Source organism: Mauremys reevesii, linkage group 4 (genome assembly GCF_016161935.1).
Source record: "Mauremys reevesii isolate NIE-2019 linkage group 4, ASM1616193v1, whole genome shotgun sequence".
Taxonomy (NCBI): domain Eukaryota; kingdom Metazoa; phylum Chordata; order Testudines; family Geoemydidae; genus Mauremys; species Mauremys reevesii.
In genome coordinates, this window is record NC_052626.1 from 149,094,812 (window position 1) to 149,233,624 (window position 138,813).

The 138,813-nt window shown below is 53.7% G+C and overlaps 6 protein-coding genes, 1 long non-coding RNA gene and 2 pseudogenes across 7 annotated transcripts in view; 1 reads left to right on the top strand and 8 right to left on the bottom strand.

Moving 5' to 3' along the window:
* Positions 1-20,625: 20,625 nt before the first annotated feature.
* On the bottom strand, positions 20,626-26,533 carry LOC120404114. The gene is made up of 9 exons (XM_039536116.1): positions 26,495-26,533; positions 26,178-26,255; positions 25,398-25,493; positions 24,916-25,020; positions 24,431-24,566; positions 23,591-23,685; positions 22,954-23,106; positions 21,996-22,141; positions 20,626-21,042 (listed from the first exon to the last, which is right to left on the bottom strand). Exons 1-8 carry the CDS (start codon positions 26,531-26,533, stop codon positions 22,040-22,042), a joined length of 804 nt encoding a protein of 267 aa, XP_039392050.1. The 3' UTR covers positions 20,626-21,042; positions 21,996-22,039.
* Positions 26,534-27,476: 943 nt separating this feature from the next.
* Positions 27,477-32,428, bottom strand: LOC120403363. Its single transcript, XR_005597524.1, has 3 exons — positions 32,274-32,428; positions 27,852-28,005; positions 27,477-27,609 (listed from the first exon to the last, which is right to left on the bottom strand). It is a non-coding gene; the product is annotated as an uncharacterized LOC120403363 (long non-coding RNA).
* A 15,729-nt stretch (positions 32,429-48,157) lies between these two features.
* On the bottom strand, positions 48,158-50,152 carry LOC120403308 (perforin-1-like). Its single transcript, XM_039534270.1, has 2 exons — positions 49,623-50,152; positions 48,158-49,271 (listed from the first exon to the last, which is right to left on the bottom strand). Exons 1-2 carry the CDS (start codon positions 50,150-50,152, stop codon positions 48,158-48,160), a joined length of 1,644 nt encoding a protein of 547 aa, XP_039390204.1.
* Positions 50,153-55,788: 5,636 nt separating this feature from the next.
* Positions 55,789-58,408, bottom strand: LOC120404115 (annotated as a pseudogene).
* A 4,874-nt stretch (positions 58,409-63,282) lies between these two features.
* On the bottom strand, positions 63,283-66,601 carry LOC120403307 (perforin-1-like). The gene is made up of 2 exons (XM_039534269.1): positions 66,069-66,601; positions 63,283-64,396 (listed from the first exon to the last, which is right to left on the bottom strand). The coding sequence occupies exons 1-2, from the start codon at positions 66,599-66,601 to the stop codon at positions 63,283-63,285; spliced, it is 1,647 nt and encodes a 548-aa protein (XP_039390203.1).
* An 80-nt stretch (positions 66,602-66,681) lies between these two features.
* LOC120404116 lies at positions 66,682-71,701 on the bottom strand (annotated as a pseudogene).
* Positions 71,702-75,512: 3,811 nt separating this feature from the next.
* LOC120404117 (serine protease 53-like) lies at positions 75,513-95,289 on the bottom strand. Its single transcript, XM_039536117.1, has 21 exons — positions 95,247-95,289; positions 87,527-87,553; positions 85,824-85,992; positions 84,369-84,649; positions 84,090-84,256; positions 83,686-83,902; positions 83,075-83,225; positions 82,510-82,769; positions 82,199-82,362; positions 81,158-81,389; positions 80,755-80,814; positions 80,212-80,271; positions 79,695-79,751; positions 79,156-79,215; positions 78,914-78,984; positions 78,706-78,765; positions 78,261-78,317; positions 77,631-77,687; positions 77,182-77,238; positions 76,640-76,696; positions 75,513-75,750 (listed from the first exon to the last, which is right to left on the bottom strand). The coding sequence occupies exons 1-21, from the start codon at positions 95,287-95,289 to the stop codon at positions 75,739-75,741; spliced, it is 2,319 nt and encodes a 772-aa protein (XP_039392051.1). The 3' UTR covers positions 75,513-75,738.
* Positions 95,290-112,386: 17,097 nt separating this feature from the next.
* Positions 112,387-121,741, bottom strand: LOC120404119 (RING finger protein 112-like). Its single transcript, XM_039536118.1, has 12 exons — positions 121,377-121,741; positions 121,046-121,261; positions 120,255-120,392; positions 119,711-119,815; positions 119,386-119,436; positions 115,148-115,204; positions 114,730-114,816; positions 114,476-114,599; positions 113,886-114,016; positions 113,616-113,669; positions 113,098-113,172; positions 112,387-112,911 (listed from the first exon to the last, which is right to left on the bottom strand). Exons 1-12 carry the CDS (start codon positions 121,623-121,625, stop codon positions 112,387-112,389), a joined length of 1,812 nt encoding a protein of 603 aa, XP_039392052.1. The 5' UTR covers positions 121,626-121,741.
* A 15,837-nt stretch (positions 121,742-137,578) lies between these two features.
* The window catches only part of LOC120403351 (vitamin K epoxide reductase complex subunit 1-like protein 1), a 5,650-nt gene continuing 4,415 nt past the window's right edge, over positions 137,579-138,813 (top strand). Inside the window, exon 1 of the mRNA XM_039534343.1 lies at positions 137,579-137,796. Coding sequence (XP_039390277.1) covers positions 137,627-137,796 — 170 coding nt within the window. The 5' untranslated portion in view covers positions 137,579-137,626. The remainder of the gene's footprint in view (positions 137,797-138,813) is intronic.

Consider the following 138,813-nt stretch of genomic DNA (forward strand, 5'->3'; position numbering starts at 1 on the left):
AGATGTAAGAACTAGGACGTTCTTTCTTTCTTCTGATGAATAGTCATTTATTATGAATTACACTGGTCTGCAATTTTTGAGATGTCGTCAGCTTCAGAGATAAAATGTAGTATTTATTATGTATTTTGATGTGCTGAATTCAAATATGACAATTAAAACAACTAATTGGCTACTGTTTCTAAGATATTTAAGTTTTTACATTTTATGTCTATGTATATTGTGTAGATAGTAGAGTTTTAATCATAAATTGTAAACCTAGGTCTTTTCGTGTGTTTATGGTTGCTTTACATGATAATATTTCACCTGTCCTGTTTATGTAACACTTTAAAAATCAGCAAAAGGGTTATCTAACTAAAATTTATTATGAAACAAAAGGCAAAAAACTATTATGTACATAGTTTAGTCCTATTCAGTGTCTACTCAGCGCTTCTTGGCTTGTCTCTTGTATTCATTAAATGGAGCATCTCTTGTCACTGTCCAGCAATAGTCTGCAAGCATTGATGGGCTCCATTTGCCCTGATAGCGTTTCTCCATTGTTGCAATGTCATGGTGAAATCTCTCGCCGTGCTCGTCGCTCACTGCTCCGCAGTTTGGTGGAAAAGAATCTAGATGAGAGTGCAAAAAATGTATCTTTAGTGACATGTTGCAACCAAGGCTTTTGTATGCCTTGAGGAGGTTTTCCACCAACAACCTGTAGTTGTCTGCCTTCTTGTTTCCAAGAAAATTTATTGCCACTAACTGGAAGGCTTTCCATGCAGTCTTTTCCTTGCCACGCAGTGCATGGTTAAATGCATCATCTCAAAGAAGTTCACGAATCTGAGGACCAACAAAGACACCTTCCTTTATCTTAGTTTCACTTAACCTTGGAAATTGTTCACGGAGGTGCTTGAAAGCTGCTTGTGTTTTGTCAATGGCCTTGACAAAGTTCTTCATCAGACCCAGCTTGATGTGAAAGGGTGGTAACAAAATCTTCCTTGATTCAACAAGTGGTGGGTGCTGAACACTTTTCCTCCCAGGCTCCAATGACTGTCGGAGTGGCCAATCTTTCTTGATGTAGTAGGAATCTCTTGGACGACTATCCCATTCGCAGAGAAAACAGCAGTACTTTGTGTATCCAGTCTGCAGACCAAGCAAGAGAGCAACAACCTCCAAAATGCCACAAAGCTGCCACTGACGTTGGTCATAGTTTATGCACCTCAAAAGTTGTTTCACGTTGTCATAGGTTTCCTTCATATGGACTGCATGACCAACTGGAATTGATGGCAAAACATTGCCATTATGCAGTAAAACATCTTTAAGACTCGTCTTCGATGAATCAATGAACAGTCTCCACTCATCTGGATCGTGAACGATGTTGAGGGCTCCCATCACACCATCGATGTTGTTGCAGGCTACAAGATCACCTTCCATGAAGAAGAATGGGACAAGATCCTTTTGACGGTCACGGAACATGGAAACCCTAACATCACCTGCCAGGAGATTCCACTGCTGTAGTCTGGAGCCCAACAGCTCTGCCTTACTCTTGGGTAGTTCCAAATCCCTGACAAGGTCATTCCGTTCACCTTGTGTTATGAGGTGTGGTTCAGAGGAGGAGGATGGGAGAAAATGTGGGTCCTGTGACATTGATGGTTCAGGACCAGAAGTTTCATCCTCTTCCTCATCTGACTCAAGTGAGAATGATTCTGGTGCATCAGGAACCGGCAGTCCTTCTCCGTGGGGTACTGGGCGTATAGCTCATGGAATGTTTGGATAATGCACAGTCCACTTTTTGTTCTTTGACACACCTTTCCCAACTGGAGGCACCATGCAGAAGTAACAATTGCTGGTATGATCTGTTGGCTCTCTCCAAATCACTGGCACTGCAAAAAGCATAGATTTCCTTTTCCTGTTCAACCACTGGCGAAGATTTGTTGCACAAGTGTTGCAACATATATGTGGGGCCCACCTCTTGTCCTGATCTCCAATTTTGCAGCCAAAATAAAGGTGATAGGCTTTCTTAACCATAGCGGTTATAATGCGCTTTTGTGATGCAAAAGTCACTTCACCACAAACATAGCAGAAGTTATCTGCACTGTTCACACAAGTACGAGGCATCTCTGCTCACTTTGGCTAAACAGAAATGTGTCACTTTGCAAAATCAAACACTGACAAATAAGAGAGCACGACACTGTATGATTTCTAGAGCTGATATAGGGCAATTTGTTCAGCAGAGTGATGTAAGCTTCATTATGATTGCATCATCCATGACTTCTAGGAATAACATGATGCAATGCATATCATGTATGACGCAATACCAGCTTCAGATTGCATCATTCATTGTTTTGCCTAAAAAGCAAGTACTGTGCAAACCACATGCAGCTGATCTGAAGTGCCGCGCAGTGTTAGGTTTTGGGTAGCAAGCCCCCTCACAATGGCAAAGGGCCTTTTCAGAACTCTGATGCAATCTTCCCTTGATGCTCATCAGCTCTGGTGGCCTTTAACCTTAGGCTCATCTCAAGCTCTTTCCTCCTCTGGATGCTCTCTGCTGATTGGCTGCCTTCTCGTGGCATGCCACATTCCTAGCCAGATTTGTCCAGTCCTTTGTTCCTGTAGAACTCAGTGTGGCTAGAACATTAGACTGGAAGAGTTTGCAACAAAAACAGTATGCAGCATTCTGGGGTTTTGAGTACTGTGGCAGAGCTCTGCCCTTGCTCCCGTGGGTCCTGCACTTCTAGGTGGTTTATGCTGCCTCAGTGGCTGTGACCCTCCACGTAGCCCTTCTCTCTCCAGGGTTAGGGTTACAGTCTACTGAGCCCTTTTCATCATAGGCTGCAAGGAGGTTGGTGAGAGAACTCCCACAGTCTCTGTTCAGCCTCCTGTCCTGACAGGGACCTGACTTCCCCTTCCAGGAGCTGTTCCTGTAGTGGTGGGTTGGGGGGAACCTGGGCCCGCCCTCTACTCTGGGTTCCAGCCCAGGGACCCGAATGGTAGCAGTTGTTGGCAGCCAACCTTTCACTGCCAGAGTTGCTACATTTCCCTGGGACACTTCCCCACAGCTCTCCTGCTTCTCCCTTCTTCACCCTTACCTTAGGGCTCCCTTAACAATGGTTTGAGGGTGTCTTCAGTAACCAGCCCTTCAGCCGCACTTCCTCTCCTCTGGCTCCCTGGCTCCCCTGTCTGACTGGAGTGAGCCCTTTGTATAGTATCAGCAGGGCCTTAATTAGAGTCAGGTGGTCACATTAGCTTAATGGCCTCACCTGACTCATTACAGGTTAATTAGAGTCAGGTGTTCTCATTAGCCTGGAGCAGCCCCTGCTCTGGTCAGTCAGGGAACAGAAAACTGTTAATCCAGTGGCCAGTATATCTGCCTTCTGCTATTCCGCTGTACCCAACTGGCCTGGGTCTATCACAGTACGTAAGCCATGGCCTCTCCGCTTTGTCACCATTGGGGATTTCACACCAGGAATGTGTTGGATGGAAACTTCTATTTTCATTGTCTTTGGGGAACATGAAGTTTTTCACTCGCTGTGGCCCAGGCAGTACGAGGAAGTCCCTCAGGCTACTGCTCAAGTGGGTCCACAGTCCTGGATCATCTAGATTTCAGGAACTGAACTCAGCAGCAGCTGTTTCTTGTGCCTCCACCACACTCTTCTCTGATCTACACTTTTCTTCAGGAATGTGCATGGTTACATCCATCTGAGATGGAGATATGGATGCTGCAGTAGCTGCCAGGTCACCTGCACTCTGACTACCTGGAAGATCAGGCATCTCCTCACCACTCACATCCTCACTGGGGCCGGAAGGCTCAGCGTGAACATGTGTGTCTCTGTATCTCAGGAGAGCTCCTTCCTGCTTAGACAGAAAAGCTTCCTTTGCTTTCTTGCTTTTTCTGAATGCTGCCCCAGAGGGGCGTTTTCTTCTTTCACTCATGACTGCTGTTCTGTGCCAGCTAGAGTGGCAGGGGACAAATAAGCAGGCTGGTAGCAGGGTCTGAGCGAGGGAAGAGATCAGCGTCTTAAGGGCCTACTCGGCTCCTACTACTTCAGTTGACTGCCTGTTCTCCTCAAGCGGGTTCAGGGAAGCAGCAGGAAATAGGAAGCTCCCTGACAAGCTGGTGTTAGTCCAGACTCCTGGGGGTGCTCAAGAGGTACATTAGAGGCTTCTCCTCCTCTCTCTCCCTGCACCTCCTCTTGCTTTCTGTTATTCCCTCTCCCCTTTTCTCCTGCCTGCCTGTTATGTCTCTTGTGCCCCCTTCCTCCAGCACAGCACTCCACCAGCTCTGTGCATCTACAGCAGAGAGAAAACATATGCACCAGCACCAGACACAATTTTCTACGCTCTGGGTCCTAGTGGTGCCCGCCCACAGTCTGGCACCTGTGGCAGCCGCCTCAGTCCGCCTCATGGTAAGGCCAGCCCTGTCCTGTGGGCACGGAGAACCTAACTCCCACTGAGGTCAGCCAGGGAGGCTGGATGTGCACATTGCCGGAAATAGACGGTCAGGGCAACATAATCCACTGAAAAAACCGCGACTTGCTAATTGCAACCCAGGCTCTCCCTGTGTGGCTCTTCGTCCTGCCTCTGTTGGCTGGAGCATGAGCAGAGCTTTCTGAGACAGCTGCTGCGGCTGTGGCCAGCCAGCGAAGTGCGTTTCCCATCGTCTCTCTTCTGGCTGTGGATGTTCGACTGCAGCAGCCCCGCAAAGGCACCGGCCTCGCTCTCTAATGTCCATTCTCCTCTTGCTTTCACGGCGATTCTTGGACCATTCAGTAGCCTCAGGAAAACATCCCAGCTGTGGACACAGGCACCAGCACCGATTCCCCAAGCCAGAGTCCCCTTTGCAATCCAGGGAACCAGCCTGGGTTGTCTGGAGCGCAGGGTGTGGCCCACGGTGACTGCAGACCCTGCCCCTGCTGCACAGCGACTCCTGGGACCCTCTAGCCCATCAGCACTCGGCTCTCCCGCATTCTGCTGAGCGGCTGAGATCTGGGGGAACAGAAACCCTTTGTTAGAGATGGAAAATCTCCTCCCAGGAACACTCTGTCAATGGCTGCCAGAGGCCGTCTCTGTGAAACCCCAAATGTGCAACCCCAATGGCTGCCAGAGGCAGTCTCTGTGAAACCCCAAATGAGATCTCCCCAACAGGGGAGATCTCAGCTCATTCACTTGTCACCCGTGGCTGCAGTCTCTGACAGGGGGAATATAGAGGGTATTTTTTTGCCAATGGTCCCTTCTGCAGCACCCATAATGGGAGGAGGTTTGGCCTTGTGATGTGAGGCCTGGGTCTGAGAATCAGGGCTCCTGGGTTCTGGGGCTCTGGAATGGGGTGTGGTCTAGTGGGTGGAGCTGGATTTGTTGACAGTGAATGAGAGGGCTTGTGCTGAAGGACCCTGGGTCAATTCCTGTGATGTCTACATGTGGCCACGATTTTACTTGCCTCTCAATGTAGGTTATTTAGCCCATTCCTGGACACGTGTGTTACATCTGCTGCTGGCCACCCCTGAGATGTAGGTCCTTCATCCACACAAGGACATGGCACATCAAGGTCAATCCAGCAGCTCCCATCCGGTCTTCACCTCCGCAATGGAGGGCGAGCTCTAACCTGACCAGAGAAAGACAGGGTGGTGTCCTTCAGGGGAATCTGCTGGAGCTCCTGCATCCCCTGCTCCACCTCACACCCCAACACGCTAAGGGTTTTCCAAAGATACCACTAATGTCGGATAAACAAAGCAGCTGAGATGAGGTCAGTGTGGGTGGATTTACTGAGCAGACTGGTTCTAACGGAAGAACAGATTTCTCCCCTGCTCTAGGGAGATTCCCATAGGAAAAGTCTCTGATGGTGGGGGTGGGGGCAATGCAAACCCTCAGCCCCTTGAATGGCAGGAAATTAGGACTCAGGGAGTTAAGGGGTGTCTCTGTCCAGCTGGAGGGAGCAGATCTGGAGAGCAGGAAGAGCACTAGTGGCATTGTAGGAAAGCCAGTGACTTCTACCTGTGAAGGTGGCTGAAGCTTCTGGCAGACACTAGAGTCCGGGATCCTTACACCTCCTTTGGGGATCCTTTCCCTAGGAATAAAATAAGGACACCACACAGAGAATGACATTTGAATCCCAGGTCTGGGATCCAGGGAAAAGGGATGATCTCAGCCAGGCTACGTACCAGGAACCTGATTTTGGTCCCAAGAGCCACAATTACCCAGAGGAGGTTTTCTTCCCCATTTGCTTTCAGGTTATTTACTCACAATATTCATTTGTCTGCTTTGCTGGGTCTCCACTCTCTGCAGCTGTTCATTGGTTTTAGTAACAGTCTTTCAGTTTTTGCTTCTGTTTCCTCTTCTTACAGGGTAGCATCTGCTTAGCACTTTTTAAAAAAATAAAACAATTCAAAACAAAATCCTGATCCTACATGGAAGAGGAAGGTTCCTGAGAATTTGGCTGCAGAACTTTAGTGTCTGCATATTTCAATCCCTATTATTTATTCAGGTGCAGGTCTGATGCCATCTGCACCCCGAAGAATGCCCATATGATGCACGGGGGGCCCTTAGAATACCTGTTAAAAGAGAAGAAGAGAGTAGATTAAAAGGTGGGGAAATCAACCAATGCCTCAGCCCTTCTCTGCATCACTGAAGCACCAGGCATGGGAGCGAAACAGGTTACAAATCCCCATGGTTCTTTCCCACTAGACAGACATCCAGAAAGAAAAAGGCCTTCAGCCAATTATTTCCTTACACTCGGAAGGGGTGCAATTCAGCCCTGTGCAGACAGCCAGGGCAAGGTCTGTGCATCACAGCAGGATTAAGTGGCACTTCACTGCCCAGGTGCTCAGAGACTTCGGTGGCACAGGTGTCCTCCTGGATTGGAACAGCCGGCTGGAATCCTGTGAGGTACAGAGCAGAGAGAGGTTTGGGCCACAACGTTCACCTCAGAGGCTGAGCTTCTGCAGACTTTTGGGATGTTCCCATCTGAGGAGGAGGATTTTGGCCAGTCTCAGCTCAGAGCTTTCAGTCACTTCAACCAGTGATTCTCTGGCACAGTTGATCTAAAGCAGCTGAACTTTTCAGGCCTTGCCCCATCTCCGACCCCCCTCCCACCTCGCATTGCCCTCTAACAGCCCTCTCCCTTCTCTCGATCCCTGCCAAGCCCAAATACAGAGCCTAGCCCACGCTCCTCCTCTCAGACCCTCTCCTCACACGACCCTCCCCTACCTTTGAGAGGCTGATCCCGGTGCCCTTTACCCAGCTCCTGGAGAAATCATGGCTCCTCAGGACAACCTGGGAGTGGGTGGTTCCAACCTCTGTGTGGGGTGCGTGGTTTTCCATCTAAGCTTCACTGAGAGCCAGCATGTCTCGATTTCACAGGATGAGTGAAGTCTAGGAAGCACTGCACTTCTTGAGGACTTCCAACTTCGCCCCATTTATCAATGGCTTCCACCTTATTTGGATCAATCATAACATCTTCTGGGGAGAGGATGTACCCCCAAAACTCTGTGGAGAGTTGGCTGGAGGTTCCGCTTTTCCAATTCTGCGTTGAAACCATGCAGCCGAAACCTCTCCAGGTTCGGATGTGCTGCGCGTGCTGCTCTGGGTTCTCCAAAAAGAGACGTATGTCACCCCAATAGATGACACTGTCCCCAAATACATCACTGATTAAGTGTTTCAAGGTCAGGGGACCGTTAGTTAGCTCAAATAGCATATCAGACCGTTAAAATGTCCATCGTGTGTTTTGAAATCTGTCTTCCATTTGTCCCTTGCCCAAACGAGCCTTAGATTGGAAATTTGTCCCTTTACCCAGCTCCTGGAGAAATCATGGCTCCTCAGGACAACCTGGGAGTGGGTGGTTCCAACCTCTGTGTGGGGTGCGTGGTTTTCCATCTAAGCTTCACTGAGAGCCAGCATGTCTCGATTTCACAGGATGAGTGAAGTCTAGGAAGCGCTGCACTTCTTGAGGACTTCCAACTTCGCCCCATTTATCAATGGCTTCCACCTTATTTGGATCAATCATAACATCTTCTGGGGAGAGGATGTACCCCCAAAACTCTGTGGAGAGTTGGCTGGAGGTTCCGCTTTTCCAATTCTGCGTTGAAACCATGCAGCCGAAACCTCTCCAGGTTCGGATGTGCTGCGCGTGCTGCTCTGGGTTCTCCAAAAAGAGACGTATGTCACCCCAATAGATGACACTGTCCCCAAATACATCACTGATGAAGTGTTTCAAGGTCAGGGGACCGTTAGTTAGCTCAAATAGCATATCAGACCGTTAAAATGTCCATCGTGTGTTTTGAAATCTGTCTTCCATTTGTCCCTTGCCCAAACGAGCCTTAGATTGGAAATTTGTCCCTTTACCCAGCTCCTGGAGAAATCATGGCTCCTCAGGACCACCTGGGAGTGGGTGGTTCCAACCTCTGGGTGGGGTGCGTGGTTTTCCATCTAAGCTTCACTGAGAGCCAGCATGTCTCGATTTCACAAGATGAGTGAAGTCTAGGAAGCGCTGCATTTCTTGAGGACTTCCAACTTCGCCCCATTTATCAATGGCTTCCACCTTATTTGGATCAATCATAACATCTTCTGGGGAGAGGATGTACCCCCAAAACTCTGTGGAGAGTTGGCTGGAGGTTCCGCTTTTCCAATTCTGCGTTGAAACCATGCAGCCGAAACCTCTCCAGGTTCGGATGTGCTGCGCGTGCTGCTCTGGGTTCTCCAAAAAGAGACGTATGTCACCCCAATAGATGACACTGTCCCCAAATACATCACTGATTAAGAGTTTCAAGGTCAGGGGACCGTTAGTTAGCTCAAATAGCATATCAGACCATTAAAATGTCCATTGTGTGTTTTGAAATCTGTCTTCCATTTGTCCCTTGCCCAAACGAGCCTTAGATTGGAAATTTTTCCCTTTACCCAGCTCCTGGAGAAATCATGGCTCCTCAGGACAACCTGGGAGTGGGTGGTTCCAACCTCTGTGTGGGGTGCGTGGTTTTCCATCTAAGCTTCACTGAGAGCCAGCATGTCTCGATTTCACAGGATGAGTGAAGTCTAGGAAGCGCTGCACTTCTTGAGGACTTCCAACTTCGCCCCATTTATCAATGGCTTCCACCTTATTTGGATCAATCATAACATCTTCTGGGGAGAGGATGTACCCCAAAACTCTGTGGAGAGTTGGCTGGAGGTTCCGCTTTTCCAATTCTGCGTTGAAACCATGCAGCGAAACCTCTCCAGGTTCGGATGTGCTGCGCGTGCTGCTCTGGGTTCTCCAAAAGAGACGTATGTCACCCCAATAGATGACACTGTCCCCAAATACATCACTGATTAAGTGTTTCAAGGTCAGGGGACCGTTAGTTAGCTCAAATAGCATATCAGACCATTAAAATGTCCATCGTGTGTTTTGAAATCTGTCTTCCATTTGTCCCTTGCCCAAACGAGCCTTAGATTGGAAATTTGTCCCTTTACCCAGCTCCTGGAGAAATCATGGCTCCTCAGGACAACCTGGGAGTGGGTGGTTCCAACCTCTGTGTGGGGTGCGTGGTTTTCCATCTAAGCTTCACTGAGAGCCAGCATGTCTCGATTTCACAGGATGAGTGAAGTCTAGGAAGCGCTGCACTTCTTGAGGACTTCCAACTTCGCCCCATTTATCAATGGCTTCCACCTTATTTGGATCAATCATAACATCTTCTGGGGAGAGGATGTACCCCCAAAACTCTGTGGAGAGTTGGCTGGAGGTTCCGCTTTTCCAATTCTGCGTTGAAACCATGCAGCCGAAACCTCTCCAGGTTCGGATGTGCTGCGCGTGCTGCTCTGGGTTCTCCAAAAAGAGACGTATGTCAACCCAGTAGATGACACTGTCCCCAAATACATCACTGATGAAGTGTTTCAAGGTCAGGGGACCGTTAGTTAGCTCAAATAGCATATCAGACCGTTAAAATGTCCATCGTGTGTTTTGAAATCTGTCTTCCATTTGTCCCTTGCCCAAACGAGCCTTAGATTGGAAATTTGTCCCTTTACCCAGCTCCTGGAGAAATCATGGCTCCTCAGGACAACCTGGGAGTGGGTGGTTCCAACCTCTGTGTGGGGTGCGTGGTTTTCCATCTAAGCTTCACTGAGAGCCAGCATGTCTCGATTTCACAGGATGAGTGAAGTCTAGGAAGTGCTGCACTTCTTGAGGACTTCCAACTTCGCCCCATTTATCAATGGCTTCCACCTTATTTGGATCAATCATAACATCTTCTGGGGAGAGGATGTACCCCCAAAACTCTGTGGAGAGTTGGCTGGAGGTTCCGCTTTTCCAATTCTGCGTTGAAACCATGCAGCTGAAACCTCTCCAGGTTCAGATGTGCTGCGCGTGCTGCTCTGGGTTCTCCAGAAAGAGACGTATGTCACCCCAATAGATGACACTGTCCCCAAATACATCACTGATGAAGTGTTTCAAGGTCAGGGGACCGTTAGTTAGCTCAAATAGCATATCAGACCATTAAAATGTCCATCGTGTGTTTTGAAATCTGTCTTCCATTTGTCCCTTGCCCAAACGAGCCTTAGATTGGAAATTTGTCCCTTTACCCAGCTCCTGGAGAAATCATGGCTCCTCAGGACCACCTGGGAGTGGGTGGTTCCAACCTCTGTGTGGGTGCGTGGTTTTCCATCTAAGCTTCACTGAGAGCCAGCATGTCTCGATTTCACAGGATGAGTGAAGTCTAGGAAGCGCTGCACTTCTTGAGGACTTCCAACTTCGCCCCATTTATCAATGGCTTCCACCTTATTTGGATCAATCATAACATCTTCTGGGGAGAGGATGTACCCCCAAAACTCTGTGGAGAGTTGGCTGGAGGTTCCGCTTTTCCAATTCTGCGTTGAAACCATGCAGCCGAAACCTCTCCAGGTTCGGATGTGCTGCGCGTGCTGCTCTGGGTTCTCCAAAAAGAGACGTATGTCACCCCAATAGATGACACTGTCCCCAAATACATCACTGATGAAGTGTTTCAAGGTCAGGGGACCGTTAGTTAGCTCAAATAGCATATCAGACCGTTAAAATGTCCATCGTGTGTTTTGAAATCTGTCTTCCATTTGTCCCTTGCCCAAACGAGCCTTAGATTGGAAATTTGTCCCTTTACTCAGCTCCTGGAGAAATCATGGCTCCTCAGGACAACCTGGGAGTGGGTGGTTCCAACCTCTGGGTGGGGTGCGTGGTTTTCCATCTAAGCTTCACTGAGAGCCAGCATGTCTCGATTTCACAGGATGAGTGAAGTCTAGGAAGCGCTGCACTTCTTGAGGACTTCCAACTTTTCCCCATTTATCAATGGCTTCCACCTTATTTGGATCAATCATAACATCTTCTGCGGAGAGGATGTACCCCCAAAACTCTGTGGAGAGTTGGCTGGAGGTTCCGCTTTTCCAATTCTGCGTTGAAACCATGCAGCCGAAACCTCTCCAGGTTCGGATGTGCTGCGCGTGCTGCTCTGGGTTCTCCAAAAAGAGACGTATATCACCCCAATAGATGACACTGTCCCCAAATACATCACTGATGAAGTGTTTCAAGGTCAGGGGACCGTTAGTTAGCTCAAATAGCATATCAGACCGTTAAAATGTCCATCGTGTGTTTTGAAATCTGTCTTCCATTTGTCCCTTGCCCAAACGAGCCTTAGATTGGAAATTTGTCCCTTTACTCAGCTCCTGGAGAAATCATGGCTCCTCAGGACAACCTGGGAGTGGGTGGTTCAAACCTCTGGGTGGGGTGCGTGGTTTTCCATCTAAGCTTCACTGAGAGCCAGCATGTCTCGATTTCACAGGATGAGTGAAGTCTAGGAAGCGCTGCACTTCTTGAGGACTTCCATTTTGCCCCATTTATCAATGGCTTCCACCTTATTTGGATCAATCATAACATCTTCTGCGGAGAGGATGTACCCCCAAAACTCTGTGGAGAGTTGGCTGGAGGTTCCACTTTTCCAATTCTGCGTTGAAACCATGCAGCCGAAACCTCTCCAGGTTCGGATGTGCTGCGCTTGCTGCTCTGGGTTCTCCAAAAAGAGACGTATGTCACCCCAATAGATGACACTGTCCCCAAATACATCACTGATGAAGTGTTTCAAGGTCAGGGGACCGTTAGTTAGCTCAAATAGCATATCAGACCGTTAAAATGTCCATTGTGTGTTTTGAAATCTGTCTTCCATTTGTCCCTTGCCCAAACGAGCCTTAGATTGGAAATTTGTCCCTTTACCCAGCTCCTGGAGAAATCATGGCTCCTCAGGACCACCTGGGAGTGGGTGGTTCCAACCTCTGTGTGGGGTGCGTGGTTTTCCATCTAAGCTTCACTGAGAGCCAGCATGTCTCGATTTCACAGGATGAGTGAAGTCTAGGAAGCGCTGCACTTCTTGAGGACTTCCAACTTCGCCCCATTTATCAATGGCTTCCACCTTATTTGGATCAATCATAACATCTTCTGGGGAGAGGATGTACCCCCAAAACTCTGTGGAGAGTTGGCTGGAGGTTCCGCTTTTCCAATTCTGCATTGAAACCATGCAGCCGAAACCTCTCCAGGTTCGGATGTGCTGCGCGTGCTGCTCTGGGTTCTCCAAAAAGAGACGTATGTCACCCCAATAGATGACACTGTCCCCAAATACATCACTGATGAAGTGTTTCAAGGTCAGGGGACCGTTAGTTAGCTCAAATAGCATATCAGACCATTAAAATGTCCATCGTGTGTTTTGAAATCTGTCTTCCATTTGTCCCTTGCCCATACGAGCCTTAGATTGGAAATCCTTGCAGAGGAAGTTTGATGAAACCCTTTGCAGATTTCCTGTGAGCCAACAATTGTGGGATTCACAGCAGAGGGTAATGGTTTCAAATGATCACTTTGTTCAGGAGCTGATTGTCTAAAGAGAGGCGTAGCAGAGTCCCACATTTCTTCTTCCCCAAAAGGGCCTGCTCTTAGGACTGGTTCTCATGACTGTACGCAGGGAGATCCACTAATTCTGGCCCCAACAATGCGTAAATACAGAGAAAAGGAGCTTTCAGCCAAGGTGGTAGGTCAACAGGGCAGTCATAGTCCCAGTCCAGAGGTAACGAGTCCACATTTCTTTCCCCGGTATCCATGTAATCTTGGTATTTATCAGGAACGCCACCATCAATCAAACCCTAACCCCTCCCCTTGACCCTCCCAAGCCCTACCCGTTGACCCCTTATTCCCTCCCACCTGTCACCGGAAGTCCCGCCCCATGGGGGGTTTTAACTCCGGGGTCAAGGTGGCCACATGACTGGAAGCAAGGTGTGTCATGTGACCCCTCTAAGAACTCCTCCCACCACTCTCTACCAATCAGGATGGGTTTCATCCCAGAAGGACCACCCTGAGAGGAGATTTGACCAGTCAGGGTGAGTTCTGAGGTGGGGTGACCCATCCAGAAGTGGGTCGTGTGACCCCTCTAAGAACTCCTCCGACCGCCATCTACCAATTAGGATGGGTTTGACCCGATAGGACTACCCTAAGAGGAGATTTTGACCAATCAGGGCGAGTTCTGGGGCAGGGTGACCCATCCGGAAGTGGGCCGTATGACCCCACTAAGAACTCCTCTCAAGGCCCTCTGCCAATCAGGGTGCAGCACCATTACCCCATAAGTCCCAGCACCGGACAGATGAGGCTATCTCTTACCAAGGACACATGGTTTAGAAATCGTGGGAAGGCTGCTGAGAGGAAACCTGGACTCCTTCACCACCCCCGTGAGAACTTCAGACTCTGTCTTCACCCCGAGGGTCTTTGACCATCCGCGGAGAAAGCGCTACATCAGCGACAGTCCCGAGCAGGAGGAGGGAGCGACCAAGGGAAGCCCTTCGGCCCAGCCATTGATGGATAAACCGGAACCGGAACCCCAAACCCAACTGCTTGTGAGACAGCCCAGTGAGCATGGTGGCCTCTCTTTGTCCACCCGCTTAGAGGTGGAATGCGATTGAGGCTCAGGGGTGTCACCGGTGGAGAAGGTGAACAGAAAAGACGTCACACAGGTAAATGAATGATTAAGAAGCAATCGCTTCTTAATGGGTAAGGAACCGGGGGTTGTGTAAATCTAAAAACAAGCAGTGGGCTGCTTACACTGTTTCTGTTATGAAAATCAACAGCTCAATGATGCCTTTCTAGACGGCCTAGAAACCCTGGACAGCGTTGCATCAAGCAGGGAAGATAACCGGGCCCACCTTGGTTTTGCTCAACACCGATACAAGTTGTTGGAGAGGACTCTGAGGATGATGGCCATGAGGTGTTTCAGAGGAGGCTTGGCATAGAACTAACTGAGCCAGTGCCACGTCGTGAGCGTAAAAAAGTCACGTGGACTATTGTACGTGTTGCTGTTTATGCTGCCCTTAAGCACTGCCTGAGGGAAAAGCTTTGTGAAGAATGCGAGGGACGTGTCATAGATTTGCCAGGTCAACGGCCCATGACTGGGTGACTTGGACTTCAGTGGATATCAACGGCAAGCTCCGGGGCCTATGTGCTGAGCTGGGTTTGGAAAGCTGATTAAACACCGTTATTGCCAGAGGTTCTGCTGTGCAATGTCTGTGCCTAAGCCAAGAACATTTAGCGCAAGGGGGGACCTTGTTCAATGCTGTGCAATTGAGTGGAGCCCCTGACTGTGTTTTAAAGAAAATAACCTGCTTACAGTTGGGGTGGAAAAATTGCAGGCACCTTCTGGTTCATTTTCTTTAAAACACAGTCAGGGTCTCCACTCACTTGCACAGCATTTCTCCAGTTATGGCAATCATGTGAACAAGGACGTGTGTATCACGAATTGTGGTTTTTTTGCTATAAAACCTGTTGAAAAATCTCTGTTCAGGGGGATGAGAATTTGCTGCCCCCTCCCCCGGCATGCTCGTAATAAAGGGGCCTCGGGTGATTCTGATCCAAACACAACGCGGGGTTGTTTTTCCACGACACGGCGTGATATTGGCCGTCTAGTCTGCACAAACAGTTACAGATCCCTGCTTAAGGAAAAGACTATTTGTAAGAAATCTAAAAGGATTCAGCTAGAGAATGGTGAGGGGACAAACACACAATAGAAAACTTGGTAGCTGTAAATTAAAAATAAAAAACCCTATTGAAAAGGGCTTTGTGACTATCTGTGTTTCTGTTCGAAGGCCTTTGGCCCTTAAGTGAGCTAGAAGTGTTAATGAAGCGTCTTGGTTTGGTTTCAAGGAGCTGTATGTCTTTTCAATCAAAAATCAATTGTGTGTGAGAACCTAGTGCTTGTGGGTTTTGTGTGTAAAAGTGACCCATTTACAGCAAAAAGCTGAAATGTATGTTGTGGGTGGGGGGAAAATCCTAAGAAATGTGCTTACAGTAAAACAAACAGGCTGTTCAGACCTGTTTTTGAGCACAATACAGTTGACTTATCCTGTTGAACTGGGTGGGTTTAACCCCCACCCCCCTCACTGAATAGCCAAGGTGACTGCGATTACTTACCCTTGCTGCCATAGGGTTAAATTTGATGGGGGTGGGTGGGGGTGGATGGTGAGTTCTGATTAATATGAAATGAAATAAAACCTCAGGAATTCGGAGATGCCATTGGACAGTTTCAATGTAACTGCTGGAGTTGGCAGAACTCAATTGGACAGTTTCAATATGACCCCATGAGTTGGTGGAACACTATTGGACAGATTAAATATGACCCTGGAGTTGGTTGAATGCTCTGGGTCGTTCTTTCTAGAAAACACCCCAACCCCAAACTTTAAGCATGAAAGAAACGTGTTTAAAAAAAAACAACCTCAAGCCCCAAGACATTCATTGATCTCTGCAAAGGGCCCCCCGCTTGGAAATGGGGACTGTTCAATACTCTAAGAAGGCCCCAGATAAACATTTATTTTAAGTTACAGAAAAAAAGAATAAAGAAATAAAAAGCCCTGTTGTGCAGACAGCTTTGTCCCCACCCCAGATCACCACAGGGGTGCTGCGGGAGGGTGCCTAAAGTCCTTCAGGATCTATTAGTTCAGAGCTGTGGGATTAAATTAACCTGCTAGCTACTCTGCTGAAGTCTGTTTGAACAATGGGCTAAGATGGTAAGGGTGTTATTGAACAGTATATGGAGGCAAACTTGGTTTTGTGTGTTTCTAAAGCTGCTTATTTGTGTGTGAGAGGGGTCTGGGCAAGGCATAGGTGTAGGGTTTTAAAAGTACTTGGTTTGTTTCAAACCAACAGGGTTTTTTCCTGTGCAAAATGTGGTTTAAAATGGATTTTAAAAGCAGTTTGGTTTTTATTCTGCAAATTGAGATGCATTTTAAAAAATGTTTTTGAGGTTTTGTTGTTGTTTGTTTGTTTGTTGTTTTTGGTTTATGTTTTAAGTGGTAGAAATAAACTCAAAACCGGTGTTTGTCGTACAGCCTGAACTGGATGATTTGTTTTAAAGCTGTGACTTTTAAACAGAAAACTCCCTAATGAATATTTAGTTTTGAAGTTTACCAGACGGTTTCCTGTGTTTTATAATAATGCTGTTTGCTCCACAGTACGGTGGAAACATGAGAGATCCTTAGAGCAGAGGAAAACAAGCTCAGAAGAAAAGGGAACGAGACAGCTGAAAGGAAAATTCACCAGCATCAGTGACTGATGATGGATGGATGAAGCCAGTAAATATATTTTGCTTATTGGTTGGGTTGTTCTGTGAGGTTTTGTATTTGAAGTGAATACATAGGTGTCGGTGAGAAAGAATGTAAAGTTCAGTTTTGTAAAATGGTTCCCCCCACCCCCCATAGGCCTGGGCAACTTTTCTGACAATGCTTAGTCCGCGCTACAAGGACACCTCCTCCAGAACCACCAAAGAGCCAGGAATCTGCTTGGAGACCTTTAACAACGCAAACCAGCACAAGAGTGCAGATGAAGCACCCAGGCAGTCCAAACCTCATATCCGTCAAACCCAAGGGCAAAAGAAGACTGTGGTAAACAAGAACCACAACTCCAGTTCCTCAGCGGCCACTGCCACAGCAAACCCTGAGTAAACACCCACATTCACAAACCCGGAACCTGCGCTCGAGGGGCTCTGAACATGCGCAGAACCACACACATTCACAAACCCGGAGCTTGCACTCGAGGGGCTCTGAACGTGCGCAGAACCACACACATTCACAAACCCGGAGCTTGCACTCGAGGGGCTCTGAACGTGCACAGAACCACACACATTCACAAACCCGGAGCATGCGCTCGAGGGGCTCTGAACGTGCGCAGAACCACACACATTCACAAACCTGGAGCTTGCGCTCGAGGGGCTCTGAACATGCGCAGAACCATACACATTCACAAATCCGGAGCATGCGCTCTAGGGGTTGTGAGTAAAACACCAAGGACTGACAAACCATTCTCCCAAAACCATAAGCTCGTCACTGCTCCCCTATATTCTATATTTGGGAACAGTTTGATGGTTCATTCAGAAAACTGATGGACGCTGTGTCCCCAGGGGGGTGGGGGGGGCGCTAAAAGAACGGCATTCTAAAGAGAGTTGGGAAAAATCTGACGCTTCGGAAGGACCCCCCGCCGGCGAAGAAGAGTGGAAGAAGCTCCTGGGCCCGGCCCTGCAACAGTTTTCCGAGCCCCCCAGAGCGAGTGAAGGACCCCGCTCCAGAGGCCCCGAAAAACTCTTGTGGGGGCCCCTGTGCGGCCCGGGGCCTGGGGCAAATTGCCGCTCTCGCCCCTCCCCCTCTGGGCGGCCCTGCACAGCAGGGGTGAAAGTAACTTCCAGGACTTACCGGTACTGCTGGAGTCCTGAGAGGGCGTGGCCTCAACTGGAAGAGGCGGGGGCCTCAAGATTTAAAGGTCCTGGAGCATCGGCTGTGGCTGGGAGCCCCAGGGCCTTTAAATCAACCCTGGGCTCCGGGGCAAATTAAAGGGCCCAGGGCTCAGGCCGCCGCGGAGCCCCGAGCCCTTTAAATTCCCCCGCAGCTCTGGCAGCCAGGTTCGGGTGTGGATTTAAAGGGACCGGAGCTCCCACGGCTGCAGGGAGCCAGAGCATTGGCCGGGCTGGGGCCGGGATTTGAAGGGCCTGGAGCTCCTGCTGCTGCAGGGAGCACAGAGCTTTTTAATTCCCAGCCCCAGCCCGGCTGCCGGAGCTGCGGTGGGAGGGGAGGAGGGATTTAAAGGGCTCTGGGCTTCCCGCAGCTGCGGGAGCTCTGAGCCCTTTAAATCCTGGACCCAGCCCGGCTGCCAGTGCTGCGGGAGAAAATTAAAGGGCTCTGGGCTCCCTGCAGCTGCTGGAGCTCTGAGCCATTCAAATCCCTGCCCAGGAAGACAGTGCGGTCCAGCACGGCGTATTGGCTCTTCCTGGTACGCCGTACTGGACTGTAATGGCTTATTTTCATCTCTGCTTCAGAGATCCCACGGCTGCGGGGAGCCCAGAGCCCTTTAATTTCCCCCTGCAGCTCCGGCAGCTGGGCTGGGGCCAGGATTTAAAGGGCTCGGAGATCCCGTGGCTGCAGGAAGCCCAGAGACCTTTAAATACCCCCGCAGCTCTGGCAGCCGGGTTCAGATGTGGATTTAAAGGGACCAGAGCTCCCACGGCTGCAGGGAGCCAGAGCATTTCCGGGCTGGGGCCGGGATTTGAAGGGCCTGGAGCTCCTGCCGCTGCAGGGAGCACAGAGGTTTTTAATTCCCAGCCCCAGCCTGGCTGCCGGAGCTGCGGTGGGAGGGGAGGAGGGATTTAAAGGGCTCTGGGCTCCCCGCAGCCGCCGGAGCTCTGAGCCCTTTAAATCCCCGCTGAGGAAGCTGGTGTGGTCCGGCACAGCGTACTGGCTCTTGCCGCTATGCTGTACTGGCCCGTACCGGCTTACTTTCACCTCTGGCTCAGAACTCCTATGGCTGCGGGGAGCCCAGAGCCTTTTAAATTCCCCCCGCAGCTCCAGCAGCTGGGCTGGGGCCGGGATTTAATGGGCTCACAGCAGGGGTGAAAGTAACTTCCAGGATTTACTGGTACTGCATGTATACTAAGGGGGCGTGGCCTAAACCGGAAGAGGCGGGGCCTCAAGATTTAAAGGTCCTGGAGCATTGGCTGCGGCTGGGAGCCCCAGGGCCTTTAAATCAACCCTGGGCTCAGGGGCAAATTAAAGGGCCCAGGGCTGAGGCCGCCGTAGAGCCCCAAGCCCTTTAAATTCCCACCCCACCCCTCCGCAGCTCCGGCAGCCGGATTCGGGTGTGGATTTAAAGGGTCCGGAGCTCCCATGACTGCAGGGAGCACCAAGCCCTTTAAATCTGGCCCCAGCCCGGCTGCCAGAGCTGCGGGGGAAAATTAAAGGGCTCTCGGCTCCCTGCAGCCGCCAGAGCTCTGAGCCATTCAAATCCCTGCTGAGGAAGCCGGAGAGGTCCGGCACGGCATATTGGCTCTTCCTGGTATGCCGTATTGGACTGTAATGGCTTATTTTTATTTCTGCTTCAGAGATCCCACGGCTACGGGGAGCCCAGAGCCCTTTAAATTCCCCCACAGCTCTGGCAGCTGGGTTCAGATGTGGATTTAAAGGGCCTGGAGCTCCCACAGCTGCAGGGAGACAGAGCATTGCCAGGTTAGGGCTGGGAATTAAAGGGCTCAGAGCTCCGGCAGTTGCTGGGAATCCAGAGCCCATTAAATCTCGCCCCCCCCCCGCAGCTCCAGCAGCTGGGCTGGGGCCAGGATTTAATGGGCTCAGTGCTCCCCATGGCTGCGTAGATCCCAGAGCCCTTTAATTCCCCTCCACGCAGCTCCAGCACCCAGGCTGGGGTAGGGAATTAAAGGGCTGAGAGCTCTCCGCAGCGGCAGGAGCTCCGGGCCCTTTAAATCCTGGCTCCAGCTGGGTAAGGCTCAGGCTCCCCACAGCCATGGGAGCTCCGGGCCCATTAAATCCACGCTTGAACCTGGCTGCCAGAGCTGCGGGGGGAATTTAAAGGCCCTGGGGCTCCCAGCCACAGCCAATGCTCCAGGATCTTTAAACCTTGAGAGGCCCCGCCCCTTCGGGTTGAGGTCACACCCCCTCAGGACTCCGGCAGTACCGGTAAGTCCTGGAAGTTACTTTCACCCCTGACTTAATCATTCCTTTACCTGTGTTCACCTTGTGCGCCGGTGACTCCCCCGAGCCGCAGTCGCATTCCACCTCTAAGGGGGTGAACAAAGAGAGGCCACCATGCTCGTTGGGGTGCTCGTTGGGTTTTGGGTTCGGGTTCCGGCGTATCCATCAACGGCTGGCCCAAAGGGCTCCCCTCGGTCGCTCCCTCCTCCTCCTCGGGACTGTCACTGAAGTAGCGCTTTCTCCACAGATGGTCAAAGACCCTCAGGGCGAAGACAGAGTCTGAAGTTCTCACGGAGGTGGTGAAGGAGTTCAGGTTTCCTCTCTGCAGCCTTCCCACGATTTCTAAACCATGGGTCCTTGGCGAGAGATGGCCTCGTCCGTCCAGCGCTGGGACTTATGAGGTGATGGTGCTGCACCCTGATTGGCAGAGGGCCCTGGGAGGAGTTCTTAGTGGGGTCAAACAGCCCACTCCCGGACAGGTCACCCTCCCCCAGAACTCGCCCTGATTGGTCAGGATCCCCTCTGGGGGTGGTCCTGTCAGGACAAAACCAATCCTAATTGGTTGAGGGCAGTGAGAGGAGTTCTTAGAGGGGTCACAAGACACACATCGGGATAGGTCACCCTTCCACCCCAGAGCTTGCCCTGATTGGTCAAGTCTCCTCTTGGGGTGGTCCTTCCGGGACAAAACCTATCCTGATTGGTAGAGGGTGGTGGGAGGAGTTCTTAGAGGGGTCACATGACACACCTGGCTTCCAGTCGTGTGGCTGCCTTGACCACGAAGTAATACCCCCATGGGGCGGGACTTCCGGAGACAGGTGGGAGGGACTAAGGGGTCATGGGGCGGGGTTAGGCTTTGATTAATGGTGGGGCCTGTCTACTGCTGCCGGGTGTTGAGTGTTTGCAGGCAGAACGGGAGCCAGTGTCCATGTTCAGGCCGGAGGTCGAAGCCGGGTGGTCGGAAGTATGAGGCAAAGTCCATATCCATGCAGAGATCGAAGCCATGTAGTCAAAATTGAAGGGGTTGGGGAAGATCAGGCGGAGAAGGAGGTGGCAGGGCTGGAGCGGGTGGCTGGAGGGCCTGGAGCGAGGCTAGAGAAAGGCAAGGAGAATACTGAGCCGGGGTTCAGAACCCAAATCTGGAGCCAAGAAGGGTCACGCTAAAGTCATAGCCAGAGACCGGATTCAAGAGTCCAGCCAGAGTCAACAGCGAGAAACCGGAGGGCAGGGCAGGGCAGGGCAGGGCAGGGCAGGGCAGGGGGTACATGCGGGCGGGAATGAGGATGACTTACTGGATCCCTGGAGACCCCTCATTGGGGGACTCCCTTCCTAGCAATAACAGAAGGACAGCGGGGTGACAAAGATGTCTCTGAGCCTGGGCTCCAAGCCAAGGGGAGCTCCCATCCAGGCTGTGTGCCAGGACCCTGTCCCCCTCCCTGTTCATTTCACACTCACAGACCCCCTGGCCGGAGGGGAGAACAAAGGGCAGAAGCGAAGGTGCCCCTGGGGGAAAGGCTCTAGGCCGGGACCCAGTCCACTTCCCAGATCTACACCCAGGATTGTGTGACCAGGCCCACAGCCCTTCCTCTGCGTCTCAGTTCCCACGGGCCGGATGGGGAGGCTGCTCCCCTGCCCCAGGGTGTTCGGGGGGAGTTTCATTCCCGGCTGGGAAGGGCTCAGATACCAGGTGGGTGGATTGGGCCCCGGCTGGGGGATGGTCGGACATTCGCTGCGTCAGGGGTGACAGGGGCCATGGGAGGGTCTGAGCAGTGACGACGGGGGAGGGGCCCCATGTCAGGCCACCCCTCCCAGACTGCAATGGCTACTGAGCACAACCCCTGGCTCTGCGGAGGCTCTCACTTCTGGGCCAGCCTCACAGCCTGATTCTTCCCAACCAGTATCTGGCCTGGCCCCAGCCCCAGGGGTCGGGTGGGGCAGGGTGTCCAGAGCGAGGTGCTCGGCCTTGGTTTCTCTCAGTGCTGCAGGGGGCTCTATGGCCGCTCCCCCCAGCCCTTCCCCCCAGGCACAGTGAGACAGAGCAGTACCTGCGGCAGGGGGTCCGAGCCGGTCATGCGAGGGGGGGGGGTCTTCAGTGCTGCCCCACAGAGCACAGCCCCTGCAGGGCGTCGGGCACCTGGCCCAAGACCCTGATGTTAAACAGCTGGACCTTTATGTAGGCTGCGATGTCCTCCTGTTGCAAGGGAACAAGGATCAATCAGAGACTCCGACACCCACGAGAACGAAGGGTATTAACGGCACCGGGAGCCAGCAACATTTCCTCCCCATGTCTGAGGGACGGATTCCCCCGCCCAACCCCCGAGACGAAATCTTGTCTCTTCTCTAGTGACTTCCATCCCCTCTCCCGCCATTGTGAAACGAACTCCTGCCCCCACTCCTCTCAGTCCCCCTGAGAACTGTTCTACCTCCCAACCCACGGGAATCCAGCTCCGCTCCCCAGAGTCCCCTCAGCCACCCTCGCCCCCTCCAGCCGGGGGCTGGGAGGCTTTGGGCAGTAGTGCCGGCGGGTGAGAGGAAGTGGACACCTTTCCCCAAGGGATCCCCATGTCCTTAACGTGATGCCATGGGCAGTGGCTCTGGTGAATGGGGCACTTATGCAGCCTCTGCTGACTGACTCCTCCAGTTCTCCCAGAGCAGGTGGGGGCTGGGATAACATGATACCAGAGCTCTAGGAACCGGCCTGAGGCCCCGAGGGGGAGGAAAGGCTCACAGAAGGAACTAGGGGAGTTGGCAGCCCCTAGCATGAGCAATGGCAGCGTGTCGTGCTGATGTGACGCCTGTTAGGAAATAGCCTTGCTGGGGAGCTGGGTCTGCCCTGCTTTGAGCTGCTCAGGGGAGAAGCTGGCACCGACCAATGGCACCTGCCTGGGTTCACCCTCTCCTTGCTCCCTGGTCAGCGCATGGGGATGGGATGGGAGTGATTTTCAATGGCCTGGAGGTGAAAGGCCCTGGGGGCGTCTCCCCAGGTGACCCCTCTTTGGTTACCTCGTCCTCTAGCAGCTGGCCGGCTTCCCCCAGGATGGAGTACGTCAGCACCAGGCCAGCCTGGCTGACGCAGAGGAGGGGGTGGTGAATGGCCAGCAGGCCCGCCTGGAGGAAAGACCTTTCCTGCTCTTCTGTGAACAGCTCGCCAAAGGCCTAAAACCAAAAGAACCAGAGCCCTTACAATGGCCCAGAACCAAGCTCCAAATCCCTCGAGTGTCTTACAAGGTGGAGAAGAGTCCTGGGGCAGCCAACCTTTGGGGCCCCATGGACCAGGAACCCCCGTCAGTAGGAGGCTGCAGGCACTGAGGCCTCCAATAGCTCTTATGGAGCAGGATTCACCGCAGGTGCCATGAGATGCTGGGAATGTGTCTGCGCGCTCTGGAACCCAGCTCACACAGACAGCCCAGGACCCCTGCTGCTCCCAGCAGCGATAGCTGCTGCAGCTCACCCGCTAGAGGTTCGCGGTCTTTTAGATCTGGTTCATTCCCACACCTCACCCCACGGACATTCCCAGGAGCCTCACATACTCTGCTGGAAATAAGGAGCAGGCTCTTGCCCTGTGTCCATGACACACTCACTGCAGCGGGAGACAGCTCCACACCTGAGCTGCTGCAATGCACCGGCGCAGAGTCCTTACCTCTCCCACCCTGGCCAGATTTCTATACCCCAGACGCTCGGGGTCATGGAGCCCGTCCCGGCACCACAAGTCTGGGGCCTCGCTGGTGTTGAGCCCTGGGGGAGAAAGACACACCCATTGGGGAGGTTTGGCCTTCCGCTTTCAGTGCCTGTTTCCTTCTGGGTGCACACTGGCCAGGCTCCTCCTGGCATCCGCAGCCCAATGGAATCGCAGGGTCCATGCCAGGCGGGTTAGTACCAGAAGGGGGATTTGTTTCAGCCATCACCGTAATCATGTGACCCTTACGGTCATGGGGGTGTCTAATACTGAGAACCCCCCACACCCACTGAAGTCAAGATCTGGCCCTGGCTACCTGACTGGTGACACCCTACAAGCTTTGTGTCCGTCCCCTGTGGTGCCTGCTCCTGCCCCTGCCCTCCTGATGGGCTCTTTCCCTCCATGTGTCCCAATAGCTCCGTTCCTGTCCCCTCACGAGCTGGCTGCCCCGTACTGGGTGGGCTGATTTCCCTGGGCTGGGGGACAGAGCCGGGCTCGGAGATAAAGCAGCCAATTTCCTTGGCACTTTCACACTCATCTCCCTAATTCAGAGAGAGGGGGAGAGAAAGAGTCACCATCTAAGCTGGGGTCGGTCTCAGAGGAGGGGGCTTCTTTCTGCAGGGTCCCACTGCCCAGCAGAGGGAGTCTCAAAGGAGGGGCCTTGTTTCTATTGGGATTCCTCTTCCCCGCTACAGCGGGTCTTAGCAGAGAGGCCTTAGTTCTAGAGGCGTCCCAATGGCCAGCTGAAGCTAGTCTCCCAGAGACTCGTTTCCATGGGTCCCATTGCCCAGCTGGGTTTCTTACCCCTCTTCCGGAGCAGGAGCCAGTAAAGCCAGTAGATCCCACCCCTGGCATGCCGACTGATGTTACTGGCTGGGTGGGATATCCAGAGACCCAGCTGCAGAACGAATTCTCCTGCCTTGGAGAAGGCGGAGGAGGTCTGGTGGAAGGAGAAGGAGAGGGGAATCCATCACTATTCTCCCTTCAGCTCCCCAGCGCCCCTGGACCTGAGCTCTGCTCCCACCCCTCTGTAGGAGGCGCTGGGGGAGAGGAGCGAGAGCCCTCATCCTCTCTGCCCCCAAGGGAGCTCGGAGCAAAGGGAGCAGGGCAAGGGCCCTCGCTGAGCACTCGCTGCCTCGCGGCTCCAGAATAACAAGGGCCCTGAGGCCAGGCATGACCCTGCCACCAAGCGGCCTATGGAACGCAGTCCCTTACGGACCCGGGGGGACCAATTAGCCAGGGGATGAGGAACTTGACTCTGCAGGACGCTGGGGTCAGAGGTCACTTACGTCAAATCCAGGCAGGGAGGTGGCGAACTGGAGCAGGGCCGCGCTGGTCTGGACGGCCCTGGCTCTCTCCTGGGGGTTGTTTGCCAGGAGAGAGCGATGGATGTGCTGCAGGAGAAGGAGGCAGGGGAGGGTCAGAAGGCAGGCGAACATGCTCTACAAACCAGCCTCTCCCCCTCCCCAAGGGGCTGAGACTTTGTGCTCAGGGTGGAGTAGCCGAGCCCTGGTGGCAGAGCTTGAAAAGGGGGTTCAGTCTCTCAGGCCCCAGCCAGGCCTGGTGCTCACTGTTAGTGCTTAATGCAACCGTGCAGAGCTCTGGCTGACAGTCCCAGCTCTTCCCCCTGCACTGGCAGCTCTGGGAAAGTGTGGCCGGCTGGGTCCAAGCTGGGAGGACACAATGGAAACGTGGCTCTTCTAGCCTCTCCTTTACTGCCCTCCCACAGGGCTCAGGGGCAATTCCACCCCAGACCGTCCATTCTACTCACCTCCAGGAGGTGCTGCAGCTTCTCCACGGTGGGGGTCTCTGTTAGCTGGCTCCTGAGGATGGTGTCCAGGCTCCGCGAATAGTGGTTGTGCAGAGCCTGCAAGAAGAGGGAGCACCCGTCAGTCATGGGACATGGGGCTACATCAGTCAGGGGACAATGAGGAGGATTCTCCAGGAGCCCTGGCAAGACTCAAAAGGCACATCCTGGCCTCTCCCATTCACATCACTCCAGGGACACTTCGCAAGAGTTCATGGCCGGATGCCTGCTGCCTCGTCAATCCTTGCTCTTCGCAGTTCTCTGTGCAGGGCCTGGTACCCAGCAGAGTATGGACCAGCCAAACTGCAATGGGTGGGAGGTAGGATCCCCGGGAGAGTCCAGGCAGGAGATCAGAGAATGAGGAGAGGAGGGAAGGCTGGGATCAGCCATGGAGGGGTAACGCAATCCCCTCTGAACCCCTGATCCATGAACAGCACGTCAGGATCAAGGCACATGACCTGGACCCCACACCCAAACCAGCTCCAGGGCTCAGGACCTCCATGGGGTTGGACAGGAAAGCCGCCCCTTCCCAAAACCAGTGTCTCCCTGCGCAGACAGGGGTTGGAACTTGGACAGTGTCTGCGAGGACCTTGGCCTGTGTGGGACAAATGTCCCCACTTTGGGGTGCCAGATAACAGAGGAGATGGGGTGAGGGATTCTCTGGTGCAAGACCCCCTGTCTGGGTGGGGATGGAACAAGGAGCAGGACAGACTGGGTGGCAGCGCAGCTGGGGGATTTTTGTACCTCAGCTCTGCCCTGCAGGTGCTGCTGGATCACCAAGATGATGTCTTCCTCAGGGTCGAAATCCTGCTCCTCCTGCTCCTCCTCGTCCTCCACGCACTCCTCCTCGTCCTCCTCCGCAGGCCACGCCACCTGGGCACTGGGGTGTCTGCACCAGGAGGGAAGGAGAAAGTTTAATCCCTTCTGCTGCTGGGGATGCAGTGGACAGAGAAGGCTCCATGTTTCCCCTTTCTCTGTAAGGAGCCCCGTGGCGGCGAGGGCCCCCCCCTGCGCCTCCCAGAGACGCCCTCAGCCCCATCAGCCTCAGCCCCCCCCCCAACATGATCAGGGGAGGCCGGAGCTCCCGACTCGCCCAGCATCCCCTGCCTTGGGGCGTGGCTGTGCCACCCCCACTGGTGTTAGGGGGGCTCATGTGGGTCAGTCCCGGCGCCTTGGCGAGCCCATGGGCACAGGGTGTTACTAGTCCCCCACCGCCCCAGTCCTCCTCCCTTTCCCTGGGTCTCCTCACCTCCAAAGAAGGAGCCTCGAAACACAGGGCTCCCAGACCCCACGGAGGAGCTGCTGGCCCTGCAGGAGTACGCGGAGCTGCTGGAGTTTGTCCCGCAGTCACTCAAATCCTGCTCGCGGCTGGTGGGATGCTCCTCTATGGCCAGGGTGGGGCCGGCGGGAGGCTCCTCCGGGGCCAGGGTGGGGCCGGCGGGAGGCTCCGCAGTCGCCGGGTGGGGCGGCGGGAGGCTCCGCAGTCGCCGGGTGGGGCCGGCGGGAGGCTCCGCAGTCGCCGGGTGGGGCCGGCGGGAGGCTCCGCAGTCGCCGGGTGGGGCCGGCGGGAGGCTCCGCAGTCGCCGGGTGGGGCCGGCGGGAGGCTCCCAGTCTCCGGGTGGGGCCGGCGGGAGGCTCCGCAGTCGCCGGGTGGGGCCGGCGGGAGGCTCCGCAGTCGCCGGGTGGGGCCGGCGGGCGGGAGGCTCCGCAGTCGCCGGGGTGGGGCCGGCGGGAGGCTCCCCAGTCTCCGGGGTGGGGCGGGGAGGCTCCGCAGTCGCCGGGTGGGGCCGGCGGGAGGCTCCGCAGTCGCCGGGTGGGGCGGCGGGAGGCTCCTGCTGGGCCCTGGGGTGCAGCTCCTGGCTCCTTAGCTTCCTGCAAAGGAAGCTCCAGAGCTGCCGTCCCCGGCTCCTGCCCTCCCCTGACTCTCCGCTCAAAGGCTGAACCCGGGGCCACCTCCGTTTCGGCCCAGAAGGTGCCTCTGGTTCAGCTAGAGGAGCTGCTGTCTTCCGCCTCCTCCAGCAGGCGACGCAGCTCCTCCCTTTCCTGGGCACGAGCCTCTTCCCTGCCCGCGGGGACAGAGGGGCCGCTCTCCGCCTGGGCAGGCCGGCTGATGTTTGCTGGCTGTGGATCCACCTGCCCGGCCTTCCTCCTCAGCATCTGCCGGATTCGCTCCATCCTGGAAGTGAGTGGGGAGCAGCCATGAGTCTGGCTTCAAGGCAGCCTCTCATTAACGAGCCTGCCTGCTCCCCTGCCCACCTCCCCTCTGCTGAGGCAATTTCTCCTCCTGACACATCCCACCCCAGGGCACAGGAACCCTCAACCTGGGGAACAAACCCTGACAAGGGACGGGCTGGGAGCCCTAGTGGTGGGATATTCCCACCACACTGGGGATGGTTCTGGAGAACTCCACTTACTTACTCTAGATCGGATGGAGCAGGATGGCAGATGCTGAGAGTTGCTCCTCCCTTCACCCTCGATCACCCTCGATCTCCTGCACCCAGGTGGCCGGCAACGGGTGCCGCTCAATGCCCTGCCTGCAGGGCAAGGGGTAGACACCAGCGATCGAAACTGGCTGTGAAAACAATACAATGCCACTAGCGGGCGCTCCTGGGGACACTCCATAGCTGTACCCGGGCCACCTCCATTTGGGCCCAGAAGGTGCCTCAGGGTCAGCTAGGGAGCTGGGGTCTTCCTCCTCCTCCAGAAAGCCAGAGCTGGGAAGTGCCAGCAGGACTCGATTCCCAGTCTCCCTGGCTCCGAGTGTGACCTGTTGTACTGACTGACGGATTTGCTCCTTGTCCCCCATCCCAAGCCAATAACACATCTCTGGGTTGGCAGTCATGAGTTAGACCTTCTCAGCACCCCTCTGTCTCCCGCAGCCCTCAGCTGTTCCTTGGACTGCGGTGGCTTGGACGGTAACAGGAGTGGATATTGTTACTGGCTCACTGGGTGGTTCTAGCCAATGAGGGTCTCAGTCTAGCCTCAGAGGCCCACACCCCCAGACACTACAGGTCAGGGTGGATTGATTTCATTCCAAATGTTTTGTAGTTGTATTTTTGAGTGATTTTCCTAATGAGGGATTGATTCTCATGAAATTCTTAGTGGTGGCTGATGACAGAACACGGAGCAATGGTCTCATGTTGCACTGTGAAAGGCTTAGCTTGGCTATTAGGAAACACTAGTTCACTAGGAGGGTGGTGAAGCCCTGGAATGGGTTCCCTAGGGAGGTGGTGGAATCTCCATCCTTACAAGTTTTTAAAGGTCAGCTTGACAAAGCCCTGGCTGGGATGATGAAGTTGGGGTTGGTCCTGCCTGCAGCAGGGGGTTGGACTAGATACCCCCTGAGGTCTGTTCCAGCCCTAGTCTTCTATGATGCTAGGAATAGGGATCCATTCAAACATGTTGACTTGCTGGTTTTGCAGGATACAGAGAAACAAAAAGGTTGACAGAACCATTTGTTTTCATTTCAAACAAACTGAGGTAAGGAAGTATCTCTAGTTCGTGCACTGAACTGATTGTTCCTGCTCATAATGTCCTTCCAGATTTTAGAAGTAGTAGCTCACACCTCCTCCTCTCTAGCCTTTATTCATATTTTACAAGGGGAAAAGAAGCCTTCATCCTTTTCCAACTCCCAATCAGTTTCTTACATTTGAATGAAGTAGCTGCATCAACTGGAATGAAGAAAATATTCTTTCTGCACCCGCAGAAGAGGCTAGTGCTGCCAAAATCTGGCTGAGTGTTTCAATCACTTCTGGACCCCCAGGTGCTTAGGCAATGACTTCCAACAGTTCAGTGCTTTGACTTCCTCTGACACTTGGCAGCAAACATGGACTTCTTCATATATGTAGTTATTTAAATTACTTTAATAGGCTGGAGCAACTAGAGGCCTTAACATCACTTGTCATCATTTCAAAGTTTATACTTGATAAGTTTAAAAAAAAACTTTTTCAATATAAATTTAAAACACCCAGTTTAAATAAAAATAAAATCTCTTTTGGGGGGCGGGGGCTGGGTTGTGAAAAAGCCACTGACTGGTCTTGCCCTTGATTTTAGAAGAACGACTTCATCTGAGAGAATCAGAAACTGCTTGTATTCTAGTCAAGGAGAGGAGGCTGCAAAATTCATCCTAGCAGTAATTTGTTGGGCCTTATTTGCTCAGTCTCAAACAAACAAGTGTGCAAAACTCTAGCTAGTCTCTTTTATGTAGGCCCAGCTAAGAGGTGGTGGGAGGGGCAGGAATGCTGTCTCCGTCCCGGATCCAGTAGCAATTGCACAGGATATTGCCACAAAACCTACATTTTACTGCCAAACTCTCTAAGCCAGTCCTCTTCTGCACTTCCTGGGTTCTAAGTTTCAAATCCACAAAACCTTCCCCTTGACAGTCAGTGCCCAGGTGGTGCAGCAGGCAGAGGAACCTGAGCAGTAACATTGTGACACCAGAGGTAACTCAGCCACCTGTCGCTCCCTGTCTCCACGAACCCTGAGCATAAACCCGAAGCCTGAGCCCTGCCTTGGGCATCGCTCCCACGGAAACCTGCAGGTTCCTTTACTGACTTATGCAAATCACCTGTGGAGAGTCAGCACTGACTGGCTGAATTCACTCTCAAGTCACAATGCCCTTCAGCTTACAGCACGAATGGAAGGGGCACAGGGTGGAAATCAGGCTTTTCTGGTGGCCCGTTTTCCAATTGAGAAGAAGGGACAAGAGGGAAGGAGGAAGAGGGAAGCAAAATGGCCACATTCCAAACGCCCCCAGCGAGTCACAGGTTAATTCCAAGCCCAGAGGAAACCACTGTCGTCTGACTTTCTCTTTCACTTCGGCCATAGAATGTGCCTCAAAATAATTCCCATAGGAATTAGAGCAGGTTTTTAGTAAAACACCCAAGCTTGATTTTAAAAGAGGCCAGTTGTGGAAAATCCAGCACAACCCTCAGGGAATTGCTCCAAACTCTGATGTTAAAAATGCTCCTCGCCTTCTTTCCAGTGTGTATTGGTCTAGCTTCAGCTTCCAGCCATTGTCTGCTCATAACCTTTCTCTGGTAAAGGGAAGATGGAGGCTTGCGGCAGCAAGGCTCCAGGGCTCTGTAAGGTTCCCCCTGCCCCGCATCCCTGTCCTGCCTGGCTGTTGGCAAGGGAGCTCTGTGAGGTCACAGACGTCTCACTCATAGAATCATAGACTATCAGGGTTGGAAGGGACCTCAGGAGGTATCTAGTCCAACCCCCTGCTCAAAGCAGGACCAATTCCCAACTAATTGTTTTTGCTCAATGGGCTGAGTTCCTGCCAAAAGTCACTGCCACACCCACCTTTCCCTGGCAGGCCTGACCTCTGCCCCTGGCCAGCCCAGCTGGATGTTTGGGCTGCACCCCGGATCACCCCACTTGCTCATTATTGATTCTGGGGAGCAAGCAGGCTACCCAGTAAAACAGCAGAGTCTGTTCCGCACCCCACACTGAGTTTTTCATAGAGGCATCGGTTGTGAAACAATTCAGTCTCCTGATCTGGCCTCTATTTCACGGGCTATGAAATTTCACACTCTTAGCACCCTATTGAGCCCAATTGCTTGTAATTCACTAAAAGGCACCTTCCCAACCAGTTATGATGGTAGGACACCAGGAAACAGAGACTCCACCTCTCTCCTGGGTAATTTCTTCCAGTGGCTAGTCTCCCTCACTGTCATAATTAGATTGGAAATTGACAACCTCTGATAAGGGCCCAATTTATGACAATCTTTTCAATAATTTAAATAGAAGAGAAAAAAAAACATTCAGTAGAACATGTTCACTGCCAAGTTTTTCAGACAGTCGCACCACTGATGTGATAGCTAAGGCCCTGGAAGCAGAGTTAGCTGAAATGCTAACCCAGCTTTGGGCAGCAGTAGCTTCCTTGAAAGGTGCAGAAAATATTGTCTTCCTTTCACTTTATTCAAATCGTTCAGTTCAATCGACTAGTTTGTTGAAATTCAAGAAAGCCATTGGGAATTCACAAAACAGGCAAACTTGTTTTCCTCCCTCAATCTAGGGATAAAAACTAGGGGATAGATCTACTGGTTCATCAATCTAGAAACTCGTGGAGACAAGAATGTATCATTTCACTTCACTAACCACACATCAAATTGCCTTTGTTTAAGAAATTGGTTAGTTTGAAATGCAAAACATTTTGATACAACTTCTTTCTTATGCTTCTCTTTCTAGCTCTGGCATGGCCTTGCTGTGTGACCAAAGAGAGGTCACTTCTTTTCTCTTTCCCTCGGTATCATGGGGGATGGAGAAAATTCTCTCATCCCTAGCAGGAGAGAGATTTGAGCAAGTCAGGCACGTTAGGGACCTCGTGCTCGAAAGGACAATGGGCGATTGTTGTTTGGGGCAAGAATCCCGACGGATTTGTTACTTGTCCCCCAACCAAAGCCAATAACACATCTCTGTATTTTCAGTCATGAGTTAGACATTCTGTCTCCCGCAGCCCTCAGCTGTTCCTTGGATTAGGGAGGCTTGGATGGGAAGAGAACTGGAATTATTTTAACGGCTTCTTGGGTGTTACTAGCCCATGAGGGTCTCAGTCTGGCCCCCAAGGCCCATACTCCCAGACACTAGAGATCAGGAGGGGTTGATTTCACTCAAAGTGTTTTGTAGTTGCGTTTTTGAATTATTTTCCTAATGAAAGATTGATTCTCATGAAATCTTAGAGCTGGCAGATGACAGAACAAGGAGCAATGCTCTCAAGTTGCAGGGTGGAAGGCTTCGATATTAGCAAAAACTTTTTCCCTAGGAGGGTGGTGATGCCTGTGAATCTGCTAGGATAGAGTCCCCTATCTTGTACTTAGAGCCTATATTTTTTCTTACCTTCTACACAGATGACAACGTCTTGGAAATAAATACACACGGGAATGAAAAACACACGCACTGAATCACCTGCACACCAACGGCTCTTGGGCTCGGTGAGAGACCGCGAGCTGGAGGCTTGCTGCAGCCAGGCTACAGGGCTCTCCGAGGTTCCCCCTGCCCCGCATCCCTGTCCTGCCTGGCCGTTGCCAAGGGAGCTCTGTGAGGTCACAGACGCCTCATCATCGTTGCCCAATAGGCTGAGTTCCTGCCAAAGGCCTTTGTGACGTCACTGCCACACCCACCTTTCCCTGGCAGGCCTGATGTCTGCCCCTGGCCAGCCCAGCTGGGTGTTTGAGCTGCAGCCCGGATCACCCCACTTGCTCGTTATTGATTCTGGGGACCAGCCAGGCCACCCAGTAAAACAGCAGAGTCTGTTCCGCACCCCACACTGAGCTTTTCATAGCGGTTATGAAACAATTCGATCTCCTAATCTGGCCTCTATTTCACAGGCTATGAAATTTCACACACTTTGCACCATATGAAGCCGAATTGCTTGTAAGTCACTAAAAGGCACCTTCCCAACCAGTTATGATGGTAGGACACCAGGAAACAGAGACTCCACCTCTCCCCTGGGTAATTTGTTCCAGTGGCTAGTCTCCCTCACTGTCAGAAATGTGGACCTACGTCTCCTTTGAATTTGTCTGGCTTCAGCTGGCAGCTGTTGGTTCTTGTTGTGCCTTTTTTGGCTGGATCAAATTAGCCCTGCCCCGTGAAATCAGATCTCTCCCTCCTGCTGGGAGCCCCCCAACCAGGAGAACCCAGTAGGGGCCTCGTAGCTATTTCTCTGCCCAGCTGGGGACAGGACTTCCTCTCCGTGGGGATATCAGATGCACCTGCAGAGACAATGCGGAAGTGAATGTGCTGCATCAGCCCAGGATTGGGCTCAGGGCTTTGGCCTTGGCAGCTTCTGCTCCAGTCACGTCTCTGGGTGCCCGGACTCAGAGCTTCTGGCCCTCTGTGGCTGCAGCCAGTGCTGGGGCACCGGGCTCAGGACTTTCATGCCCCTCCCCACTCCTGCCGGCGCTCTGGGTGCCTGAGCTCGGGGCTTCTGCCCGGCCTCTGCAGCAGGGGCTCTGGGCTTCCCTTGCAGGTCCTTCTGGGGCTCAGGGGTCCATTTCTCTGGATGCCCCCAAAATGGTAGGAGCCGAGGTGCTCCCAAGTAGTAGGTAGGAGCCGAGGTGCTGCCAACAGCAGGGCCCCACCTGCACATCTGGGAACCTCCTCTAGCTTCAGAAAGGTTGCTGGCTGCTGCCCTTGGAGCCCAGCTCTGAAGGCAGCACACAAGTGAGGGTGGCAATGCTGTGACCCCTCCCACAACAGCCTCTGAACTCCCCCATTCTCCCAGTTTGGTCGGGACCCCCATGGTTACAATACCAGGAAATGTCAGGTGGAAACATCGAAATGGTGACGTTGGTCAAGTTCAAGGCCAGAGGGTTTGTAAACTAGTCAAAGTGAGCCCTGAATGTGGTAGGGACCTGGCTATTATGGAGGCCCGAGCAGGTTTGCACTCCCAGTTCTCCTGAAAGGCCATGGAGAATTCCTGCTGCCTGAGAAACTTTCCAGAATAAGCTACCAGGACTGGGAGAGAAATGAAGGAAACCAACCAAAGCCTGAGCTAGGATGGAGAGCATTGATCCAAGCCGTGTTTGAACCCCTCCACCCCCACCTGCCTGCCCGCGGTGAAACGGACCGAGGGGCACTGATTTCTAGTTGTGAACTTGCTACCGACCCTGGGCTTTGGAGCCTGACATCGGCATCACAATGTGAAGGCCGGCTGTGGTTGGTGTGTTGGGGAGGGGTCCGCGGTCCCACAGTCCAGACTGAACCCCGGGGACTAAGTCACAGACGGTCACGATTGTCTTTCCATGTTTCACGCCCTCCCACCCCTGCCCTCCCCCCGGGGGGGCTCTGCTCTCCGACTCCTCTCCCCAGCCCTGTATCTCGCCAAGGAAGGAAGGAAGCAGCACGTGGAGTGGTCCCGTCCCTCACCCCCCAGCAGGGGCAGCGCCAGCCGCAACACGGCCAGTGGGGACCCAGATGCCTCCTCATGCTGCTGTCCAAGGAGCAGCCTCCCCAGATGCTCTCGGCAGGGGACCGGGCTCAGCACAGCTCCCAGCCTGGCGATGCCCAAGCACTGCCTGGGAATAAAGGGAACAGGCCGGCATTTATATAAATTGCCTCACTGGCTGGGCTTTAACACACCAGAAATGGTGAGATTTGCTGCTCCTCACCCCCCAGGCCATGAGATAAGTGCAGTCAAATTCCTTTAAAATGCCCTGTTATCTCGGCCCCTCGATGGCCCCTCACACACCTGTCTTTGTTCCCCAGCCCCAGGTCTGCTGGGAATCAAGTGATTTCGGGGAAAGCAGAACCGACAGAGGTCTGAGCTGAGCTGGCGATGCCCAGGGCATGTGGGCGGTGACTGAATGGCTCTGTCGCGAGGCCAAGGACTGGGGGCTGATTGTGACGGCCTGTAACAAGGATTAATTAGATCCACTGTGGCAACCCTAACAACGTCCAAAACACCCCAGTAACGGGCACCCTCTGATCATGCCAGTCTCCTGGTGTCCATGTGTGTGATCTTCTTGGGGTAGAAGAGGGGCTTTTCTGCTACAGCTGAAACCCCGTCCCAAGAGACACAGGCCCTTGTTGTCCCTTTTCGACCTGAGCAGCGAGTCAAAGCTCGGGGCCAAGGAGAGAGACAGCGACACGGCTGGAGGCTGCTCTTCTCTTTGCTGCTGTCTGGTTATTTACAAGAAACGTACAAAGTCCTGCTTCTCCAAACCCAGGAGAACCGAGAACGGAAGGAGTTTTCTTAGCTTTTCTTAGCCAGATCTGGGTGTAGGGTTGCCAACTTTCTAATTCCAAAAGTGGGTAAGTTATGGAAATGAAAATATATTTTTATTTCATAAATGCCAATATTGTAATTTTACGTGTGGAATTAGGACCACACATTATCACAGCTGCAATGAGTCCATTCAAGGCCCACTCCTGAAGCCCAAATACAGATCCATAGAGCAGAACCACATGCGCCTGTCCAGAGACCTATATACAGAAATCTGTAGAAACTGACTCCCATGCTTACGTGCAGATACACACGTGTATTCACGTGTACACATCTTGTTACCTCAATTTCACTAGAAACCAACCCAGGGTTACACTAATATTGATTTTATTAAACGCCTTCCTCTGCAGCATGGGGCACAGGTCACTTGCTGGAGGATTCTCTGCACCTTGAAGTCTTTAAGCCACAATTTGAGGACTTCAATAACTCAGACATAGGTTGGGGATATGTTATAGGAGTGGGTGGGTGAGATTCTGTGGCCTGCATTGTGCAGGAGGTCAGACTAGATGATCATAATGGCCCCTTCTGCCCTTAACGTCTATGATTTTATGATCAAACAGAAAAAGGTTGACGCTTGTTCATGGACGTGCACATTCACCGCATTCATACCCTCCTGCACACACACAGGCAGAGAGTTACCGGAGACAGCAGAGGAAGCCGGGAAGCCAAAGCATAGTAGATCTGGTGTGTGTCCGCTAACCACTAGCCCCCACTCCCCTCCCAGAACCAGGGATGGAACCCCAGATCCCTGAGTCTGTTCCTGGCTGGTCTCGATTCTCCTCAGCACCTGTGCAGGGAACAGAACTAGGCCTGCAGTGCAAGCCTCGCCCACTGTCCCATTGCTCCTCCCATAGTCTCCACCCCAAGCCACAGGCAGCTGCCAGGCATCAGTAGGTTTCAGAGTGACACCAGCATGAGATGAAGAGGGGCTGCTCCAAGCTCTCTCGGGGCCACACCTTTTTTTTCCACCCAGCCAAGCTCACAGGAGCTCTGGGTCAGGACAGGCCCATGCAGCCTCCAGCGAGCGGAGCAGTCAGCCCCTGGCTTTGAGGCAGCGGGTTATAAGCCCAGCTGGAGACACTGCATTGGAGTGGGGGCTGATTTTGGCCAGCCCCCAGCTGCGGGTGTTGGTGCTGAGGAAGCCACCGCATCTCTGAGCCCGTTATCGCTGATCCCACGGCTCTCTGGCTCGGAGCCCAGCGTTTTCCTGCTTAAATCTCTGATTTACAGGAAAGCGAAAGCAAAAGCTCCCGGACCCTCATTTCCCCATCGTGAGAGCTGCCTATTTGCAGCTCAGCTGGCGGCAGGATGCTCCTGGCCAGTGCTCTGGGCTCAGGATCCCCTCAGCTGGCCCGTTCTTCCACACACCCCGACCCCTGCTCCTCACCACTTCCAGGGACCTGCTCACGCAGCCCGTTTCCAGCTGGCCATGGGCACCGGACAGACGGCTCGGCCCGGCTACCTCCTGAGAAAACCTGGGCAGGTGGCCACCCGCCTGGGGATGGTCTCACAGAGCAGGCTCGAGTCACAGCCCTGATTTCTCCTCCCCCGAGAACGGCCCAGCAAGGACCAGATCTCAGCTAAGCCACGCTGGCCAAAATGGGTCAATGGTGCACGAGCATCCTGGCAGCTTTCGCAATGGGGGCGGAGGGGAGCAGACAAGGGTCCATGAGCTTCTGCTTTTGCTTTCCTGTAAATCAGAGATTTAACGAGGAAAACGCTGGGCTCCGAGCCAGAGGACCCTGGGACTGGAGATAAGGGGCTCAGACTTGCCATGGCTTCCTCAGCATTGGGGGGCTCTGCTCTGAGCTGGCTGCGCTGCTGGTGCTGTCGTCCCCAGCGCATGGTAAGAGAGACCAAGGGATCCAGAGAGGGACACAGTCACGGGGAACAGACCAGAGGGGGCAATCCTGCCCCTAGGGGGGTAATTGACTGGAGGGGACGATCTTGCCCCACCCCCACGGGGGGGGGAAGAGAATGAAGGGGACAACCCTGCCCATCGTGTACAAACTCTCTCTGAGAGGTTCCCATTGTACACGGTTCCCAGGGTAATCCTTGTGAGTGGGTGTATCCCCCTTAATGGGCCATCAACGCTGTCTGGCCTGTTCATGGCTTTGGGGGTTCCCAACCTCACAACATATTTCAGTCCCACACTCATAGCAAAACCTCATAATTCCAGATACAACAACAACACATACAACTTAACAGGGTATTAATATTCAGCCGATGGAGACTTTTAAAATGATGCATCACAAGGCATACTTTGTACAAACCATATCATAATTATATCACCATAGTGAATAAGGGGGTGGCAGGGTGTCAACGTTCACTCAGAAACCTACTGACACACAGTAACCATCTGTGATTTGAGGCAGACTATAGACATTGTGGGAGGAGCTGGGGATCATGGGCAGAACTTGTATTCCAGCCCTTTTCCCACCTTCCACCCTCCCCAACAGGGGCTGTCTGCTCCGCTCGCTGGACTCTGAGCTGCTCCTCCCCCAATGTCTCTGACTCTGTCATGTCTCCCCAACATTTCCATCCCTCCACAGGTGCAGTGGAGAGTCATGCCCAGCCAGGTAAAGAGTCTGGACTCCTGGGTCCTATCCCCAGCTCCGGGAGGGGAGCGGGATCTAGTGGTTAGAGCAGAGGGAGCTGGAAGCCAGGACTCCTGGGTTCTGTCACCTGCTCTAGGAGGGGAGTGGAGTCTAGTGGTTAGGGCAGAGGGGCTGAGATCCAGGACTCCTGGGTTCTGGCTCTGGGAGGAAAGTGGGGTCCAGAGATTAGAGCAGAGGGGGCTGAGATCCAGACTTCTTGGTTATTTCCCAGGCTTGGGGCAAAGAGTGGGGTCTGTCAGGTGAGAGCAGGGGGACTGGGAGCCAGGACTCCTGGGTTCTCTCCCTGGTTTTGGGTGGGAGAGGTGCACTTTGTCCCATGTTAACATGGCTCCCTGGTTTGTGCAGTGTTCAGCTGTATCACAGGGGGGCAGGATGCCCAGGAGGGTCGAAGGCCCTGGCAGGTCAGTGTGCAAGTAAATAGTCACCCCACCTTGTCTCTCTAACAGCCCGGGATCAAGTCGGCTACAGCACTGCCAACAGCTACAGTGAAACTAACATTTACTAAAAGAACTGGGGTACTTGTGGCACCTTAGCGACTAACACATTTATTTCAGCATAAGCTTTTGTGGGCTACAGCCCACTTCATCGGATGCATAGACGGGAACAAATAACAAGAGTGTATATATATAGTGGCAGAGCTCTGACCTTGCTCCCATGGGTCCTGTGCTTCTAGGTGGATTACGCTAGCCTCAGTGGCTCACTGTGACCCTCCACGTAGCCCTTCTCTCCCTAGGGCCAGGGTTACAGTCTACTGAGCCCTTTTCATCATAGGCTGCAAGGAGGTTGGTGAGAGAACTTCCCCCGTCTCTGTTGTCCCTGGGGGCTTATTTCAGAACACTTTATCCTCCTGTCCTGACAGGGGCCTGACTTCTGTTTCTGTAGTGGTGGGTTGGGGGGAACCCGGGCCCGCCCTTTACTCTGGGTTCCAGCCCAGGGACCCTAATGGTAGCAGTTGTTGGCAGCTGACCTTTCACTGCCAGAGTTGCTACATTTCCCTGGGCCACTTCCCCACAGCTCTCCTGCTTCTCCCTTCTCTTAGGGCTCCTTTAACGATGGTTTGAGGGTGTCTTCAGTAACCAGCCCTTCAGCCGCACTTCCTCTCCTCTGGCTCCCCTGCCTGACTGGAGTGAGCCCTTTCTATAGTATCAGCAGGGCCTTAGAGTCAGGTGGTCACATTAGCTTAATGGCCTCACCTGACTCTTTGCAGGTTAATTGGAGTCAGGTGTTCTCATTAGCCTGGAGTAGCCCCTGCTCTGGTCAGTCAGGGAACAGAAAACTGTTAATCCAGTGGCCAGTATATCTGCCTTCTGCTACTCTGCTGTACCCAACTGGCCTGGGTCTATCACAACCCCCAAATTTACAAAAACATTCCAATCAAAAGTATGACATAGCTGATCAAATGGAGCGAAAGCAAAGGTTACGAGATATGCCAAAAACAAGATGTGGTTTCTGCTTGTTTGCCTGTTTGATTCTTGATCTATTCTGACTAATATGTGCAAACAAAGGGATCTTTACTCATGTGTTTAAACAAAGGACAAAGACACTATGTCTGTTGCTTCTGCCTAGCCAGAGGGGTTTGTTAGTATAATGGGAACAGATAAGAGCAGTTGAAGTGTTACTGGGCATGGTGGGAATATAAATATTAGTGCACACTTGAAAACTGCCTGCAGAGAAACCGCTCCCACATCTGCGGCGGTTCGCTCATCTCCGAGAGCTGGGTGGTGTCAGCAGCTCCTTGCTTCAAGCTGTGAGTACCTCAGGCAGGGCAGAGAGAGTGACTGCAGCCGTTCTGAACAGATTCTCTCTCCCTTTTCACTGGCTTGCTGTTGCGTGGCATCGCCGTGTTGCTGTTCCTCAACTGCCCTGCCCCAGAGGTGGCTGCATCTCATTGCCAAGTGAGCCATCCCTTTGCGGTGTTATGTATGGCTGTTCCCCAGGTGCACCGCTCCAGACATGTCTGCATCCACGTGCCAGGCAAGCCCTCCCTGTGCAGCACTGCTGTGGGTCTGTTCCATAGATGTCCCACCCCAGAGCTGGCTACATTTCAGCACCGTGAGAACTATCCCCCTGTGGTATGACTATTTGGCTGTTCCCCAATGGGATTCAGGCCTGTAGTCAATTCAACGTATCGGGTGCAGCTGGGTGAAAACAGGATTGTCGGTGAGACTCCAATCCAGAAGTTCTCATTGGTGAAGTGGGTCGTCCTCCATCCCAATTACAACAGTAGCACTTTCCTTGCCGACATCGCTCTGGTGGAGCTGGAGAAGCCAATTGCCTTCACGGCCTCCATCAGCCCCGTGTGTCTGCTCAATGCCTCCGTCCGTGTGCCTGCTGGGAACGCCTGCTGGGTGAACATTCACCCTGAAGGTGAGGCAGACTCGTAGCTGTTAGAGAGGGGAAGGGCAGGGGAAAGTCCCAGCACCAGATGATGGTCACAGGCTGGGTGATTGTAGCCCCATATGTACGCAGATGGACTGAGAGATACAGGGTTACATGGGTACACGGTTATACAGCCATGGTTACACTGTTATAGGGTTATACAGGCACATATTATGATTGTACACATACACAGTTACAGGTGGGATGTGATATATGTCCATAATATCATGACCGGTGTGGAGAAAGTGAATGGGGAAGTGTTATTTACCCCTTCACATAACACAAGAATGAGGGGTTATCCAATGCAATCAATAGGCAGCAGATTTAAGACAAACAGAAGGAAGTATTTCTTGACACAGCACAAAGTCAACCTGTGGAACTCATTGTCAGGGGATGTTGTGAAGGCCAAAAGTACAACTGAGTTAAAAAAAAGAATTAGTTAATTTCCCGGAGGATAGGTCCATCAATCACTATTAGCCACGATGGTCAGGGACACAACCCCATGCTTTGGGTGTTGCTAACCCTCTTACTGCTAGGAGCTGGGGCAGGACTGGGGATAGATCACTCGAAATTGCCCTGCGGTGTTCATTTCCTCTGAAGCACCTGGCACTGTCGGCTAGATCAACCGTTGGTACAAGTGACGATGTACAACAGAAGAAAGTCCAGAGAAGTGACAGATATATAAGTATCAGAGGGGGAGCTGTGTTAGTCTGGATCTGTAAAAGCAGCAAAGAATCCTGTGGCACCTTATAGACTAACAGAGGTTTTGGAGCATGAGCTTTCGTGGGTGAATACCCACTTCGTGGGATGCAAGTCATCCGACGAAGTGGGTATTCACCCACAAAAGCTCATGCTCCAAAACCTCTGTTAGTCTATAAGGTGCCACAGGATTCTTTGCTGCTTTTACAGATATATATGTAGTACTTTCATAGAGTTAATTTCATACAGCTAAAAACAATTCTGAGACATAGCAACTGAGAGGAAGGATATAATCAGAGAAATGTGAATGATAATTGAGAAGTGTTTAAGAACACCTTACTTGAACCCCCAAAAGCCACAATCCCACAACTGAGGAAGAAGATTGTGCTGGTTAACAAACCGACCTGGTTTAGAGGGGAAGTGAAGGCAGCTGTGAAACATTAAAAAAAAATCTAGCAAGTGGAAGAAAGGGGAAGTTGATAGCAATGAATATAAATCAGAAGTTAGGAATTGTGGAAAATTGATAAGGGAAGCGTAGGGGCATAAGAAGAAATCTATGCCCACCAGAGTTAAGGACAATAAGGAGTTTTTAAAATGTATTAGGAACAAAAAGAATCCTGACAATGGTGTTGGTCCATTACTAGATCAAAATGGTAGAATTATCAATCATAATGCAGAATAGCCTGAACTATTCCATAAATATTCCCATTCTGTATTTGGGGGAAAAACAGATGATATAGGGTACACCTAGAATACCCGCTGGATCGGCGGGTAGTGTTCGCTGTATCGGGGATCGATTTATCGCATCTCGTCTGGATGCGATAAATTGATCCGCTAATCGACACCCATACTCCACCTCGGCAGGAGGAGTAAGCGGCGTCGACGGGGGAGCCGCGGCAGTCGACTCGCCGCCGTGAGGACGGCCAGGTAAGTTGAACTACGATACTTCGACAAGTTGCGCATCTTAGTTCAACCTCCCCCGCTAGTGTAGCCCAGGCCTCTGTCTCATGCTATGGGAATAATAACACTCTTTCCAGTCCTCTAGTGTCTCTGAGGAATGTTAAACAGAAACTACAGAAGTCAGGCACTTTAAAATCAGCAGGTCCAGATAACTTGCATCCAAGAGTTTTAAAAGAGCTGGCGGAGGACCTTGCTGGACCGTTAATGCTGCTTTTCAATTAGTCTTGGAGCACTGGAGAAGTTCCAGAAGACCGGAAGACAGCTAACGTGGTGCTAATTTTAAACAGGGTAAGTGGGATGATGCACGTAAGTACAGGCCTGTCAGCCTGACCTCAACCCTGGGCAAAATCACGGAGTGGCTGAGATGGGACTTGATTAATAAAGCACTAAAGGAGAATAATAGAATTAATGCAAATCAACGTGGGCTTATGGAAAACAGATTCTGTCAAACCAACGGATGTTTTCTTTTGTACGCAGCGTTGTTGTAGCCATGTTGGTCATAGGGTATTAGAGAGACAAGGTGGGAGAGTTAATGTGAGGGAGACAAGCTTTCAAGCATACACAGGTCTGGGAACAGGGTGACCAGACAGCAAATGTGAAAAATCGGGACTGGGGGTGGGGGGTAATAGGAGCCTATAGAAGAAAAAGACCCAAAAATCAGGGCTGTCCCGATTTTCACGCTATCTGGGAAACTACCTCAGAGTGTCACTGCTAAATACAAGGTGGAACAGTTTGTTTAACACAATTAGTTACCAGATATTTCAAGGCACCATTCGAGGTGGAGAGGCCTGTTAACACTGGTTCAGTCACTGGAAGGTAGGGAGGGGGTACGGAGTGAGGGGGGGTTGTTAGTGGGTGGCAGGTTGTTGTAATAAGCCATAAATCCAGTGTCTTAAATTCACAACTTTGCTAGACACTAAAAAACACGGACTGAACAGAGACACTGAATTTATGGCTTATTACAACAATCTGTCACCCACCAGCCCCCTCAGCTGATTACTCCTCCTTTTCCTCCCTGTGAGTGGAGAGGTGTTCACGAACCTCTTTCCCTCGACCGGCCCCTTGCAATACATGTTAACTACATATACTAAAGGGTTGAGGCTTGTATTTAGCAGTGACACTTTGATAGGTTTCCCAGACCCGAAGAAGAGCTCTGCGTCAGCTGGAAAGCTTGTGTCTCCCCAGCAGAAACTGGTGCAATAAAAGATATTCCCTCCCCCGCCTTGTCTCTCTAGCTTTTTTGATGAGGTTCCAAGTTTCATTGATAAAGGCAATACAGGTAACGTAATATCTGTAAACTCCTGCCCCGCGTATCAATTGGCGCCACACGATATTATGGTTAAAACACTAGACCAGGGGTCGGCAACCTTTCAGAAGTGCTGGGCCGAGTCTTCATGTATTCACTCTGATTTAAGGGTTCGTGTGCCAGTCATACATTGTAACGTTTTTAGAAGGTCTCTTTCTATAAGCCTATAATAGATAACTAAACTATTGTTGTATGTAAAGTAAATAAAGTTTTCAAAATGTTGAAGAAGCTTCATTTAAAATTAAATTAAAATGCAGAGCCCCCCGGACCGCTGGCCAGGACCCGGGCAGCGTGAGGGGTCAGAGAAGAGCCGTGAGAATTGACTGAAGGATTAGAAAACCTGCCTTAGAGTGATAGACTCAAGGAGCTCGGTCTATGGAGCTTAAAAAAGAGACCGTTTGTGGGTGACTTGATCCCAGTCTGGAAATACCGCGGGGAACAAATATTTAATACTGGGCTCTTCTGTCTAGCAGAGGAAGGTCAAACAGAATCCAATGGCTGGAAGCTGAAGCTAGAGAAATTCGGACTGGAAATAAGGTGTAATTTTTTCACAGCCAGAGTAAATAACCAGTGGGACAATTAACCAAAGGTTGGGGTGGATTTTCCATCACTGACCATTTTTGCATCACGACTGGCAGTTGTTCTGAAAGTTCTGCTCAAGGGGTTAGTTGGGGGCAGGTCTCTGGCCTGTGTTATGCCAGGGGTCAAACTGGATTATTAGAGTGGTGCCTTCTCAGGTTAGACTCTATGAACCCCACCGATAACCGTACCCCCACTACAATCTTACCTTTGCCGGGCATCTGTCACTGGCCAACTGTTCTTGGCAAAATCAATTGCTAAGGATACTTGGAAGTGAAAATCACCCCATGTTAACCTTGGCCACTGTACTTTCATGTTTGGGACAATTCCAGGCAGAGCAGCATGAGAAGTTCGTGCTGAATTCAGCAGCATTTGTTTCCTTGAATGGATAATTGTGGGACCGGTCACATCTGTTCTGTAGACCTGGGGAGGGCAGAGGCAGGAGCTGGTGTCTATAAAAACCTGCCCAGAGAGTTCAGTCCCCAGCTGGTATTTGGTTGGAGCGATGGAAGCAGCTGGGTTTGGCCAAGATGGGACCAGGCGAGGCTGGATCATGGGGCATCTCTGCTCCCTGCTGGTCACTGCTCTGCTGGTGATGAGCCTGGTGTAGGGTGAGTGTGGGGTGGAGTGGAGATGAGCGCCTGGACCCTGCCTCCCCGGGGGCGAGGAGAGAGAGATGGGCTTGCAGGGAAGCAAATTGGGCTAGTGAATAACAGGGGGATCCAACCCCTTCACCCTTCATAGATGCCCCTGCCTATCTAGCCCCTAGTTCTGCTTTCACTCCTCAGCCACCCCATTCAGAGCAATAGGGATTGTTAACTCTGGAACCTAAAGATGGCAAGCTGAATAGTGACTCTGCTAAGATTTTTAACTGTTGCTAAGGATAGCAGGGCTGTTTCAGGAGAGTGGGTGTAGCCTGAGATTTATGGGTGAAGCACTGGCACTCATCCCCCCAGACACATCGTGTCAGACCCCAGCAATGGCACCACCAACATCCTAATATCTTCCCCTTCTCTTTCTTCACTCCCAGGGCAGTCAGAACCAAGCAGGTAAGACACACAGCAAAACACTAGCCTCACCTACCCTGGGCATGTGGAATGAGAATGAGGCTGGGAGCCCGGACTCCTGGGTTCTATCCCAGCTGTGGTTGGGGAGTGGGGTCTAGTGGGTTAGAGAGGAGGGATAAGATGGGGTCATGGGGGTTAGGGACAGGCGGTTAAAGTTATCATAGGGTTAAGGTTATAATGAGGTCAGGACGTTATAGCATAAGGGTTATCATGGGGGTGAGGGTCCACCCTCAGAGATGCATCAGCCAGGCTGGGTGTTGGAGAACAGGGGAATGCTGTTGTGTCTATGGCCCAGGGTGGGATTCCAGGACTCCTGGGTTTCCCTCCCAACACGCTGTGTGACCATGGGCAAGTCACTGAATCATGCTGTGCCTCAGTTTCCCTTCCTCACCCTCAGTTTGTCTTGTCTGTTTGGACTGTGAATTATGAGGGTGAGGGACCAGCTCCTACGGAGATCAGGGCCCGCATTGTGTGTGTGCTGATCTCAGTGGCCCTGGAGAAAATGCGGAGTGAGTGACCCATCTGACGCCAGTGGAGTCAGGGCCGGGTTCTGGTCTCAGTGATCCTAACGAGCCGTGTCTTTCTTGTGGGCAGCGACTGAGGAATTTGCCCCTCACACTCCACTTTCAATGACTGAGCTGTTAGTCAGAAATCCTGCCCTTGCCCTTCTGGCGGGATACTAGGTTACATCAGCGCATGGGTCTGACTGTGATCTGGGGTGGCAGGGATGGGGTGGGATATTGGGTTAGATGGGCCCATTCTCAATGATCCGATCTAGGAAGGGGAGCAGGGGTAGGGTTAGCGTAGGGGTTACATTAGGGTTAGGGGAGGGGAGCTGGGATCATGTTAGAGCAGGGTTTAGGGCTGGAGTAATGGAGTCAGATTAGGGTTAGAATAGGGAGCAGGGCCGGGGAGCCGGTTGGACAATCAGAGCTGCTTTGGGGGGAACATTTTACATGGCCAGCAGAGAGACAGCTTTAACCAGCGCTTGGGCTCAGCGTGTTATGGTTGGATCCCTGCTGACCCAGTGGTGGACCCATCCGCCACTGTTCGGGCCCTGGGCTGGGACCTGGTGGAGTAGGGTGGGCCTGGATCCCCCTACCCCTGCACCCACCCCACTCCTGGGGTGCCAGTTTCCCCACCTTAGGCCGAGAGGCCAGCGTTTGTCCAACATCTGCCAGAGTCAGGGTGTCAGACTGTTTATTACTCCACCCAGCCTGAAGGCCTGAGCCCCTAAACTGTTGGTTGTTAACTTGTTTCTGAGCTCTACCTAAGGGGCCAGGACTAATTCTCCCCTTGTGTTGTCAAGGGCCCAAGAGCGAGGAGGCGTAGCCTTCCTCCAAGACTGACGCGCCTACAACTGGTAACCTACACGCACTGAAAAAAATGTCCCATGAAGCATTACACCAGATGGTGACATGGGGGAGACCGGGAAGCCTACCCAAAATGCCCCATTATCTTCTGCAGACACAGCCTCTTGGGTGGCCCAGACAAAAGACCTGACAGCGAAAGTTTCGAGGGTAGGCATGACATGTAGTTCTGGTGTTCAACAGGAGAGTGGCTTCTATCTTCAGTGACAACCGCACTCCAATATCCTGTTAAACTCATTACCCGGAAAATGGAGCCCTTTAAGGAACAGCAAGGATTTCGTTAGCAAGAGAGAGATAAGTTAGATAGAAGTAACCGATATCTTTGTAAACCATTTTCCATCCATCAGTGTTCACCTCCTGTCCCGTTCCTGGCAGCACAGCGCCCCCTAGCACCACACTGGGGCACTGGGGCCAGCACTGATGGCCAAGGGAGAGCGCCCCCTACCCTGCAGTCTGCAGCATAGTGCCCCCTAGTGCCACACTGGGGCGTTGGGATCAGTGCTTAATGTCAGAGGACAGCACCCCCTACCGAGGCATTTCCTGCAGCACACTGCCCTCTACTGCCATGCATCCCAATCCCCGCCCCCCGGTACTATCTGGTCCTATATATGGCTTGTAGATGGGAGAAGCTGCATATCCCCTCCAGGATACATTGGCAATATTATTAACCTGCAAATATCAGCTGTGCACTATTAATATCCCATAATAAACCTGTCCGTCTTCTTGTATCCCTTTCCTACCCACTCCACTATGTGCCTGAAAGAAACGCTTCCCTTGACTGGCATTAGCTACATCACACTGGATTCCCCACTGCAGCAAATTCATCTGGCTGTCTAGCTCCCCTGTCTTGTCATGCCTCTCTCTCCTCTGGCCCAGTGCCCCCCTTCCCCCCAGTGTCCTCAAAAATATGTAGTGCACCTGCTCATTTCTAATCTACTCCATCTTGGTCCAGCCCAGTGGGGTTAGAGGAATGACAAGGCTTCCTGTCTACAAACTTTCTTTCACAAATATTTATTGAGGCAGAGAGACACATTTGCAAAGAGCCAGAGATCTGGAAGCCTCCCAGAAGCAAATCATTTTGTGGTGGAGCTGCAAAGCTGACAGGCAGTTTTCCATGCTGGAACTATTTAATTTTCAGTCAGTAGGGTTCAGAGTTAACAATCCGCATTCACCAGTTAACTGCACCATGGTGCTATTAATCTTGGCTTTCAGCAGATGCAGGTAGGTGTGAGCCTGGAATAATCTTTAATCCCAGAGTTAGGGGGATTTGTCCTTTCCAATGTGACCCCAATGCAAGGCCATCTCCTGGAATCTGCTAACAATCTGAATCAATAGCCTTTGGCATGTCCTCCTGGGTGTTAACTGTGAATGGTACCAATTGCCAATGTTATATTAGCATTAGATGCACTGGATACATATATTGGTTGCTTGCTTGAATATGTTGGAAGCACTGGATACAATGATTGGTTGATTGACTGGCTGGATGGAGATGTTGGATGTAGGGGATACATACATTAGTTGATTAGATGGATTGCTTGGATGACCTTGATACATTCATTGGTTAATTGGTTTGAAGGATACATTGGATGTACTGGATACAGACACTGGATAGTTGATTTCTTGGCTGACTGGTTGGAGAGATTTTCTGGATGTTCTGGATAGATACATAGGTTGGTTGGTTGGTTCGATGGATGGATGGATGGATAGCTTGGATGCACTGGATACATACAGTAGTGGGTTGGTTGGTTGGTTGGAGACAGTCAATGGATGTACTGGTTCAATGGCTCAGGAATAGGCAGTTAGTGATGGGATGCCTTTCCAGAGAGAGTTGTGAGGGTGACTGGTCCGTGGAAGGGAGGAGGCTGTTATGGGCATAGGAGACACCGATTCCCAAGCAGAAATGACAGCATGAAGCCCAGTAGTGTCAGCAGTGTGGGAGCTAGGAAATGCTTTGAGGGACAGGGAGCACTGTTGACCAATGCACACCCGCGTCCCTCTTCAATTCCCTACCCATGGCGCTCACCAGAAGGGCTCCTTCCCTTTGATTATGCTGTGCTGGGGGGGCTGGGGAACATACTCAGAACAGATCGGGCCCCGAAGGTGGGGCCCACAGGGCAGAGTGTAACGGAACCAGATGCGGCCGCGTTTCAGGTAGCACTCCCTCCGATGGGGCCCCCCAGACTGCAGTGGGATGTTGCAGGCCCCCAGCCAGTCATCCCTCCACTTGTCTTTGTCCCAGACCTCGACACGGAAATGGCTGGCGATGGTGACATGGATGGTGCCGAAGTCTATGTGACTGTTCCAAACAGGATTGTTGTTGTTCCAGATGATGCCAGTCCAGATCTCCCTCCCCGCAAAGAAGACCTTGATGTAGGCATCAGTAGCACTGATGAGGTCGCCCCGCAGGCCATTTGCCCGCTCCACGGTTACCGTCAGCCTCGCCAGGCCCCGTTGCTGCGAGCAGCACACGGTGTTGGTGGAGCTGTCTCCGGGACAGACGCAGGAGCAGGGATCGAGGGCGCTGCGCTGGGTCCCCGCTGGGCAGCTCTTAGTGCAATCCATCTGCAGGGCCCTCGCGGCGATGTACTCACTCACTGCCTGCCCCAGGGCCTCCCGCTTGGGGTCATCCTGCCCCAGCAAGGTGTGGATCGGCCTCAAAGAATAAGTGAGAAGGCCAGGGAGGGACTCCAGGGTTTTCACCCAGGCTGAGAAGTCCCCAACGTTATTGTTGGAGAAGAGCAGGTCGACCGTGTTCTTCCCTCCTTCCACCTCCACGTGGCGCTCCTGGTACATCTCGTGGAAACTCTGATGGAATTTCAACTTATTTTTCTTCTCCTTGCACTTGCTGAAGCTGAATTGCAATGAGGCCACCCCAATATTCACGGCCGCCTCCATGCTCAGACAGTCCCTGATCTCATTGACGGTCAGCCCATCCAGCGCTGCCTGGCAGACCCGCACCGCAGTCACGTCCCGCATCCGGCCCCCCAGGGATGCCTGGGACACATAGTGGGTGCCGTAGGTGTGAATCAGATGTTGGTACTCTGGCTTGGAAGTCTTGTTGTACAGGCTGGGAAGGTTCTTCACCACCTGGGTGAAATGGCTGGTGAGTGGAGGTTTCTCGCTGACCCGGAACCTGCCCCAGGGACCCAAAGAATTTATGGGACAATTAGAAAATCCCCCATAGCTAGCCAGGCCCAGATCAGGTTACAGGTCGGCAGTGACACAATCCGTCACTGGCCTGGATCGCACCCCAGAACAAGACAGCCCCCTACAAGGGAAAGGCCCTGGATGGCTGAATGGTACCGCTGTCCAGCTGTTTCTTAGCTGCCCCACCCAAGAGGCGGCTGCATCTCAGCACCGGGCGAGACATCCCGGTGTGTCATCACTGTGCAGTTGTTACCCATCTGCCCCTCCCCAGAGCTAGCTGCATCTCAGTGCCAGGCAAGCCATCCCCCGACTGGGAGGTGTCCAAGCTGGTTCTTACCCATAATATTGGCAGGAAACCTCATGCCTTATGAAGGTGTATTTGTCCTTCCGTGACTTCTGCGTGACGAATTCGGCCAGTTTGGAGCGTGAGCCGGCCAGCCCCACCTGCACATTAACCTTGGGCACCACGGGCACTTTCAGCCCCACCTTCCAGTCGTTCTGCACCACGGACGCTGCTAACTCCATCATGCCCATCGCCGACTGCTGCACCGAGCTGCTGAGCTTTCGTTGGCATGAGACTCGGACCCTCCAGTCCACCGCGGCCAGTGGCAGCCTCTGCCACTGCCCTCCCTGCAGCGGGTTCCGGCACAGGGTGCAGGTGCCATTCGGGCCACGCCACTGGCTGGTATCCACCAAGTAGGCCCCCGTCAGGCCCAGGGTGGTCACATCAATCCCCTCCCCCACTAGGTTGTGCCCAGGCACGAAGGTTGCATTCATGCAGGCAGCAGCCGTGCCTGTCTGGCATTCGGGGGAGACCACAGGAAGGAGGAATAGGAGCAGGAGCACGAAGGCACTAGGTTTGGGCATGGCTGGTGTGGTGGGGTCTCTTGCACAGGATGGGACGTCAGTCTCAGAAACCCCCTACAGAGAGAGACATAAAGAGTTTCTGAATAAATCATAATTTGGTAGCAGGCAGTTCCACAGGTTAACTTACTTATATGGAGAGAGACAGAGGTAATAAAGGTAATAATTGGAGATATACCAATCTCCTAGAACTGGAAAGGAGCTTGAAAGGTCATTGAGTCCAGCCCCCTGCCTTCACTAGCAGGACCAATTTTTGCCCCAGATCCCTAAGTGGCCTCCTCAAGGATTGAACTCACAACCCTGGGTTTAGCAAGCCAATGCTCAAACCACTGAGCTATCCCTCCCCCTTCTCTTACAGTGAGAGCAAGAAGCATTCAATTACCACTGTCTTTTTGTCAACCAGCGCTTATATCACATCTGCTGAGGCTCTGGGCTCCTGGAACCTGGTGTCTTTATGCAAATGATATGGAGATGAATTTTGCATGTTTGACCATGCATTTGTTAATTTGCATAGCCCCACCCCTTTCTCTTGCGGTAGTAGTAGCTGTACTAACCACTAGGGGGAGGAGATGCACGTGCCCTGTAGGTTGAGATTACATTAGTGGGCTGCTGCTCTGACGGAAGGTGGCCTCTAGGCGGTGGTGTGTTCCCAGATGGTGGCTCTCAGCGCCAGCAAGTGTTGGCTCTATGAATGGCCTCACCATAGGAACCCCTGGGGCCCCCTAGTGGACATTGAAAGTGGTGTATTTTGTTACATTTAGCCACCGATTAAGGGTCATTTTCTTGGGTTTCATCGGCCCAATCAGACCCACATCTGACTCATGGGCCCATCTAGCCTGGTATCCTGCCCCTTCCCTACCACCCCAGATCAGACCCAAGGGCCCATCTAGGCCAGTGTACCATTTCTAACAGAGGCCAATTCCCCCTGCCCCTCGTTAATCGGAGGTGAGTTCAGACTGGAAAGCATGAGACTTATATCCCTTTTAAACAAATGTATTTAAATCCCTTAGGAGTATAATTCTGGCATTCCTATTCTCCAAGGAAAGGTCCTGTTTGGAATCGTGCTAAACTCTTGGCCCTAGTCCTATCCTGTGCCATTGAGTTCCACAGTTTATGTGGAGATTTCAGGACAATATTTTCAATGCCTATTTAGTGCAGTGTGGTCCTGGTCCATCACCGGGGTTCCCAGGTGCATCCGTAATACAGATAATAAATAATCGTTATTTCTTTCCAGGCAGGTAACTTGCAGTGTGGATTTTCCTATCTGTTGGCTGTTCTGTCTCACTAGTGAGAACACAGAAGAGAGCTTAGAGGAACGTTAGCCTGGCGCGTAAGGAGCTGAAATGGTACGAGTACTCCTGAGTTCTATTCCTGGCTCTGCCACAGACCACATGTGATGTTGGACAAGGCTCCGAATCTCTTTGGGCCTCACTTTCCCCATCTGTAAAATGGGGAGAATAATCCTGCCTTTGTTGGGTTAGAGCTTCAGGACAGGGACTTTCTCTCCCTGTGTGTCTGGACAGCGCCTGTCACAATGGCGCCTTGATCTCAGTCAGCGGGGTCTGTGCAGTGCCCGGCACAAGGGGAGACCTGATCAAAGTTTAGGCTTCTATGGTAGCATCATAAACATAAACATTATAGTGAGACAAGGGAAATATCGTTGATTGCACCAGCTTCTGTGGGAGAGAGAGATCAGCCTTCAGCTCCCCAGGGTTCTTCGTGTCTCAAGAAGAAGATCTCTGTGCAGCCCGACAGCTTGTCTCTCTCTCCAGGAGAAGCTGGTCCAATAATCGATATCCCCTCACCCGCCTTCTCTCTCTATTACAGCAGGACCAACCTGGCTGCAACACCACTGCAATATACAGATCGGCCTGTTCTCGGTTTCGATGTCGCAGCCGATCAGTTCCCAAATTTCAGCCACTGTTCTAGGCATCGCGGGGCAGAGCCCTGCACATGTTGGGGGGAAGTCGGAAACCCAGGAGAAGGAGACGGGGGATGCCCAGAGCCCCCAGCATCGGGTTAGCAGAGCCAGCAGCATCAGCTGAATCTGGAATGGTTAGTAGGTCAAGGACCCGGTTGATGATAGAAATTAACCCTTCCCAGCATTGCCCAGCTCGGCCTCCCAGGGGGCTGCAACCTGTTGACACCCTGACTAACTGATCTGCCAGCCAGCCACAAAAGAAAAGGGAATGGGGGGAAGGCAGAAGTGGGGGCACACACAGCCCCTGTCATGGATGCCCTGAACTTGAGGGGGATGGGAGGAGGCCCCCGGGCAGCTTGTGGGAGGGCAGAAGGATGCGAGGAGCCCAGGGGGACGGTGCTTTGAGCTCAGACAGCAGAAGCAATGACACGTGCAACCCTCTGGGTAATTTACCTTCCCCAGCAGAAGACACTGACACTTGGGGATCCTGGGCTCCCATCCAGGCTCAGGAGGGTGGAGCACTCTCGTGGGCACAGAATCTCCCGCCCATTGCCCCCAAAACTGGACCCCCATCCTCTCCAGCCCGTGCCAGTCCTGTCTCTTCCCCACCCCGGCTCCTCGTCCCAGTCTCCTTGTCCAACCGCCTTCCCACCGCCTGCCAGGTCTCCATCCCAGCTTCCCTGCCCAACCAGCCTCACTCGCTCCTCCTCCATCTCCCCGTCACAGCGTCTCTGCTCCCCTGGTCTCTCTCAACTCCTCGCCCGAGTCTGCTCCTTCCAGCTCCCCCCTTGCTCTAGTGTTTATCATCTGTGTTTGAATCAGACGCTTCCTCCTCTGCACTGCCTGGGTGCCAGGACTGCAGGGTCAGTAAGACCCCAGAAGCAGCAGGCTCCCGGCTCTCTGTTTGGCTGCCTGGCCCCAGCCCGGTCCGGAGGAGAAATTACAGGCACAGTCCTGCTCCGGCCCTGCAGCCCTGGGCTGGAGCACGTTCAGTGCGGACAGAACAGCGACGAGATTTTAGCTCTTGCGAAGTGTCTTCTGAGCATGCGCAGATGACACATTTTCGAAGGCTTCTCACGCGGCCAAATTTGGACTGATTTTCATAGTGACAGCAAGAGACACCAGCCTGGCACAAAGGCTGACTCCCTACCCACACCGCCTGGGACCAGGCCACTAGAGCTGTTAAAAAAAGATGGCAAGAAATGTTTTAACGTGGGCGAAATGCTGTAATTTTTCTTGCCTCTCTCTTGGGAATGGATTCATTGTTTTGGCTGAAATTCTCCCCGAATATTCAGCTTGTGGTAGACACCCACCAGTATGGAAAATTTCAGCTCAGGAAGAGTCAACTGGAAAGAGTGTCATGCCTGAGTTAGCCTGGGTTAGCTTTAATAGCAGGCTGGGCTACCAGCACAGTCTGCAATGCCAAAATGACTCACCTGGAGCTGAGATGCAGCCACCTCTGGGGAGGGAGAACGGGGGAACAGCTGCCTACCAGGACTGGGGGGCACAGATGAGGGCTGTGGTCTTTGAGAAGAAGATGATTAGCCAGGGAGCCCTGAATAGCACAGTGGTCGTCAGTGGGGTACGGTGCTTTGCCCCTAAATTCCCCATCATGCCAGCCCCTCTTCCCCACCCCTCTCCCCAGTGCCCATCACCCCAGCCTGGATCTACCCTTCCCAGCCCACCCCCGCTAGTCCCCTGCCCCCTAGATTACCGTCTCCGGTGGCTCCCGTGAAGCGCAGGGCTCCTGTCTTAGGATCCAGCTCACGTTCACCAGCCACAGGCCGAGCTGCCCAGATCTGCCTTCTCCCCCGTGTATCAGCCCCAATTTAACCAGCAAGGTGCCACCCTCTAGATCAACATCTGCAGGAGCCAGCTGCCAAAGCCATTCCACCTGCCACTTCCTCATTGTGATAATGGGCCATTGAGGATTGCTGGGCGGGCAGGAGTGGGGGGAACTCTGGGTGCTGTGAGTGGTCTGAGAGATGGACCGTAGACACGTGGAGCAGGGTGAGGGCAGCTGGGCTTTATAGGGTGCCATGGGGAGCGCTGGAAAAGGGGGTACCGCTGCCTCTGTCCTTCCCCCACTGACCCTATGGGCTCCCCTTACCTCTTCCCCCAAGTCCCATTATGCCTCTACCCCCGTTCCCAGCATCCTTTGTACTCTCACAGAGTTCAGGCCGGAAGATTAGAGGGTCTAGTCTGACGCCCTGTGAGCCCAGGCCAGAGAATTTCACCAGCTACCTTTGTATCCAGCCCACCCCTTGGGATCGACTGAAACATTCAGCCCTCAGCAGGCCAGGCTGTGCCCGGGGCAGGGAAGAGGACCCAGGTGCCACCCATGCCCGGGGCCCTTGCCGTGGCAGCTGAGAGATGCCCCGATGAGCCCAGCAGCTGGCAGCTACAGAGGGAGGCGAAAAGCTCCCACAGTCCCTGCCAGTCTGCCCTGGGGGGAAATTCCTTCCCAGCCCCATATCTGGCAACCCTGCCCCACCGGCCAGGCAGCCAGAATGAGGGTTTTCTGGACAGTTCAGAGCACTGAACCAGCCGGTGTCTGTTCTTCAGCTGTGGCTGATCTCAGGTGTTTCAGAGGAATCGGGGCTGGGGTGGGAAATCCCAGATACTGGTCAATTGTACATGTGGGGGGAAAGGGATTCCTTCCTGACCCCTGCAGGTGACCAGCGGAAGCCCTGAAGCATGAGACTGGATTGTGGTCATTGTCTTAGTGCAGAGCTGTGTTATGAACAGGTAGCAATGCAGAGGAGCATCAACCAGCCAGCCCCAGTCTCCTCCCCAGCTCCCAGTCCCAGTCTCTCTGCCCAGCCAGCCCCAGCCTTCCCTCTCCAACCCCAGTCACAGTTTCTCTCCTGCCCCAATCTCTCCAGCCTCCTTGTCCCCATTTACTCCAGCGTTTTGGGTAAAGTTTGCCAAAGTTCCAGGCAACTGGAAATGGGGTCTTGTAATGTGAAGCTTTGGGCAACCTTAATAACAGGCTGTGCAACCAGGTCTGTTTATAATGTCGTGACGGCTCATCTGATGCTGAGATGCAGCCACCTCTGGGGTGAGACAGCCGTGAAGTAGCTGCTTAGTGATACCGCATGGGGATGGCTCATCTGGCGCTGAGATGCAGCCACCTCTGGGGTGGGGTGGCTGGGGAACAGCTGGACAGTGACACTGCACAGGGACGGCTCATGTAGTGCTCAAATGCAGCCACCTCTGGTGTGGGTCAGCTGGGAACAGCCACACAGCACCGTTGTGGGGTGTAGAGGGCTGGGATCTTTGGGGAGAGGATGGTTAACCAAGGAGCCCTGGGTAGCAAGGTCCTTAGCAGTGGGGTACATCCCCTGGCACTCCAGATCCTACTCCTACCCCACTCCCCAGCCTGGGTCTGCACCTCCCTGCAGGGACTTCCAGCCCGCCTGCCCCCAGAGCTCTCCTGCCCCTAGATTATCGAAATCCAGCGGGTCCAGCAAGAGCGCAAGACCCAGTGCAGAGGCTGAGCTGCCCAGAGCTGCCTTCGTCCCCACTCGTCTGCCAGCTGCCGCCCTGCTAGACCCAGCATCTGGCAGCCAGCTGGGCAGCTGGTGAGGCATTTTCACCTGCCACTTCCTGGTCGAGACAATGGGCCCTTGAGGAACACTGGGGCTGCAGAGGGAGGGGTTGGTTTGACAAGGGAGTAGGGGGGCGTGAGGTGCTGGGCAGCTGGGGTGAGGCTTTTTCACCTGCTACTTCCTGATCGAGACAATGGGCCATTGAACAACCCTGGGGCTGGCAGGAGAGAATCTGGTTTGATGAGGGGAAGGGTGGGCAGGAGGGTAGGTGCTGTGGGGGAGGGTGGTGCCAGCCGGCCACGATTCAGGTAGCAGACCGAGTGCCGACCATCCCTGGAGCGCAGCGGCTCGTCGCACGTCCCCAGCAGGTCGCTGTCAGACTTGTTGTCCTCGTCCCAGGCCTGGAGGTGGAGCTGGCTGGTCTCCTCCACCCGCATAGGCCCCAGGTCCAGGCAGATGCCCTGGACCGGGTTGTCGGCGTCCCACACACTTTCCATCTGCACCTCCCGGCCCTGGAAGGAGACCTTGATGTAGGCATCGGTGCGGCTGGTGTAGTTGCCCCACAGGGCGTTGGCTGTTCCACCGTCACCATCAGCTTCCTCTGGCCCCGCGAGCAGCACATGGTGTTGGTGGAGCCATCCCCGGGGCAGACGCAGGAGCAGGAGTCCTGGGCGCTGCACTGGGTCCCCGGGGACCTCTCCAGGGCCTGCTCAGCGATGAACTCACTCACCACCTCCCTCAGCGCCTCCCGCTTGGGGTTGTTCTGCCTCACCAAGGTGTGGATGGGGTGCAGCAAGTAGGACACCAGGCCGGGGCTGGCTTTGAGGCTCTCCATCCAGGCCGAGAAAACCTCGGCATCCTGCCCCTCAGAGAACAGCAGGTCGGTGTGGCTGTTGCCGCCCGTCACCTCAGAGTGACGCTCGCTGTAGGTCTCATGGAAGCTCCGCTTGAAGTTCTGCTTCTTCTTCTGCTCCTCACACTGGCTGAAGGCCACCTTGGCCTTGCCTTTCCCAGCCCCGATGCTGACCGAGGCCTCCAGGCTCAGACAGTCCTTGACCTCGTCAGCCGTCACCCCGTCCAGCGCCGCCTCGCAGACCCTCACAGCCGTCATGTCCCGCACCCGGCCCCCCAGCTGCAGCTGGGACACGTAGTGGGTGCCGTAGGTGTTGATCAACTGATGGTACTTGAGGCGCGAGCTGCGGGAGTAATCCTCCGGGAGGTCCCTCAAAGCCCGGGTGAAATGGCTGGTGAGCGGAGGTTTGTGGGTAATGCGGAACCTGGGAGAGAGAAATGGCCACCATGTGACGTACCGTCGGACATTGGTGTCTTGTGGGGGTAGAGCTCAGTGTTATAGATCCACAGACTCTAAGTCCAGGAGGGACCGTTCTGGTCATCTAGTCTGACCTCCTGGATAACACAGGCCAGAGAACTTTCCTGAATTAATTCCTGTTTGAACTAGAGCAGGTCTCCTAGGAAAAAAATAAAATAAAAACCATTCCGGATTTCAAAATTGTCCATGATGGAAAATCCACCATGGCCCTTGGGGAATTGTGTCCCTATCTCCTGCCTGAACTTGGCTAGCTTCAATTTGCAGCCATCAGACCTGATTAGACCTTTGTCTGGTAGATTGCAGAGGCCATGATCAAAAGCTTGTTACTTGTGTAGATTGGATAATCTATTCTGAAAATGTGAGGCCACTACAAACCGTCCTGTGCCTTTACGGAATTGAAAAGCTACTCACAATTCTTATTATACACGATCTTTGGAGAATATAATAAATTATAGTCTTGTGATCTAGTTACTGGTTTCATCATGTGAAAGATTTCAGCCACCTATGGTCATGCCTAGGAGGAGTTCTGTTTTCTGTCAAGGCAACAGGTCTCAGGTGTGAGAGGAGATAACCCTATTGGCCAGAGAACACGAATTAGTGTTTACACTAGCTCTGAAATGCAGCTGATAATGTGCACATCTTTAATCTATTTCCTTGTATGCCTTGTTTTGAAAGACATGTGTACTTCAGATTCATGCTTTGTAGCCAACATCTGACAGAAGGCGTTAACTGCAAGGTGTCTACAGTATCGATGGGCAATTGTAAATCTTCGAACCTTTTCATCAAAAGATAAACAGCTCAGCAAGATTGTCTTATCAAATACTAACAAACGTGCCACTGCGTTATCAAGAGCTAAGAACGAGGTCATAAAAGTGTCATTCCTCTTTCAGTATTATTAAATTACTTTCTTTTAGATGCTCTCTGAAGTCTTTATTCTTTCAACTTGAAGGCAAACACTGATGGATGGGGGCTTGAGCCAGTTCTGTGTTATCTTGTTGAAAAGGAACTCCTAGGTATTGAACCTGGTGCTTATTAATGCCACTCCACCTGGCAGAAGGGTACCAGTAAAAAGACACCGTTTCCTCAAAAATCTTCCAATCTAAGGGCTGGTCTACGCTAAAGCTATAAATCGACCTAAATTACGCCCACCTCAGCCCCCTGCTCCTCCTCTCACCGGAGGCCCCGCCCCTTGGCCATGCCAGAAGCCAGAGCTGGGGTGTGGTAAGAGCCGCGACAGCCGCCCAGGGAGATGGGTCACTGTGGGGCACCCAAGGGCAATGGAACCTTTGTAAAAGTGTGTGTGGGGGGAGGACAAAGTGGCAGAGGAATCCCCCCATCACCTCTGGGCCCCACAGCTTCCCTCCCCCATTGCCCCAGCTCCCTTCCATGGCCTCACACCGCAGGCCCACCACACTCCTTGCTTCTTGACCACAGAACCTCCCCTCACCCCACCCCATGATGCCTACCCATAAGGCCGGCCCTGTGTTCATCTTATTTCCAAACTCCACTGCCTTCATGGATTGGCACGAGGATACACATGCCACAATTAAAACTCCCAGGCTCAGAGTGGAGTAAGATCTAAGAGTGGAGTGGAGACAGGCCACAAGCATTAAGATCTACACTCCTCCTCTAGTGGCCAAAATTCGTGGTCTCAGTGTATCAGGATGCACCCAACAGGGCCACAATGACAGGATTCATATTAGAGAGACAAGGAGGGTGATGTCATATCTTTTATTGGACCAACGTCTGTTGGTGAAAGAGAGAAGCTTTTGAGCTCCCAGAGCTGAGGAAGAGCTCTGCAGGGGCACGGTGCCAGAATGCATGCTTGCAACATAGTGGGGATGCACTCAATCCCTGAGTGTAAGGGTTCATCTCATAGGTGCCGACTCTGTTGGTGCTTTAGGGCCAAAGCACCCACAGAAAAAATGGTGGATGCGATGGGTTGTCACTCCCAGAGTGCAGTCTAAGAGCTGTGGGAACTGCTGTGTCCTCTAACCCTCCAGTTGGGCTGGTCCCTCTCACACTACTCTGCTGGTGTTTCAGCCAGCCTCTCCAGGCCCTGTTATCACCCAATATGACAGCAGGTGGCGCCACACAACTGAGCTACCTGAATGCTTTACCAAAGCCACTCAAGGACAGACAGAAGAAAACAGCCCACTTCCCAGCTCCCCAGGCTTGCATCCTTGCTGGAGTATTACCCAATATTCTCCCACCTTGAACTGCACAGGGGTCTGCACAATGCAAACTCATTAATATAGTTCACTTTCCCCTCGATGTGGGAAGGATATGCACAACAAGCCCGTGTTAACCAAGCTGAGATTTTCCAGAGACTTCATTCAAAACACACTACGATAAAACATATAACAAGTTTATTAACAACAGAAAGATAGATTTTGAGTGATGATAAGTGATAGCAACCAGATCAAAGCAGATTACCTAGCAAATAAACAAAACTGCAAACTAAGCCTAACGTACTTGATAGATAGGATTTGAATTAGCAATTTCTCAGCCTGACTGACGATACAAGCAGGCTTGTAGATTCTTAAGGCACAGAATTCAGTTGCGGTGTAGCCTGGGTTCCCCTCCCCTGTTCCAAGTCCTTTGTCTTTCAGGTGTTGAGCTGTCGGGGGGAGTGAAGACAAATCATGCTGTCACTTCCCACCTTATATAGTCTGCTCATATGGTGGGAATCTTTCGTTCAAAACTGAGCTCCCAGCCCAGTTTGTGGAAAAACACAAGTACACCTCTACCCCGCTGTCCTCGGGAGCCAAAAAATCGTACCACGTTAGAGGTGAAACCGTGTTATATTGAACTTGCTTTGATCTGCCGGGGTGCGCAGCCCCCCGCCCCCCAGAGCACTGCTTTACCGTGTTATATCCGAATTCGTGTTATATAGGGTAGCGTTATATATGTCGGGGTAGAGGTGTACCAAAATGGAGTTCCGTGTCGTGTGAGTCATAGCACCCATTATTTACAGGCTGGCTGAAACATTTACAGGAAGGAAAAGCTCTTCCATGGTCCGTCTAGCCTGGTATCCTGCCCCCTCCCTGCCAACCCAGGTCAGACCAATGAGCTTATCTAGCCTGGTATCCAGTTTTGCACAGTGGCCAACACTGGAATAACCTGCCCTCCTAGGGGGACTTTCCTCCAGACCCTCATTAATCAGAGGGCAGTTTAAGCCCTAGAGCATGACCTTTACTCTCCTTCCAAATATATTTGTTTTAAACCCTTAGGAATATAATGCTGGCTCTTCCGTCCTCCATGTGAAGATCCAGTTCCAAATCTTGACTCACATCCTGTGCCAATGAGTTCCACAGGCTACCTGGGAATTTAGAGCTAGTATTTCCTTTGAGTATTTAATGTTACCAGGTTGTGTGCGGGGGCGGAGTGGGGGCTGGGAGTCAGGACTCCTGGGTTCTATCCTCAGCTCTGGGAGAGGAGTGGGGTCTAGGTCAGGAGTTGCCAAACTTTGTTCCCTGAGGCCCACCTGTGCAGCTGCAGTGGGCACTGCAGCCCATTATTAACACGCGCCTGTCGGGGAGAGGGAAACTGTGGGGCATTCACAGCCCCTCGTCTCAGCAGGCAGCCCTGTCCCAGGCACCCAGCCAGCACCTTGGCGCGCCTCTCAGGCACCCCCTGCCTAGGAATGAAGGAAGTGCTTGGGGGCCGCCAGGGCTGGGCAGAGGCTGGGCCAGGCCGTTACCTTGATGGTCCCAATCACCCACTGCCAAGCCCTGGTCCCTGAGGAGGGGCTGTGGGGCCGATACTCCAGGCCTCCCAATAGCCATTGGTGGCGAGATGCGGTGGCTCGGCGTGGGAACAGCCGCAAAGCCTCCAGCCTTCTCCAGCCACTCTGGGAGCCACCATTTCTAAGTGCTGGCCCCTTCTCCTCACCCTCCGCCCACCACACGGCAGCTCCGCTTCAGCCTCTGCCACCCACTGGGGGCGCTGGACTCCTCTGGCCCTGGCTCCCACTCCACCAATGTACTCAGTTTGTGGGGGCAACATCATCCCATCCCCCCCTCCAACACCGCCCATGACGGACCACCCAGGACAATGTCACGGCCCATCGTTAGGGCACGGCCCACAGTTTGGGAACCCCTGCTGGATAGGGTCTTGTAGCTGGGAAAGGCCTCCTATCCCCTCCGGGATCCCTTGGCAATACCACTAACCTGTAAATATCACCTGTGTGCTATTAATACCCCATAACAAAACTGACCGTCTCCTTGGCTCCCTTTTCTACCCACCCCACTCTGTCCCTGACAGAAATTCTTCCCTTGACTGGCATTAGCCACTTTACATTGGATTCCCCGTTGCAGCAAACTCACCCAGATGTCTAGCTCCCCTGTCTTGTCGTGCCTCGCTCCCCTCCAGCCCATTACTCTTCCTAGTGCACCCAAGCGTGTATTGAACCTGCTCATTTCTAACCTGCTCCATCTTGTTTCATCCTAGTGGGGTTAGAAGAATGACACGGATTCCTGCTTACAAAACTTCCTTTCACAAATGTTTATTGAGGCAGAGAGACACATTTGCAAAGAGCCAGAGATCTAGAAGCCTCCCAGAAGCAAATCATTTTGTGGTGGAGCTGCAAACCTGCATGACAGTTTTCCATGCTGAAGATATTTAACTTGCAGTCAGTAGGGTTCAGAGTTAACAACCATCATTCATCAGTTAACTGCATCATGGAGCTATTAATCTAGGCTTTCAGCAGATGTAGGTAGGCATGGGCCAGGAAGACACTTTAATCCCAGAGTCAAGGGGAATTTGCCTTTTCCAATGTGACCCTAATGCAGTGCCATCTCCCTGAGTCTGCTGACAGTCAGAATCAAGAGCCCTGTGGACTGTCCTCCTGGGTGTTAACTGTGAATCTTACCAATGGCAAATGATATATCAGCATCACTGCTGATCATATGTGCAGGGAACATCCAGCTGGATGGTGTTTGGGGTGTGTGCATTTGGGTTGAAATAATTAACAGCAGAGCTGCTGGGTAATTCTGGAAAGCAACAGAAACAACAGTTAGAGAACAACCCCCTAATGAATCCTCCCCCTGGGAGCTCAGCCTATCCGCTGGGTATTTAGAACCATGTCCATCCCTGGAGTATCTTTGGGTTTCTGCAGAGGATTAATCACTGAAGCCACAATAGGACAGGGGCTGATCTTTGCTCCTGATGATCTCTTGGGTGGGTGGATATGTTAGGTGGTGGATTGGTTGCACTGCCTGCAGACATTAGTTGTCTGGTTGGTTGGTTGGATGTACTTCATACATTCATTGGCTGGTTGGTTGCCCTGGTGACACATATTGGTTGGTCTGACGGATTGGTGGATATGTTGTTAGGGTGGTTGGTTGCACTAGGTACAGATGCTGATTAATTCATGGATGGATTGATGAATGAAAACACTGGATTACTGGACATTGGTTGGTTTCATAGATATGACGGAAGCACTGGATACATTGTACTGGTCACTGGATGTTGTACTGGTCACATACATTGGTTGGTTGGAGAGAGAGCTTGGATGCACTGCATACATTCATTGGTTGGATGGATGGATAGATAGGTTTGATGCACTGCATATATTGGCAGGTTTGTTGGGTGGATATACACATTGGATGGATAAATGGAAGGATGGGATGCTTTGGTTGGTTGGACACACTGGATGTATACATAGGATATAGTGGATATAGACATGGATAGGTTAGTTATCTGGATAGTTTGGATGCACAGGATACATTGTTTGGATGGAAACATTAGATGCACTGGATACATGCACTAGTTGCTTGGATATGTTGGAAGCACTGGATACAACGGTTGGTGTATTGATTGGCTGGATGGAGATGTTGGATGTAGGGGATACATACATTAGTTGATTAGATGGATAGCTTGGATGAACTTGATACATTCCTTGGTTAATTGGTTTGATGGACACATTGGATGCACGGGATACAGACGTTGGTTGGTTTGTTGGCTAATTGGTTGGAGAGATTCCATGATGTATGGGATAGATATATTGGTTGTACGGATGGATGGATAGCTAGGATGCGCTGGACACAGACATTGGTTGGTTGACTGGAGACGGTCAATGGATATACTGGTTTGATGGATCAGGATTAGGCAGTTAGTGGTGGGATATTTTTCCAGAGGGATCTGTGAGGGGGACCAGTCCATGGAATTGGGGAGGCTTTAACTTAGTAGACACCAATTACCAAGCAGAAATGACAGCATGAAGCCCCGTGGCATCAGCAGAACAGGAACTAGGAAATGCTTTGAAGGACAGGGAGCACAGTTCTTCAACACACACCCATGCCCTTCTCCGATTCCCTACCCAGGGCGCTCACCAGAAGGGCTCCTTCCCCTTGGCTACGCTGTGCTGGTGGGGCTGGGGAACATACTCAGAACAGCTCCGGCCCTGAAGGTGGGGCCCACAGCGCAGACTGTAGTGGAACCTGAGGTGGCCGTGTTTCAGGTAGCACTCCCTGTGATGGGGGCCCCCAGACTTCAGTGGGATGTCGCAGGCACCCAGCAGGTCATCATTCCAGCCATTGTCTTCGTCCCAGACCTCGACACGGAGCTGGCTGGCGTCAGTGACACGGACAGAGCCAAAGTCCATGAGTCTGTTCCAGACAGGGCTTTTTCGGTTCCAGATGGTGGCAGTCTGGTTCTCTCTCCTGTCAAAGAAGACCTTGACGTAGGCATCCGTAGCGGTTAGAGTGTCACCCCGCAGATCACTGGCTCGCACCACAGTCACCGTCAGCCTCGCCAGGCCCCGCTCCAGCGAGCAGCACATGGTGTTGGTGAAGTTGTCCCCGGGGCAGACGCAGGAGCAGGGGTCGAGGGTGCTGTGCCGGGTCCCCGGGGGGCAGCTCTTGGTGCAATCCATCCGCAGGGCCCTCTCACGGATGTACTCGCTCACTGCCTGCCCCAGCGCCTCCCGCTTGGGGTCGTCCTGCCCCAACAAGGTGTGGATCGGCCTCAAGGAGTAGGTGAGAAGGCCAGGGAGGGACTTCAGGGTTTTTACCCAGTCTGAGAAGGCCCCAGCGTAATTCTTGGAGAAGAGCAGGTCATCTGTGTTTTGCCCTCCCTCCTCCTCTGTGTAGTGCTCCCGGTACATCTCGTGGAAGCGCTGTTGAAATTTCACCCTCTTCTTCTCCTTGCAGCTGCTGAAGCTGGACTGGTCTGAGCCCACCCCGGTATTCAGGGCCACCTCCATGCTCAGACAGTCCCTGATCTCGCTGACGGTCAGCCCATCCAGCGCCGCCTGGCAGACCTGCACCGCAGTCACGTCCCGCGCCCGGCCCCCCAGGGACGCCTGGGTCATATAGTGGGTGCCGTAGGTGTGAATCAGATGATGGTACTCCAGCTTGGAGATCTTGTTGTACAGGCTGGGAAGGTTCTTCACCGCTAGGATGAAATGACCGGTGAGTGGAGGTTTTCCGCTGATCCCAAACCTGCTCCAGGGACCCAAAGAATTTACGAGAGAGTTAGAACATCCCCGATAGCCAGCCAGGCCCAGATCAGAGCTGTGACCCTAGGGGAGAAATGCCCCTGTCCCGTTCCTCCACCCAGCACAGCTTCCAAACCTGCAACCACATCACAACTGGTGCCCGTAGAGGTGCCGTTCTCCCAACCCCTGGAACAGCCAGTTCCCCCCACCCCCGGGGCCAGATCAGACCTGCCCCCCCCCAGAGAGGAAAGGCCCCGTGTCCTATTCCCCACCCCCTTTGAGCCAGCCAGTCCCTTGCCCCGGGGCCGGATCTGAGCCAGATCCCCTGTGGCTCAGGTGTGACCCTAACAGCACCCGAATGCCAGAGGACAAGGGCTCCCTGGTATCTGGTAGTGAGTCTCAGCTGGCCTGACCAGTTCAGTGTCCCTCACCTCACTCATGTCATCACCTGCATCTAAAAGCTATCGACAGCAAGCTAACGCCACGCTGCTCATTGCTATCAGTGCGAGGCGTCTCTACGGAGGACACATCCAAACACGCACACGGGTGGGAAATTCTGTTATCAGAGCGCGTCTGCCAGGCAGGGCGAGAGGTACTCCACCCTGGACAAAGGACTGGGCTTCTCTGCCTGGAAGGCATCCCCAAGGCACAGTAAGAGACATGGGGACTGCAAATGAGGGTCAACAGGACCATCAAGACAACAGGGGGAGGAGAGTGCAGGAAACAGATTGATTTGGGTGGACTTTACTATGGCGGAGTGACCCTAAGGGGAATCCATTGCAAAGGTTCACTGGACTATCAAGGGAGGGGCAGAGGACCCCAAATGATCCTTCACCTAAGATGAGAAAGGATCCCAGCACATTGGACTCGGTGGGAGATCTCGACCGGAGGGGCGATCAGCCATCTCGCTGGAAGGTAGATTGATAAGGAAACTGCCTTGCACAAAGGCTGTGCTGCGTTGTGTTCCGGCTTAGCCACCAGAAAGTGCTTCTCACCTCTATTTGCTTGTCACCACTTATGTCCTTACCCCTTGTGCTTGACCTCACTGCCCCCCTCTCTCCCTTACTGCAGAAACTTGCTAACCCCACCCTGTGCTGGGTTTGATGTTAAGTGCATGTGAACTCCAGTTAGCCCGGCAAGCTGCTGAGTGTTGTATCTTTAAAGGAACTTTAAATCTCTCCGAATGGGCCACAAGAGGGATGGAGATTGCAAAGCACCCGGTTTGGGAGACACTCGGGATGGGAAGCGTGTTAGCGTCATTGACCAGCATATGGCTGGGGAGGAAACACGCAGGCTGCTGGGATCAGAGCTGATTCGCTCATGGACACTCAGTGATGGCTTGTGAAATATCCAGACAAGAGACTCACAGAGGCAGAGCCTCTTGAAGCATTTAGGGCTACAGGTCAGGCACTCACACAATCCCTCACTGGCCTGGTTCACACCCTAGAATGAGACAGCCGCCTACAAGGGAAAGGCCCTGGATGGCTGGTGGTACCACTGTGCAGTCGTTTCCCAGCTGCCTCACCCAAGAGGTGGCTGCACCTCAGCACTGGTTGAGCCAGGCTGGTGTGACATCACTGCACACTTGTTACCCATTTGCCCCTCCCCAGAGCTAGCTGCATCTCAGTGCCTGACGAGCCATCCTCATGCTGGGAGGTCTCCGTGCTGCTGCTTACCTGTAATATGGACAGGAAACCTCCTGGCTTACAAAGGCATATTTGTCCTTCCGTGACTTCTGCATGATGAATTTGGCCAGTTTGGAGCGTGAGCCGGCCAGCCCCACCTGCACATTAACCTTGGGCTCCACGGGCACTTTCAGCCCCACCTTCCAGTCGTTCTGCACCACAGACGCTGCTGACTCCATCATGCCCATGGCCGACTGCTGCACCGAGCTGCTGAGCTGCCACTGGCACAAACCGTGGACCCTCCAGTCCGCCGTGGCCAGTGGCAGCCTCTGCCACTGCCCTCCCTGCAACGGGTTCCGGCACAGGGTACAGGTGCCATTCGGGCTGCGCCACTGGCTGGTGTCCACCACGTGGACCCCAGTCCGGCCCAGTGTGGTCATGTCAATCCCCTGACCCACCAGGTTGTGCCCAGGCACAAAGTTTGCTTTCATGCAGGCAGCAGCTGTGCCTGTCTGGCAGCTGGGGGAGACCTCGGGGAGGAGGAATAGGAGGAGGATGAGGATGCAGGCACTAGGTTTGGGCATGGCTGGTACGATGGGGTCCCTTGCACAGGAGGCAACGTCAGTCTCCAAAACCCCTACAGGGAGAGACAGAAAGAGATCCCTCATGAATCATAATCCAGTAGCAGGTAGTTCCACAGGTTAACCTGGTTATATGGCGAGCCAGAGAGCCAGAGGCCTCCAATTACCACTGTCTCCGTCAGCCATATCTTACATCACACCTGGAAACTGCTGGCTTTATGCAAATGATACAGTGACCAATTTGCATGTCTGAACAGGCATTTATTAATTTGCATAACCCCACCCCTTTCACTTGCAGTGTAGCTGTCACTCACCACTAGGGGGAGGAGATTGTTGCACATACCCTGTAAATTGCATATATTAGTGTGCTGCTGCTCTGGCTGGGCCTGGCCACTAGGGGGCGGTGCACGCCCACACAACACCCAGGGCTTGCGAAACATTAGTCCCCAGCGGGTTGGCAGCGAGGCCAGCGAGCGCTGGGACCACACTGGGCACGAGTGGCCTCACCACAGAAACTGCGGGGCCCCCTAGTGGACATGCAGAGTGGTGGATTTGGTTACATTTAGCCACCAGTTGTGGGTCATATTCTAGGGTTTCTTTAGCCCAATCAGAGTGTGTGTGTCATCTCTAACAGAAGCCAATTCCCCCTGCCTCTCGTTGATCAGAGCTGGGTTCAGACGGTGAAGGATCAGATTTATATCCCTTTTAAACACATGTATTTAAACCCCTTAGGATTATAATTCTGGCTTTCCCAATCGACAAGGAAAGTCCTGTTTGGAATCCTGCTAAATTCTTGGCCCTAGTCCTATCCTGTGCCAATGAGTTCCACAGGTTATGCGGAGATTTCAGGACAGTATTTTCAATGCCTATTTAGTGCAGTGAGGTCCTGGTCCATCACCGGGGCTCCCAGGTGCATCCGTAATACAGATAATAAATAATCGTCATTTCTTTCCAGGCAGGTAACTTGCTGTGTGGATTTTTCTATCTCTTGGCTGTTCTGTCTCGCTACTGGGAATGCAGGAGAGAGCTTAGCGAAATGTTAGACTTGCACTTGTGGAGTGGAAATGGAGGCAGGACTCCTGGGTTCTATTCCTGGCTCTGCCACAGACCCCTGTGTGATGTTGGACAAGCCTCTGAATCTCTCCGGGCCTCAGTGTCCCCATCAGTAAAATGGGGGAAATGGTACTGCCTTTGTCAGGTTAGAGCACTGGCGCTTTGGGACAGGGACTTTCTCTCCCCGTGTGTCAGGGCACCGCCCATCACAAGGGGGCCCGGATCTCAGCCAGCGGGGTCTGCTCACAGCCCAGCACAAGGTGGTCCTGATCTTGGTCAGGGTCTTTGCTTCACCTACCACGATGGGACCCTGATCTCGGTCGGGGCCTGGCACGGGGGGTGGGGAGAGGGTTAGTCGGAGTCTGTGCAGCGCCTGACACAAGAGGGGTCCCTGGTCTTGGTCGGGGTCTGTGCAGCGCCTGGCACAATGGGAACCTAATTTTGGTCAGGCTCTGTGCTGCACCTGGGATGATGGGACCCTGATCTTGGTTGGGGTCTGTGCAGCTCCCAGCACAAGGGGGCCTTGATCTCACTCTAGGCTTCTCATGGTAGCACAATAAACAACGGCATATTAGCGAGACCAGGCAGGGGAGGGAATATCTTTTATTGCACCAAGTTCTGTGGGGGAGAAAGACCAGCCTTCAGCTCCCCAGGGCCCTTTGCATTTCAGGAAGCAGAGCTCTGTGCATCCCGACAGCTTGTCTCTCTCACTCACAGAATCTGGTCCAATACTCAACCGAAAAGAGTGTCATACGATGGGAAGCCTGGGTTAATTTTAATGACAGGCTGGGCTATCAGCACAGTCTGCAATGCCAAAATGGCTCACCCAGAGCTGAGAGGCAGCCGCCTCTGGGGTGGGGCAGCTGGGTAACAGTTGCAAAGCTATGCTGCATGCGGCTGGCTTGCCTGGGGCTGAGATGCAGCCACCTCTGGGGCAGGTTGGTAACAGCCACTCAGCAAAGCTGCACAGGGGTGGCTTACTCAGCCCTGCGATGCAGCTGCCTCTGGGGTGGGGCAGCTGGGAACAGCTGCCTACCAGCATTGGAGGGCACAGATGAGGGCAGTGGTCTTTGGGGAGAAGCAGGTTAGCCAGGGAGCCCTGAATAGCACACTGGTCATCAGTGGAGTACGGTGCTGCCCCCCCTAAATTTCCCATCATGCCAGCCCCACCCTTTGCCCCAGCACCCATCACCCCAGCCTGGATCTGCCCCTCCCAGCCCGCCCCCTAGTTCCCTGCCCCCTAGATTACCCTCTCCGGTGGATCCAGTGAAGCGCAGGGCTCCTGTCTCGGGATCCAGCTCACGTTCACCAGCCACAGGCCGAGCTGCCCAGATCTGCCTTCGCCCCCGTGTCTCAGCCCCAATTTAACCAGCGAGGTGCCACCCTCTAGATCAACATCTGCAGGAACCTGCTGGGCAGCTGTCACCTGCCACTCCCCCCATGGAGACAATGGGCCATTGAGGATCGCTGGGCTGGGAGGGGGAGGGTTATGGGTGCTGTGAGAGGTTTAGGGGGTGGGTGTCATGATGGGCTGTAGATGTGTGGAGCGGCCGGGGGGTGAGGGCGGCTGGGGCTTACAGGGTGCCAAGGGGAGCGCTGGCAGAGGGGGTGCCCCTGCCTATCTCCCTCCTCCACTGACCCTATGGGGTCCCCTGACCCCTTCCCCACAGTCCCAGCCTGCCCCCCCAGCCACACTCCCAGCATCCTTTGCATTTTCACAGAGTGGAGGCCAGAAGAGCTAATCTGACGCCCCGCGAGCCCAGGCCAGAGAATTTCACCAGCTATCTTTGTATCCAGCCCACCCCTTGGGATCGACCAAAGCATTCAGCCCTCAGCAGGCCAGGCTGTGCCCGGGGCAGGGAAGAGGACCCAGGTGCCACCCATGCCCGGGGCCCTTGCCGTGGCAGGTGAGAGATGCCCCGATGATCCCAGCAGCTGCCAGCTACAGAGGGAGGTGAAAAGCTCCCATGGTCCCTGTCAGTCTGACCGACCGGGGTGTGGGGGGAATTCCTTCCCAGCCCCATATCTGGCAACTCTGCCCCCCCGGCCAGGCAGCCAGAATGAGGGTTTTCTGGACAGCTCAGAGCACTGAACCAGTCAGTGTCTATTCTCCAGCTGTGGCTGATCTCAGGTGTTTCAGAGGAATCCGGGCTGGGGTGGGAAATCCCGGATACTGGTCAATTGTACATGTGGGGGGAAGGGATTCCTTCCTGACCCCTGCTGGTGACCAGCTGAAGCCCTGAAGCATGAGACTGGATTATGGTCATTGTCGTAGTGCAGAGCTGTGTTATGAGCAGGTAGCAATGCAGAGGAGCCTCAACCAGCCAGCCCCAGTCTCCTCCCCAGCTCCCAGTCCCAGTCTCGCTGCCCAGCCAGCCCCAGCCTTCCCTCTCCAACCCCCAGTCACAGTTTCTCTCCTGCCCCAATCTCTCCAGCCTCCTTGTCCCCATTTACTCCAGCTGGGGAACAGCTGGACAGTGACACCGCACAGGGACGGCTCATGTAGTGCTCAGATGCAGCCACCTCTGGTGTGGGTCAGCTGGGTAACAGCTGGACCAAGATGCTGCCCAGGGACGTCTCACCTGGTGCTGAGATGCAGCCACCTCTGGGGTGGTGCAGCTGGGAACAGCCACACAGCACTTTTGTGAGGTGTAGAGGGCTGGGATCTTTGGGGAGAGGATGGTTAACCAAGGAGCCCTGGGTAGCAAGGTCCTTAGCAGTGGGGTACATTCCCTGGCACCCCAGACCCTACTCCCTACCCGGCACCCCAGACCCTACTCCCTACCCCACACCCCAGCCTGGGTCTGCACCTCCCTGCAGGGACTTCCAGCCCGCCTGCCCCCAGAGCTCTCCTGCCCTTAGATTATCGAAATCCAGCGGGTCCAGCAAGAGCGCAAGACCCAGTGCAGAGGCTGAGCAGCCCACAGCTGCCTTCGTCCCCACTCGTCTGCCAGCTGCCGCCCTGCTAGACCCAGCATCTGGCAGCCAGCTGGGCAGCTGGTGAGGCATTTTCACCTGCCACTTCCTGGTCGAGACAATGGGCCCTTGAGGAACACTGGGGCTGCAGGGGGAGGGGTTGGTTTGATGAGGGAGGAGGGGGGGCGTGAGGTGCTGGGGTAATGAGGTGCTGTGGGGGACGGTGGTGCCAGACCTGGCGCTGACCCTCCCCAGAGCGCAGCGGCTCATTGCACGTCCGAGACCTGGAGGTGGAGCTGGCTGGTCTCCCCCACCCGTGGGGACCACAGACCGGGTTGTCGGTGTTCCACACGGTTTCCGTCCGCACCTCCCGGCCCTGGAAGGAGACCTTGACGTAGGCGTCGGTGCCGCTGGTGTAGTCGCCCCACAGGCCGCTGGCCCGCTCCACCGTCACCGTCTGCTTCCCCTGGCCCCTCTCCCGCGAGCAGCACATGGTGTTGGTGGAGCCGTCCCCGGGGCAGACGCAGGAGCAGGAGTCATGGGCGCTGCGCCTGGTCCCCGGGGGGCAGCTGTGGGTGCAATTCCTCCACAGGGCCCTCTCGGTGACATACTCGCTCACCGCCTGCCTCAGCGCCTCCCGCTTGGGGTTGTCCTGCCTCACCGAGGTGTGGATGGGGTGCAGCGAGTAGGACACCAGGCCAGGGCTGGCTTTGATGCTCTCCATCCAGGCCGAGAAAACCTCGGCATCCTGCCCCTCAGAGAACAGCAGGTCGGTGTGGCTGTTGCCGCCCGTCACCTCAGTGTGACGCTCGCTGTAGGTCTCATGGAAGCTCCGCTTGAAGTTCTGCTTCTTCTTCTGCTCCTCACACTGGCTGAAGGCCGCCTCGGCCTTGCCCTTCCCGCCCCTGATGCTGACGGAGGCCTCCAGGCTCAGACAGTCCTTGACCTCGTCAGCCGTCACCCCGTCCAGCGCCGCCTCGCAGACCCTCACAGCCGTCACGTCCGCACCCGGCCCCCCAGCTGCAGCTGGGACATGCAGTGGGTGCCGTAGGTGTTGATCAGCTGACGGTACTTGAGGCGTGAGCTGTGGGTGTAATCCTCCGGGAGGTCCCTCAAGGCAGAAATGGCCACCATGTGACGTACCGTCGGACATTGGTGTCTTGTGGGGGTAGATCTCAGTATTATAGATCCACAGACTCTAAGTCCAGAAGGGACCGTTTTGGTCACCTACTCTGACCTCCTGGATAACACAGGCCAGAGAACTGCCCTGAATTAATTCCTGTTCGAACCAGAGCAGGTCTTCTAAGGAAGAAAATAAAAACCACTCCGGATTTACAAGTTGTCCATGATGGAGAATCCACCTTGCCTCTTTGTAAATTGCAGGACCAAAACCAACTAAAGAAACCAGCTATTTCCCCCTGATTTAAATGTCTGGGTATTTCTCATGGATTGTTGTGTCTTAAAGGGCACTTAGCAGCCTTAGCTGGAACATGATGACGTTTTCTGTCTGGGAATGGCCTTCGGTTTTAGAGGGAACTCTCTGAGTTTAACAAAATGTGTCGTGCCGATGAGGTGAGCTCGGACGCTGGTTAAAGCTGAGCTCTCCGCTAGCCGTGTAAAGCGTTTCCCCAGAGCAGGTCTGATTGTCCAACCGGCTCCCCGGCCCTGCTCCCTATTCTAACCCGAACCTGACTTCATTCCGCTAACCCCTAAACCCTGCTCCAACATTATCCCAGCTCCCCTCCCCATACCCTAACATAACCCCTTTGCTAACCCTGACCATGCTCCCCTTCCCAGATCAGAACAATGGCAATGGGCCCATCTAACCTGATTTCCTACCCCACCCCTGCCAGATCAGAGTCAGACCCATAGGCCCATCTAGCCTGGTATCCTGCCCCATCCCTGCCACCCTGAATCATGCCCATCTAGCCTGGTACCCTGCCATCTCCCTGCTAAACGAGGGCAGACCAGTGGGCCCATCTAGCCTGGTATCCAGTCTTACATTGTGGCCAATTCTGTCCTCCTGGGGGCGCTTTCCTCCTGACCCTCATTAATCAGAGGGCAGTTTAAGCCCTAGAGCATGACATTTACACCCCTTCCAAACATATTTGTTTTAAACCCTTAGGAGTGTAACTCTGGCTTTTCCCAATCTCCATGTGAAGCTCCTGTTCCGAATCCTGACTCGCATCCTGGGCCAATGACTTCCACAGGCTATGTGGGTATTTAGGGATAGTATTTCCTTTGAGTATTTAAGGTTAGTGGGTTAGAGCCGGGGGGCTGGGAGCCAGGACTCCTGGGTTTTCTCCCCAGCTCTGGGAGGGGAATGAGGTCGAGGGTTAGAGCAGATTTGAGTGCACAGGGATCTATTCAGGCTTTCATCATACTTCCTAAATGAGTCATACAAGTTGGCAGAGTGTGTGCGTGTGCGTGCGCGTGTGTGTGTACAGCTGGGGCCGTGGAAAGTTGCCAAACCAGCCAATCATTTGCCGGCTGAGATGCTGTAATGAGCCAGCTCAGCATGAGGGAGGGCCAGTGGGTGAAAGGAGAGCGAGGTATTTCCGATACACGCCTCCCTTTCCCTACCAAGCGCTCCCAGCCCTGAGGGAGGGAGGGGTCCGGGCAGCGCGATGCCGGGCAGTGGAGAAGCAGGCAGAAGGGCCAGGGCAGGATTTCTGACTCACAGCTCAGTGATTGCACGTGGAGCGCTGCTGGCAAGAAAGACGCCGTTCGTTGGGGTCGCTGAGATCAGAACCCAGCCCTGATTGCACTGGTGTCAGGGGGGGTCACTGCAGATTTTCTCCAGGGTCACTGAGATCAGCGCACACACAATGGGGGCGCTGAGCCCTGGAGGAGCCAGGCCCTCACCCTCATAACTCACACTCTAAACAGACAAGGCAGCCCTAGGGTGAGAAGGGGAAACTGAGGCACAGCACAATGCAGTGACTTGCCCACAGTCACGCAGGGTGTTGGGAGGTGAACCCAGGAGGCCTGGAATCCTCCCTGGGCCGTAAGGACAACACCACTCCGCTGCTCTCCCACACCCAGCCTGGCTGATGTGTCTCTGAGGGTGGTGTGGAATAAGAAAATTCTGCAGCACCTCAGCCTTCATTTCAAGAAATGAAGGCTGAGGTGCTGCAGAATTTTCTAGTCCTAATTCTCTAGTCCTCGTGGATGCAAAGAAAGCCATCCAACCGGTGCGACAGTTGCCAGAGTTTGCAGAGAGCCTGACACAACAGCTCTGAGCAGAGTGAACTGGCCACATTTGTCTCCCTGGGCTTGTTCACACTTGAAACTAATGATGGCACTTGCTGGTCATAGTCATGAACATGTAACGTCTGTGCTATGGTTTCCCCCGAAGTGACATTGCACAGGGATGGTTTGCCCAGTGCTGAGATGCAGCCACCTCTGGGGTGGGGCAACTGGGGAACCGCCGCATAACGCCGCTGCATGGGGATGACTTGCCGGGCGTCAATATGCAGCCAGCTCTGGGGTGGGGCAGCAGGGGAACAGCCACACAGTCACGCTGCACAGGGATGGCTCGCCCAGGGCTGAGATGCAGCCAGCTCTGGGGCGGGGCAGCAGGGTGGTTGCAAGGCCCAGCTCTTCCCACGCCAGAGCCTCGGTGCAAGGGGAAAACTGGCGTGACTGGAGCTGCCAGGAGCAGAAGTGTATTTCCTACTGACAGTGCTTCTCCAAAGGGCCCCGGGTGGGGATCTGGGATGTGAAGATTCCTGCAAAGTTTATGGGGCTCAGAGCAGTAAGGGGCTCTATGCTGCAGGGAGTGTGTGTGTATGTGAGGGCTCAGCAGGGGATGGAGTGGGGGCTCAGTAGGGGGTGTTGTGCTGCAGGGAGTGGGCGGGGGATCGGTAGGGGGCGCTGTGCTGTGGGGAGCAGGTGGTGGGCTCAGTAGGGGGCGCTGTGCTGCAGGGAGCGGGCGGGGGCTTGGTGCGGGCGCTGTGCTGCAAGGAGCGGGGTAGAGGCTCAGTAGGGGGCGCTGTGCTGCGGGGAGCAGGGTAGAGGCACATTAGGGGGCGCAGAGCTGCAGGGAGCCGGGTCGAGGCTCAGTAGGGGGCGCTGTGCTGCAGGGCGCAGGTGGTGGGCGGCTCGGTAGGGGGCACTGAGCTGCGGGGAGCAGGTGGTGAGCTCAGTAGGGGGCGCTGTGCTGCGGGGCAGGGCAGGGGGCTCAGTAGGGGGCGCTGAGATGCAGGGAGCAGGGCAAGGGGGCTCAGCACGAGGCGTTGTATTGCAAGGAGCGGGGCGGGAGGCTTGATATGGGGGCAATGTAGAATAAGAAATACTTTGAATTTAAACTCTAGATTGAAGCTCGAAGCCCTTTGCTGCGGTTAGTGAATCCGTTTTTTATTATTGTTTGAACACTACTGCAAACACCTGACTGTGCTATGATTAACAGTATTCCAGTCATTTTAAGCCATTGTATCACCCAAGAACACAACAATTTCCTCCAGGCAATATACGCAGACGAGGCAAATGAAACCCAAATTGGGGTGGTAGCGGGGAAAACCCAAGGTCACCACTGTGTTGACAATCAGACTTTGGGTGCAAACGTCGCCTCTGGTGTGCTGCGAACCTAGGACCCCGATCTTGGTTGGGGTCTGTGCAGCGCCCAGCACAACAGGGTCCCTGAGCTGTCAGGCGCCCGGTGCGACGGGAGGCCCCCGATCTCGGTCGGGGTCTGTGTAGAACTCGACTGGGGACCCCCAATCTCGGTTGGGATCTGTGCCGTGTTCAGCACAATGGAGTCCCCGATCTCAGTTAGAGTCTCTGGATACTATTGTAGCATAAATAATAATAATAATAATAATAATAATAATAATAATAATAATTAATAGGCAGTTAAACAAAAACGTTCCTCCCCAGAGCCAGTTGCATTGAGGCATCAGACAATGTCATTTCTAGATCCATAGGATGCTGGGTTCTGCTGGGTAGGAGATCCCACTGGGAAGGGATCAGAACACAAATGAAGGCGAGTGGCTTCTCTCGTGCCTGATTCCACATCTCAGCAGCTGGGACGGCACAGGAAATAGACAGAGCTGCCGATTAGCACGTGACAATCTTCCATTGGGTGAAGCAAACAGACGGAGCGTGGGGGGAGCAGAATTCTCTTTTGTGGGTCGGTGGCTAAGAGACATGGTTCTTTCCTTTATGTCCCTTCACTTTTTTTCCTACGAAAGTCACCAGAAAGACAACAGGCAGTGAGTACATGGGGTATCTTTACCCATGGTTAGGATGCTTTGGTGGGTCCCAAAGCACGTTGGAAGCTGCACACACAGGGATCACTGGTTGGCGCTGAGATGCAGCCACCTCTGGGGTGGAGTTGCAGGGGAGCAGCTGCGCAGTGAAGCGGCATGGGGACGGCTCGCCTGGCCCTGAGATGCAGCCAGCTCTGGGGCGGGGCAGCTGGGGAACAGCTGCACACAATGCAGCACAGCGATAGCACACCCGGCCCTGAGATGCAGTCGCCTCTGGGGTGGGTGGCCGGGTACTGAGCTACCAGCACACAGTTTAATACAGGAAGAGGAGGTGACCCTGGTATCCAGCTGAAAGTGCAGGGGGGAGCGAGGGAGGCAGAGCGAGGGATTTGGCTAAAACACCAGAATGAACACTTGGATTAAAGCTGAAAGTGCCAGAGACACTGCACTGAACATTGCCAGCACAGCGCCCCCTAGTGCTGCATCGGGGCCATCCCTGCCTGCCAGGGGACAGCGCCTCTTTTGAGCCCACACCCCGCTCCCTGCAGCACAGCGCCCCCTAGTGCCACACTGAGGCACTGGGGCCAGTACTGACTGCCAGGGGAGAGGGTCCCTGCCTGCTCCCCGCAGCACAGCGCCCCCTAGTGCTGCACTAGAGTGGCTGGAGGTGGCAGACCTGGGCTCTGGCTGGCTTGGCGGCTGGCAGGCAGGGTGGAAGGTTGGTCCCAGGAGCTGGGAGGTAGCTCTGGTCGGGGAGGCAGATTGCAGGAGGGTCAGGTCGCTCTGCGGTGAGACCAGACATCTGAACACCCCCAGACTTTAAGGGGACTGAAAAGGGGGCCTCAGGTGCTAAGGGACTCACCTTCCCCTCGTTTGGCACCACCGGGTGGCACTGGCTTCTGCCCCTTGCCACTGGAACCTGCAGGAGAGAGAGAGAGAGAGTCAGTGAGTGTCTCTGCATCACCCACATGGGTCCCTGCAGCACAGCACCCCCTAGTGCATCACTGGGGCACAGGGGCCAACACCGACTGTCAGGAAATAGCGCCCCCTACTGAGCCCCTGCCTTGCTCCCTGCAGCACGGCGCTCCCTAGCATCGCACTGGTGCATTGGCATCACTCTGACGGCCAGGGAGAGCGTCCCCTGCTGAGCTGCATGCACTGTTCCCTGCAGCTCGGCGCCCCCTAGTGCTGCACTAGAATGGCTGGTGGTGGCAGAGCTGGGTGCTGGCTGGCTTGGCGGCTGGCAGGCAGGGTGGAAGGTTGGCCTCAGGAGCTGGGAGGTAGCTCTGGTTGGAGAGGCAGACTGCAGGAGGGGCAGGTCGCTCTGGGGTGAGACCACACTTCTGAACACCAATTGCACTGCCTGGGTAGTGGAAGAATGTCCTTGGGTATTTGGGGACTCACCTTCCCCTCGTTTGGCACAACCAGGTGGGACTGACTTCTGCCCCTTTCTGCTGGAAACTGTAGGGAAGAGACGTATAGTCAGTGAGTGTCTCTACTAAGTCACCCAAACTATTCCCTGCCGCACAACGGCCTCTCATAGTGCAGTGTGGCGTTGGGGGTCAGCATTGGTGGTGAGGGGAGAGCGCCCCCTACTGAGCCCTGCCCCACCACCTGCAGCTCGGTGGCCCCTAGTGCCACACTAGAGTGGCTGGTGGAGGCAGAGCTGGGCTCCAGCTGGCTTGGTGGTTGGCAGGCAGGGTAGAAGGTTTGTCCCGGGAGCTGGGAGGTAGCTCTGCTTGGGGAGGCAGATTGCAGGAGGGTCAGGTCGCTCTGCGGTGAGACCACACTTCCTAACACCACTTGGACTGCCCGGGCAGTGAAAAACGGGGCTCAGGCACTGAGGGACTCACCTTCTCCTCGTTTGGCACAACCGGGTGGCACTGGCTTTTCCCACTCTCCACCGGAACCTGCAGCAGCGAGAGATACAGTCAGGGAGTGTCTCTGAGTTACCCACCTTGTGCCCTGCAGCACAGCACCCCCTATCACTGCAAGGGGGCATTGGGCTCAGCATTGGCTGCCAGAAGACAGTGCTTCCTACTGAGCCATCTGCCCCAATCTACGCAGCACAGCGCCCCCTAGTGCTGCACTGGGTTATTGGGCTCAGCACTGGCTATGAGGGGAGAGCGCCCCCTGCTGACTTGCTCTGCTTCATGCAGCACAGCGCCTCCTACCACCACACTGGGACATCAGGGCCAGCACTGACTGTCAGGGGAGAGTGCCCCTTAATGAGTGCCCCACTCCCTGCAGCACAGCGCCCCCTAGTGCTGCACTAGAGTGGCTGGTGGTGGCAGAGCTGGGCTCTGGCCGGCTTGGCAGTTGGCAGGCAGGGTGGAACGTTTGTCCCAGGTGCTGGGAGGTAGCTCTGGCTGGGGAGGCAGGTTGCAGGCGGGGCAGGTCGCTCCGCTCTGAGACCACACTTCTGAAGACCTCTTAGACTGCCTGGAAAGCGAAAAAGGGGCCTCGGGTGCTTAGCGACTCACCTTCCTCTTCTGTGGCACCACCGGGTGGCACTGGCTTTTCCCACTCTCCACTGGAACCTATAGGAGAGGGAGGGATAGTCAGTGTCTGTGCATCACCAACATTGTTCCCTGCAGCAGATCAACGCCCCCTAGCACTGCACTGGGGCTCTGGGGTGAGGCCTGACTGCCAGAACACAGCGCCCCCTACTGAGCTCTTGCTCTGCTTCCCACAGTGCAGTGCCCCCTAGTGCCACACTAGAGTGGCTGGAGGTGGCAGAGCTGGGCTCTGGATGGCCTGGCGGTTGGCAGGCAGGGTGGAAGGTTGGTCCCAGGAGCTGGGAGGTAGCTCTGGTTGGGGAGGCAGATTGCAGGAGGGGCGGGTCGCTCCACACTGAGACCACACTTCTGAACACCAGTTATGCTGCCTGGGCAGTGAAAAAGTGTCCTCGGATGCTTAGGGACTCACCTTCCCCACGTGTGGTACCACCAGTAGTTGGCACTGGCTTTTCTCCGTCTCCACCGGGACCTGCAGGAGAGAGAGACGGATAGTCAGGGCGTGTCTCTGAGTCACCCACATTGTTTCCTGCAGCACAGTGACCCCTAGTGTCACACTGGGGTATCAGGGCCAGCACTGGCTGCCCAGGAAGAGCACCTGCTACTGGGCCCTGCCCCACCCCCTGCAGCTCGGTGCCCCCCAGTACCACACTAGAACGGGTGGTGGAGGCAGAGCTGGGCTCTGGATGGCCTGGCGGTTGGCAGACAGGGTGGAAGGTTAGTCCCAGGTACTGGGAGGTAGCTCGTATTGGGGAGGCAGATTGCAGGAGGGGCAGGTGGTTTGCAGTCAGACCACACTTCTGAACACCAGTTATGCTGCCTGGGCAGTGAAATAAGTGTCCTCAGGTGCTTAGGGACTCACCTTCCCCTCTTGTGGTGCCACCAGTAGTTGGCACTGGCTTTTCCCCCTCTCCACTGGAACCTGCAGGAGAGAGAGACGGATAGTCAGGGCGTGTCTCTGAGTCACCCACATTTTTTCCTGCAGCACAGCGCCCCCTAGTGTTGCAGTGGTGTATTAGGGTCAACACTGGCTGCCAGGGGAGAGCACCTGCTACTGAGCCATTACTCTGCTTCCCGCAGCACAGCGCCCTCTACCGCCACACTGGGGTATCAAGGCCAGCACTGGCTGCCAGGGAGAACCCCCGCTACTGAGCCCTCCCCCACCACCTGCAGCTCGGCACCCCCCAGTGCCACACTAGAGTGGCTGGAGGTGGCGGAGCTGGGCTCTGGCTGGCTCGGTGGTTGGCAGGCAGGGTGGAAGGCATGTCCCAGGTGCTGGGAGGTAGCTGTGGTTGGGGAGGCAGATTGCAGGAGGGGAAGATCTCTGTGCAGTGAGTCCACACTTCTGAAGACCCCTCAGACTGCCTGGGCAGTGGAAAAGTGGAAAGCTGAGGGACTCACCTTCCCCTCTTGTGGTACCAGTGGTTGGCACTGGCTTTCCCCCCTCTCCACCGGGACCTGCAGGAGAGAGAGGCATAGTCAGGGTGTGTCTCTGAGTCACCCCCATTGTTTCCTGCAGCTCAGATCCCCCTAGTGTCGCAGTGGGGCATTGGGGTCAGCACTGACTGCCAGGAGAGAGTGCCCAGTACTGAACCTTGACTCTACCACCACACTGGGGTATCAGGGCCGGCATGGCCAGCCAGGGAAGAGCACCCCCTGCTTTCCTCTGCCCCACCCCCTGCAGCTCGGTGCCCCCCAGTGCCACACTAGAACAGGTGGTGGAGGCAGAGCTGGGCTCTGGATGGCCTGGCGGTTGGCAGACAGGGTGGAAGGTTGGTCCCAGGTACTGGGTGGCAGCTCGTGTTGGGGAGGCAGATTGCAGGAGGGGCAGGTCGCTCCGCACTGAGACCACACTTCCTAACACCAGTTATGCTGCCTGGGCAGTGAAATAAGTGTCCTCAGGTGCTTAGGGACTCACCTTCCCCTCTTGTGGTGCCACCAGTAGTTGGCACTGGCTTTTCCCCCTCTCCACTGGAACCTGCAGGAGAGAGAGACGGATAGTCAGGGAATGTCTCTGAGTCACCCACATTTTTTCCTGCAGCACAGCGCCCCCTAGTGTTGCAGTGGGGTATTAGGGTCAACACTGGCTGCCAGGGGAGAGCACCTGCTACTGAGCCATTACTCTGCTTCCCGCAGCACAGCGCCCCCTAGTGTCACACTGGGGTATCAGGGCCAGCACTGGCTGCCAGGGAGAACCCCCGCTACTGAGCCCTGCCCCACCATCTGCAGCTTGGCACCCCCCAGTGCCACACTAGAGTGGCTGGAGGTGGCAGAGCTGAGCTCTGGCTGGCTTGGTGGTTGGCAGGCAGGGTGGAAGGTTGGTCCCAGGAGCTGGGAGGTATCTCTGCTTGGGGAGGCAGATTGCAGGAGGGTCAGGTGGTTTGCAGTCAGACCACACTTCTGAACACCAGTTATGCTGCCTGGGCAGTGAAAAAGTTTCTTCAGGTGCCTAGGGACTCACCTTCCCCTCTTGTGGTACCACCAGTAGTTGGCACTGGCTTTTCCCCCTCTCCACTGGAACCTGCAGGAGAGAGAGACGGATAGTCAGGGTGTGTCTCTGAGTCACCCACATTGTTTCCTGCAGCCCAGCGCCCCCTAGCGTTGCAGTGGGGCATTGGGGCCAGCACTGACTGCTGGGGAGACCACCCACTACTGAGATCCTACTCCAACCCCTACAGCACAGTGCCTCCTAGGGTGACTATGGGGTATTGGGACCAGCCTTGATAGCCATGAGTGAGCAGGTAGCCCCCTGTGCAGCACCCTGTTTTTCCTGTCTGGTCTCCCATCCAAGCATTGACCTAACCCCACCCTGCTTAGCATGGGCACCCAAAGGAATTGCGGTTGCTGTCTGGATTGCCCCTTACTTGGAGTAGGCTTCATTGGGCATCTGTCCTCTTCTACGACCGCTGGAACTGGCATGGGCTGCTTGGCAAAGTAACCATCCCGCGTGATGTCCATGATCCATTTCTCGTATGCTCTAACTTCTGTGTACACCCCGGGCTGTCTCTTCCTCCCGCAGCCATTGCCAAAGCTGGAGAGGCCAGTCAGGAACCAGGTGCCCTTCTCATTGCAAATCAGAGGTCCCCCATCATCGCCCTGAAGAGTCAAGAGCAAAGGGACAACTGCATGAACTCCAGAGTAGGTGGGTTCTCAGGGCCTGTTGGACAGCGGATATTCTGGGTCTTCCCCAGGGAGTGGTTGCATGAGGAGACGTCCCAGAAATTCAGTGGAACAGTCCTCCTCCACGAATGACCATGAGCTACCCCAGTGCACAGTGGGTCAGAGGTTGCACAGACCATCTCTGCACCATGGAGAACCGTGGTGTGCGACATCCATGCCCAACCCAAGGCAGGATGGATTAGCCACGGACAATAGGACCATTCACCCTGGAGAACCAGGACATGCTGGATCCATCCCCTATCCAACACTGGATGGCTCAGCCCTGGGCAAAATAGGACACATGGGTACCATGGACAGCTCCAGAGGAGCGAGGCTGTGCGGAAAATCTCCCTGACCCAAAAGCACGGAGCTCAGCAATGGCCAACAGAAAATTTCCATACCATGGACAGTGCCATAAACCCCATGGACTGCCGGGCATATGCCCCCCGAATGCCCCGGTTCAGCCCCAGAGGATAGGACACTTCAGCACCATAGACAGCTCCAGAGGTGCCAGCATCTAGATTCAAGTGATCAGCACACTGAACGTCCAGAGCATCTGATAAGCAAACGGGGCAGGGGTGAGATGCGGGGAACAGAAGGGCTGCCAGAGCCAGGCCTTTGTGTGGAAAATGGGGAGAATGTCTCCATTGGAGCCATGGAGATCCGTCCTTCAGAGCCAGCTGTTGTGGCTGCCCAGATGTTCTGCAGACCTGGGGGCCATGCTGTGCATTGGATGGCTCACTCACCTCACAGCTGGTGTTTGCCTCCTGTTGAGCAGCACAAAGCATGTCTGGGAGGATGGACACTGCCTCACCAGCTGAGCTGCTCTGGTTGTAGGCGCAGTTACAGGCGACAGGTCCCATGAGATCCACCTCCACGCCCTGTAGCGACTGCGGTGCGGGCGCCCGAGCTGTGGAAACACAGAGACGTTGTGTTGGAAGTTACCAAGCCCTACCCCTTATCCCACCCGCTGTCCCTTGAGCCCTCCAGTTACCGCCTGGGGGCCAGATTGGAGTCGGCACCCCCTAGAGGGGAAAGGCCCCCGTGTCCCACCTACCATTCTCCCGTCCCCGGACCCAGCAGGTGCTGCCAAGCTGGAATCGGTGTGTGTCGTAGGGGAGGCAGACAGCCCAGATGTTCTCCCCAAACACCACTGGCTTGGCGAGCATCAGCAGCGCGATGTCAGAGCCCTCGGTCATGTTCACGTAGGCTGCGTGGAGGATGAGCTTCTGGAGGCCTCTCTCTTCTTGCCAGCGTGACTCTGCCCCCTCCCGCCGCTCACCCAGGAGCACCTTCCAGTCGGCGGGTTCCTGCCGCCTGCAACACACAGGGGGTTACTAATCTGTCAGGGCAGGGAGCTGGGAGTCAGGACTTCAGGGTTCGATCCACGGCTCTGTAGGGGAGTGGGGTCTAGTGGTTAGAGCAGAGGGGGATGGGGGGGGTCAGGACTCCTTGGTTCTATCTCTGGGAGGGGAGTGGGGTCCAGAGGGGAGCTGGGTAGGGCACACATTACAGACAGTCATTCATCTCTGATAGAGACATGGATACCCTGGGGTGTGTGACCCCTCTCCCTCCCTCCCCAACCCCTGCTGGGTCACCCCCTCCTCATGCCCCTCACTCACCCGATGAAGCAGTGAGCGGCCGCCAGCACCCAGCTCTCGGCGATGAGTGTTCCCCCACAGACGTGCTGCCCCCCGGATTGCAGGCTCACGTACCAGGGCCAAGGCCCCTTGGCAGTGACACTCAGCTCATGACCCTTCAGCTTCCCGCAACCTGGAGAGATTAGGAGTCAGTAGCCTATTACCAGTCCCCCACCCTGGGGCTGGATCGGAACCAGCGCCCCCTAGAGGGGAAAGCCCCATGTCCATTCCCCACCTCCCTGAGCCAGCCAGTCCCCTGCCCTGTGGCCAGATCAGAGCCAGCGCCCCCTAGAGGGGAAAAGGCCCATGTCCATTCCCCACCTCCCTGAGCCAGCCAGTCCCCTGCCCTGTGGCCAGATCAGAGCCAGCGCCCCCTAGAGGGGAAAAGGCCTCACTTCCCATTCCCCACCTCCCTGAGCCAGCCAGTCCCCTGCCCTGTGGCCGGATCAGAGCCAGCGCCCCCTAGAGGGGAAAAGGCCTCACCTCCCATTCCCCAGCTCCCTGAGCCAGCCAGTCCCCTGCCCTGTGGCCGGATCAGAGCCAGCGCCCCCTAGAGGGGAAAGCCCCCACGTCCCAATCCCCACTGGCCGTACCTCTGCATTTTCCATGGTCGCTGCTGAAGGGGGGCGGCACAGTTTGGACAGCGAAGGAGGCTCCCCCGGTGTGGTTCTGGATCCAGCCGGTGTAGGCTGTGACCTCGGTCAGCAGGATGGGGCTGTGGGGCTGGGCGCAGCCCACTGAGAAGCTCATGATCCCAGCCTGGAACCACGTCCCGTTCTCGGAGCAGGCCACCGGCCCCCCGGAATCGCCCTGGGGAGGGATGGGCAGGGAGATTCAGGGCTGGGGAGCCAGGTGTGATCCTTTTTCCGCCTCTCCCCCCCTCCAAACCAGGGACAGCCCCTCTGTTCCCCTCCCACAACCCATCTCCTTCCCCTTCCTTCTCTCTAACCCCCTAGCCCAGCTCCCCCCCCAACCTGGCACCCCCTTTCACTCTCACCTGGCAGGGCCCCTGGCCTCCACTCTGATACCCGGCACAGATCAGCCCTGGCCCGGCAGGGCTGGAGAGCTCCTTCTGGCGCAGGTTATTGTGGATGCAGTTGCAGGTCTCTGCACTGAGCAGGTCCAGCTCCACCTTCTTGAGAGGCTTGGGGGGTGGGAGGGTCACTGCGGGGAGGGAAAGAAGAGGGGTCAGTGCCCTGTTGGGGACGAGCGTACCCCGGGTGGGCAGGGGGCTAGATGTCTCCATCTTTGCCAGGAACTCTCCCCTCTCACTCACTGTCCTCCTTCACCCTGCCCCAGCCGGTGGCCCAGCACTGGGACCCGAAGGCGAATCGGTGGTTGGGGTAGGGCAGGCAGATGGGGCCTAAGTCACGGCTGAAGGAGACAGGCTCAGCCAGCCGCAGCAGGGCGATGTCCAAGCCCTTGGTGTAGTCTTTGTACTGCTCATGGGTGATGATCTGGGACACGTTCCGCACTACGCCCTGTAACGGGCCACCATTCAGCTGCAGACGCCCCAGCACCACCTTCCAGGCGGATGGGTCCTTGGTCGTGTCTTTCCTGCAGGGGGATAAGGGACAGGGTGTCATTACTGGGACAGGGAAATGCTGGGTTCTAGACCCTGCTTTCATAGGCTTATTGCTCCGTTGGGGGTACTGAGTTCTAGGCTTGTCCCAGATTGTACACATATATTTAGATTGCTTCCTGAGTCTTGGTGATGCACTTGGCTCTAGATTCCCTGTTCTGGGGTTATTGAGTATGATGCACTCTGCTCCAGATTTGTGACTCTTGGTGGTGTTCATCTTTTTAGATGCATGGTTCTAGACTCACTCTGGAGTGCAGTTGTAGATTCATGGCTCTAGGTTCATTCTAGATGATACCTGCAGACCTAAATTCATGGCTCTTGCTGGTGCTCACTGTTCTACCTTCATGGTTCTAGACCAGTTCTAGACAGTACATAAAACTATATAATTGTGGGTTTAGACTAATTCTAGATGTTATATACAGCATGAGGTTCTTTGCTCTGGTTTGTACATATTGTTTTAGTTTCCTGCCTCTATGTTTGTTCTAGATGCTGCATGCAGCTCTAGATTCACTGCTTTTGATGGTACACACCTTTCTAGATGTATGTTTCCATTCTTTACAGATTATACATACATATCTAGATCCACAATTGTAGTTGGTGCACAGAGTTTACATGCCATGCTCTAGGCTCATTCTAGATGCCATGCATGGTTCTAGGCTAATTGCTCTGTACTCGAAATCCTGAACACCATTCTAGATGTTGCAGATGCTTTAGATTTCATCTCAGGATGATGTACTTCTAGACTAACGTCTAGAGTCTCCAGTGTTGGTGGTCTGAGAAAAGGTCACGTCTAGAATTGTAGATGTAGGCTGTCTATTCTGGGTGGTGCACATGGTTCTAGCTTTCTTTCCCTAGGCTATCAAATAGTCCCAGATGTACAGCTTCAATCTCTTTAATCTAAGTGTAAAATACAGTTCTAGATGCACAGCTCTCGACTCCATTCTGGAGACCATGCTGGGTTCTAGAACAGCTCTCTGCCTCTGGATAATGTGTGCACTGTTCTAGACTGAGAGATCTGGTGTCCATGGCTATAGATGAGCAGCCCTGTTACTCTCAGCACTAGAAGACACACACAGTTCTAGCTGCCCCGTTCTAGAGGCCAGGCCGACGACTGTCCCCAAGGTTCTGGATCTGAGGTTCTAAACTTACCCGATGAAGCAGTGAGCAGCTGACAGAATCCATTTGTCACCGATCAGGGTCCCTCCACACATGTGCTCCCCGCGGAGCTGCAGGCTGGCCTGCCAGGGCCACTCCCCTCTCAGGGCATTGACCCCGCCGACGATCCGGCTATAGACTCTCTGCTGGCCACAAGCTGGTCCTGTAGAGAGCGGGGAAATTAGTTATCACATAATAATCCTACCCCATATATGGAAAAAAACAGAGAGGGAGCTGGTTATTCCAGGAGGGGAGTGGGGTTTAGGGGGTTAGAGTGGAGGGGGCTGGGAGCCAGGCCTCCTGGGATCTATCCCTGGTTGTGGGAAGTGAGTGGGATCTAGTGGGTTAGAGCAGGGAGGGTAGGGGGCATGGACTCCTGGGTTCTATCCCTGGCTCCAGGAGGAGAGTGGGGCCTAGTGGGTTAAAGCATGGGGAGGCTGTGTGTGTGTGATTATATGTCACTGCTCTTGTGGGTGTGCATGATTTTGTCAGCCTCTTCTGCAGACTCTTGTGTGCGTCTCACTGTCATTACATCCCTGGTGGCATGAACGAATTCCATGCAGCTGGATTGCACTGGACTGACAAAGTCTCTGCAGCATCTGTTGCATGATTTACAAAACCTTCCTTGCCTGCCAGCCTGGGACTCGGGAGCCTTCATGCAAATGTTGCAATGGTTTTACTTGTGTATCTTATTACTATAGACTCATGGAAATGTGGGGCTGGAAAGGACCATGAGAGGGCATCAACTCCAGCCCCCTGCACTGAGGCAGGACCAAGTAAACCTAGACGAGCCCTGATAGATGTTTGTCTGGCCTGTTCTAAGAAACCTCCAGTGACCGGGAACTCCACAACCTCCCTCGGAAGCCCATTCCAGAGCTTAACCCTGTTGAGAGTTAGAAAGTTTTCTTCTAATTTCTAGCCTAAATCTTCCTTGCTGCAGATTAAGCCCATTGCTTCTTGTCCTACCATCAGCAGCCGTGGCGAACAATTGATCACCAGCCTCCGTACAAGAATCCGTAACATATTTGAAGACTGTCAGGTCTCCCCCTAGTCTTTTTTTTTCAAGGATAAACACACCCTGTTTTTTTAACCTTTCCTCATAGCTCAGGGGCTCTAAACTTTTCCCAGGTTGTTTGCTCTCCTCTGGACTCTCTCCAGTGTGTCCACATCTTTCCTAAAGTGCGGTACTCAGAACTAGGCACAGGCCTCCAGCTGAGGCCTCACCAGTGCTGAGTAGAGGGGGGATAATGACCTCCCGGGTCTTCCATACGACACTCCTGCTCATACACCCCAGACTGATATTAGCCTTTCTTGCCACTGCATCACATTGTTGACGCATATTCTCTCTGGGATCTGCTCTAAGCCCCGGGGCCTTCCCAGCAGTGTTACACCTCGCCAGTTATTCCTCATTTTGTAGCCGTGCATTTGACTTTTCCTTCCTCCGTGCTGCACTTTGCGCTTGTCCTTATTGACTTTCCTCTTGTGGATGTCAGACCGGTGCTCTGGGCATTGGCTCATTTGCAGAAGCCTATTGTGAAATGCAGAAAGCCTCCTTTCTAGAGCCGCCGTTCCTACTCCCCACCCACCCCAGCTCCGGGGCAGATGGAACCAGCCACTCAGGAGCCTGGAGGAGGGCAGCCAAAATCAGGCGCCTCCTGCCCCACAAGTTCAGATCAGAGAGATGTTGGGCTTCCTACCTGCTGCTGCTGCTCCTTGCTGGAGGCCTGTAAGGGAGAGAAAACAAGGGTGAGGAGCCTGTGTTGGTAGCCTCTGGGGGATGATTTCATCTGGAGGGAGGTGCTGGCTCAGCAGGCCCCAGTATCTGACTCCAGGACAACCAAGGCCCAATATGTCCAGTGGACTTAGAAAGGAGAACTTACATTTCTGAGGCATCATCTTCTGTGGACTAGAGCTCACGGGTTAGAACAGGGATGGGCAAACTATGGCCCGCGGGCCGGATCCGGCCCTTCAGGGCTTTGGATCCGGCCCGCGGGATTACCCCTGGTGGTGCTGCGGGCCCGGCGCTGCTCTCAGAAGCAGCCCCCGGGCCGGGAGGCAAAGGGCTCCATGTGCGCACGCAGAGCCCTCTGCCCCCACCCCCCCAGGGGCCGCAGCACTTCCTGGAGTGGCGTGGGGACAGGGCAGGCATGCAGAGAGCCTGCCTTGGCCCTGGTGTGCGCCACTGCCACCCCGGAGCCACTTTAGGTAAGCGGCACCGGACTGGAGCTCAAACCCCTCCTGCCCCCCGCCCCCCAACTTCCTGCCCTAAGCCCTCTGCCTGTACCTCGCACCCCTCCTGCACCCAACTCCCTGCCCTGAGCCCCTTTCTGCACTCCTGTGCATTCCAACCACCTGCCCTGAGCTCCCTGCTGCACCCTGCACCCTGTGCACCCCAACTCCCTGCCCTGAGCCCCATCCTGCACTCCGCACCCCTTCTCTGCCCCAATCCCTTGTCCTGAGCCCCTTCCTCCACATCCCACACTCCACCCCCCCCTGCCCCGGCCCTGCATACAATTTCCTCACCCAGATGTGGCCCTCGCCCCAAAAAGTTTGCCCACCCCTGGGTTAGAACATGAGGGGCTGGGAGTCAGGACTCCTGGGTTCCATCCCTGGCTCTGGGAGGACCATGGGGGCTAGTGGGTTAGAGCATGAGGGGTTGGGAGCCAGGACTCCTGGGTTCCATCCCTGGCGCTGGGAGGACCATGGGGGCTAGTGGGTTAGAGCATGAGGGGTTGGGAGCCAGGACTCCTGGGTTCTATTGCTGGCTCTGGGAAGGGAGTGGGTCTGGTGGTTAGAGCAGGGGAAGGGAGTCAGAAGGACACCTGGGTTCTATTTGCAGTTCTCAAAGGATAAAAAGGCAATAGACTAAAAAATAAAAGGGTCTAAAGCCCAAGGACACGTAAGGGGATGGGGGGGGGGATATAAAATGGTTTAAAACCCAACAGAATCACCTGGGTGAAAGAGAAGGAAACTGTTTTTAAAAAGTAACAAGCAAATATTGGTTTTGTGCTTACAAACACGTAGGGCTGTGTGCTAGGGGGCGCTCTCTCCGGGCAGTCAGTGCTGGTGCCAATGCCACAGTGCACCACTAGGGGGTGCTGTGCTGCAGGGAGCAGGGCAGGGCTCAGTAGGGGGCGCTCTCCCCCGGGCAGGCAGTGCTGGCACCAATGTCCCAGTGCAGCACTAGGGGGCGCTGTGCTGCAGGGAGCAGGGCAGGGCTCGGTAGGGGGCACTCTCCCCTGGCAGTCAGTGCTGGCACCAATGTCCCAGTGTGGCACTAGGGGGCGCTGTGCTGCTGGGAAGGGGGGTTCACTAGCGGTGTTGGGGTGTTAATGTGAACAGCGACTGCACCTTGCCTGGCTCGGTCCCCTCTGGACTCTCCTCTAGGAAGATCTCATCTCCTGGGGGGAGGTGCCTGAGCCATGAGACCAGTTCGGTCTGGCAGTCTCATGTGGGTGCAGTCCAGGGGGCATGGTGCTTCTCTGCCAGCGCTGGGGTTTCCATGGGCCCATCTAGCTCTGTAGCCTGCCTGCTCCACCAGTGAGCAGTGATGTATCACTCTGTTGCCCAACGTCTCTTGTGCCATGGTGTCTGACGGAGAGGAAGCTCTTCCTTCCTGTTCCCGCTCACAGGCAATTCCTTTCTGCCCTGGAGCATGGGAGTGGAACCACTCCACCAGCAAATCCCCTACAGGCAGCAGCTTCCCCTCGGCCTGACGGATCCCCGTGGGCTACGAACTGCACGGGGGTGACGGACAGTCCTACGCACCCCCTATCCCCCTAATTTGTGCTCCCCCGCAGCCCGGCCTGCACGCCCAGTTGGCTGCAGCTTGAGTTTCACTCCAGTGCAATCCTCTGATGCATCAGCAAAGCAATTATAATAGGGCACTATCATGAAGACTGAGGCCAATTATTTCAAGTGCTCCAGTATCCACAAACAGACTCCGACTGTCTTGAAAACCGCTGCACCTCATGAGGCTGCACGGTGGGGTATTTGAGGTCATCCCGAAATATCACCCCTCTACAAATCACATGACAGCAACAACTTCCAGCTTTTACCGCTTTGTTTGTGCACGCCTAGCGGTGCAATGGTGGCTCTCATCAACCTCAAAACCGATCTCCCCCCGCTAAGGTTGGATCTCAGCTCCTGCCCCCTTTGGGGAAGCGAGAGTGACAAAAGTTCTCCTGGCTGAATGTCAGCTCTCCAGCATGTCTGGAGGCCAAGCAAGGAAACAGGGGAGAAAAACTCTTCGGAGTGTGCGCGGCAGGATTTGGTGACTAGTTGTGATGGTAAACCTCGTCAGCACCCACGTGCTTGGAGTTTGAGTCTTGCCTTCTGCAGAGGCTATTTTTGGTAATGTTGCCTGGAGATCAAAGTTCCTGGTTTCGGAGTTGATATTTCAAAATTCTGGGAAATGGCACGCAGGAGGAAGCAGGTTGCTTAACACCAGGACAGGTACTCCTAATAGACAGTCCTAGTCTAAGGACTGGCATACAGTTGCTATTGACCAGGATCCTGTCCTCAATCAAAGCAGCAACTTCAGCTGATCATGGAAGAGTAAACCCCCAGATTCCAGCTGTCTGCAAGAACTCATCCAATCTGCACGAGCCCAAGGACCGTCCTGATTGATTTCACCCCTCCCCAGGCTGTAGTTCCTTGGAAAATGGTGTTCCAAAGGGTCGGCCCCCTTGCTCATGCTGTCGTGGCAGAGAATTGCACATGCTCTTTTTGGATCCAACTTAGTCCAAGGGTGCGCGCCTGAGTCATGCTCGCAGAACCTTGCCTCTCTCCTCGATTTAATTAATATGCCTTTCCAGCGAAACGCTTGCGACATAGAGACTCAGGGCCTGCACGTGGATGTGAGAACACCTCGAAAGAGCAGCTCTCAAAGCAGAAACTTTGGCAAAACTCCCCCAAACAAGTCTCTGCAGAATGATGTTAGATAAGGATGCTGATAACTTTGGGGAGGGTGCAGAGAAGACCCGTGAGAATGATTAACGGATGGGAAAACCTGCCTCAAAGTGAGATGCCCAAGGAGCTCAATCTATTTAGCTTAACAAAGAGACAGTTAAGAGCTGACTTGGTCACTGTCTATAATGACCTATGTGGGGGGGGGGGGAATATTTGATAATGGGCCCTTCAATCGAGCAGAGGAAGGTTTAACAGGATCCAATGGCTGGAAGTTGAAGCCAGACAAATTCAGATTGGAAATAAGGTGCAAATGTTTAACAGCGAGGGGAACTTAATCATTGGAACAATTCACCAAGGGTGGATTCTCCATCCCTGGCTATTTGTAAATCCAGATGGGATGTTTTCCTGAGAGATCTGCTGTAGTTCAAGCACAGAAGTCCCACCGTCAGGCTATATTTACACTACAGTCAGGATCGACGCTCTGAGATTGATCCACCATCAGTCGATTTAGCGGGTCTACTGAAGACCTACCAAATCGACAGCAGATCGCTTTGCAGTCGACCCCTGTACTCCACCCCCAACGAGAAAAGTAAGGTAAGTCGATGGGGGAGTTTCTCCCATCGACCCCCAGCGGTGTAAACCCCGCAGTAACTCGACCTAAGGTATGTCGACTCCAGCTACGTTATTCACGTAGCTGGAGTTGTGTAGTGTAGGTCGACTTACCGCGGTAGTGTAGACATCAGACTCTACGTTCTAGCGGTGTGGAATCTATGAATGCAAGTAATATGCACCAGTGGTTCTCAAGCTGTAGTCCGCAGATCACCGAGGGGCCGGCGGATTATGTCTAAGGGGTCCACAAAGACTTAAACTGACTGAACAGAATTCACCTCTATGTACACAGACAATAGATTTCCCAAGGGGACCGCAGCTCCATTTGACACTTTGTAGGGGTCTGCAAATGAATAAAGGTTGAGAACCGCCGATGTACGTAACACATGTTCTCAGAAAGCTGACAAGGGCAGGATTGAAACTCTTAGCACACGGGCGATACTCAGATATGCTAGCCGCAGCACGTCGTCTCCAGCCACCTGGCTGTGTGCATTCTGGTGGCCAACAAAGCCCCAATGTGGCTGCACACACAAACAACTTTCTCTGGCTCATCAAAAGTTCTTGGGCTTTTCCTGTCTACCTGGCCAGTGCATCTGAGTTGAGAGCACTGTCCAGAGCGGTCACAATGGAGCACTCTGGGATAGCTCCCGGTGGCCAATACTGTTGAATTGCATCCACACAACCCTAAATTTGACCTAAACTCGTAGTGTAGACCAGGGCTTGGAGATACAACCTTTACCCTGATTAGCCTTGTCGGTGCTGGGCACCAGCTGAGATCGATGCTGAACAGAAGAGGTCAGTTTGGAGGTGGATCAGAGCCATTGTTTAAGCCCCGGGTGCGACTGAAAAAGTTACAAGAACTGTAATGAGCTCAGTCTACTAAGCTTAACAAAGAGAAGGTTTCAGGGGTGACTTGATACCATGCACCTACACGGGGAACAAATATTTGGTAATGGGCTCTTCAGTCTAGCAGAGAAAAGTTTACATGATCCACTGGCTGGAAGCTGAAGCTCAGTAAATTCAGAGTGGAAATAAGGTGTAAATTTTTAATGGGGGGCGTAATTAAGCATCGGAACAATTTGCCCAAGGTCATGGTGGATTCTCCATTGCTGCATTTTTTTGAACCAAGATTAACTTTCTCCAAGAGATCTGCTCTAGGAATTATTCGGGGGCAGGTCTCTGGCCTGTGTTCTCCAGGGAGGTCAGACTAGATGATCACAATGGTTTGGGAATCAGCGAATCCATCCACCATTAACGGGAGCTGGAGTTGCATTAGGCCACTGGCGAGGGCTGGGTTTTCATAACGGAGGGAGGTCAGGGCCGTGGGAAAAGGGACCAGGGAGGAGATCGCGTGAGAGGCAGCTGGGAGTTGGAAGCCTGCAGCCAGAACCAAAACCAGAGCCAGGAGGGGGCTAATGGGGCGGGGAGGAACTGGAGGGAGATTTGCGGGGGTTGTGGAGAGGATCTGCAGGCAGGGGAAGGCTCCTGCCACAGCCCCTGTGGAGGGGAGCTGGCAGGGAGGCTGTGCTGTGTGATAAGAGCCAAGAAGACCTGTGGAGGCACGAGGCTGAGTCCCGGCAAGGAGCCCCGAGGAAGGGGCTGGGGGTGGGAAGGGAGCCTGGGAAACCCAGGGCGGGACAGTTAGAAGGCAAAGACTCCAGGAGATGGGGCAGGCCTGAAAGTGAGCTCCGGGCCGAGCTGAGACCGAGGGGGCCCCGAGGCAGCGGGAGATGCGGTGAGCCCCGGGCAGGGCTCGGAGATGGACCAGGAGCCGAGTGGGAGCCGGAGTAAAGGCGCTGGGATTTCTTGGAGTGATCTGTGTTGAAGAGCCGGGGGCCTGAGGAACTCCCAGGAAGAGGAGCAGAAAAGGCTGGAATATGGAGCACTGTTTGGTGTGGGTCTGGGAGTGGAGTACCCCAGAATTAAAATGGGAGCTGGCTGTGATTTGGGAGCCAGGGCTCCTGGGTTCTCTCCCTGGCTCTAGGAGGGCAGGGGAGTCTAGTGAGTTAGACCAGGGGGGCTGGGAGCCAGGACTCCTGGGTTCTATCCCCAGCTCTGGGAGGGGAGTGGGGTCTAATGGGTTAGAGCAGGGGGGCTGGGAGCCAGGACTCCTGGGTTCTATCCCTAGATCAGGGAGCAGAGTGGGGTGTGGTAGGGGGTGGGACACTGGGAGTCCTGATACACCCACCATTCCAGTTTTGGCCGTGCACCAGGGAATCTGGAGCCAGGTGCATTGGAAGCAGTATTGCAACCCTGCCCTGAGCTGAGCACTAATTTGGAGGAAGCCGTTGAGGGCACTTTATACACTTACTCAGAAATGGCAAACAAACAGGGGAGCTTCCTGTTCAGGGTAACAAGGATTTTTGCCCTGCAACCCAGCTCCGCTCCACCCCAAATGTAAACAAAAGCCCTCGGCAAATAGCCAGCGCTGTCCAATGCTGACCCAGCCTGGCCTTTCCTCTTTCCCCAGGAGTGGGTCTCACCTCATCCCCAGGGACAGCTGATATCTCCTCCCTGCTGCTACTCAGTGTTCCCTCTTATTGCTGGGTGAGGATGGGCGGAGGCTGGATTCACCCCGCACAGGAGGTGTTAGCAGGACTGGGAGTCTGGATCAAGGCACTTTACACTCCTGGGTTCTAGCCCCATTTCAGGGAGTGGGTTAAAGCAGGAGGTGGGTCTGGGAGCCAGGACTCCTGGGTTCTATCCCCAGCTCTGGGAGGGGAGGGGGGTCTCATGGGTTAGAGCAGGGGGGCTGGGAGCCAGGACTACTGGGTTCTATCCCTAGATCGGGAAGCAGAGTGGTGTGTGGTCAGGGCCGGCTCCAGACTCCAGCGCGCCAAGCGCGCGCTTGGGGCGGCGTCCCGCGGGAGGGCGGCAGGGCGGCTCCGTTGGACCTGCTGCAGGCGTGCCTGCGGAGGGTCCGCTGGTCCCGCGGCTCCGGTGGAGCATCCGCAGGCGTGCCTGCGGGAGGTCCACCGGAGCCGCGGGACCGGCAACCGCCAGAGCGCCCCCCGCGGCGGGCCTCCCTGCTTGGGGCGCCGCAAATCCTAGAGCCACCCCTGGGTGTGGTAGGGGGTGGGACACTGGAGTCCTGATACACCCACCATTCCAGTTTTGGCCGTGCACCAGGGAATCTGGTGCCTGGTGCATTGGAAGCAGTATTGCAACCCTGCCCTGAGCTGAGCACTAATTTGGAGGAAGCGTTGAGGGCACTTTATACACTTACTCAGAAATGGCAAACAAACAGGGGAGCTTCCTGTTCAGGGTAACAAGGATTTTTTCCCTGCAACCCAGCCCCGCTCCACCCCAAATGTAAACAAAAGCCCTCAGCAAATAGCCAGCGCTGTCCAATGCTGACCCAGCCTGGCCTTTCCTCTTTCCCCAGGAGTGGGTCTCACCTCATCCCCAGGGACAGCTGATATCTCCTCCCTGCTGCTACTCAGTGTTCCCTCTTATTGCTGGGTGAGGATGGGCGAGGCTGGATTCACCCCGCACAGGAGGTATTTGCAGGACTGGGAGTCTGGATCAAGGCACTTTACACTCCTGTGTTCTATCCCCAGCTCGGAGGCAGGGTAAGAGCGGGGGAGGCTGGGAGCCAGGACTCCTGGGTTCTATCTCTGGCTCTGGGAGGGCAGTGGGGAGCAGTAGTTGGAGCATGGGGGGCTGGGAGCCAGGACTCCTCGGTTCTATCCCCAGCTCTGGGAGGGCAGTGAGGTCAGGTGGGTAGGAGCTGGGAGCCAGGACTCCTGGGTTCTATTCCCAGCTTTGGGTTTGCAGGTCCTGTCACCATCCCCATCCACACAGTAGCTCGGTGCCTAAATCAGTCTAGCCACAACAGATCGGCAAACCACACAACCCCCTCCTGCAGCCAGATTTCCCTCCCGTCCCGTGACTCACAGATCCCGATCAGCAGCAGTTGCCGAAGGCTGAGAGATTCCATCCTCCGTGGGCCCATCTCCTGCGATCCTCCTGTGCCTGCCTCCTAGGCACGGTTGTTTAAATACACCTCGCACCTGCCGCCCCAGGTTGTCACGCCCGGGTGCACCTTGCCAGAATTACACAACGAGGCATGCGTGTGCGAATGGGTTACTCACTGCCGCTGCATCAGGGCTTTCTCTGCCCCGTGGGCTTGTGACTGCTCCTTGCTGAGCTGCGCCGGAGTCACAAACGCAGGGTCTTTCTGCCCCTTTCTTGCGGCTTTTCTAATGGATCTAGAAATTGTGTCCATTTTTGGCCATTAGAGATTCCGATCTTGGCTACCCTAGAAGACTCTATGGGTGACTGGGGATCTGGGAGGATTTTGAGATGAGGACAGTCAGGAATTGAGGCTGGATTAACCCAGAAGGGGAAGGAGTTCTTATTCAGACGGTTTAACATTCTTCTGTCTGTTTTGGGCCATCTCTATTTAACTCAAATGCCCAGTAAACACAGGGGATAAAATCTCTCTGTGTTAAAGACTTAGATTTTATTGCGACACCTTGGCACTTTTTAAAACACACAATTAACTCCAAATCACAATGCAAACTCTGGATCAATTCTTTCTGAGTTTAATATTCAGCTTTTATTTAGACTAGGTGATTTTTTCCCCCTCCACACACATTTGTCTCAAAGGTCTAAGAAACACTTGGGAGAAAAATCTCTCTAGGTTAATTTTAACTGATATTTGTTGAAATCTCTCTGGGATAAAGATTCATATTTCATTCAGACTATCTGAATCTTTTTTTGTTAAAACTTCACTCAAGCAGTGAAAGATTCTACTTTATTCATCATGTTCATTCTTAATAAAAAATAATGATATTGATTACTATTATTATATAGTTGTAGGGTAGAGTTTAGGAACCTGCCAAGATTGGGGTCCCCCAAATTGTGCCAGGCACTGCATAGACCAAGATAGGGCCCCCCATTTTGGCAGGCACTGCATCAGCTGAAATTGGGAACCCCATTCTGCTGTGTGCTTCCCCAGACCTTACTGAGATTGGGATCTTCATTGTCCCAGAGGCTGTACAGATGCAGAGTTGTACATAGTCTCTGCCCCAAGAAGCTCATAGTCTAAGCATGGATTTGTTGTTTGCTTCGTATGTCTCCAATCTCCATTTCACTCAAACACTTACTAAACAGCAGGGAGAAGGGATGTTCTTGTGAAAGGTTCCACATGCCTCAGTCCCTCTGGGGCAGGAACTGTCTTGCTGTTTGGGGTTTATACAATACCTAGCACAATGGGGTGCTGGGCTGTGTTTGGGGCACCCAGGCACTACTGTAATAAAGCCGACAAATCAAAAAGGGTCCCCCAAACCAGTGAAGACCACAGGCCCCGTTTAAGGTTAAAGAAGCAGAGTTGAGTGGCTATAGAGAGATATTCAGGCTTTCATTCTGCATCGTGTGTGAGCCCTACACACTGGCAGAGGCCCCATGTGCATTGTTAACCAATGAGTAGGGGTTGAAGAAGGCAGTTCAAGGCAAAACTTGTTCACGGGACGTATATTTCTTTCATTTCACCTGGGTCTGCGTGCGTGTATGTGCGTGTATGTGTGCAGCTGGGGGGCATGGAAAGCCGTCAATCCAGCCGAGCCAGCCAATCATTTACCGGCCGAGACGTTGTAACCAGCCAGCTCAGCATGAGTGAGGGCCAGCGCGTGAGGGGAGAGCGATGAATTTCCGAGTCGCGCCTCGGTTTCCCTGTAAAGTGCACCCACCCATGATGTAGGGAGGGGGCACGGCAAGGCCAGATCATGCAGGATTTCTGACTAACCGCTCGGCGATTGCACGTGGAGTGCTGAGGGGCAAATTCCACAACCACAGATGCCAAGAACTGAACCGTTCGTTGGGGTCGCTGAGATCAGAACCCAGCCCTAGCTCCACTGACGTCAGTGGGATCACTCCGGATTTGCCCCGGGGTCACTGGGATCAGCGCACACACAATGGGGGCCCGGAGCTCTGCAGGAGCCAGGCCCTCACCCGCATAGCTCACAGTCTAAATAGATAAGACAGACCCAGAGGGGGGAGAGGAAACTGAGGCACAGAGCAATTCAGTGACTTGCCCACGGTCACACAGGGAGCTGGGAGATGAACCCAGGAGTCCTGGAATCCCTCCCCAAGCCTTAAACACAACAGCGCTCCCTTGCTGTCCAACACCCAGCCTGGCTGATGTGTCCCTAGGCCGGTGTGGAGTAACTGGATTCTGCAGCGTCTCAGCCTTCCTTTCACAAATTAATTCTGTAGCCCTCACAGCGGTTAGGATATAGATATTCCGGCCTGTCGGTAAAGGCCTAGACTTTAAGGATGTAGGTGTATGTTTATCATTTAGCTATGCTTTAAGAGGTATAAAAGAATGAAAATCACTGTCTGCCTGTGTAAGGGCCTTCTCTCCCTGTGACCGTCTGTGGCCTTGTTCTTAAGCTAAGGCCTTTGGCTAAGCAGCAGAGGCAGCCATAAGCTGGGAAGTGTATGGAAGCATGGGGGAAATAGCGTTTAGTGTGTAATGACCCATCCATGCCCAGTCTTTATTCAAGCCTAATTTAATGGTGTCCAGTTTGCAAATTAATTCCCGTTCTGCAGTTTCATGTTGGAGTCTGTTTTTGATGGGGTTTTTTGTTGAAGAATGGCCACATTTAGGTCTGAAATAGACTCCAACCAGAAACTGCAGAACTGGAATTAATTTGCAAACCGGATACCATTAAATTAGGCCTGAATAAAGACTGGGAGTGGATGGGTCATTGCACAAACTAAAAACTATTTCCCCATGCTAATTTTTCCCCTTCTGTTACTCACACCTTCTTGTCAACTGGTTGAAATGGGCCACCCTGATTATCACTGCACAAGTTTTTTTTCTCCTGCGGATAATGGCCCACCTTAATTGATTACTCTCGTTAGAGTTGGTATGGCAACCCCCATTTTTTCATGATCTATCTATCTATCTATCTATCTATCTACTTATTTTCCACTCCATGCATCTGATGAAGTGGGTTTTAGCCCACAAAAGCTTATGCCCAAATACATTTCTTAGTCTCTAAGGTGCCACAAGGACTCCTTGTTCTTTTTGCTGATACAGACTAACACGGCTGCCACTCTCAAACCTGTCCTCATTTCTGTATGTTTTATTTTTATGGCCTGCACTCAACTATCATTAATCTGTCTGGTTCTCTAATTGTTTCTGTCTGCTGTATAATTAATTTTGCTAGGGGTAAGTTAATTAGGGTAGCGGGATATAACTGACTAGAGACATGTTACAATATGTTAGGATTGGTTAGAGAGGTTTCAGTAAAATGATTGGTTAAGGTATAGCTGAGAATATTACTATATAAATTAGGGCAGACAGGAAGGAAGTTGGGATTCGAAAAAAAGGAAAAAGCAACTTGAATTTCACCCCAATAAACATTGAACTGTTTGCACTTTGGGACTTTGGGTACTGTTGCTCTCTGTGCATGCGAGAAGGACCAGGGAAGTGGGAGGGATCCGCGGCCCCCAGCAGCTGGTGCCACTGATCCTGGGCGCCTCCCCCAGCACTGTCCCCCCATGCCCCACCAGTGGGCCCCCTCCCCCAAGGGTTAATCACAGGTATTTTTAGTATAAGTCATGGACAGGTCACGGGTTGTGAATTTTTGTTTCTTGCCCATGACCTGTCCATGACTTTTACGAAAAATACCCATGACTAAATCGTAGCCTTAATGTTCACTGTTCTTTGGCTAGTCATGCCGGTGGGGGTGTGAATGGAGCTGCTGGGGGAGAGGCAGTGGGAGGATTCGCCCCTACAGTTTAACCAGTGTTAACGCTGCAGCCCAGTGAGGATGCTTGAATTCGATATTGTTATTGATTATTTGTATTAGGGTAGTAGGGAGATTGCGGCCCCATCGGGCCGGGCACTGCACCGACCCCGACTGAGATCAGGATCCCCATTGTGCCAGGCCTTTCCCAGACCCCAGCCGAGATTGGGGGCCCCTTGTGCCAGGCCTGAACCGACCCCAGAGATCGGGGCACTAGCTCACCCACGCTGCCCCCACCCCTATAGCCCAGGGCAGAGAATTCCCCCGGTTCCCCCAACGCTGGGACCAGGTACGGGCATTTGGCTGCTCCACCAGGACAACCACACTGGAGGGGGCCATCCAGAGAGGGGACCCCACCCTGCCTGGAGGGCGGGGGAGGGTTCAGCCCATGGGGGAGCAGGCTGACAGGGGCCAGAGCAGGGAAGGGAGGTGAAGGGAGGACAGGGAGGGGCAGGACAAAGGAGCCAAATTCTAGCACTGGACTCCCCTCCCCCTCCCCCTGGGTTACCCTCCTGGGGGGTGAGCTGTGCTGCAGGGGGCTCAGTAGGGGGCGCTTTCCGTTTCCAGTCAGTGCTGATCCCAATGCCCCAGTGCGGTGCTAGGGGGCGCTGTGCTCATGGACTCATGGACATTAAGGCCAGAAGGAACCATCATGATCATCTAGTCTGACCTCCTGCACATCGCGAGGCACAGAACCTCCCCCACCCACGGCTGTAACAGACCCCGAACCTCTGGCTGAGTCTGGGGTGATCAGACAGCAAATGAGAAAAATCAGGATAGGGTGTGGGGGGTAATAGGAGCTTATACAAGAAAAAGACCCCAAAATCGGGACTCTCCCTATAAAATTGGGACATCTGGTCACCCTAGCTGAGTCCCTGGAGTCCTCAAATCATGATTTAAAGACTTCAAGTTACAGAGAACCCACCATTTAAACCCTGCAAGTGACCTGTGCCCCACGCTGCAGGGGAAGGCAACCCCCCACCCCCCGTCTCTGCCAGTCTGACCCAGGGGAAAATTCCTTCCTGACCCCAAAATATGACGATCAGGTCAACACTGAGCGTGTGGGCAAGACCCGCCAGCCAGACACCTGGGAAAGAATTCAGTACGACCCGTTGTTGTCTCCCCTTTAACCAGTTCCTTATCCACCTTTCAACTCTCATATTAATCCTCATCTTCTCCAATGTAACTAATAATTTCCCGTGTGGAACTGTAGCAAACATTTTACTGACATCCAGGTAGGTTGGGTCTACCACGTTTCCTTTGTCTAAAATATCAGTTGTCATCTCAAAGAAAGAGAGAAGGTTGGTCTGGCATCATCTGCCTTTTGTAAAACCAGGTTGTATTTTATCCCAATTACCCTTTACGTCTATCTCGTTAATTACTCTCTCTTTCAAAATTTGTTCCACGACCTAATGGGCCTCTAATTTCCTGGATCACTTTTTTCCCCTTTCTTAAAAATCGGTCCTAATACATTAGCAATCCCCCAGACTGAGGGGACAGCCGCCGCATTTACAGATTCATTGAAAAGCCTTGCTATTGACTTGCAATTTCATGTGCCGGTTCCTTTAATATTCTTGGATTCAGATTATCTGGGGCCCCCCAATTTAGTCCCATTAAACTATTTCCTTGCTGATCCATCCCCTCTTCCATTCCTTGTAGACTTTCTGCTTTCTTGTAATAACCTGTTTGAGAAGCTGGCTCATCTAGCTTGGTCTGCAACTCCCCTATGAATTTTTCCCATTGCTTGGGATGCAGGTTTCAGATCCAGCTTCTGCAACTTTGACTTAAAGTAATTCCAAGCCTCCTCCACATTCAGATTCTTGAGTTCTTTGGTCCAGTCCATTTCCCAACCTAATTCCCTTTATTTTTTTAACGTTTGCCCTTTGGAAATCAAGTTGTAGATGTATTTTATCCTTCTATTTACGTTACACTGAATTAGCTCATGATCACTCAAACCGTGGTTGTCCTCTACAGTCAGATCTCTATGAGTTTCCTCACTAGTCGCCAAAACCAAATCTAAAATGGCATCACCTCTTGTTGGCTCAGCGACTATTTGGTGAAGAAATCTGTCATCTATCAGATCCAGGATTAGCAGGGCCCTACTATTATTAGTAGCACTTCTCCTCCAATCTATATGTGGAAGTTAAAGTCTCCCAGAATCACACAACTCCCAGCAGTATTTATTTTATGAAAAATATCAAAGAGGTCTTCATCCATAGTCAAATCAGATCCTGGGGGTCTGTAGCACATCCCAAGCACTAACCCAGAGGAGATTCAGGTAGCTTTGTTCCTCAAAGTGATTTGGACTCAAACAGATTCTGTTTTATCCATTCTCTGACTTCTAATTTCTTCACAGGTTACCTCATTGTTAATAATCACTTTTACTCCACCACCTGTGCCTTTATTTCTGTCTTTCCTGAACAGCACATACCCTTCAATACCTGCACTCCAGTCATGGCTACTAGTCCATCATGGCTCTGTTATCCCTATAATATGTGGTTTCACTTCCTGCACCAGTAGTTTTTGTTCCTCCATTTTGTAACCCAGGCTCCTTGCATTGGTGTACAGACACCTTAATTGGGTACAGTCATTCTACAGTCAGTATTGGTATCAGCGCTATCTTTCCTCTTCATGTCCATTCTCCAACCCACTGCTGTTTCTTCCTCCACTGCTGTAGCCTTTCTTATGTGTTTTTCCTCCTTTTCAATGTTAAAATTGGGGAGCGGTGTAGGTTGCTCAGTAGGGGGCGCTCTCCCCTGGCAGTCAGTGCTTTCCCCGATGCCCCAGTGTGGTTCTAGGGGGCGCTGAGCTGCAGGGTGTGGTGCAGGTGATCAGTAGGGGGCGCTCTCCCCTTTCAGTGACTGCTGGCCCCAATACCCCCATGTGATTCTAGGGGGTGCTGTGCTGCAGGAATTGGGGCAGGGCTCAGCAGGGGGCGCTCTCCCCTGGCAGTCAGGGCTGGTCCCATTGTCCCAGTGTGGTTCTAGGGGGCGCTGAGCTGCAGGGAGTGGTGCAGGTGCTCAGTAGGGGGAACTCTCCCCTCTCAGTGACTGCTGGCCCCAATACCCCCATGTGATTCTAGGGGGTGCTGTGCTGCAGGAATTGGGGCAGGGCTCAGAAGGGGGCGCTCTCCCCTGGCAGTCAGGGCTGGTCCCATCGTCCCAGTGTGGTTCTAGGGGGTGCTGAGCTGCAGTGGATAAGTTGCGTGTGTGTTTTGGGAAGTTACAAACAATCTAAGTCTCAGAGTGGCAGCCATGTTAGTCTGTATCAGCAAAAGCAACGAGGAGCCTTTCTGGCACCTTAGAGACTAACAAATTTATCTGGGCATAAGCTTTCGTGGGCTAGAACCCACTTCATCAGATGCATTGAGTGGAAAATACAGGAGCAGGTATAAATATATGAAAAGGCAACTCACATCTTCTCATGTATTTATACCTGCTCCTGTATTTTCCACTCCATGCATCTGATGAAGCGGGTTCTAGCCCATGAAAACAATCTAAGTTGTTTCTCTGCAAATCCCTTGCCCAGCACGGGGGACCTGGGCCTATTGGCCTTTGAGACAATTAGCCGGGGCCGGGAGCGACTCATCGCCCTCCTTCTAACTCCCCCCGACCCTGTCTTGGACGAAGTGGCCTCGCTGGGGATAGTCCCCGAGGAGGAGTACGAGGCCTTGGAGAAGCTCGCGGAGCCCAGGGAGAGGATCCGAAGGCTGCTGATAAAGATCCAGAGGAAGGGGGAGCGCGGCTGTGAGCAGTTCCTGGAGTGTCTGCAGAGCCTCTGCCCAGACTTCCCGCCGGATTTACAGCCCCCGGGACGCCGTGAGTTGGGGCTTTCTGAGCCATTTCAGTTTTAACAGGTGTAACGAGGCTGCCTTTGGTGGGACACTACTGAGAGTATCAATTCAGGACAAATTGCTTGGAGCAGGGCAGTCAAAGCCCAAGGCTGGGTGTCCTTTACGATTAAAGCACGTCACACCAGCCAGCCAGAGAGAACTCTGGTTTCACCCCACTGGCCAACCATAAGTCACACAAGCAATTCCCTTAGACACTCCAGTTTCCCAGTATTACCACCAGTGCCACTCGTTATGGGGATGACTGGTTATGAAAACCAACACCCCAACAAAAGAGAAATGGTTCTCCCGATCCCAAAGGACCAAGCCCCAGACCCAGGTCAAATGATAACTTAGATCTTACCCCAAATACGCGCTTATAGCCAATTCTTATTAACTAAACTAAAATTTATTAAAAAAGAAAAGAGAGAGAGTTGGTTGAAAGATCAATATACAGACAGACTTGAGGTCGATTTCTTGTGGTCCAGATACAAAGCAGAGATGGCGAGTTTGTAGTTGCCAAAAGTTCTTTTAGAAATAGTCCATAGGTTATAGTTGAACGTCCATATTCAGGGTGACTCCAGTCAGTGACTGGGGATCTCAATTCTTATGGCTTAGAGTTTCCTCTTCTTGAAACCCAAAGGAGATCTGAGATGAAGAAGGATCGTGTCCCAGGGTTTTTATACATTTCCAGCAGCCTTTTGGCCTGAGAAAACAATAGGCTTCACTTTCTGTCTCCCAAACATCATGGCAATTAGCACAGGGTGATTTATCCATTAACCTGTTCAGATACAGCTTACCACAGCCTTCAAAGAGACATATAGACAATAATACAATTTCACTCGTCTTCCTAAATATTAATACTCCTTTTTTGATCTTTGAATCAAAGCTATAGCAATAGACAAGACTTGTTTGCTGACATCACAAAACCTGAGCAAACAGCTCCCCTTCTATCTCTAACAATGCCGGCTGCATTTCAAATCTCTATTCATGTACATATTGTCCTAAAGTTCTGCCATGAGTCATGTCAGTCTGTGAGTTAATTAACTCTTTCTGGCCCTGTGTCAGGTTTCAATGAGATCATAGAATGGAATAATAGAATACTGGGGTTAGAGGAGACCTCAGGAGGTCATCTAGTCCAACCCCCTGCTCAAAGCAGGACCAACACTAACTAAATCATCCCAGCCAGGGCTTTGTCAAGCCAGGCCTTAAAAACCTATAAGGAAGGAGATTCCACCACCTCCCTAGGTAACCCATTCCAGTGCTTCACCACCCTCCTAGGGAAAAAGTTTTTCCTAATATCCAACCTAAACCTCCCCCATTGCAACTTGAGACCATTACTCCTTGTTCTGTCATCTGCCACCACTGAGAACAGTCAAGATCCATCCTCTTTGGAACCCCACTTCAAGTAGTTGAAAGCAGCTATCAAATCCCCCCTCATTCTTCTCTTCTGCAGACTAAATAACGCCAGTTCCCTCAGCCTCTCCTTGTAAGTCATGTGCTCCAGCCCCCTAATCATTTTCATTGCCTTCTGCTGGACTCTCCCCAATTTGTCCACATCCCTTCTGTAGTGGGGGGACCAAAATTGGACTCAGTACTCCAGGTGTGGCCTCACCAGTGCCGAATAGAGGGGAATGATCACATCTCTCGATCTGCTGGCAATGCTCCTACTAATGCAGCCCAATATGCCGTTGGTCTTCTTGGCAACAAGGGCACACTGCTGACTCATATCCAACTTCTCATCCACTGTAACCCCTAGGTCCTTTTCTGCAGAACTGCCGCGTAGCCAGTGGGTCCCCAGCCTGTAGCGGTGCATGGGATTCTTCCTTCCTCTGCACTTGTCCTTGTTGAACCTCATCAGGTTTCTTTTGGCCCAATCCTCCAATTTGTCTAGGTCACTCTGGACCCTGTCCCTACCCTCCAGCATATCTACCTCTCCCCTCAGCTTAGTGTCATCTGTGAACTTGCTGAGGGTGCAATTAATCCCATCATCCACAGCATCCTCCAGATCATTGATAAAGATGTTGAAGAAAACTGGCCCCAGGACAGACCCCTGGGGCACTCCACTTGGTACCGAATGCCAACTAGACATTGAGCCATTGATCACTACCCGTTGAGCCTGACAATCTAGCCGGATTTCTATCCACCTTATAGCCCAGCTTCTCTGGATCATTCTTCTCTGAGGACGTGGCATCTTCTGAGTTCTGTGAATCAATAGATACTATATTACACTCATAACCTCACAGCAGGATTGAGTGAAAGAGATAGAAAATGTAGCCTGGAGATATTGCCACGTGGCTGTGTATTGGTGATGGGTTGGACCAATGGTTAGAGCAGAGAGGGCGGGGAGTTCTATTTTGGCCTTTACTTATGTCTCTCTGTGAGGTCTTGAGGAGACCACGTCACTGGGATAATCACAGTGACTTCTCTCGCTTTCTAAACAGCATGTCTGTAACGTTCCTTGAAACCTGAGGATTTAGCACCAAAACCACCCCCCCCCCAAACTTTTTTGGCACAGTCTCATACCTCCACCCCCACCCCTCAATGTAACACCTTAACAATCCTTACACCACAGGATTTCTGTGTCTAGTTTTAATCTTTTCCCTCACTACTGAGCTAACTAAAATGCAGGGGAGCAGCCGGCAACCTCAGGAAAGCGGCCGAGGGCTGAACAGAGGCACATCCCCGTTGTCTCTCACCCAGGGAAGTGTCTGGAATTGCAAAGAATTCTGTAAGGTGCTGAGGTGTCTATTTGTTTTCCCTTTGCAGGGTGCGAACTCCGACGAATGATGCAGAGAATCCAGAAGGTGGCGCTTTCTCCGAGAAGACAGGAGCAGAAAAGCCACAAGTTGCTGTAACCTTGGGGGAGAACGAGCTAGAGAGTCCAGGGGGTGACATCCCTAGAGAAGAATGATCTAGATCAGGGGTCTCAAACTCAAATGACCACAAGGCCACATGAGGACTAGTACATTGGCCCAAGGGCTGCATTACTGACACCCCCCCTCCCCACCCTCGGCCCTGCCCCAACTCCTACCCTTCCATGAGGCCTCGCCCCTGCCCCGCCTCTTCCCACCCCTTCCCTGACCCCATTCCAACCCCTTCCCCCAAATCCCCACCCCAACTCCGCCCCCTCCCTGCCCCCAGGGGGTGCAGGAGGGGTGTGGGGTGTGGCAGGGGCTCAGGGCAGGCGATCGGGGTGCAGGAGGGGTGTGGCAGGGGGCTCAGGACAGTGGGTTGGGGTGTGGGGTACAGGAGGGGTGGGGATGCGGCAGGGGGTCAGGGCAGACGATCGGGGTGCAGGAGGGGTGCGGCAAGGGGCTCAGAGCAGTGGGTTGGGGTGCAGGAGGGGTGCAGGGTGTGGCAGGGGGTTCAGGGCAGGGGGGTCGGTGCAGAGGGCGGCTGACGACTCAGGGAAGGGGGTTGGGGTGCAGGAGGGGTGCGGGGTGCAGCAGGGGGCTCAGGGTAGGGGGTCAGGGTGCAGAGTATGGCAGGGGGTCGGGGTGTGGCAAGGGGCTCAGGGCAGGGGTTCGAGTGCAGGAGGGGTTCGGGGGGCAGGCTCTGGCACGATGTGCACTGGGGGCAGGGTAGGGTCCCTGCATGTCTGCCCTGCCCCCATGCTGCTCCGGGAAGTGGCTGGGACATGGGAGAGGAGAGGCACGGGGGTGTTGCTGTTGCTTCAGGCACCATCCCCAGCATCTCCCATTGGCCGGGAATGGGGAACCGTGGCCAACGGGAGCTGCTGGGGGCGGTGCCTGAAGCAACATCAACACCCACCCCTGCGCCTCTCCTCCCCCACGTTCTTTCTGCTTCCCAGAGCCTGTGCTGACCCCGGTGCGCGCCAGGCCAGAGCCGCTCTAGGTAAACACTGGGGGAGGGCGGGGGACCGCGAGAATCCAGAAACAGCTCTACCGCACGAGGAGAATGATCAAGGGAATCCAGACAGTCGCCCATCCTCAGGAGACATTGATTCACAGAACTCAGAAGATGCCACATCCTCAGAGAAGAACGACCCAGAGAAGCCGGAAGAACCTGAGAAGCCGTAAGCCGTGTTGTCCTCAGGGAAGGGACTGGTGACACCAAATTCAGCCACATCCCCACTGAAGAATGGACCAGAAAAAATCCAGGAATGGCTTTACCCACAAAGAATGATCCAGAGTGTCCAGTAGGTGCCAGATCCTCAGAGAAGGATGCAGCTGCTGTGTCCTCAGAGAGAGCAGATTTCAAAAGTACAGGATGGGTCTCTACACTTGCCCTGCAAGGAAGTGCTTAAGAAGTACAGTATTTATGGTTGTCCTGCACTGAGCACAGAATCTGAGGCAGGTTCTTCTCGGGGCTGGATGGAGAGGGACAGAGGGGAGGCTGTGCTAGATTTGAGATGCAGGAAGGGCTGAGTTCCTGTGTGTTTGGACCCCTTGCAAGAACAGAACATGCTTGTGGCTGCATGGACTGAAATGGAAATGATTGCACTGAATGTTTTGGGGAGGGGGGGGAGTGCTTCTTCTAATTCATGTAGCTCCATGGAGCCAGATCAACTCAGCCACAAACCCCACTTCACACCTTGAGCTCAATTTCAGCAGCTCCGTTTACAAGCTCCGTTCTTCCTCTATCATTTCTGCAGGGGCTAAGGAAGGACTCTGGGTAGTCTGGCGTTCTCGAAAAGGTTCATGAGATGGAGCATGAATCTAAGGCCAGCCCTTGAAACCCCCCTAGGCTAGACAAAGTCTATGGCCTAGATCAATAGGGTCCTATCTTCCACTGACGTGAGCCTAAGAGACTTTCACTTGTACTGCTTGGTAGGGCCTGGGAATATCCCTGGGCATGGAGAAGGACAGACGGCTGCAGTAAGGGGGAAAGTTGAGGTAAGGTCTATCCTCAGAGCCCTCTGACATCTCAAGGACAACTTGGGAAGCTATTCTATTTATCAGTGAGCATGGAAGGGAAAGAATATGCTCTAGTGAAACAGAGCAAGACAGGGGAGGAGGGGACAGCTGGGAGCCAGGACTCCTGGGTTCTTTCCCCAGCTCTGGAAGGGGAGTGGGGTCTAGTGTGTTAGAGGAGTGGGGTCGGGGGGACTGAGAACCTGGGCTCCTGGGTTATAGTCCTGTCACTGGTTGGCAGATGGGGTTTCAGGAAAACAGGTTTGGGAGCCAAGATCAGAGGGATTCTCTGGGAAGGATTTGGGTCTGGTTTGGTTCTGCACAGGGTTAGAGGTTTGATCTGTAGTGGATGGAATAGAATCTGTTGTGCATGTCCAGGTCTGCCATCACCCTGGTGTCTGGGCTGCAGATACAACCTCCATTCCATGGCTCTGCCTTCGTTCATGCTCTGTCTGTCAGTCCTGCGCCTTCACCCCACCTAACATGGCGCTGGGGGAGACAGACACCAAGGACACAGGGGCACTGGGAAGCACTAGGGCACCTAAGGAGGCTTCTCTTCTGGATCCTTAGATGGAGCGACTCCAGACTCTATCCCGTCAGTTTTTGAAAATGAAAACAAATAAAAGGTGTGACTGAGGAATGCAGTGGCCAGCTTGGAGCACAAGATCCAGGGCCGGGTTATTGATTGACTGATGTCAATGGGGTCAGGGCTGGATTCTGATCTCGGTGGCCGGGCTGTAAATCAATCAATCTCTCTTTGTCCTTTTGAAATCTAGCTACTTGTTGTAAGTTCTTTCTATCTGATCCCATATCATCTATCTATCTATCTATCTATCTATCTATCTATCTATCTATCTATCTATCTATCTATCTATCTATCCCCAGACACCCCATCTATCTATCTATCTATCTATCTATCTATCTATCTATCTATCTATCCCCAGATACCCCCTCTATCTATCTATCTATCTATCTATCTATCTATCTATCCCCAGACACCCCATCTATCTATCTATCTATCTATCTATCTATCTATCTATCTATCTATCTATCTATCTATCTATCCCCAGATACCCCCTCTATCTATCTATCTATCTATCTATCTATCTATCTATCTATCTATCTATCTATCTATCTATCTATCTATCCCCAGACACCCCATCTATCTATCTATCTATCTATCTATCTATCTATCTATCTATCTATCTATCTATCTATCTATCCCCAGATACCCCCTCTATCTATCTATCTATCTATCTATCTATCTATCTATCTATCTATCTATCTATCTATCTATCCCCAGATACCCCTTCTATCTATCTATCTATCCCCTGATACCCCCTCTATCTATCTATCTATCTATCTATCTATCTATCTATCTATCTATCTATCTATCTATCTATCCCCAGATACCCCATCTATCATCTATCTATCTATCTATCTATCTATCCCCATACACCACCCCTCTCTAATCTACCCCTTTGCATACAGAGATTCACAGTGCTCAGGGCTGGGGTAGACCCTTGCTCGGTGTGTGTTGGTTCCTCTCCATTATGTGTCCCCTGCAGCCAGGGCTTCTGACCCGAACACCCTGACCCTGGGGCATTGGTACCTTTTGCATTCTGAGCCGCCTTCCATCCAAATCAGGCCCCCACCTTCCTGCCCACATCTTCCTGAAACTTAAGATTGTAACTCATTTGTATCTATGGTTACCAGCTTTAACTTTGTTGCTGAAGGGTTAAAATCCATGTGCACTTTATATAACAATCTGGTATACGGATTGTGCCAGCTTTTTTTCAGACCCGAAGTCCAGAGTTTGGTCAAGAGACCAGAGGCCTAGCAAATAGTTATTAGTTAAGAGAAAGCTGGAGTAAACAGATAATCTTGTTTTGCTAAAATAGGCCTAGTCAGCAAATTGCCAGGTGTTGGAGCTAAGAACTAAATAATTGTGTCTTATTCAAAGTTGCAAATTGAACAAAGGATCCCTGTTCCTATTGTGTCAGTCTCTTCTGTAGGGAATGTTCTTCCCACAGATCCAACCTTGAGTTTATGAAAAGTTTGCTCATGTCAGTATAAGATCTGGCATCCTCCCACCTCCCCTTCCCAGGGACCAGTGCCTGCCTTAAGACATAAAGGGGACAATCTGTATTGCCATATACTTTCACTGCTTCTTTGCTTTAACCCCTAGGAATGTACCTGGTGGACAACCAAAGGAGTTGCTCCATTCCTATGAACCCCAAATCAGAATTCAACATATATATTTTATACTAATAACATTTTATCAAAGTGTTAATTAAATGTTAACTTGCAACCATGGACATTATGTAACCTTTTAACCATTGGCTAATGTGCTATCTTGTCTTGCTGCAAAACCTATCCTGGGGTGTGGAACTGCCTACCCTGTCACTTCCCCCGCCCATGGAAAATCTATATATTCTCTTGTAATCAACTGATTGATAGTGTCTCTGAGCCTAATAAGCCAGGTGACACTCTGCCAGCACTGTGTGTAATAAACTCCTATGCTTGGCCTCTACACGGTGTGGATTTATGTCCTTCAGTAACTAACTCTCTGAGGGTTTGGCTACACTTGCAGCTGTGCAGCGCTGGGAGTTACAGCTGTCTTCGTACAGCTGTGTAGGGAAAGCGCTGCAGTGTGGCCACAGTGACAGCTACCAGCGCTGCAGTGTGTCCACATTTGCAACATTTGCAGCGGTGTTGGGAGTGGTGCATTATGGGCAGCTATCCCAGCGTTCAAGTGGCTGCAACGTGCTTTTCAAAAGGGGGTGGGGTGGGGTGGAGTGTGACAGGGAGCGTGGGGGAGAGAGAGAGAGTGGATTTTTGGAGCTGACACTGTGTCAGCTCCCTGCCTTGCAAGTTCCGACCACTTCCCCGACCCCTCATTTACTCTTAAATGCAAATAGCCTTCAGACCAGATAAGCAGTTGCTCCGACGGACTCCCTTCCCCGCCCCCCCCTGCAAACACTAGCTGCGGACATTCATCCCCCTGCCTGCGTTATTCACAGCAAACAGGAGCTGTGTTTGTTTTTTAGATAAGCAGCTCCGGGAGCCCCGAGTTCACAACAAAACAAAGAGTTCTTTAGTTAAAAGCATTATGGGAAAATTCCGGAGGTCAGTTACAGCGTAGTAAGATTAATCACTGTTTACACTGGCACTCCAGCGCTGCAGTCGTTATTCCCCAGGCCGAGGTGGAGTACAGCCAGCGCTGTAGCCAGGGAGATACAGCGCTGTATGTGCCTTGCAAGTGTGGACGGTGAGTGAGTTGCAGCGCTGTAAAGCCACCACCAGCGCTGCAACTCTCCAGTGTAGCCAAGCCCTTATTTAATAAATCTTGAGACAGTTTATTATAGGATTGGATTATAGGATTGGCTACAAGTGTTGTCTGTGGTGTGAGATCTATGGTGCAATTGACCTGGGGTAGGTGATGGGTCCTTTGGGCTTGGGAGTAACCTGATTATTGCTGTGATCTCTGGTGTAAGGGACCGTCTGTCACAAGGGCAGGTTCCCCTGGGTGACCAGACAGATTTGGGTGCCTCAGGGGACTGTCTGGGACTCCATGCTAAGGCTGTTACAGCACCTGAGGAGCTCACACTCGATACTGGGTTGGTGAAATCTAAGTCTAGGGCTCCCAGCCCATTTGGGGTTTATGCCCAGATTCTCACCAGTCTGCCCTGAGGGTGGTGCTTTCACTCTTGAGTCACCGTAAGACAGGTTGACAGGGACCTGGGGCCTTTCCCCTCTAGGAGGCACCAGTTACAGGCCCGGGGACCGGCTGGCTCAGGGAGGGGCAGGGAATGGGAAACACCCCATTGCTAGGAGATTCCTGTTTCTCTTCCTTTAACCCTCCAGCTGGATCTCTGCTCAGGGAAAAGGTGTGTGAGCGACGCGTTTGACAAGCTGTGTGCAGATGTTCAGACCCCTACATGAGTTAAGAGCACAATTGTCCTGTCCTCACTTGGATGGTAACACAGGTCAGTTCCCATGAATTCAAACTCCCCCTTTCTTCCCCACATGAACACACAGCTGCTGCGATCCTCCCTCCTCCCAGCTGATGGAAATAGTTCACCTGAGTCTTTTTGTCACCAAAAATGAGTTTTCATCACAAAACACGTTTTTGTTTGTGGGAAAACTTCGTGTTCGATGTGCCTTTTTGGTGGGAAAATGTAGCTTTCATTGGGAGAATAAACTGAAAAATGTTGGAAGGGGATTTGGGTTTTTTTTAACCGCCCTCCCCTCTTTGTATCATTTTTCAAATAAGTGGGGAAATGAGGGAAACACCCCCCCAAAATTGTCTTCTCTACACACATTTCTTCAAGGGAGGAGAAAATGTTAAAAAAAACAACTACCACCAAATGCAAAATATGAGAATCCATTTAACTCGCACTTGTTGAAAATGTACAAAACTTGTAGCTGTGCAATGGAGGGGCCAGCTCAGAGCACTATCTATCTATCCCCATCCAACGCATCCACCCATCTAGCTATCCCCTTGCATACAGCGATTCTCAGTACTGAGGGCTGGGACAGTCTCAGGGGGGTGTGATGGTTCCTTCCCACTATGTCCCACCCCGCAGCAGGGGCTCCTGATCCGAACACCCTGCCCCGTCCTCCCCCTCTTCCCCCTGCCCTGGAGGGTTGCTGCCTCTCTTGATCCAGGCAAACTTCTCTCCTAACCAGGCCCCTGCCTTGCTGCCCACACCTCCCCCAATGATGCTACCGCCCCCCACCCCGACTCCGATGGCCACTGCTTCCTCCACAGCCACCACAGCAGCAGCCACGCCAAAGCCAATTCCCGCCCCGACACCTGCGCCCACCACAGCCAGGGCGCCCCCCCCGATGCACAGGCCCAACCGCTTGGCCTCCTTCACTTTAAAGCGATGCTCATAGGCCGACAGGAACTGGGTCATCTGCCTGTCCAGCTCCTTCTTCAGCTCCTCCAGGGCCGCCTGTTTCTGAGGGTCCTCGCCCCGCAGCTCCCCCCGGCAGCGCTCCAGCAGCTCCTTGCATTCCCTCTCCAGGCATTGCTGCATCTCCTCAGGCTTCACCTTCAGGCAGCTCCACATGCCCTGGTGGTCACGGTCCTGCCGGGATGGGGGAGAGATCGGCCGTTAGGATGGGCACTAGTGTTACCCAGCCACAAGGGGTGCCGCCGCCTCACACACCTGCAGCCCTTCAACTCCTACCCGCAGCCCCTGCAAGCCCAACCCTGCCCCCCTCCAGTTCTGCCGGTGCCCCTGACTCCCAACCTGCAGCCCCTCTGCGCTCACCTGCTTCTGCACAAATTGTTCATAGTCCCTCCTGGCGGCTTCTACTGCTCTGCTGTTTGCAAACGACTCGGCCATCTGTGGTGGGAGAGGGGAGAGGGCAGGGGTGGGGACGAGATCATCCATGAACTGGGCACACCCCTCCCCCACCACTGACCACTTTCTCCCCATTCCTCCAGGACCCTGCTCACTGCTACCACCTCCCCATGGGCCCCAGATCCTGCCACGTTCCCCCAGAGCAAGGGGCAACCCCCCACCCAGCCACCCCACAGCCATGGTCAGATTACTGCTACCCCAGTGGAGGAGGATGGTTCTCTGTCCATACTCCCTGGGGTCCCCTTATCCCGTGGGGGCTGGGAAGCCTGGATCGGGACATTTGGGGGAGCTGTTGTGGTGCCCCCTTATGTCCTTGTGTGATTGGCCAATGGCAGGAGGACCTGGGGTCAGGGTGAATAGAACCAATCTCCACCCCCAAGTTTCAGGCTGGAAAGAGAAAGGCTGAGGGAGGGGTGACCTGGTACCTTCAAAGGAGAGGAGAAGTCATAGCGTTTCGTCTTCAAGTCTTGGGAGACGCTCTGCGGGGAATAACGCCCGGGGGAACTGGGATCAGGGACAGCTCAGCCCACTGCTTAGCCAGCCCCCCTCCCACTTTCCTGCAGCACAGCGCCCCCACCAAGCCCCCCTCCCCACTCCCTTCAGCACAGCACCCCCTGCTGAGCTCCCTTCCCTTCTCTCTGTAGCACGGCGGCCATCCAGGCCCTTCTCCCCTTTAGCAGACCCCACTCTCCCACCTTGATCCTGGCAACCAGCTGAGCCCCCGTCAGCGCCTGCCCGGCTCGGTCCGTCCGGATGTGTGTCCCTGCTGAGTGCACCACGCTGGTGACGTAGTCACACAGGTACTGCCGGAAATCCTCATCCATGTCTGCAGGGGGAAAAGGACCCAGGCATCCGGGAGGGACCCAGGCACCCAGGGTAGGACACTAGTTAAATGGGGGTTGTGGGAGCTGGTTTGTGAAACAGGAAATGAGATTCTGTCTCTGGGCAACAGCTGCTTAGCACCCCCCTCCTCCCCACACACACTGCCTCGGGAAAAATGGGGGAGCAGCAGGGTTGGGGGAGCTGGAGAAATGGCAGTGGTGGGGGAGTCAGTTGTCTCCACCTGGTGATGTGGGGGGAGCCTTGAAGGCCTGAAAGGGGGAAACCAGCAGCATCTTTGTGCAGTGGGCAGGACAGTCAATTCTAAGCCCAGGGGGGTGAGCCGGGAACTGGGAGTTTGGGATGGGGGCAGCAGAGGAGGGGACGGGGGAGGGCTGTGCAGGAGGGGGTGGGGGCTGGGGGAGTAGTGCAGGGAGTAAGAGAGGAGAAGATGGGGGTCTCTTACCACCTGGCGTCACTGCCCTGCTCCTGGTGAACCCAATGCCAGGGTGGGGCAGTAGGTAACACCGGGTGCCGCTCGCCCTCAGGGCTCCCAACACCAGAGGCTGCTCAGCAGAGGCCTCCAGGTCCTGTGGGAGTCAAAGTGACATTTGTGACAGTCAGCGAGAAATCTGACCCGCCACAAACCCGTTCAGCTCTGCCCCAGGCCGGCGTTCGCTGTTCCCATGCACACACGTGGTGCCCGGCTCTGACCATTACCCGTGTGATGTCTTTGAGATACTCCTGCCCCCCATCCACACCATAGGCTCCGGAGAGCTGCCAATCTCGCACCAACAGGTCCAGACGCTGCAACAGGGAGCACAGGAGAAGGGTCACACGGGGCTCTGGGCACAGAGAGGAGACCGGAGCTGGAGTCTGCTGTCGTCCAGCCCAGCCACCGACACCGAGACCCTGGGCATGATGTGGGGGTGGAGGGAGAACAATGGGGGTGGGGACTGGCTGTTTGCTCTGGGTTTGTCCAGTGCCTGGCACAATGGGCTCTGGGTCTAGGATGGGGGCACTGAAGTGCTCTGGGAATAGAGATGATGAATAATAAGCATCAGTTCAGGTGACAGGAAGGGGAAGTGGTAACAGCATTGTACCCCTATGTCAGGGGTGATGGGAAAGGAGGACTCACTTGGATTGGGGGCAGATTGCAGGTCTCTCCGACCTCCTTCGCAACATGAATAAACATCTGAGATGCAGAGAGAGAGAGAGACAAGGAAAAATGTTTCCACAGTGAATAAAACATCCCCACACAGTTGACAAAAGGTAATGAATCAATTTTGGTGACCCAAAATAAACAAGTGACATAAATGCCACTGAAACTAACCAAAAGCCGAACAATGTTAAGTGAAAACTGATCACTGAAGAGAGAAAACTGATTAAATGAGAGAGAAAACAGTTTCAAACACCAAATAACTCAACACTCACAATCACAGATATAAAAGTAATAACTAAACTCAGAAAAACCAGTAGTAGGTTTTAGAAAAACAATCATCGAAGACACAGAAAGCCAATAACTGAACTCATCAAGCCAACAATTGTAGTCAGAAAAGTAATCAAAAGCAGAAACCAGTAATTGAAGTATGCAAACCAGATACAGGTCACAAAACCAAGTCAAAATTAGAAAATGAATAGTCAAAGGCAGAAAACCAATAGTGAAACAAACAAACAAACAAACAAGAAGTAAATAGTTTCAGAGGGGTAGCCATGTTAGTCTGTTTCAGCAAAAATAACGAGGAGTCCTGTGGCAATTTAAAGACTAACAAATGGCCCATCATCTCAGGCATTGGCACTGTTATAGCAGGATTGTTTGGCTATGTGGATCTCTCCTCAGGCCCTACCAGCACTACCAGCACTTCTAGCTCTATCTTTGAGACACCACTGACTTCCTGAGGAAACTAGAATCCTTTGTAAAAGCAGCAAAGAGTCTGGTGGCACCTTATAGACTAGCAGACGTTTTGGAGCATGAGCTTTCGTGGCTGAATACCCACTTCGTCGGATGCATTCGTCGGATGTACTCACCCATGAAAGCTCATGCTCCCAAACGTCTGTTAGTCTATAAGGTGCCACAAGACTCTTTGCTGCTTTTACAGATCCAGACTAACACGGCTACCCCTCTGATACTCTACAGTCCTTTGGTGATCTTCCAGAAAACACCATCCTGGCCACTATGGAGGTAGAAGCCCTCTGTCTACACCAACATTCCACACAAAGATGGACTACAAGCCATCAGGAACAGTATCCCCGATGATGTCATGGCACACCTGATGGCTGAGCTTTGTGACTTTGTCCTCACCCACAACTATTTCAGATTTGGGGACGATTTATACCTTCAAGTCAGCGGCACTGCTACAGGTACCCGCATGGCCCCAGTATGCCAACATCTTTATGGCTGACTTAGACCAATGTTTCCTCATCTCTCATCCCCAAGTGCCTCTCCTCTACTTGCTCTACATTGATGACATCTTCATTATATGGACCCACGGGAAGGAGGCCCTTGAAGAATTCCACTGGGACTTCAACACCCCACCATCAACCTCAGCCTGGACCAGTCCACACTAGAGATCCATTTCCTGGACACTACAGTGCAAATAAGTGATGGACGCATAAAAACCACCCTATATTGGAAACCTACTGACTGCTATACTTACCTACATGCCTCCAGCTTCCAACAGGATCACATCACATGATACATTGTCTACAGCCAAGCCCTAAGACATAACCATATTTGTTCCAATCCCTCAAACAGGATCTCTGTCAAGCATTTTTAAAACTACAATACCCACCTGGGGAAGTGAGGAAACAGATTGACAGAGCCAGATGGGTACCCAGAAGTCACCTACTACAGGACAGGCCCAACAAGAAAAATAACAGAACATCACTGGCCATCACGCATAGCCCCCAGCTAAAACCTCTCCAGCACATCTTCAATGATCTACAACCTATCCTGGAAAATGATCCGTCACTCTCACAAACCTTGGGAGACAGGCCAGTCCTTGCTTACAGACAGCCCCCAAACCTGAAGCAAATACTCACCAGCAACTACACACCACACCACAGAAACACTAACCCAGGAACCAATCCCGGTAGCAAACCTCGTTGCCTACTCTGTCCCCATATCTAGTCTAGCAACACCATCATAGGACCCAACCACATCAGCCACACCATCAGGGGCTCATTCACCTGCACATCTACTAATGTGATACATGCCGTCATGTGCCTGCAATGCCCCTCTGCCATGTACATTGGCCAAACTGGACAAAAGAATAAATGGACACAAATCAGACATCAAGAATGGTAACATTCAAAAACCAGTAGGAGAATGCTTCAGTCTCCCTGGACACACAGTAACAGACTTGAAAGTTGCCATACTTTAGCAAAAAAACATTCAAAACTGGACTTCAGTGTGAAACTGCAGAGCTGGAATTCATATGCAAACGTGACACTATCAGGCTGGGTCTGAATAGAGACTGGGAGTGGTTAGCTCACTACAAAAAGTAATCCTCCCTCTTTTTGGTATTCACACCTTCTCATCAACAGTTAGGAGTGGGCTACATCCACCCTGATTGAATTGATCTCGTTAGCACCGGTCCTCCGCATAGTAATGTAATACACCCATCTTTACATGTATATATACACCTGCCAAACTGAAGTTTCCGTGTCATGCATCTGACAAAGTGGGTTCCAGCCCATGAAAGCTTATACCCAAATAAATGTTAGTCTCTAAGAAGTAAACAGCAGAATTGGGAAAAAAATTAAACTTCCCAAATTTATAAAGAAAAACTAACTAGAGAGACACTAATAAATGAAGCCCAGTAAACAAACACGGAAATCTTATCATCAATAAAGAAAAGCAGAAAAATGATCACGAACATCTCTAAACCGATGAGAAGATCAAAATCTGATAATCAAAGAATAAAACCCAATAAATGACTTGGCTGCTTTTTTTTAAAGTGGAAATAAAAAAGTTCTGATTTTCTAGTTTTCCATTTTTCAACAAAACTTTTATTTTCCATTTCCCCCGTGGTCGCTATGAAATCAACTGACAGCTAATGGTGGGCACTAAATAACGAACAGCTGAGAGCAGATAGTGACTCACAAACAACCAATAACTGGCAGCTATTAATAAATATATAATAACCAATTTTAGATGTTATAGATTGGCTGAGAGAAGTAAAAGGCCCAACACGCAACGTGGTGGCATTTGTCTGTATCATGATAACTTTTTGAGACCACATTTGATTGATTCCCAAATTTCAGGGGATGTCCTAGGCATCAGTGGGAAGAACCCCACTGATCTGGGGGGAAATCATAAAACCGGAAAGCCCAATTTCCATTTAGATCTGGTGAGTAGCATCAGCAGCCAACGACCCAACCACTTTGGGGAAGCGGGGGAGCAGGAACTTCTGGGTGCTGAGCAGGCACACAGAGCCCCCAGCGTGGGGGAGGAGCAATAGCCCCTGGCATGGGGGCAGTGGGAGTGGGGCACACAGAGAAAGGCCAGGGAATGGGACACAGGGTCAGGGTTAGGGCTGGTTGGAAAGATTCCAATGGAACATTTTCCTCATCACAAACCCTTCGCTAACGCAGAGCGATGTGGGTTGCTCAGGGCTGGCTCCTGCCCATCCAGGCTCAGTGCGTGGGCCCAGGGCAGGTGCAGTGGGGTCCTGCCCTGAACTCAGCAAAGGCAGAGTGCTGGGCTGGGTGTCACGGGTGTACTGGTGCGTCGGTCCCGGGGGGCCAAGGTACGGTTGGGTGGGTGTTTCCTTAACTCTGCAGGCCCTGGCTTGGCTGAGTGCAACATGCTGGATGGGCACGTGCTAAGCCCTGCTGGAACTGGTCAGCTGTGAGAAACGCTGATTTCTGAGGGCGGCTCTGTTTGGGCAACGCCCTTGCTCCACCTGCCCCAGCTCTGGGTCACCAAACCCACCTGCGTTGCCATGAGGCTCCCGACCCTCCCGGCAACCTGAGTTCGCAGGCACATTTCACATCACTTAGGAGAGTCGACCGGGACACAGAAATCTCTTCTCCACCCAACCTCCAGCAGAGCTGGTGTTCAGCTGTGATGACCAACCACCGAGAGCTAATGGAGCTAATGAGCAATAGCTGCCTGATAACGGTAATTAACCGTGAATACAACGGTCACTAATATTTTATTAATCACTGCTCCATATCACTGTTCAGACTCACTGCACTCGAACCCCGGCCTAGCGGGACATCCCTGGGACTTTCTAACCGTCAATAACAGCCCCAAAGCCTCTAGACAGCACCCCCTCCAATCCTCACACTGCCAGGACTCCTGGCTGCCAGTAGGGACATGGCTGCCAGGTCAGTGTCCATAGAGCCCTGTGTATCTCCTGCCCCACCCACCTCCAAATAATCTGCCTCCATCCGGGTAAACGTGTTGGAAATGTTAAAAATCTAGGAAATAATCAGAAGAAAAGGTGAGCACCCTCCACTGAGCCACCTGCCCCAGACCCATAGAACAGTGCCCTCTGCTGAGCCCCCTGCTCCAGTCCCCCACAGCAGAGTGCCCTCTGCCGAGCCCCCCCTACTCCCTACTGAATGGCACCCACTGCTGAGCCCCCCACCCCACCCCCCACAGCACAGTGCCCTTTGCTGAGCTCCGCACTTGCTCCCCACTGAATGGCACCCCTGCTGACCCCCCACCCCATCTGCAGCACGGCGCCCCCACCCAGTAGGAGCTGAGCAATGTGCTGAACACGGAGAGCTTGATGCTGGTCTCCATGCGGCGCTTCAGGTCCAGGGAGCCCTCGGTGTCCACCAGGAACACGGCCACCTGCAGGGACAGACACACGGACAGATCCACCGGCCACCACGACGGGCGCCCTGCACTGACGCCACCCTCGCCCCTGCCCAGCCCTGGCACCTCCGCTGCCCGGCTCCCCGGGGCCTGCCCTGGGCACGCTGGCTGGGGACGGGCCCCGGGGGAGCAGGATCAAGCTGTGAACAGCCCCTTCCGCCAACTCCAGCCCAGTGTGTCCGTAGGGAGCCCCATGGCTGGGACCCCCTGGCTCCGCAGTTCTCTCCCCCCTCCTCCAGCCCCTACAGTCCCCCTGCCCCCACACAGGGCTTTACCCCCAGACTCCCCCATTCCCCTGCCCCCTCCCCCACTACTCCAGCCCCCCTGCTCCCCCTTAGAATCTTCCCCACACCACCTCATTCCCCACCCCATTGCCCCATCCCCCATTCCCTGCCTGCCCCCCTGCCCCACTCACCCTCCTCCCCTGGGCCTGGACCCAGAGGGGCTGGTCCCACATCCACACCCCCCTCGTCACGGTCGCCTTCCCATTGCGACACTCAAATCCCCCCAGGGCCTGGTCCTCGCGGCACATCCATGATGCATCCTCAGCCTCCTGTGGGGGGCGACCAGGGCAAGGTCAGGATGGAAACGGGGTTGGGTCTGGGGCTCTGAGGGGGCAGGGGGGGCACGGGGGGTGGGGGTGGGCTCCTGGTGGTCTGGGGGAGGGGCCATGGCTGAAGGGTGGGGCCTGTGGTGCAGTGGGAGGGGCTATGGATGGAAGGTGGGGCCTGTGTTGCAGGGGAGGGGCTATGGAGGAGGGTGGGGCCTGGGGTGAAGGGGGAGGGGCCATGGTTGGAAGGTGGGGCCTGTGGTGCAGGGGAGGGGCTATGGATGGAAGGTGGGGCCTGTGTTGCAGGGGAGGGGCTATGGAGGGAGGGTGGGGGCCTGTGGAGAAGGGGAGGGGCCATGGTTGGAAGGTGGGGCCTGTGTTGCAGGGGAGGGGCTATGGAGGGAGGGTGGGGCCTGTGGTGCAGGGGAGGGGCTATGGTTGGAAGGTGGAGCCTCAGTTGCTCTGCCCTGGGCTTGGTACAGGGGACAGCCCTGGCTAGGGAAAGGGGACCTTTGCTCTAGGGGGGGAGCCCTGTGGTGGACGGGGGGGGGCTTTCTGGGGTGGGCGGGGTTTATGTTGTGTTGGGTCTGTCTGGGGTGGGCGGGGTCTCTGGTTCAGGCGATGGGGCCATTGCTGGGGCTCCCCTCCCCCCTCACCGGGCTCTGGAGCCGGCGCAGCAGGCAGTTCATCAGGAAGGATTTGCCCCGGCGCTGCTCCCCGACGATGGACACCAGGCAGACGGGAGCATCCCCCACCCCACGCTGCTCCAGGCAGCGGCTCAGGGCCTCCTCGTCCAGGGTCAGGTTCCCTGCCTCGTCCAGACGCACCAGCTGCACCGGGCGCCCCGGCTCTGGCTGAGCCCCCGGCCCCTGCTGCAGGGAGAGAGCAGGGTCAGAGCTGAGACCCTACCCCTGAGCCAGTCAGTCCCCTGCCCTGGGCCAGTGGGAGCCTGGCCCGTTTCCCCTTATCTGGCCTGTCTGGTCTCACCGGCTCCATCTCTTCCCACAGGGGCTCTGTGATTTTCTCCACCAGGGCTCTCAGCCGCGTGTCCGGGACCATCCTGTCGCTGGAGCAGGGAACCCGGCACTCGGGGCACTGGTAGCCCTGGGCCGAGACCCCGCTCCAGTGAGCCGCGAGGCAGCCCCGGCAGAAGTTGTGGCCACACTCAATGGAGACGGGGTCATTCAAGACATCCAGGCAGATGGAGCAGGTGACGTCCTCCCGGAGTCGCTGCATCTCTCCAGACCCACTATGTGGGGGGAACCTACTGGGTCAGGACCTGGCACCCGGAGCAGAAGGGCTCTGCTGGAGGACGGCTGAGCTCTAACCCAGGTGTGCCCCTTCCTGGCAGCAGGAGTCTGGCTGGGGAGGGAGAGTGTGGGAATGTTTCTGTGAACAAGCTGCGTGACTCAGTTTACCTGCCCACTTCGTGGCCCTATCCCCTGGGCAGCACCAGAGCGAGAAGATGGATTCCCAGAAGCCATGGCAGAGATTGGTAGATTCCCAGGCCAGGAGGGACCAAGGCTGAGCTCCTGGATAACAGGCCAGAGAACTGCTCCCGGTTAATTCCTGTTTGAACGAGAGCAGATCTAGTAACACATCCCACCTCGAGGGAGAATCCACTGCGCTGCTTGGTACATTGTCCCCTTGGTTAATTTCCCTCCCTGGTAAACACGGACGTCTTCTTTCCTGGCTAAATGTCTCCGGCTTCAGCTTCCAGCCAATGGATCACGTTAGAGCTTTCTCTGCTGGCCTGAAGAGCCCGTTATTAAATATTTGATCCTTGTGTAGGTGCTTCTAGACTGGGATCAAGTCATCCCTGGAGCGTCAATTTGTTAAGCTAAACAGCTTGAGCTGCTGTTGTCTCTCACTTCAGGCCACGTTTTCTAACCCTTTTAATCATTCGTGTGACTCTTCTCTGACCCCCTCCAATATATTCACATCCTTCCTGAACTGAGGGCACCAGAACTGGACCCCGGATTGCAGCAGCCGTCGCACCAGGGCCAAGTCCCGAGGGAAAATAACCTCTCTGCTCCTGCTCACGATTCCCCTCTTTGTGCATCCTTATCTCCTTTGGCTACAGCGCCACATGGGGGGCTGACGTCCAGCTGGTTATCCCCCACGATCCCCTGCGCTCTGTCTGTGTCCCCGGAGGGACCCCCCCAGCCTGTGGGCATGGCCGAGGCTCTTTGGCAGTATCACAGCGCGTGTTGCTGGATTTTTCCCAGCCTATCCTAGCGCTGGGGCTGTTGGTGACACTGGGCTTTTCTCTGCTGCCAACAGCCTGGCTGACGCCGTGTGCCAGGGGCTAATCACCGGCTGCGTCGATCCCAGCAGGGGCACAAGCCTCTGAGGGGTCTGATCTTGGTCCAACTCGCTGCCGAGGGCAGCTGGGGAGACACAGGGGCTGCTGAGTCCTGAGTCTAGAAGACACCAAGCTCAGCCTAACAAGTAAATAGCTTCCTGCCTATCATGCAGTGAGCTGGGTGCTGATTGGCCGAGTTTTCCTCCCAACCGGGGTGAGAGCAAATTCACCCTTTTCACTGGTAGAGTCCTGGGGGTTGGGTGGGGAAACTGAGGCACAGAAAGGGGAAAGAACTTGCCCTGTCCTAACTGCCCTCCCCCAGTGCTGTGCTCTGGTCCTGGAGCACCAATGTCTCCTCTTTTTCTGCTGGAGACTCTCCCCCATTTCCCACCCTGGGATCCCTCCCAGCCACTAACGCCCCAAAGAGGGTCTGCCTTACCCATCAAACCAGCAGTGATGTCTCCTGACCGAGCACCAGGGCCAACCAATTTGTGTTTTCATCCTAAGTGGATATTTCCCCCCCAAAATAGCAAATGGGAATTTTGTTTCCGTCCATCTTTGGACAAAATCGATCAGGTTTTCATTACAGAGGGGCAGCCAGGTTCACAGGAGAGTTGGGGCTTTCCTGCAATCCCCAGCTGCCGGAGGCAGGGGATTACTGCGCTGTGTTAAACCAAAGCAGCGCACACCCAGCCCTTGTGTTTCCAGCCCTTGCACCTGGAGTGGGGGAGGGGAGCTGGAAAAGGGCCTCCAAAGACTGGCAAAAAATAAATAGAGAACCCCTATTTTTTTGTCGGAGAGGGGAATATCTGAGGGACTGGCTCGCCTTCCCTGGGTTAGCTTGTGCCTGTAAATGTCCTATCACAGCTAACGCAAGACAAGCCATATTCCGAAGGATTCCAGAGGCCCACGGATTTGCCCGGGTTTTAGCTGGTTGAACTGGTCAGAGTTTGACAGTGTTTCAAATCATGCCGTGAGCCAGAGCGGGGCAACGTTGGGATAGATTAGCTGCTGTCTGTGCCTGTCTCTCTGCTGCGCAGATGGCAAGGTTGAAACTCCCCTGCAAAGCAGGAACCCCAGAGGTGCCGGGGCTCTGAACGGCCGAGCCCAGAGGTGCCGGGGCTCATCTCTGGCACAAAATCAAGCACTGGATAGGCTAGTTTGGGGCAAACACCCTACACACACACCCACCAACCCACCCACCCACACCCACCCCCACACCCCCACACCCCCTTACCTGACCAAATCTTTGCTTCTCTCAGTAGAGGCAAAATTTTGTCTGATACACAAAAGTGAAACTCCCCGTTTCTCTTATGTGCAGGTCGTCAGCAGCCCGGCTGGTGGGGGTGTGAAGATGGGTGGGGCTGCCCTGCTGTTTGTATTTTTTTGTGTTATCTGCCTGTGGTTTCGGGTGTGCCCATGGGCTCTCAATCCAGAACAAACCGAGGTGACTCTTGAACTCGAGTCTGTAGCCAGCAGAGCTGAACCCACAGAAATATGATTAACTTTAAATAGAATAAAAGACAACACAGGTCACCCCTCCCCCCGCCTCTCTCTTTCAGGGATGGATGTTTTTGGGGTGTCTATTGACCCTTAGCCCAGGGCCTCCCGCCATTGGCCAATCGCACTAGGCCAGGAGGAAGCACCAAAATAGCCCCCCAAATGTCCTGATCGGGGCTCCCTGCCCCCAGCCCCTAACAGATAAGGGGACCTGCAGGAAGCCCTGCTGGAGAACCAGCCCCATCTACTAGAGCGGTGGGGTCGAGGGGCCAGCCCCTGGCTCTGGGGGAATGTGGGGCAATCGTGGAGCAATGAGGAGGTGATAGCGGGGAGCAGGGTCCTGGAGGAATGGGGGGAGATGGTGGTGAGTTGGGAGGGGGGCTCCCAGTTCAGAGATGTGCCTGTCCCCACCCCCACCCCATCGCCTTTCCCCCCACAAATGGCGGAGGCGTTTGCAGCGATGAGACAGGAGGAAAACTGCCGAGCAGTAGAAGCCACCAGGCAGGAATATGAACACTTGGGTGAGCACAGAGGGGCTGGAGGTCGGGATTCAGGGCAGGGTGACCAGATGTCCCAATTTTATAGGGGCAGTGCAGATATTCGGGGCTTTGTGTTATAGAGCTGCCTAATCCCCCAACCCTCTCTCCCGATTTTTCACACTTGCTATCTGGTTACCCTAATTGAAGGGCACTGGTAGAGCAGTGGGGAGGCGCCCAGGGCTGCGATAACCAGGATCTGCGGGTCAGGAGTGAGGGGCACCGGCAGAGGTGTGGGGAGCAGGGCTGGGATAGCAGGGGCTGTGGGTGTGTGAGGCAGCAGCGCCCCCTGTGGCTGGGTTACGCTAGTGCCCATCTCTAACGGCCGATCTCTCCCCGTTCCCAGCAGGACCATGGCCACCAGAGCATGTGCTGCTGCCTGAGGGTGAAGCCAGCACAGATTCAGCGATGCCTGGAGGGGAAACACCAGAGGCTGCTGTGGGGAGCTGGGGGCGAGGACCCCCAGAAATGGGTGGCCCTGGAGGCACTGAAGCAGGAGCTGGGCAGGCAGATGGTGAAGTTCCCGCTGGCCTACGGGCATCACTTCAAGAAGAGTTTGTGCCTGGCTGCCGCTGTGGTTGTGGTGCAGGAAGCGGTGGCCACCGGGATCAGGGCAGGGATGTTACCCGCACAAAATTCTCTGTCCCTCACATACTCTACAGGCACCCACCTTTACCCTTTCCTAGGGCTCTGGCTTAGCCTCCCTTAGTGTTAGCTGAGACTGAGGGGTGTGAACAGTTGGGTGGGTGAGATCCCTTTGCTTCTAAGGCTTTGGGCCCCTCTGCTGATATTAAACGAGCCGGTGTTTGGGGAAGGCTGGTGCCTGTCCCTGTATTCACACACTGGCCTCAGCTCCCGGAGGTGAGTCTGGCAGGGCTCAGGGCCAGGCCCAGCCGCAGGAGGAATCACGGCTGGGGACTGTAGCTATTTCCCTGGTCTGTGACTGGGTGCATGGGGAGATTCCTCCTCAGGGGGGTGAAAGCTTGAGGCCTCTATCTTGGGAACAGAGACACAAAGGAGGCCACGGTGGCCCTGAGCTGTGACGCCATCCTGGGTGGTGACACCTTTGTGTCCGTCTGCAGGGAGAAGACGAGCCGTGAAGACCTAGCTGAGAATCAGGAAGTTCAGAAACGGGAAGCTCAGGCTGAGGGATCTCCTGGAAATCAGCCCAGACAGGCTGAAGGACTGGAGTCCTCACGTCTGGGGAGACTTGCCTGGGCACTTCCTGAGAAACCTCATGTAAGAAACCCCCCAAATAGGAAAATCTATTTTTCCATCAGCTTTTGAAAATGGAAACCAATGGAAATTGCAACTGAAGGATGGAGGGGCCGGCTTGGAGCACAGGAACCAGAGCTGGGTTTTTTTATCGACTGATGTTGATGGGGTCAGGGCTGGATTCTGATCTCAGTGATCCCACTGTAAACCAATTTCTATGTCTCCCTGAAATCTAGCTACATGTTGTATGTTCTATCTGTCTATCTATCGATCTAGTTCCTTCCTACAGAGCTTCCCAATGCTGAGGGCTGGAACGGACTCTTGCCCGAGATGGGGGATGATGGTTCTTTCCCACTACATGCTCGCCGCAGCAGGGGCTCCGGATCTAAACACCCTGCCCCACCCTCCCCCGCTTCCCCCTGCCGTGGGGCGTTGTTTCCTGTCACATTCTGAGCCGCCTTCAGTCCAAACCAAGCCCCTCCCTTCCTGGCCACATCTTCCTGAAACTTAAGACTGTAACTCATTTGTGTGTGTCTATATTTACCTGCTTTAACTGTGTAGTTAACGCTAATTCAATAAGATATTAATAGATAATTTGAGACAGTTTATTACAGGACTGGTTTGAAATACAGACAGTACAGAGCCAACGTTCATAACTTCAACTACAAAAATGACACACATATACAGATGGCATAATTATAACCAGCCAATCAGAACCATCCCACAGAGACCTCACACAAGAACCTTTGTACAATATTTGCGGCAAATCTATAGCCGTGGTTGTAACAGTGATCTGTACGGTTACAGATTCTGTCAATGACGTCACAGTGACCAGATAGATTGGAGTACCTGGGGGGACGGTCTGGGACTCCATGTTAAGGCTATAACAGTGGCTGAGGAGCTCACACTTGGCACTTGATTGGTAAAATCTAAGCATAGTCCTCACAGTCCAATGGATGACTAGTGACCCCCTCCTCCCCCTTTGGGGAGGCTAGCCTGCTTCCTCCCACTCCTTCTGCCCGAGGCCCCACCCTCCACCTGCTGGAGCCCCAAGAATAAACTGAAAAATGTTGGAAGGGAGATTTGGGGGTTTTCTAATGTCCCTCCTCCGTTTGTATCATTTTTCAAATCAGTGGGAAATGAGCTGGGAGCGGGGGGTGGAAATCAAAATTGTCCACTCCACACACTTGTTCAGGTGGGAAGAAAATGTGAAAAAACCCCAAATACAAAATATGAGAATCAATTTCCCACTCAGTTTTTGAAAATGAAACCCAAATGAAACTTGCAACGGAGGGATGCAGGGGCTGGCTCAGAGAACAGGAGCCAGGGCAGGGTTATTTATCAACTGACATCAATGGGGTCAGGACTGGATTCTGATCTCAGTGACTTCACTGTAAATCAATCAATCTTGGTGTCCTTTTGCAATCTACCTACCTGCTGTAAGCTCTATCTATCTATCTATCTGTAAGCAGAGTCAGAATGAGCTCTACCCTGACATCTGGTGGGGAGCTGTGGAAAAGAACTTCAGGGGCTGATCTAGTTTGCATGGGCACACCTACCCTGCTTGCTCAAATGGTCACTTTGGCGGCTGTGGGACCCCCAGTCTCTTTATCATCAGGCAGGAGTAATAAAGTGTTGTTATCCTGGTTATGTGAATCAAGGACAGTAGAACTGTACTTGACATTTTATGATGGAGGGACTCACCCTCAACAAAAAGTCACTAGGCAACGGACATGCGTTCCAAAGCCCTGTGAATTGAGAGAGTTTGGGGATAGATGTGTGTATGGGGGTCCCTTTTAGAGCATGAAACAGAATTTTGACTTTTCCTTTCTCCATGGTATAATAGCAGAGTTCATCTTGATTCTGTTAGGAGTCTTGTTATGTACTGCAGAGCTGAGATTACTGATTCCTAGATCTACTTTGGGCTGGTGGTTCTGTGTGTGCCAGCACTGAGGCTCCCCTACTAACAGCTGAAATCACAAAGAGCTGTGTTAAGTTGAGGAGGAGTCTGAAGACATGTTGGTGAGTGGCTGGTGGAGAGAAGCAGCTGGTGGTGAAGACTGCAGCTGCACCCCACGGAGAGGCGTGGCAATAGCCCATTGACCTGAGCAGTGGAGCATGTAACATGTCCCCATACCTCCACCCACTTCCACTCAGGCTGGGAGGTAAACTCTGCAGATGAACTTCTGAACTCTGGGGCTTCACTGAACAAAGACACAAACTGTGGGCGGGGTGACCTTTGGGTTGCTGGATTCAAGAACCACTCTGGGGCTGCACTGACCAAGGACAGAAACGGTGGGTGGGGGTGACTGTTGGGTTGCTGGTCTTAAGACCCTGAGGAGAAAAGGACACTGCCCAAGTTACTTGTTGGTGGGTCTTTTGCTCATGATTTGTGTTATGAATCCTGTCTGTGGTGCTTCCCCACATAATGTTGCATTACTTCCCTCCTTTATCAAAAAGGATTTTGCTACACTCAGGCTCTGTGCTTGCGAGAGGGGAAGTATTGCCACCTAGAGGTGCCCGGGGGGGGGGGGTATGTAATTGTCCCAGGTCACTGGGTGGGGACTCAAGCTGGTTTTGCATTGTGTTATTGAAACAGAACCCCTGGATACTGAACCCAGCCCTTGTTGCTGCTAACTCTGAAGGGCAGAAGGGTATCTATCTATCTATCTATCTATCTATCTATCTATCTATCCCCTTGCACACAGACTTTCCCAGTGCTGAGGGCTGGGACAGAGTCTTGCCCAGGGTGGGGGGTGATGGTTCTTCCCCACTATCTGTCACCCTCCAGCAGGGGCTCCTGATCTGAATGCCCTGCCCTGCTTTCCGCCTCGTCCCCCTGCCTGGGGGCATTGGTGCGTGTCGTATTCCGGGCTGTCTTCTGTCCTATCAAGGCTCCAACCCAGCTGCCAACAGCTCCCCCGATCAGGCCAAGGCCTCCTGCCCCGACCCCAATGGCTACTGCTTCCCCCACTGCTACTATGACTGCAGCCACACCTACACCGATACCCGCCCCGATACCCACACCCACAGCAGCGAGGATGCCCCCCCCGCCAGGCGAGGCCCAACCGCACGGCCTTCTTCTCTTTAAAGCGTTGCTCGTAGGCGGTCAGGAACTGGGCCGTCTTCTTGCCCAGCTCCTGCTCCAGCTTCTTCAGGGCATCCCATTTCTTGGGGTCTTCGCCCAGCAGCTTCCCACGGCAGCGCTCCAGCAGCTCCTTGCATTTCCCCTGCAGCCGTTGCTCCATCTCCTCCGGCTTCACTCTCAGGCAGGGGATCATGCTCTGGTGGCCGCGGTCCTGCCAGGAGGAGGAAGAGATCGGCCATGAGGGACTGGCACTAGCACTCCCCAGCCACAGGGTAGATACTCCCACACGCACTGGCAGCCCCTTGCTAGCCCAGCCATGCTGCCCACAGCTCTACTGCTGCCACTCAACCCTGACCAGCAGCCCCCTCCTAGCCCAGCCTTGGGATCCCCCACCCCCGAGCTCTGCTGGTGCCCCTCATTCCCGACCTGCAGCCCCTCTGCACTCACCTGGTCCTGCACAAATTGTTCGTATTCCTTCCCGGTGTCTTCTATTGCTTTGCTGTTTGTCTCCTGTCTCATTGCTGCAAATGTCTCGGCCATCTGTGGGGGGAGAGGGGATGGGGTGGGGGTGGGGACAGCCCATATCTGGACTGAGAGCTCCCCCAACTCACCACCTTCTTCCCCCATTCTTCCAGGACCCTGCTCCCCGCTATCATCTCCTCATTGGCCCCCGATCCTGCCACATTCCCCCACGGCCAGGGCAGCCCCTTCTAACGACTCCACAGCCATGGCCACATTGCTGCTACCCCAGTGGAAGGGGCTGGTTCTCAGGCTGGGTCCCAGGGGCTCCCCTTATCTCTCGGGGGTTGGGGGCAGGGAGCCCCGATCAGGACATTTGGGGGAGCTGTTGTGGTATCCAATGGCCAATGGCAGGAGGACTGGTAGTCAGTGGTCAATAGAACCAGCCCCCCCCCCCCCCAAATCTAGGCTGGATAGAGAGAAGGGGGGATGACCCAGTACCTTCATGGGGGAGGAGAAGTCATAGCATTTGGTCTTCAAATACTGGTAGATGCCCTGCAGGGAATAAGGCCCGGGGGAACTGGTATCAGGGACGGCTCAGCCTGTCTCCTGCTGAGCCCCCCACCCGCTCCCTGCAGCCCCTTTTGCTGTCTCCCATCCCATCCCCCTTCCCTTTAGCAGCCCCCACTCTCCCACCTTGATCCTGGCAGCCAGCTGAGCCCTGATCAGCACCTGCCCGGCTCGGTCCATCCGGACGTGTGTCCCTGCTGAGCCCACCACGGTGCTGACGTAGCCACACAGGTACTGCTGGAAATCCTCGTCCATGTCTGCAGGGGGGAAAAGGACCCAGGCATCCGGGAGGGACTCAGGCATACGGGGTAGGACACAAGTTAAATGGGGGGTGTGAGGGGCTGAATTCCACCATAGGAAATGAGTTTTCCTCTCTGGGCAACAGCTGCTTAGCACCCCCGCCCCCCACTGCCTGGGAAAAAATGGGAGAGCAGCAGGGGTTGGACGGGGAGAGGCTGCAGCCGAGAAGGGTCAGGAGTCTCTGAAGGGTGGTGCCAGGGGACCCATGAAGACTGAAAAGTGGGGACCCAGCAGCATCCCCCCAGCAGTGCCCCCCGCATGTCCCCTCCCCCCGCACAGAGTCTTGTGAGGGCCCCTGTGCCGTGGGAACTAGAGTCAATTCGAAGTCAAGGGGGGTGAGCTGGGCACTGGGATTTTGATGTGGGGGCAGTGCAGGAGGGGGAGGGGTAGCGCAGGATGGGGAGACAAGGCCAGGGATGGATGTGGTGGTGGGTGATACAAGGGAGATATGGGGCAGGGATGGGGCATCTCACCGCCTGGTGTCCCTGCCCTGCTCTTGATGAACCTAGAGCCGGGGTGGGGCAGTAGGTAGCACCGGGTGCTGCTTGTCCTCAGGGCTCCCAACACCAGAGGCTGCTCAGCAGAAGCCTCCAGTTCCTGGAAGAGTCAAAGTGACATTTGCGGCCGTCAGCGAGAAATCAGACCTGCCAGGGAACCATTCAGCTCCGCCCCAAAGCCGGAGTTTGCTTCTTCGATGAACAAACATGGCGCCCGGCTCTGATCATTACCCGTCTGATGTCTCTGAGGTACGCCTGCCCCCCATCCACACCGTAGGCTCCGGAGAGCTGCCAATCTCGCACCAACAGGTCCAGACCCTGCAACAGGGAGCACAGGAGAAGGGTCACGCTGGGGCTGGGGGCACAGAGAGGAGACCAGAGCTGGAGGCTGCTGCTGAACCCAGCTACCGACCCTGAGACTCTGGGCACGCCATGGGCATGGAAGGAGAATAATGGGGGCAGGGACTGGCTGTTTGCTGTGGGTTTGTCCAGCACCTGGCACAACGGGGTCCTGTTCTAGGATGGGGGGGGTGTCTGAGGTGCTCTGGCAATAGATACAATGAATAATAAGAATGAAGTGGGGTGATGGGAGAGAGGGGTGGAACCAGCATTTTACCCCCACTTTGGAGGTGATGGGAAACGAGGACTCACCTGAATTGGGGGCAGATCGCAGGTCTCACCAACCTCCTTTGCAACATGAACAAATATCTGAGATGCAGAGAGAAAAAGAAAATATTTTCCGTCTTGAACTAAAACATCTCCCCCTAGTGACTAAAGGTGACCAAACAAGATTGGTGACACCAAAGAAGCAAGTGAAATAAATGCCACTGAAACGAAACAGAACCTGAACAATGTGAAGCGAAAACTGATCACTGAAGGAGAAAATTGATGAAATGAAGAGAGAAAACGTAGTTTCAAATACCAACAACTCAAGACCCACAATCACAGATATAAAAGCAATAACTGAACTCAGAAAACCCAAAAGTTGATTATAGAAAAGCAGTCATTGAGGACACAGAAAGCCAATAATTGAACTCAGCAGCAAAAAATCGGAGTCCAAAAAGAAATAACCAGAAGCAGAAAACTAGCCACTGAAATTAGAAAACCAGCTATTAAAACCAGAAAAGCAGTGAAAGAAATCAGACAATTACTTAGCAAAATTAGCAAGCTAAGAATGGTCAGAAAATCAATGGTGAAAAATAGAAAATCACTGATGATCGTCATCAAAGCCAGACAACCAGTAACGGAAGAAAGTTATCAGGAAGCAAAGACTGAAAGCCAACAATTAAAAAAAAAAGTATTTGAAGTCAAGAAAACTAACAGTCAAAGAGTCAAAACCAGCAACTGAAGTCAGAAAACCAGCTATTGAAGTCGAAATACCCAAAAGTCAAAGCCAGAAAACCAGGAATCAACATCAGAAAACCAATATCTGAAAGCAGAAGTCTAGTAATCAAAGCCAGAAAAGTAGAAACTGAAATCAGAAAACCAATAGCCAAAACCGAAACCCAGTAATTCAAGTGTGAAAACCACTTATCAAGGTCACAACATCAAGTCAAAGTTAGAAAAGGAAATAGTCAAAGGCAGAAAACAATAGTGAAAAAAAAGTGAAGAGCAGAACTGGGAAACAAATTTAACACCCCCCAATTTATGAAGAAAACTAAAAGTCAATAATCAGTAGCGAGACACTAAGAAGTGAAGCCCAGTAAACCAACACTGAAATCTTGTCATCAATAAACAAAAGCAGAAAATCGAAAACAACCACCCAAACTGACAAGCCGATCAAAATCCGATAATCAAAGAATGAAACCCAATGAATGAAATATGTAATGTGATAACTAAAACCACAAAACTGACAACCATGGACCAAAACACAATGAATAAGAACTGAAAATCATAGACAGAAAATTGAAGCTTGAAACCTGAAACGAATGGAAACCAAAAACATGCAGAGAGAAACCCAAGAAACGCCAATGCTCGGCTGTTCTTTGAAAGTGGAAATTTGTATGAAAACGTTCTGATTTTGTCAGTTTTCCATTTTTCCACAAAACGTTTATTTTCCATCTCCCGCCATTGTCACCCTGAAGACAATTGACAGCTAATGGTGGGAACTAAATAATGAACAGTTGACAGTAAATGGTGACTATCATAAATATCAAGGGAAGGGTAAGAACCTTTATGTGCACAGTAACGTTAAATCCCTCCTGGCCAGAGATACAGAATCACTTTACCTGTAAAGGGGTATTTGATTTTCAGTGGCCTAGAGACAAAGGGACTGGTCGGTACTCACATCATTCTCAAGCCTCCCCAGGAAAGGGGGTGAAGGGGCTTGGGGGAATATTTTGGGGGAACAGGGTCTCCAAGTGGCCCTTTTCCTGAATTTTGGTCTAAATCACTTGATGGTGGCAGCGATACCATCCAAGGACAAGGAAAGGATTTGTGCCTTGGGGATGTTTAAACCTAAGCTGGTAGAAATAAGCTGAGGGGTCTTTCATGTGGGTCCTCACATCTGTACCCCAGAGTTCAGAGTGGGGAGGGAATCCTGACAATGACTAAAAAATAACCAATAACTGGCAGCTATTAATGAATATATAATCGCCAATTACAGAAGTTAGTTAATTGGCCAAACAAAGTAGAAGGCCTGACACACAACTCAATGGAATTTCTTTTTGTCTGTCTGTATCGTGATAACTTTTCTTAGCCACATCTGATCAATTCCCAAATTTCAGTGGATGTTCTAGGCATCAGTGGGAAGAACCCTCCTGATTCAGGAGAAAATAAGAAAACTGGAAAAGCCCAATTTCCATTTAGATCTGGTGAGCAGCATCAGAAGCCAATGAGCCAACTGCTCTGGGGAAGTGGGCAACCCCTTCTTCCACCCGCCCCAGCTCTGGGTCACCAAACCCACCACACACTGCCATGAGGCTTCCCGACCCTCCCAGCAATCTCCGTCCACAGGCGCATTTCAGATCACTTGGGAGAGTTGAGCAGGACACACAAATCTCTTCTCCACCGGACCTGCAGCAGAGCTGGCACTCAGCTGTAATAACCAACCACTGAGAGTTAACGGGGTGAATGAGTAATAGCTGCCAGGTAATGGTAATTAACCGGAAATACGAGGGTCACTAATATTTTATTAATTACTGATGATGTATTACTGTTCAGACTCACTGCACCCGAACTCTGGCCTGGACAAGATCTCTGGGACCTTCTAACCATCAATAACAGCCACCCCCCTGCCACCAATCCCACACTACCCGGACGCCTGGGTTATCCCCACCAGAAAGACAAGGTGGAGTTCTTTGGTGGAAACTGCTAGAGCTTCAGCCTCTGCTCCCACCTCCACCACACGGCATCTCATCGCTGTCACCGGCTGTGAGCTTGTACTGCCTGCTCCAACAGTGTCTCCAGCTCCACTGCCAACTCGCTCACCAGAATTAAGAGGCAACTCTCCTCTTCCTGCAGCCACTCAGCCTCATTAACAGCTGCTTGCAGAGCCTGTTCTGAAGCCTTGAACTTCTTCTGTAGCCTTTTTGCTACTGCCGCTGCATCCCCCCAAACCTTTTCCATCAGGGTTGGAGAGCCCACCATGGACTGCTTCACCCTTGTGTTTGTCCCTGCTTCAGTCTGCTTCATCTCTGGGCCAACCATTTCGTCCTTCACCTCCCTGCAGCACCCGACAGGGTGTGTTGGTGGAGGGTCTGCAAAGTCCATGGCCATCCCTGCCACCTCCACGTTGCCTGGCTCATGTCGGTTTGTGTCAGAGGACCCCTTCTCCTTTCTTTCTACCTTCTTGGGGCCCTGGCCTCCAGGGCCGGTGTAACCACTAGGCGGCTACCTAGAGTGCCAAGATTTGGGGGCACCAAAAAGCGGTGCCTCAATTTTTTTTATTTTTTACACTGTCAAAAGATGCGACAGTGGAGTCACATCTTTTGCGGGGGCTAGGTTCTAAGGTCAGCATGTAACAAGAAAATCACACATAGTGAAAATCATCAAAGTACAGTACACACAGTATACACTAGAACAGGGGTCCTCAACCTACGGCACGCATGCCAAAAGTGACATGCAAGCCAATTTTTTTTTAAAATGGCAGGCTGCGGGTCCCGGCCGCCGCTGAGCCTGCTGCCGGCCTGGGGTTGCGTTCACTCAGCCAGCAGCGGGCTGAGCGGGGCCGGTGGCTGGGATCCCAGCTGCCAGGAACTGGCGGACAGAACTTCAGACTGGCAGCAGGCTGAGCAGGGCTCGCTCTACTGTTTTTGCCACCCCAAGTAGCGTGGTGAACAGGGCTGGTGCAAGGATGTTTCACGCCCTAGGGGGAACTTCCACCTCGCGCCCCCCACCCCGAGCCCCCCCCCCAGCTCATCCCTGCTCCGCCTCTACCCCGAGCACGCTGTCGCTGCTTCACTTCTCCCACCTCCCAGGCTTGCGGCGCCAATCAGCTTAGCGCCGCAAGTCTGAGAGGCGGGAGAAGTGAAGCAGCCACGGCATGCTCGGGGCGGAGGCGGAGCAGGGAGTTCCCTGGGTGCCACCCCACCCCCTTACTTGCTGCAAGCGCCCCCACCCTCTGCCCCAGCTCCCTCCACCTAAATGCTGGTAGCAACCGGGGTGGTCGAAGATCCGGCCACCTAATCGCTGCTGAAGAAAATGCCGCCCCCCCGCCCACAAATCCTAGTGCCCTAGGCAACTGCCTAGGTCGCCTAAAGGGTTGCACCGGCCCTGGCGGCGAATTGCAACCGCAGGTGGCGGGGGCAGTCCATGTGCCGTTGGAAACTAGACTGTCAGCAGGCTGAGTTCCTGAGCCCGCTGCCAGTCTGGGGTTCTGTCCACTGGCTCCTGCCAGCTGCCGTCCCTGCTCAGCCCGCTGCCAGTCGGGGTCCCAGCCACCGGCCCTGCTCAGGTCCAGCAGGAGGCTGAGCAGGGCTGGCGGCCGAGACCCCCAACCTGCCCACTACTCTGGTGGCAGCCTCCCTGCCCTCCTTCTCTCCCTTTGTCCAACTGTCCCTGGGCCACTTCCCCTTTGGCCTCTCACACTCTCTAGGCCCTTTCTATCATGGCCCACAGTCCTGGCAGTTCTTGGACCGGAGCCCTACTATGCTCCCCCTGAGCCTGCCCAGCACTGCTCCGTCCAAAGTGCTGGTCTCCTGCTCTGGAGAGACCTTCCCCCATGAAGGTCTGGGACAGACTACCTGCTGCTCGCCTGAGCAGCCTTTATATAGGGCCTGGCCTAGCCCTGATTGGCTGGCTCTAATCTCTGATTGGCTCTGAGTAGGCCCTTCACTGATTGGCTGCCAGCCTGCGCAGCTGCTCTGGCCTACTCAAGCCCCCTCTTGCATGGGGTTGGGGCAGCCACCCCACCCCCCGCGATCAATTGTCGCTACCAGGCTGTGGCCTGGGCTGCAGGGCCAGCTCCAGGCACCAGCGGAGCAAGCACGTGCGGGGGGCGGTACATGCTAAGGGGCGACATTCCAGCCGTTCATGGGGCGGCGAGGAAATAAGGAAACAGATCAACAGAGCCAGACGTGTACCCAGAAGCCTCCTACTGCAAGACAAACCCAAGAAAGAAACCAACAGGACTCCATTGGCCATCACATACAGTCCCCAGCTAAAACCCCTCCAACGCATCATCAGGGATCTACAACCCATCCTGGACAATGATCCCACACTTTCACAGGCCTTGGGTGGCAGGCCAGTCCTCGCCCACAGACAACCTGCCAACCTGAAGCATATTCTCACCAGTAACTGCACACCGCACCATAGTAACTCTAGCTCAGGAACCAATCCATGCAACAAACCTCGATGCCAACTCTGCCCACATATCTACACCAGCGACACCATCACATGATCTAACCAGATCAGCCACACCATCATCGGCTCATTCACCTGCACGTTCACCAATGTAATATATGCCAGCAATGCCCCTCTGCTATGTACAACCGCCAAACTGGACAGTCTCTACGGAAAAGATAAATGGACATAAATCAGATATTAGGAATGGCAATATACAAAAACCTGTAGGAGAACACTTCAACCTCCCTGGCCACACAATAGCAGATCTTAAAGTGGCCATCCTGCAGCAAAAAAACTTCAGTACCAGGCTTCAAAGAGAAACTGCTGAGCTTCAGTTCATCTGCAAATTTGACACCATCAGCTCAGGATTAAACAAAGACTGTGAATGGCTTGCCAACTACAGAACCAGTTTCTCCTCTCTCGGTTTTCACACCTCAGCTGCTAGAAGAGGGCCTCATCCTCCCTGATTGAACTAACTTCGTTATCTCTAGCCTGCTTCTTGCTTGCTTATATATACCTGCCCCTGGAAATTTCCACTACATGCATCCGACGAAGTGGGTATTCTCCCACGAAAGCTCATGCTCCCAAACGTCTGTTAGTCTATAAGGTGCCACAAGACTCTTTGCTGCATCTTGAGTGACTTCTCCACTCTGGCCCCTAAATCCTTGTCAGAGTCACTGCTTTCCTGGACACACTTCCCCATTCTGTAGGTGTGGCCGGCATGCCTTGTTGCTAGGTGTAGGACCTTGCATTTTTCTCCCAGGCACTTCCCCTCCTCCAACCACTAGATCCCACCCCATCCCATAAGCTCCATAGCTCCCACTTCTTCTCCCCTGGGTACATAAAACTACAAGTCCCAGAACCCTTTGCTTCCCCTTCCCGCCTCCTGAAGGGACAGCCAATGGGCTCGCGCCGGATGCTGATTGGCAGGCGCGCGGGCCAGTGGGGGCGAGCCCGTGCCCGGCGCGCGGTGGCAGCGAGCGATGGCGGCCCCGGGCTGGGAGCGGGCGCTGCGGCTCGTGCTCTGCGCGCTGGGGCTGGCGCTCTCCGTGTACGCGCTGCACGTGGAGACCTCGCGGGAGCGGGACCCCGGCTACCGGGCCATGTGCGACCTGAGCCCCTCCGTCAGCTGCTCCAAGGTCTTCACTTCCAGGTGCGCGGGGGGGACCGGCCCCATTGCATGACTCCCCCTCGCCCCACTGCAACCCCCGGCCCCATGGCATGACTCCCCTCACCCCTGCAACCCTCTGCTCCATGGCATGACTCCGCTTGCCCCATTGCAACCCCGGCCCCATGGCATGACTCCCCTCGCCCCTGCAACCCTCTGCCCCATGGCATGACTCCTCCTCCCCCCCCTGCACCCCCCGGCCCCATGGCATGACTCCCCCTCGCCCCACTGCAACCCCCGGCCCCATGGCATGACTCCCCCTCGCCCCATTGCAACCCCCGGCCCCATGGCATGACTCCCCTCGCCCCACTGCCACCCCCGGCCCCATGGCATGACTCCCCTTCGCCCCATTGCAACCCTCTGCCCCATGGCATGACTCCCCTCCCCCCACTGCAACCCTCTGCCCCATGGCATGACTCCCCTCGCCCCACTGCAACCCCGGCCCCATGGCATGACTCCCCTCGCCCCACTGCAACCCCGGCCCCATGGCATCGCTCCCCTCGCCCCACTGCAACCCCCGGCCCCGTGGCATCGCTCCCCCTCGCCCCATTGCAACCCCGGCCCCGTGGCATCGCTCCCCGCCCCATTGCAACCCCCGGCCCCGTGGCATGGCTCCCCCTCGCCCCATTGCAACCCCCGGCCCCGTGGCATGACTCCCCTTCGCCCCATTGCAACTCTCTGCCCCATGGCATGACTCCCCTCCCCCCACTGCAACCCTCTGCCCCATGGCATGACTCCCCTCCCCACTGCAACCCCGGCCCCATGGCATGACTCCTCGCCCCATTGCAACCCTCTGCCCCATGGCATCGCTCCTCCCCATTGCAATCCCTGGCCCCATGGCATGACTCCCCTCCCCACTGCAACCCTCGGCCCCATGGCATGACTCCCCCTCGCCCCATTGCAACTCTCTGCCCCATGGCATCGCTCCCCCTCCCCATTGCAACCCCTGGCCCCCTGGCATGACTCCTCCTCCCCATTGCAATCCCTGGCCCCATGGCATGA

What these genes read in the sequence shown, in the direction of transcription:
- LOC120404114 (XM_039536116.1), bottom strand. Translation starts at nt 26,533, where the DNA reads ATGCTGGGCGAGTCGGGAGCTCCGGCCTCCCCTGATCAT. An exon ending in AGCTGCAGCACCTCCTGGAG is followed by an intron (nt 25,021 to 25,397) that starts GTGAGTAGAATG and finishes CTTCTCCTGCAG; the next exon opens with CACATCCATCGCTCTCTCCT. An exon ending in ATCTGGCCAGGGTGGGAGAG is followed by an intron (nt 23,107 to 23,590) that starts GTAAGGACTCTG and finishes TTTTGGTTTTAG; the next exon opens with GCCTTTGGCGAGCTGTTCAC.
- LOC120403308 (XM_039534270.1), bottom strand. Translation starts at nt 50,152, where the DNA reads ATGCCCAAACCTAGTGCCTTCGTGCTCCTGCTCCTATTCCTCCTTCCT. An exon ending in GTTTCCTGCCAATATTATGG is followed by an intron (nt 49,272 to 49,622) that starts GTAAGAACCAGC and finishes TCCCTGGGGCAG; the next exon opens with GTTCCGGGTCAGCGAGAAAC.
- LOC120403307 (XM_039534269.1), bottom strand. Translation starts at nt 66,601, where the DNA reads ATGCCCAAACCTAGTGCCTGCATCCTCATCCTCCTCCTATTCCTCCTC. An exon ending in GTTTCCTGTCCATATTACAG is followed by an intron (nt 64,397 to 66,068) that starts GTAAGCAGCAGC and finishes TCCCTGGAGCAG; the next exon opens with GTTTGGGATCAGCGGAAAAC.
- LOC120404117 (XM_039536117.1), bottom strand. Translation starts at nt 95,289, where the DNA reads ATGGAATCTCTCAGCCTTCGGCAACTGCTGCTGATCGGGATCT. An exon ending in GCCGCTCACTGCTTCATCGG is followed by an intron (nt 82,770 to 83,074) that starts GTGAGTGAGGGG and finishes TGTGTGTTGCAG; the next exon opens with GCGGCAGGAACCCGCCGACT. An exon ending in TTGTGCCAAACGAGGAGAAG is followed by an intron (nt 77,239 to 77,630) that starts GTGAGTCCCTCA and finishes TCTTCCCTACAG; the next exon opens with TTTCCAGCAGAAAGGGGCAG.
- LOC120404119 (XM_039536118.1), bottom strand. Translation starts at nt 121,625, where the DNA reads ATGCAGCGACTCCGGGAGGACGTCACCTGCTCCATCTGCCTGGATGTC. An exon ending in CATTGCTCAGCTCCTACTGG is followed by an intron (nt 119,437 to 119,710) that starts GTGGGGGCGCCG and finishes ATTATTTCCTAG; the next exon opens with ATTTTTAACATTTCCAACAC. An exon ending in ATCTCAAAGACATCACACGG is followed by an intron (nt 114,600 to 114,729) that starts GTAATGGTCAGA and finishes TGACTCCCACAG; the next exon opens with GACCTGGAGGCCTCTGCTGA.